The following is a 144,179-nucleotide window of genomic DNA, read 5'->3' on the forward strand; positions in this document are numbered from 1 at the left end:
AACATAGAGAAATCTTGGTGTAATTGAACTTTTCATAAATTTTCATACCCCCCAAAATGGCTAAATCTGCCAATATCTCCTAAACTACAATAGCCAGGAATACGCCGATAGGCTCATTCGACGTAACTTTTGAATTGCTACAGTCTGGTAGCAGAGTTGTAACTGTAGGCCATCGGGAACATAGAGAAATCTTGGTGTAATTGAACTTTTCATAAATTTTCATACCCCCCAAAATGGCTAAATCTGCCAATATCTCCTAAACTACAATAGCCAGGAATACGCCGATAGGCTCATTCGACGTAACTTTTGAATTGCTACAGTCTGGTAGCAGAGTTGTAACTGTAGGCCCTCGGGAACATAGAGAAATCTTGGTGTAATTAAACTTTTCATAAATTTTCATACCCCCCAAAATGGCTAAATCTGCCAATATCTCCTAAACTACAATAGCCAGGAATACGCCGATAGGCTCATTCGACGTAACTTTTGAATTGCTACAGTCTGGTAGCAGAGTTGTAACTGTAGGCCCTCGGGAACATAGAGAAATCTTGGTGTAATTGAACTTTTCATAAATTTTCATACCCCCCAAAATGGCTAAATCTGCCAATATCTCCTAAACTACAATAGCCAGGAATACGCCGATAGGCTCATTCGACGTAACTTTTGAATTGCTACAGTCTGGTAGCAGAGTTGTAACTGTAGGCCCTCGGGAACATAGAGAAATCTCGGTGTAATTGAACTTTTCATAAATTTTCATACCCCCCAAAATGGCCAAATCTGCCAATATCTCATAAACTACAATAGCCAGGAATACGCCGATAGGCTCATTCGACGTAACTTTTGAATTGCTACAGTCTGGTAGCAGAATTGTAACTGTAGGCCCTCGTACACATAGAGAAATCTTGGTGTAATTGAACTTTTCATAAATTTTCATACCCCCCAAAATGGCTAAATCTGCCAATATCTCCTAAACTACAATAGCCAGGAATACGCCGATAGGCTCATTCGACGTAACTTTTGAATTGCTACAGTCTGGTAGCAGAGTTGTAACTGTAGGCCCTCGGGAACATAGAGAAATCTTGGTGTAATTGAACTTTTCATAAATTTTCATACCCCCCCCCAAATGGCTAAATCTGCCAATATCTCCTAAACTACAATAGCCAGGAATACGCCGATAGGCTCATTCGACGTAACTTTTGAATTGCTACAGTCTGGTAGCAGAGTTGTAACTGTAGGCCCTCGGGAACATAGAGAAATCTTGGTGTAATTGAACTTTTCATAAATTTTCATACCCCCCAAAATGGCTAAATCTGCCAATATCTCCTAAACTACAATAGCCAGGAATACGCCGATAGGCTCATTCGACGTAACTTTTGAATTGCTACAGTCTGGTAGATGAGTTGTAACTGTAGGCCATCGGGAACATAGAGAAATCTTGGTGTAATTGAACTTTTCATAAATTTTCATACCCCCCAAAATGGCTAAATCTGCCAATATCTCCTAAACTACAATAGCCAGGAATACGCCGATAGGCTCATTCGACGTAACTTTTGAATTGCTACAGTCTGGTAGCAGAGTTGTAACTGTAGGCCCTCGGGAACATAGAGAAATCTTGGTGTAATTGAACTTTTCATAAATTTTCATACCCCCCAAAATGGCTAAATCTGCCAATATCTCCTAAACTACAATAGCCAGGAATACGCCGATAGGCTCATTCGACGTAACTTTTGAATTGCTACAGTCTGGTAGCAGAGTTGTAACTGTAGGCCCTCGGGAACATAGAGAAATCTTGGTGTAATTGAACTTTTCATAAATTTTCATACCCCCAAAAATGGCTAAATCTGCCAATATCTCCTAAACTACAATAGCCAGGAATACGCCGATAGGCTCATTCGACGTAACTTTTGAATTGCTACAGTCTGGTAGCAGAGTTGTAACTGTAGGCCTTCGGGAACATAGAGAAATCTCGGTGTAATTGAACTTTTCATAAATTTTCATACCCCCCAAAATGGCCAAATCTGCCAATATCTCCTAAACTACAATAGCCAGGAATACGCCGATAGGCTCATTCGACGTAACTTTTGAATTGCTACAGTCTGGTAGCAGAGTTGTAACTGTAGGCCCTCGGGAACATAGAGAAATCTTGGTGTATTTGAACTTTTCATAAATTTTCATACCCCCCAAAATGGCTAAATCTGCCAATATCTCCTAAACTACAATAGCCAGGAATACGCCGATAGGCTCATTCGACGTAACTTTTGAATTGCTACAGTCTGGTAGCAGAGTTGTAACTGTAGGCCCTCGGGAACATAGAGAAATCTTGGTGTAATTGAACTTTTCATAAATTTTCATACCCCCCCAAATGTCTAAATCTGCCTATATCTCCTAAACTACAATAGCCAGGAATACGCCGATAGGCTCATTCGACGAAACTTTTGAATTGCTACAGTCTGGTAGCAGAGTTGTAACTGTAGGCCCTCGGGAACATAGAGAAATCTTGGTGTAATTGAAATTTTCATAAATTTTCATACCCCCCAAAATAGCTAAATCTGCCAATATCTCCCAAACTACAATAGCCAGGTATACGCCGATAGGCTCAATCGACGTAACTTTTGAATTGCTACAGTCTGGTAGCAGAGTTGTAACTGTAGGCCCTCGGGAACATAGAGAAATCTTGGTGTAATTGAACTTTTCATAAATTTTCATACCCCCCAAAATGGCTAAATCTGCCAATATCTCCTAAACTACAATAGCCATGAATACGCCGATAGGCTCATTCGACGTAACTTTTGAATTGCTACAGTCTGGTAGCAGAGTTGTAACTGTAGGCCCTCGGGAACATATAGAAATCTTGGTGTAATTGAACTTTTCATAAATTTTCATACCCCCCAAAATGGCTAAATCTGCCAATATCTTCTAAACTACAATAGCCAGGAATACGCCGATAGGCTCATTCGACGTAACTTTTGAATTGCTACAGTCTGGTAGCAGAGTTTTAACTGTAGGCCCTCGGGAACATGGAGAAATCTTGGTGTAATTGAACTTTTCATAAATTTTCATACCCCCCAAAATGGCTAAATCTGCCAATATCTCCTAAACTACAATAGCCAGGAATACGCCGATAGGCTCATTCGACGTAACTTTTGAATTGCTACGGTCTGGTAGCAGAGTTGTGACTGTAGGCCCTCGGGAACATAGAGAAATCTTGGTGTAATTGAACTTTTCATAAATTTTCATACCCCCCAAAATAGCTAAATCTGCCTATATCTCCCAAACTACAATAGCCAGGAATACGCCGATAGGCTCATTCGACGTAACATTTGAATTGCTACAGTCTGGTAGCAGAGTTGTAACTGTAGGCCCTCGGGAACATAGAGAAATCTTGGTGTAATTGAACTTTTCATAAATTTTCATATCCCCCAAAATGGCTAAATCTGCCAATATCTCCTAAACTACAATAGCCAGGAATACGCCGATAGGCTCATTCGACGTAACTTTTGAATTGCTACAGTCTGGTAGCAGAGTTGTAACTGTAGGCCCTCGGGAACATAGAGAAATCTTGGTGTAATTGAACTTTTCATACATTTTCATACCCCCCAAAATGGATAAATCTGCCAATATCTCCTAAACTACAATAGCCAGGAATACGCCGATAATCTCATTCGACGTAACTTTTAAATTGCTACAGTCTGGTAGCAGAGTTGTAACTGTAGGCCCTCATGAACATAAAGAAATCTTGGTGTAATTGAACTTTTCATAAATTTTCATACCCCCCAAAATGGCTAAATCTGCCAATATCTCCTAAACTACAATAGCCAGGAATACGCCGATAGGCTCATTCGACGTAACTTTTGAATTGCTACAGTCTGGTAGCAGAGTTGTACCTGTAGGCCCTCGGGAACATAGAGAAATCTTGGTGTAATTGAACTTTTCATAAATTTTCATACCCCCCAAAATGGCTAAATCTGCCAATATCTCCTAAACTACAATAGCCAGGAATACGCCGATAGGCTCATTCGACGTAACTTTTGAATTGCTACAGTCTGGTAGCAGAGTTGTAACTGTAGGCCCTCGGGAACATAGAGAAATCTTGGTGTAATTGAACTTTTCATAAATTTTCATACCCCCCAAAATGGCTAAATCTGCCAATATCTCCTAAACTACAATAGCCAGGAATACGCCGATAGGCTCATTCGACGTAACTTTTGAATTGCTACAGTCTGGTAGCAGAGTTGTAACTTTAGGCCCTCGGGAACATAGAGAAATCTTGGTGTAATTGAACTTTTCATAAATTTTCATACCCCCCAAAATGGCTAAATCTGCCAATATCTCCTAAACTACAATAGCCAGGAATACGCCGATAGGCTCATTCGACGTAACTTTTGAATTGCTACAGTCTGGTAGCAGAGTTGTAACTTTAGGCCCTCGGGAACATAGAGAAATCTTGGTGTAATTGAACTTTTCATAAATTTTCATACCCCCCAAAATGGCTAAATCTGCCAATATCTCCTAAACTACAATAGCCAGGAATACGCCGATAGGCTCATTCGACGTAACTTTTGAATTGCTACAGTCTGGTAGCAGAGTTGTAACTGTAGGCCCTCGGGAACATAGAGAAATCTTGGTGTAATTGAACTTTTCATAAATTTTCATACCCCCCAAAATGGCTAAATCTGCCAATATCTCCTAAACTACAATAGACAGGAATACGCCGATAGGCTCATTCGACGTAACTTTTGAATTGCTACAGTCTGGTAGCAGAGTTGTAACTGTAGGCCCTCGGGAACATAGAGAAATCTTGGTGTAATTGAACTTTTCATACATTTTCATACCCCCCAAAATGGCTAAATCTGCCAATATGTCCTAAACTACAATAGCCAGGAATACGCCGATAGGCTCATTCGACGTAACTTTTGAATTGCTACAGTCTGGTAGCAGAGTTGTAACTGTAGGCCCTCGGGAACATAGAGAAATCTTGGTGTAATTGAACTTTTCATAAATTTTCATACCCCCCAAAATGGCTAAATCTGCCAATATCTCCTAAACTACAATAGCCAGGATTACGCCGATAGGCTCATTCGACGTAACTTTTGAATTGCTACAGTCTGGTAGCAGAGTTGTAACTGTAGGCCCTCGGGAACATAGAGAAATCTTGGTGTAATTGAACTTTTCATAAATTTTCATACCCCCCAAAATGGCTAAATCTGCCGATATCTCCTAAACTACAATAGCCAGGATTACGCCGATAGGCTCATTCGACGTAACTTTTGAATTGCTACAGTCTGGTAGCAGAATTGTAACTGTAGGCCCTCGTACACATAGAGAAATCTTGGTGTAATTGAACTTTTCATAAATTTTCATACCCCCCAAAATGGCTAAATCTGCCAATATCTCCTAAACTACAATAGCCAGGAATACGCCGATAGGCTCATTCGACGTAACTTTTGAATTGCTACAGTCTGGTAGCAGAGTTGTAACTGTAGGCCCTCGGGAACATAGAGAAATCTTGGTGTAATTGAACTTTTCATAAATTTTCATACCCCCCCCCAAAATGGCTAAATCTGCCAATATCTCCTAAACTACAATAGCCAGGAATACGCCGATAGGCTCATTCGACGTAACTTTTGAATTGCTACAGTCTGGTAGCAGAGTTGTAACTGTAGGCCCTCGGGAACATAGAGAAATCTTGGTGTAATTGAACTTTTCATAAATTTTCATACCCCCCAAAATGGCTAAATCTGCCAATATCTCCTAAACTACAATAGCCAGGAATACGCCGATAGGCTCATTCGACGTAACTTTTGAATTGCTACAGTCTGGTAGATGAGTTGTAACTGTAGGCCATCGGGAACATAGAGAAATCTTGGTGTAATTGAACTTTTCATAAATTTTCATACCCCCCAAAATGGCTAAATCTGCCAATATCTCCTAAACTACAATAGCCAGGAATACGCCGATAGGCTCATTCGACGTAACTTTTGAATTGCTACAGTCTGGTAGCAGAGTTGTAACTGTAGGCCCTCGGGAACATAGAGAAATCTTGGTGTAATTGAACTTTTCATAAATTTTCATACCCCCCAAAAGGCTAAATCTGCCAATATCTCCTAAACTACAATAGCCAGGAATACGCCGATAGGCTCATTCGACGTAACTTTTGAATTGCTACAGTCTGGTAGCAGAGTTGTAACTGTAGGCCCTCGGGAACATAGAGAAATCTTGGTGTAATTGAACTTTTCATAAATTTTCATACCCCCCAAAATGGCTAAATCTGCCAATATCTCCTAAACTACAATAGCCAGGAATACGCCGATAGGCTCATTCGACGTAACTTTTGAATTGCTACAGTCTGGTAGCAGAGTTGTAACTGTAGGCCCTCGGGAACATAGAGAAATCTCGGTGTAATTGAACTTTTCATAAATTTTCATACCCCCCAAAATGGCCAAATCTGCCAATATCTCCTAAACTACAATAGCCAGGAATACGCCGATAGGCTCATTCGACGTAACTTTTGAATTGCTACAGTCTGGTAGCAGAGTTGTAACTGTAGGCCCTCGGGAACATAGAGAAATCTTGGTGTATTTGAACTTTTCATAAATTTTCATACCCCCCAAAATGGCTAAATCTGCCAATATCTCCTAAACTACAATAGCCAGGAATACGCCGATAGGCTCATTCGACGTAACTTTTGAATTGCTACAGTCTGGTAGCAGAGTTGTAACTGTAGGCCCTCGGGAACATAGAGAAATCTTGGTGTAATTGAACTTTTCATAAATTTTCATACCCCCCCAAATGTCTAAATCTGCCTATATCTCCTAAACTACAATAGCCAGGAATACGCCGATAGGCTCATTCGACGAAACTTTTGAATTGCTACAGTCTGGTAGCAGAGTTGTAACTGTAGGCCCTCGGGAACATAGAGAAATCTTGGTGTAATTGAAATTTTCATAAATTTTCATACCCCCCAAAATAGCTAAATCTGCCAATATCTGCCAAACTACAATAGCCAGGTATACGCCGATAGGCTCAATCGACGTAACTTTTGAATTGCTACAGTCTGGTAGCAGAGTTGTAACTGTAGGCCCTCGGGAACATAGAGAAATCTTGGTGTAATTGAACTTTTCATAAATTTTCATACCCCCAAAAATGGCTAAATCTGCCAATATCTCCTAAACTACAATAGCCATGAATACGCCGATAGGCTCATTCGACGTAACTTTTGAATTGCTACAGTCTGGTAGCAGAGTTGTAACTGTAGGCCCTCGGGAACATAGAGAAATCTTGGTGTAATTGAACTTTTCATAAATTTTCATACCCCCCAAAATGGCTAAATCTGCCAATATCTTCTAAACTACAATAGCCAGGAATACGCCGATAGGCTCATTCGACGTAACTTTTGAGTTGCTACAGTCTGGTAGCAGAGTTTTAACTGTAGGCCCTCGGGAACATGGAGAAATCTTGGTGTAATTGAACTTTTCATAAATTTTCATACCCCCCAAAATGGCTAAATCTGCCAATATCTCCTAAACTACAATAGCCAGGAATACGCCGATAGGCTCATTCGACGTAACTTTTGAATTGCTACGGTCTGGTAGCAGAGTTGTGACTGTAGGCCCTCGGGAACATAGAGAAATCTTGGTGTAATTGAACTTTTCATAAATTTTCATACCCCCCAAAATAGCTAAATCTGCCTATATCTCCCAAACTACAATAGCCAGGAATACGCCGATAGGCTCATTCGACGTAACATTTGAATTGCTACAGTCTGGTAGCAGAGTTGTAACTGTAGGCCCTCGGGAACATAGAGAAATCTTGGTGTAATTGAACTTTTCATAAATTTTCATATCCCCCAAAATGGCTAAATCTGCCAATATCTCCTAAACTACAATAGCCAGGAATACGCCGATAGGCTCATTCGACGTAACTTTTGAATTGCTACAGTCTGGTAGCAGAGTTGTAACTGTAGGCCCTCGGGAACATAGAGAAATCTTGGTGTAATTGAACTTTTCATACATTTTCATACCCCCCAAAATGGCTAAATCTGCCAATATCTCCTAAACTACAATAGCCAGGAATACGCCGATAATCTCATTCGACGTAACTTTTAAATTGCTACAGTCTGGTAGCAGAGTTGTAACTGTAGGCCCTCATGAACATAAAGAAATCTTGGTGTAATTGAACTTTTCATAAATTTTCATACCCCCCAAAATGGCTAAATCTGCCAATATCTCCTAAACTACAATAGCCAGGAATACGCCGATAGGCTCATTCGACGTAACTTTTGAATTGCTACAGTCTGGTAGCAGAGTTGTACCTGTAGGCCCTCGGGAACATAGAGAAATCTTGGTGTAATTGAACTTTTCATAAATTTTCATACCCCCCAAAATGGCTAAATCTGCCAATATCTCCTAAACTACAATAGCCAGGAATACGCCGATAGGCTCATTCGACGTAACTTTTGAATTGCTACAGTCTGGTAGCAGAGTTGTAACTGTAGGCCCTCGGGAACATAGAGAAATCTTGGTGTAATTGAACTTTTCATAAATTTTCATACCCCCCAAAATGGCTAAATCTGCCAATATCTCCTAAACTACAATAGCCAGGAATACGCCGATAGGCTCATTCGACGTAACTTTTGAATTGCTACAGTCTGGTAGCAGAGTTGTAACTGTAGGCCCTCGGGAACATAGAGAAATCTTGGTGTAATTGAACTTTTCATAAATTTTCAAACCCCCCAAAATGGCTAAATCTGCCAATATCTCCTAAACTACAATAGCCAGGAATACGCCGATAGGCTCATTCGACGTAACTTTTGAATTGCTACAGTCTGGTAGCAGAGTTGTAACTGTAGGCCCTCGGAAACATAGAGAAATCTTGGTGTAATTGAACTTTTCATAAATTTTCATACCCCCCAAAATGGCTAAATCTGCCAATATCTCCTAAACTACAATAGACAGGAATACGCCGATAGGCTCATTCGACGTAACTTTTGAATTGCTACAGTCTGGTAGCAGAGTTGTAACTGTAGGCCCTCGGGAACATAGTGAAATCTTGGTGTAATTGAACTTTTCATACATTTTCATACCCCCCAAAATGGCTAAATCTGCCAATATCTCCTAAACTACAATAGCCAGGAATACGCCGATAGGCTCATTCGACGTAACTTTTGAATTGCTACAGTCTGGTAGTAGAGTTGTAACGGTAGGCCCTCGGAACATAGAGAAATCTTGGTGTAATTGAACTTTTCATAAATTTTCATACCCCCCAAAATGGCTAAATCTGCCAATATCTCCTAAACTACAATAGCCAGGAATACGCCGATAGGCTCATTCGACGTAACTTTTGAATTGCTACAGTCTGGTAGCAGAGTTGTAACTGTAGGCCATCGGGAACATAGAGAAATCTTGGTGTAATTGAACTTTTCATAAATTTTCATACCCCCCAAAATGGCTAAATCTGCCAATATCTCCTAAACTACAATAGCCAGGAATACGCCGATAGGCTCATTCGACGTAACTTTTGAATTGCTACAGTCTGGTAGCAGAGTTGTAACTGTAGGCCCTCGGGAACATAGAGAAATCTTGGTGTAATTGAACTTTTCATAAATTTTCATACCCCCCAAAATGGCTAAATCTGCCAATATCTCCTAAACTACAATAGCCAGGATTACGCCGATAGGCTCATTCGACGTAACTTTTGAATTGCTACAGTCTGGTAGCAGAGTTGTAACTGTAGGCCCTCGGGAACATAGAGAAATCTTGGTGTAATTGAACTTTTCATAAATTTTCATACCCCCCAAAATGGCTAAATCTGCCAATATCTCCTAAACTACAATAGCCAGGAATACGCCGATAGGCTCATTCGACGTAACTTTTGAATTGCTACAGTCTGGTAGCAGAGTTGTAACTGTAGGCCCTCGTAACATAGAGAAATCTTGGTGTAATTGAACTTTTCATAAATTTTCATACCATCCAAAATGGCTAAATCTGCCAATATCTCCTAAACTACAATAGCCAGGAATACGCCGATAGGCTCATTCGACGTAACTTTTGAATTGCTACAGTCTGGTAGCAGAGTTGTAACTGTAGGCCCTCGGGAACATAGAGAAATCTTGGTGTAATTGAACTTTTCATAAATTTTCATACCCCCCAAAATGGCTAAATCTGCCAATATCTCCTAAACTACAATAGCCAGGAATACGCCAATAGGCTCATTCGACGTAACTTTTGAATTGCTACAGTCTGGTAGCAGAGTTGTAACTGTAGGCCCTCGATAACATAGAGAAATCTTGGTGTAATTGAACTTTTCATAAATTTTCATACCCCCCAAAATGGCTAAATCTGCCTATATCTCCTAAACTACAATAGCCAGGAATACGCCGATAGGCTCATTCGACGTAACATTTGAATTGCTACAGTCTGGTAGCAGAGTTGTAGCCTAACTGTAAGCCCTCGGGAACATAGAGAAATCTTGGTGTAATTGAACTTTTCATAAATTTTCATACCCCCCAAAATGGCTAAATCTGCCAATATCTCCTAAACTACAATAGCCAGGAATACGCCGATAGGCTCATTCGAAGTAACTTTTGAATTGCTACAGTCTGGTAGCAGAGTTGTAACTGTAGGCCCTCGGAAACATAGAGAAATCTTGGTGTAATTGAACTTTTCATACATTTTCATACCCCCCAAAATGGCTAAATCTGCCAATATCTCCTAAACTACAATAGCCAGGAATACGCCGATAGGCTCATTCGACGTAACTTTTGAATTGCTACAGTCTGGTAGCAGAGTTGTAACTGTAGGCCCTCGGGAACATAGAGAAATCTTGGTGTAATTGAACTTTTCATAAATTTTCATACCCCCCAAATGGCTAAATCTGTCAATATCTCCTAAACTACAATAGCCAGGAATACGCCTATAGGCTCATTCGACGTTACTTTTGAATTGCTACAGTCTGGTAGCAGAGTTGTAACTGTAGGCCCTCGGGAACATAGAGAAATCTTGGTGTAATTGAACTTTTCATAAATTTCCATACCCCCCAAAATGGCTAAATCTGCCAATATCTCCTAAACTACAATAGCCAGGAATACGCCGATAGGCTCATTCGACGTACCTTTTGAATTGCTACAGTCTGGTAGCAGAGTTGTAACTGTAGGCCCTCGGGAACATCGAGAAATCTTGGTGTAATTGAACTTTTCATACATTTTCATACCCCCCAAAATGGCTAAATCTGCCAATATCTCCTAAACTACAATAGCCAGGAATACGCCGATAGGCTCATTCGACGTAACTTTTGAATTGCTACAGTCTGGTAGCAGAGTTGTAACTGTAGGCCCTCGGGAACATAGAGAAATCTTGGTGTAATTGAATTTTTCATAAATTTTCATACCCCCCAAAATGGCTAAATCTGCCAATATCTCCTAAACTACAATAGCCAGGAATACGCCGATAGGCTCATTCGACGTAACTTTTGAATTGCTACAGTCTGGTAGCAGAGTTGTAACTGTAGGCCCTCGGGAACATAGAGAAATCTTGGTGTAATTGAACTTTTCATAAATTTTCATACCCCCCAAAATGGCTAAATCTGCCAATATCTCCTAAACTACAATAGCCAGGAATACGCCGATAGGCTCATTCGACGTAACTTTTGAATTGCTACAGTCTGGTAGCAGAGTTGTAACTGTAGGCCCTCGGAAACATAGAGAAATCTTGGTGTAATTGAACTTTTCATACATTTTCATACCCCCCAAAATGGCTAAATCTGCCAATATCTCCTAAACTACAATAGCCAGGAATACGCCGATAGGCTCATTCGACGTAACTTTTGAATTGCTACAGTCTGGTAGCAAAGTTGTAACTGTAGGCCCTCGGGAACATAGAGAAATCTTTGTGTAATTGAACTTTTCATAAATTTTCATACCCCCCAAAATGGCTAAATCTGTCAATATCTCCTAAACTACAATAGCCAGGAATACGCCGATAGGCTCATTCGACGTTACTTTTGAATTGCTACAGTCTGGTAGCAGAGTTGTAACTGTAGGCCCTCGGGAACATAGAGAAATCTTGGTGTAATTGAACTTTTCCTAAATTTTCATACCCTCCAAAATGGCTAAATCTGCCAATATCTCCTAAACTACAATAGCCAGGAATACGCCGATAGGCTCATTCGACGTACCTTTTGAATTGCTACAGTCTGGTAGCAGAGTTGTAACTGTAGGCCCTCGGGAACATAGAGAAATCTTGGTGTAATTGAACTTTTCATAAATTTTCATACCCCCCAAAATGGCTAAATCTGCCAATATCTCCTAAACTACAATAGCCAGGAATACGCCGATAGGCTCATTCGACGTAACTTTTGAATTGCTACAGTCTGGTAGCAGAGTTGTAACTGTAGGCCCTCGGGAACATAGAGAAATCTTGGTGTAATTGAACTTTTCATACATTTTCATACCCCCCAAAATGGCTAAATCTGCCAATATCTCCTAAACTACAATAGCCAGGAATACGCCGATAGGCTCATTCGACGTAACTTTTGAATTGCTACAGTCTGGTAGCAGAGTTGTAACTGTAGGCCCTCGGGAACATAGAGAAATCTTGGTGTAATTGAACTTTTCATAAATTTTCATACCCCCCAAAATGGGTAAATCTGCCAATATCTCCTAAACTACAATAGCCAGGAATACGCCGATAGGCTCATTCGACGTAACTTTTGAATTGCTACAGTCTGGTAGCAGAGTTGTAACTGTAGGCCCTCGGGAACATAGAGAAATCTTGGTGTAATTGAACTTTTCATAAATTTTCATACCCCCCAAAATGGCTAAATCTGCCTATATCTCCTAAACTACAATAGCCAGGAATACGCCGATAGACTCATTCGACGTAACTTTTGAATTGCTACAGTCTGGTAGCAGAGTTGTAACTGTAGGCCCTCGGAAACATAGAGAAATCTTGGTGTAATTGAACTTTTCATAAATTTTCATACCCCCCAAAATGGCTAAATCTGCCAATATCTCCTAAACTACAATAGCCAGGAATACGCCGATAGGCTCATTCGACGTAACTTTTGAATTGCTACAGTCTGGTAGAAGAGTTGTAACTGTAGGCCCTCGGGAACATAGAGAAATCTTGGTGTAATTGAACTTTTCATAAATTTTCATACCCCCCAAAATGGCTAAATCTGCCAATATCTCCTAAACTACAATAGCCAGGAATACGCCGATAGGCTCATTCGACGTAACTTTTGAATTTCTACAGTCTGGTAGCAGAGTTGTAACTGTAGGCCCTCGGGAACATAGAGAAATCTTGGTGTAATTGAACTTTTCATAAATTTTCATACCCCCCAAAATGGCTAAATCTGCCAATATCTCCTAAACTACAATAGCCAGGAATACGCCGATAGGCTCATTCGACGTAACTTTTGAATTTCTACAGTCTGGTAGCAGAGTTGTAACTGTAGGCCCTCGGGAACATAGAGAAATCTTGGTGTAATTGAACTTTTCATAAATTTTCATACCCCCAAAAATGGCTAAATCTGCCAATATCTCCTAAACTACAATAGCCAGGAATACGCCGATAGGCTCATTCGACGTAACTTTTGAATTGCTACAGTCTGGTAGCAGAGTTGTAACTGTAGGCCCTCGGGAACATAGAGAAATCTTGGCGTAATTGAACTTTTCATAAATTTTCATACCCCCCAAAATGGCTAATTCTGCCTATATCTCCTAAACTACAATAGCCAGGAATACGCCGATAGGCTCATTCGACGTAACTTTTGAATTGCTACAGTCTGGTAGCAGAGTTGTAACTGTAGGCCCTCGGGAACATAGAGAAATCTTGGTGTAATTGAACTTTTCATAAATTTTCATACCCCCCAAAATGGCTAAATCTGCCAATATCTCCTAAACTACAATAGCCAGGAATACGCCGATAGGCTCATTCGACGTAACTTTTGAATTGCTACAGTCTGGTAGCAGTGTTGTAACTGTAGGCCCTCGGGAACATAGAGAAATATTGGTGTAATTGAACTTTTCATAAATTTTCTAACCCCCCAAAATGGCTAAATCTGCCAATATCTCCCAAACTACAATAGCCAGGAATACGCCGATAGGCTCATTCGACGTAACTTTTGAATTGCTACAGTCTGGTAGCAGAGTTGTAACTGTAGGCCCTCGGGAACATAGAGAAATCGTGGTGTAATTGAACTTTTCATAAATTTTCATACCCCCCAAAATGGCTAAATCTGCCAATATCTCCTAAACTACAATAGCCAGGAATACGCCGATAGGCTCATTCGACGTAACTTTTGAATTGCTACAGTCTGGTAGCAGAGTTGTAACTGTAGGCCCTCGGGAACATAGAGAAATCTTGGTGTAATTGAACTTTTCATAAATTTTCATACCCCCCAAAATGGCTAAATCTGCCAATATCTCCTAAACTACAATAGCCAGGAATACGCCGATAGGCTCATTCGACGTAACTTTTGAATTGCTACAGTCTGGTAGCAGAGTTGTAACTGTAGGCCCTCGGAAACATAGAGAAATCTTGGTGTAATTGAACTTTTCATACATTTTCATACCCCCCAAAATGGCTAAATCTGCCAATATCTCCTAAACTACAATAGCCAGGAATACGCCGATAGGCTCATTCGACGTAACTTTTGAATTGCTACAGTCTGGTAGCAGAGTTGTAACTGTAGGCCCTCGGGAACATAGAGAAATCTTGGTGTAATTGAACTTTTCATAAATTTTCATACCCCCCAAATGGCTAAATCTGTCAATATCTCCTAAACTACAATAGCCAGGAATACGCCTATAGGCTCATTCGACGTTACTTTTGAATTGCTACAGTCTGGTAGCAGAGTTGTAACTGTAGGCCCTCGGGAACATAGAGAAATCTTGGTGTAATTGAACTTTTCATAAATTTCCATACCCCCCAAAATGGCTAAATCTGCCAATATCTCCTAAACTACAATAGCCAGGAATACGCCGATAGGCTCATTCGACGTACCTTTTGAATTGCTACAGTCTGGTAGCAGAGTTGTAACTGTAGGCCCTCGGGAACATCGAGAAATCTTGGTGTAATTGAACTTTTCATACATTTTCATACCCCCCAAAATGGCTAAATCTGCCAATATCTCCTAAACTACAATAGCCAGGAATACGCCGATAGGCTCATTCGACGTAACTTTTGAATTGCTACAGTCTGGTAGCAGAGTTGTAACTGTAGGCCCTCGGGAACATAGAGAAATCTTGGTGTAATTGAATTTTTCATAAATTTTCATACCCCCCAAAATGGCTAAATCTGCCAATATCTCCTAAACTACAATAGCCAGGAATACGCCGATAGGCTCATTCGACGTAACTTTTGAATTGCTACAGTCTGGTAGCAGAGTTGTAACTGTAGGCCCTCGGGAACATAGAGAAATCTTGGTGTAATTGAACTTTTCATAAATTTTCATACCCCCCAAAATGGCTAAATCTGCCAATATCTCCTAAACTACAATAGCCAGGAATACGCCGATAGGCTCATTCGACGTAACTTTTGAATTGCTACAGTCTGGTAGCAGAGTTGTAACTGTAGGCCCTCGGAAACATAGAGAAATCTTGGTGTAATTGAACTTTTCATACATTTTCATACCCCCCAAAATGGCTAAATCTGCCAATATCTCCTAAACTACAATAGCCAGGAATACGCCGATAGGCTCATTCGACGTAACTTTTGAATTGCTACAGTCTGGTAGCAAAGTTGTAACTGTAGGCCCTCGGGAACATAGAGAAATCTTTGTGTAATTGAACTTTTCATAAATTTTCATACCCCCCAAAATGGCTAAATCTGTCAATATCTCCTAAACTACAATAGCCAGGAATACGCCGATAGGCTCATTCGACGTTACTTTTGAATTGCTACAGTCTGGTAGCAGAGTTGTAACTGTAGGCCCTCGGGAACATAGAGAAATCTTGGTGTAATTGAACTTTTCCTAAATTTTCATACCCTCCAAAATGGCTAAATCTGCCAATATCTCCTAAACTACAATAGCCAGGAATACGCCGATAGGCTCATTCGACGTACCTTTTGAATTGCTACAGTCTGGTAGCAGAGTTGTAACTGTAGGCCCTCGGGAACATAGAGAAATCTTGGTGTAATTGAACTTTTCATAAATTTTCATACCCCCCAAAATGGCTAAATCTGCCAATATCTCCTAAACTACAATAGCCAGGAATACGCCGATAGGCTCATTCGACGTAACTTTTGAATTGCTACAGTCTGGTAGCAGAGTTGTAACTGTAGGCCCTCGGGAACATAGAGAAATCTTGGTGTAATTGAACTTTTCATACATTTTCATACCCCCCAAAATGGCTAAATCTGCCAATATCTCCTAAACTACAATAGCCAGGAATACGCCGATAGGCTCATTCGACGTAACTTTTGAATTGCTACAGTCTGGTAGCAGAGTTGTAACTGTAGGCCCTCGGGAACATAGAGAAATCTTGGTGTAATTGAACTTTTCATAAATTTTCATACCCCCCAAAATGGGTAAATCTGCCAATATCTCCTAAACTACAATAGCCAGGAATACGCCGATAGGCTCATTCGACGTAACTTTTGAATTGCTACAGTCTGGTAGCAGAGTTGTAACTGTAGGCCCTCGGGAACATAGAGAAATCTTGGTGTAATTGAACTTTTCATAAATTTTCATACCCCCCAAAATGGCTAAATCTGCCTATATCTCCTAAACTACAATAGCCAGGAATACGCCGATAGACTCATTCGACGTAACTTTTGAATTGCTACAGTCTGGTAGCAGAGTTGTAACTGTAGGCCCTCGGAAACATAGAGAAATCTTGGTGTAATTGAACTTTTCATAAATTTTCATACCCCCCAAAATGGCTAAATCTGCCAATATCTCCTAAACTACAATAGCCAGGAATACGCCGATAGGCTCATTCGACGTAACTTTTGAATTGCTACAGTCTGGTAGAAGAGTTGTAACTGTAGGCCCTCGGGAACATAGAGAAATCTTGGTGTAATTGAACTTTTCATAAATTTTCATACCCCCCAAAATGGCTAAATCTGCCAATATCTCCTAAACTACAATAGCCAGGAATACGCCGATAGGCTCATTCGACGTAACTTTTGAATTTCTACAGTCTGGTAGCAGAGTTGTAACTGTAGGCCCTCGGGAACATAGAGAAATCTTGGTGTAATTGAACTTTTCATAAATTTTCATACCCCCCAAAATGGCTAAATCTGCCAATATCTCCTAAACTACAATAGCCAGGAATACGCCGATAGGCTCATTCGACGTAACTTTTGAATTTCTACAGTCTGGTATCAGAGTTGTAACTGTAGGCCCTCGGGAACATAGAGAAATCTTGGTGTAATTGAACTTTTCATAAATTTTCATACCCCCAAAAATGGCTAAATCTGCCAATATCTCCTAAACTACAATAGCCAGGAATACGCCGATAGGCTCATTCGACGTAACTTTTGAATTGCTACAGTCTGGTAGCAGAGTTGTAACTGTAGGCCCTCGGGAACATAGAGAAATCTTGGCGTAATTGAACTTTTCATAAATTTTCATACCCCCCAAAATGGCTAATTCTGCCTATATCTCCTAAACTACAATAGCCAGGAATACGCCGATAGGCTCATTCGACGTAACTTTTGAATTGCTACAGTCTGGTAGCAGAGTTGTAACTGTAGGCCCTCGGGAACATAGAGAAATCTTGGTGTAATTGAACTTTTCATAAATTTTCATACCCCCCAAAATGGCTAAATCTGCCAATATCTCCTAAACTACAATAGCCAGGAATACGCCGATAGGCTCATTCGACGTAACTTTTGAATTGCTACAGTCTGGTAGCAGTGTTGTAACTGTAGGCCCTCGGGAACATAGAGAAATATTGGTGTAATTGAACTTTTCATAAATTTTCTAACCCCCCAAAATGGCTAAATCTGCCAATATCTCCCAAACTACAATAGCCAGGAATACGCCGATAGGCTCATTCGACGTAACTTTTGAATTGCTACAGTCTGGTAGCAGAGTTGTAACTGTAGGCCCTCGGGAACATAGAGAAATCGTGGTGTAATTGAACTTTTCATAAATTTTCATACCCCCCAAAATGGCTAAATCTGCCAATATCTCCTAAACTACAATAGCCAGGAATACGCCGATAGGCTCATTCGACGTAACTTTTGAATTGCTACAGTCTGGTAGCAGAGTTGTAACTGTAGGCCCTCGGGAACATAGAGAAATCTTGGTGTAATTGAACTTTTCATAAATTTTCATACCCCCCAAAATGGCTAAATCTGCCAATATCTCCTAAACTACAATAGCCAGGAATACGCCGATAGGCTCATTCGACGTAACTTTTGAATTGCTACAGTCTGGTAGCAGAGTTGTAACTGTAGGCCCTCGGGAACATAGAGAAATCTTGGTGTAATTGAACTTTTCATAAATTTTCATACCCCCCAAAATGGCTAAATCTGCCAATATCTCCTAAACTACAATAGCCAGGAATACGCCGATAGGCTCATTCGACGTAACTTTTGAATTGCTACAGTCTGGTAGCAGAGTTGTAACTGGAGGCCGTCGGGAACATAGAGAAATCTTGGTGTAATTGAACTTTTCATAAATTTTCATACCCCCCAAAATGGCTAAATCTGCCAATATCTCCTAAACTACAATAGCCAGGAATACGCCGATAGGCTCATTCGACGTACCTTTTGAATTGCTACAGTCTGGTAGCAGAGTTGTAACTGTAGGATCTCGGGAACATAGAGAAATCTTGGTGTAATTGAACTTTTCATAAATTTTCATACCCCCAAAATGGCTAAATCTGCCAATATCTCCTAAACGACAATAGCCAGGAATACGCCGATAGGCTCATTCGACGTAACTTTTGAATTGCTACAGTCTGGTAGCAGAGTTGTAACTGTAGGCCCTCGGGAACATAGAGAAATCTCGGTGTAATTGAACTTTTCATACATTTTCATACCCCCCAAAATGGCTAAATCTGCCAATATCTCCTAAACTACAATAGCCAGGAATACGCCGATAGGCTCATTCGACGTAACTTTTGAATTGCTACAGTCTGGTAGCAGAGTTGTAACTGTAGGCCCTCGGGAACATAGAGAAATCTTGGTGTAATTGAACTTTTCATAAATTTTCATACCCCCCAAAATGGCTAAATCTGCCAATATCTCCTAAACTACAATAGCCAGGAATACGCCGATAGGCTCATTCGACGTAACTTTTGAATTGCTACAGTCTGGTAGCAGAGTTGTAACTGTAGGCCCTCGGAAACATAGAGAAATCTTGGTGTAATTGAACTTTTCATACATTTTCATACCCCCCAAAATGGCTAAATCTGCCAATATCTCCTAAACTACAATAGCCAGGAATACGCCGATAGGCTCATTCGACGTAACTTTTGAATTGCTACAGTCTGGTAGCAGAGTTGTAACTGTAGGCCCTCGGGAACATAGAGAAATCTTTGTGTAATTGAACTTTTCATAAATTTTCATACCCCCCAAAATGGCTAAATCTGTCAATATCTCCTAAACTACAATAGCCAGGAATACGCCGATAGGCTCATTCGACGTTACTTTTGAATTGCTACAGTCTGGTAGCAGAGTTGTAACTGTAGGCCCTCGGGAACATAGAGAAATCTTGGTGTAATTGAACTTTTCCTAAATTTTCATACCCTCCAAAATGGCTAAATCTGCCAATATCTCCTAAACTACAATAGCCAGGAATACGCCGATAGGCTCATTCGACGTACCTTTTGAATTGCTACAGTCTGGTAGCAGAGTTGTAACTGTAGGCCCTCGGGAACATAGAGAAATCTTGGTGTAATTGAACTTTTCATAAATTTTCATACCCCCCAAAATGGCTAAATCTGCCAATATCTCCTAAACTACAATAGCCAGGAATACGCCGATAGGCTCATTCGACGTAACTTTTGAATTGCTACAGTCTGGTAGCAGAGTTGTAACTGTAGGCCCTCGGGAACATAGAGAAATCTTGGTGTAATTGAACTTTTCATACATTTTCATACCCCCCAAAATGGCTAAATCTGCCAATATCTCCTAAACTACAATAGCCAGGAATACGCCGATAGGCTCATTCGACGTAACTTTTGAATTGCTACAGTCTGGTAGCAGAGTTGTAACTGTAGGCCCTCGGGAACATAGAGAAATCTTGGTGTAATTGAACTTTTCATAAATTTTCATACCCCCCAAAATGGGTAAATCTGCCAATATCTCCTAAACTACAATAGCCAGGAATACGCCGATAGGCTCATTCGACGTAACTTTTGAATTGCTACAGTCTGGTAGCAGAGTTGTAACTGTAGGCCCTCGGGAACATAGAGAAATCTTGGTGTAATTGAACTTTTCATAAATTTTCATACCCCCCAAAATGGCTAAATCTGCCTATATCTCCTAAACTACAATAGCCAGGAATACGCCGATAGACTCATTCGACGTAACTTTTGAATTGCTACAGTCTGGTAGCAGAGTTGTAACTGTAGGCCCTCGGAAACATAGAGAAATCTTGGTGTAATTGAACTTTTCATAAATTTTCATACCCCCCAAAATGGCTAAATCTGCCAATATCTCCTAAACTACAATAGCCAGGAATACGCCGATAGGCTCATTCGACGTAACTTTTGAATTGCTACAGTCTGGTAGAAGAGTTGTAACTGTAGGCCCTCGGGAACATAGAGAAATCTTGGTGTAATTGAACTTTTCATAAATTTTCATACCCCCCAAAATGGCTAAATCTGCCAATATCTCCTAAACTACAATAGCCAGGAATACGCCGATAGGCTCATTCGACGTAACTTTTGAATTTCTACAGTCTGGTAGCAGAGTTGTAACTGTAGGCCCTCGGGAACATAGAGAAATCTTGGTGTAATTGAACTTTTCATAAATTTTCATACCCCCCAAAATGGCTAAATCTGCCAATATCTCCTAAACTACAATAGCCAGGAATACGCCGATAGGCTCATTCGACGTAACTTTTGAATTTCTACAGTCTGGTAGCAGAGTTGTAACTGTAGGCCCTCGGGAACATAGAGAAATCTTGGTGTAATTGAACTTTTCATAAATTTTCATACCCCCAAAAATGGCTAAATCTGCCAATATCTCCTAAACTACAATAGCCAGGAATACGCCGATAGGCTCATTCGACGTAACTTTTGAATTGCTACAGTCTGGTAGCAGAGTTGTAACTGTAGGCCCTCGGGAACATAGAGAAATCTTGGCGTAATTGAACTTTTCATAAATTTTCATACCCCCCAAAATGGCTAATTCTGCCTATATCTCCTAAACTACAATAGCCAGGAATACGCCGATAGGCTCATTCGACGTAACTTTTGAATTGCTACAGTCTGGTAGCAGAGTTGTAACTGTAGGCCCTCGGGAACATAGAGAAATCTTGGTGTAATTGAACTTTTCATAAATTTTCATACCCCCCAAAATGGCTAAATCTGCCAATATCTCCTAAACTACAATAGCCAGGAATACGCCGATAGGCTCATTCGACGTAACTTTTGAATTGCTACAGTCTGGTAGCAGTGTTGTAACTGTAGGCCCTCGGGAACATAGAGAAATATTGGTGTAATTGAACTTTTCATAAATTTTCTAACCCCCCAAAATGGCTAAATCTGCCAATATCTCCTAAACTACAATAGCCAGGAATACGCCGATAGGCTCATTCGACGTAACTTTTGAATTGCTACAGTCTGGTAGCAGAGTTGTAACTGTAGGCCCTCGGGAACATAGAGAAATCTTGGTGTAATTGAACTTTTCATAAATTTTCATACCCCCCAAAATGGCTAAATCTGCCAATATCTCCTAAACTACAATAGCCAGGAATACGCCGATAGGCTCATTCGACGTAACTTTTGAATTGCTACAGTCTGGTAGCAGAGTTGTAACTGGAGGCCGTCGGGAACATAGAGAAATCTTGGTGTAATTGAACTTTTCATAAATTTTCATACCCCCCAAAATGGCTAAATCTGCCAATATCTCCTAAACTACAATAGCCAGGAATACGCCGATAGGCTCATTCGACGTACCTTTTGAATTGCTACAGTCTGGTAGCAGAGTTGTAACTGTAGGATCTCGGGAACATAGAGAAATCTTGGTGTAATTGAACTTTTCATAAATTTTCATACCCCCAAAATGGCTAAATCTGCCAATATCTCCTAAACGACAATAGCCAGGAATACGCCGATAGGCTCATTCGACGTAACTTTTGAATTGCTACAGTCTGGTAGCAGAGTTGTAACTGTAGGCCCTCGGGAACATAGAGAAATCTCGGTGTAATTGAACTTTTCATACATTTTCATACCCCCCAAAATGGCTAAATCTGCCAATATCTCCTAAACTACAATAGCCAGGAATACGCCGATAGGCTCATTCGACGTAACTTTTGAATTGCTACAGTCTGGTAGCAGTGTTGTAACTGTAGGCCCTCGGGAACATAGAGAAATCTTGGTGTAATTGAACTTTTCATAAATTTTCATACCCCCCAAAATGGCTAAATCTGCCAATATCTCCTAAACTACAATAGCCAGGAATACGCCGATAGGCTCATTCGACGTAACTTTTGAATTGCTACAGTCTGGTAGCTGAGTTGTAACTGTAGGCCCTCGGGAACATAGAGAAATCTTGGTGTAATTGAACTTTTCATAAATTTTCATACCCCCCAAAATGGCTAAATCTGCCAATATCTCCTAAACTACAATAGCCAGGAATACGCCGATAGGCTCATTCGACGTAACTTTTGAATTGCTACAGTCTGGTAGCAGAGTTGTAACTGTAGGCCCTCGGGAACATAGAGGAATCTTGGTGTAATTGAACTTTTCATAAATTTTCATACCCCCCAAAATGGCTAAATCTGCCAATATCTCCTAAACTACAATAGCCAGGAATACGCCGATAGGCTCATTCGACGTAACTTTTGAATTGCTACAGTCTGGTAGCAGAGTTGTAACTGTAGGCCCTCGGGAACATAGAGAAATCTTGGTGTAATTGAACTTTTCATAAATTTTCATACCCCCCAAAATGGCTAAATCTGCCAATATCTCCTAAACTACAATAGCCAGGAATACGCCGATAGGCTCATTCGACGTAACTTTTGAATTGCTACAGTCTGGTAGCAGAGTTGTAACTGTAGGCCCTCGGAAACATAGAGAAATCTTGGTGTAATTGAACTTTTCATACATTTTCATACCCCCCAAAATGGCTAAATCTGCCAATATCTCCTAAACTACAATAGCCAGGAATACGCCGATAGGCTCATTCGACGTAACTTTTAAATTGCTACAGTCTGGTAGCAGTGTTGTAACTGTAGGCCCTCGGGAACATAGAGAAATCTTGGTGTAATTGAACTTTTCATAAATTTTCATACCCCCCAAAATGGCTAAATCTGCCAATATCTCCTAAACTACAATAGCCAGGAATACGCCGATAGGCTCATTCGACGTAACTTTTGAATTGCTACAGTCTGGTAGCTGAGTTGTAACTGTAGGCCCTCGGGAACATAGAGAAATCTTGGTGTAATTGAACTTTTCATAAATTTTCATACCCCCAAAAATGGCTAAATCTGCCAATATCTCCTAAACTACAATAGCCAGGAATACGCCGATAGGGTCATTCGACGTAACTTTTGAATTGCTACAGTCTGGTAGCAGAGTTGTAACTGTAGGCCCTCGGGAACATAGAGAAATCTTTGTGTAATTGAACTTTTCATAAATTTTCATACCCCCCAAAATGGCTAAATCTGTCAATATCTCCTAAACTACAATAGCCAGGAATACGCCGATAGGCTCATTCGACGTTACTTTTGAATTGCTACAGTCTGGTAGCAGAGTTGTAACTGTAGGCCCTCGGGAACATAGAGAAATCTTGGTGTAATTGAACTTTTCCTAAATTTTCATACCCTCCAAAATGGCTAAATCTGCCAATATCTCCTAAACTACAATAGCCAGGAATACGCCGATAGGCTCATTCGACGTACCTTTTGAATTGCTACAGTCTGGTAGCAGAGTTGTAACTGTAGGCCCTCGGGAACATAGAGAAATCTTGGTGTAATTGAACTTTTCATAAATTTTCATACCCCCCAAAATGGCTAAATCTGCCAATATCTCCTAAACTACAATAGCCAGGAATACGCCGATAGGCTCATTCGACGTAACTTTTGAATTGCTACAGTCTGGTAGCAGAGTTGTAACTGTAGGCCCTCGGGAACATAGAGAAATCTTGGTGTAATTGAACTTTTCATACATTTTCATACCCCCCAAAATGGCTAAATCTGCCAATATCTCCTAAACTACAATAGCCAGGAATACGCCGATAGGCTCATCCGACGTAACTTTTGAATTGCTACAGTCTGGTAGCAGAGTTGTAACTGTAGGCCCTCGGGAACATAGAGAAATCTTGGTGTAATTGAACTTTTCATAAATTTTCATACCCCCCAAAATGGGTAAATCTGCCAATATCTCCTAAACTACAATAGCCAGGAATACGCCGATAGGCTCATTCGACGTAACTTTTGAATTGCTACAGTCTGGTAGCAGAGTTGTAACTGTAGGCCCTCGGGAACATAGAGAAATCTTGGTGTAATTGAACTTTTCATAAATTTTCATACCCCCCAAAATGGCTAAATCTGCCTATATCTCCTAAACTACAATAGCCAGGAATACGCCGATAGACTCATTCGACGTAACTTTTGAATTGCTACAGTCTGGTAGCAGAGTTGTAACTGTAGGCCCTCGGAAACATAGAGAAATCTTGGTGTAATTGAACTTTTCATAAATTTTCATACCCCCCAAAATGGCTAAATCTGCCAATATCTCCTAAACTACAATAGCCAGGAATACGCCGATAGGCTCATTCGACGTAACTTTTGAATTGCTACAGTCTGGTAGAAGAGTTGTAACTGTAGGCCCTCGGGAACATAGAGAAATCTTGGTGTAATTGAACTTTTCATAAATTTTCATACCCCCCAAAATGGCTAAATCTGCCAATATCTCCTAAACTACAATAGCCAGGAATACGCCGATAGGCTCATTCGACGTAACTTTTGAATTTCTACAGTCTGGTAGCAGAGTTGTAACTGTAGGCCCTCGGGAACATAGAGAAATCTTGGTGTAATTGAACTTTTCATAAATTTCCATACCCCCCAAAATGGCTAAATCTGCCAATATCTCCTAAACTACAATAGCCAGGAATACGCCGATAGGCTCATTCGACGTAACTTTTGAATTTCTACAGTCTGGTAGCAGAGTTGTAACTGTAGGCCCTCGGGAACATAGAGAAATCTTGGTGTAATTGAACTTTTCATAAATTTTCATACCCCCAAAAATGGCTAAATCTGCCAATATCTCCTAAACTACAATAGCCAGGAATACGCCGATAGGCTCATTCGACGTAACTTTTGAATTGCTACAGTCTGGTAGCAGAGTTGTAACTGTAGGCCCTCGGGAACATAGAGAAATCTTGGCGTAATTGAACTTTTCATAAATTTTCATACCCCCCAAAATGGCTAATTCTGCCTATATCTCCTAAACTACAATAGCCAGGAATACGCCGATAGGCTCATTCGACGTAACTTTTGAATTGCTACAGTCTGGTAGCAGAGTTGTAACTGTAGGCCCTCGGGAACATAGAGAAATCTTGGTGTAATTGAACTTTTCATAAATTTTCATACCCCCCAAAATGGCTAAATCTGCCAATATCTCCTAAACTACAATAGCCAGGAATACGCCGATAGGCTCATTCGACGTAACTTTTGAATTGCTACAGTCTGGTAGCAGTGTTGTAACTGTAGGCCCTCGGGAACATAGAGAAATATTGGTGTAATTGAACTTTTCATAAATTTTCTAACCCCCCAAAATGGCTAAATCTGCCAATATCTCCTAAACTACAATAGCCAGGAATACGCCGATAGGCTCATTCGACGTAACTTTTGAATTGCTACAGTCTGGTAGCAGAGTTGTAACTGTAGGCCCTCGGGAACATAGAGAAATCTTGGTGTAATTGAACTTTTCATAAATTTTCATACCCCCCAAAATGGCTAAATCTGCCAATATCTCCTAAACTACAATAGCCAGGAATACGCCGATAGGCTCATTCGACGTAACTTTTGAATTGCTACAGTCTGGTAGCAGAGTTGTAACTGGAGGCCGTCGGGAACATAGAGAAATCTTGGTGTAATTGAACTTTTCATAAATTTTCATACCCCCCAAAATGGCTAAATCTGCCAATATCTCCTAAACTACAATAGCCAGGAATACGCCGATAGGCTCATTCGACGTACCTTTTGAATTGCTACAGTCTGGTAGCAGAGTTGTAACTGTAGGATCTCGGGAACATAGAGAAATCTTGGTGTAATTGAACTTTTCATAAATTTTCATACCCCCAAAATGGCTAAATCTGCCAATATCTCCTAAACGACAATAGCCAGGAATACGCCGATAGGCTCATTCGACGTAACTTTTGAATTGCTACAGTCTGGTAGCAGAGTTGTAACTGTAGGCCCTCGGGAACATAGAGAAATCTCGGTGTAATTGAACTTTTCATACATTTTCATACCCCCCAAAATGGCTAAATATGCCAATATCTCCTAAACTACAATAGCCAGGAATACGCCGATAGGCTCATTCGACGTAACTTTTGAATTGCTACAGTCTGGTAGCAGTGTTGTAACTGTAGGCCCTCGGGAACATAGAGAAATCTTGGTGTAATTGAACTTTTCATAAATTTTCATACCCCCCAAAATGGCTAAATCTGCCAATATCTCCTAAACTACAATAGCCAGGAATACGCCGATAGGCTCATTCGACGTAACTTTTGAATTGCTACAGTCTGGTAGCTGAGTTGTAACTGTAGGCCCTCGGGAACATAGAGAAATCTTGGTGTAATTGAACTTTTCATAAATTTTCATACCCCCCAAAATGGCTAAATCTGCCAATATCTCCTAAACTACAATAGCCAGGAATACGCCGATAGGCTCATTCGACGTAACTTTTGAATTGCTACAGTCTGGTAGCAGAGTTGTAACTGTAGGCCCTCGGGAACATAGAGGAATCTTGGTGTAATTGAACTTTTCATAAATTTTCATACCCCCCAAAATGGCTAAATCTGCCAATATCTCCTAAACTACAATAGCCAGGAATACGCCGATAGGCTCATTCGACGTAACTTTTGAATTGCTACAGTCTGGTAGCAGAGTTGTAACTGTAGGCCCTCGGGAACATAGAGAAATCTTGGTGTAATTGAACTTTTCATAAATTTTCATACCCCCCAAAATGGCTAAATCTGCCAATATCTCCTAAACTACAATAGCCAGGAATACGCCGATAGGCTCATTCGACGTAACTTTTGAATTGCTACAGTCTGGTAGCAGAGTTGTAACTGTAGGCCCTCGGAAACATAGAGAAATCTTGGTGTAATTGAACTTTTCATACATTTTCATACCCCCCAAAATGGCTAAATCTGCCAATATCTCCTAAACTACAATAGCCAGGAATACGCCGATAGGCTCATTCGACGTAACTTTTAAATTGCTACAGTCTGGTAGCAGTGTTGTAACTGTAGGCCCTCGGGAACATAGAGAAATCTTGGTGTAATTGAACTTTTCATAAATTTTCATACCCCCCAAAATGGCTAAATCTGCCAATATCTCCTAAACTACAATAGCCAGGAATACGCCGATAGGCTCATTCGACGTAACTTTTGAATTGCTACAGTCTGGTAGCTGAGTTGTAACTGTAGGCCCTCGGGAACATAGAGAAATCTTGGTGTAATTGAACTTTTCATAAATTTTCATACCCCCCAAAATGGCTAAATCTGCCAATATCTCCTAAACTACAATAGCCAGGAATACGCCGATAGGGTCATTCGACGTAACTTTTGAATTGCTACAGTCTGGTAGCAGAGTTGTAACTGTAGGCCCTCGGGAACATAGAGGAATCTTGGTGTAATTGAACTTTTCATAAATTTTCATACCCCCCAAAATGGCTAAATCTGCCAATATCTCCTAAACTACAATAGCCAGGAATACGCCGATAGGCTCATTCGACGTAACTTTTGAATTGCTACAGTCTGGTAGCAGAGTTGTAACTGTAGACCCTCGGGAACATAGAGAAATCTTGGTGTAATTGAACTTTCCATAAATTTTCATACCCCCCAAAATGGCTAAATCTGCCAATATCTCCTAAACTACAATAGCCAGGAATACGCCGATAGGCTCATTCGACGTAACTTTTGAATTGCTACAGTCTGGTAGCAGAGTTGTAACTGTAGGCCCTCGGAAACATAGAGAAATCTTGGTGTAATTGAACTTTTCATACTTTCATACCCCCCAAAATGGCTAAATCTGCCAATATCTCCTAAACTACAATAGCCAGGAATACGCCGATAGGCTCATTCGACGTAACTTTTGAATTGCTACAGTCTGGTAGCAGAGTTGTAGCTGAGGGCCTTCGGGAACATAGAAAAATCTTGGTCAAATTGAACTTTTCATAAATTTTCATACTCCCCAAAATGTCTAAATCTGTCAATATCTCCTAAACTAAAATAGCGAGGAATACGCCGAAAGGCTCATTCGATGTAACTTTCGGAGTGCTACAATCTGGTAGCGGAGTTGTAGCTGTGGGCGTTCGGGAACATAGAAAAATCTTGGTCAAATTGAACTTTTCATAAATTTTCATACTCCCCAAAATGTCTAAATCTGTCAATATCTCCTAAACTAAAATAGCGAGGAATACGCCGATAGGCTCATTCGATGTAACTTTCGGAGTGCTACAATCTGGTAGGGGAGTTGTAGCGGTGGGCCTTCGGGAACATAGAAAAATCTTGGTCGAATTGAACTTTTCATAAATTTTTATACTCCCCAAAATGTTTAAATCTGCCAATATCTCCTAAACTACAATAGCGAGGAATACGCCGATAGGCTCATTCGATGTAACTTTCGGAGTGCTACAATCTGGTAGCGGAGTTGTAGCTGTGGGCCTTCGGGAACATAGAAAAATCTTGGTCGAATTGAACTTTTCATTAATTTTCATACCCCACAAAATGTCTAAATCTGCCAATATCTCCTAAACTACAATAGCGAGGAATACGCCGATAGGCTCATTCGATGTAACTTTCGGAGTGCTACAATCCGGTAGCGGAGTTGTAGCTGTGGGCCTTCGGCCACATAGAAAAATCTTGGTCGAATTAAACTTTTTATAAATTATCATACCCCCCAAAATGTCTAAATCTGCCAATATCTACTAAAGTACAATAGCGCGGAATACGCCGATAGGCTCATTCGATGTAACTTTCGGAGTGCTACAATCTGGTAGCGGAGTTGTAGCTGTGGGCCTTCGGGAACATAGAAAAATCTTGGTCGAATTGAACTTTTCATAAATTTTCATACCCCCCAAAATGTCTAAATCTGCCAATATCTCCTAAACTACAATAGCGAGGAATACGACGATAGGCTCATTCGATGTAACTTTCGGAGTGCTACAATCTGGTAGCGGAGTTGTAGCTGTGGGCCTTCGGCAACATAGAGAAATCTTGGTCGAATTAAACTTTTCATAAATTTTCATACCCCCCAAAATGTCTAAATCTGCCAATATCTCCTAAAGTACAATAGCGAGGAATATGCCGATAGGCTCATTCGATGTAACTTTCAGAGTGCTACAATCTGGTAGCGGAGTTGTAGCTGTGGGCCTTCGGCAACATAGAGAAATCTTGGTCGAATTGAACTTTTCATAAATTTTCATGCCCCCCAAAATGTATAAATCTGCCAATATCTCCTAAACTACAATAGCGAGGAATACGCCGATAGGCTCATTCGATGTAACTTTCGGAGTGCTAAAATCTGGTATCGGAGTTGTAGCTGTGGGCCTTCGGCAACATTGAAAAATCTTGGTCGAATTAAACTTTTCATAAATTTTCATGCCCTATCAAAATGTCTAAATCTGCCAATATCTCCTAAACTACAATCGCGAGGAATACGCCGATAAGCTCGTTCGATGTAACTTTCGGAGTGCTACAATCTGGTAGCGGAGTTGTAGCTGTGGGCCTTCGGAAACATAGAAAAATCTTGGTCGAATTGAACTTTTCATAAATTATCATACCCCCGAAAATGTCTGAATCTGCCGATATCTCCTAAACTACAATAGCGAGGAATACGCTGATAGGCTCATTCGATGTAACTTTAGACGTGCTACAATCTGGTAGCGGAGTTGTAGTTGTGGGCCTTCGGGAACATAGAAAAATCTTGGTCGAATTGAACTTTTCATATATTTTCATACCCCCCAAAATGTCTAAATCTGTCAATATCTCCTAAACTACAATAGCGAGGAATACGCCGATAGGCTCATTCGGCTCATTCGATGTAACTTTCGGAGTGCTACAATCTGGTAGCGGAGTTGTAGCTGTGGGCCTTCGGCAACATAGAGAAATCTTGGTCGAATTGAACTTTTCATAAATTATCATACCCCCTAAAATGTCTGAATCTGCCAATATCTCCTAAACTACAATAACGAGGAATACGCCGATAGGCTCATTCGATGTAACTTTCGGAGTGCTACAATCTGGTAGCGGAGTTGTAGCTGTGGGCCTTCGGGAACATAGAAAAATCTTGGTCGAATTGAACCTTTCATAAATTTTCATACCCCCCAAAATGTCTAAATCTGCCAATATCTCCTTAACTACAATAGCGAGGAATACGCCGATAGGCTCATTCGATGTAGCTTTAGGAGTGCTACAATCTGGTAGCGGAGTTGTAGCTGTGGGCCTTCGGGAACATAAAAAAATCTTGGTCGAATTGAACTTTTCATAAATTTTCATACCCCCAAAATGTCTAAATCTGCCAATATCTCCTAAACTACAATAGCGATGAATACGCCGATAGGCTCATTCGATGTAACTTTCGGAGTGCTACAATCTGGTAGCGGAGTTGTAGCTGTGGGCCTTCGGGAACATAGAAAAATCTTGGTCGAATTGAACTTTTCATAAATTTTCATACCCCCAATATGTCTAAATCTGCCAATATATCCTAAACTACAATAGCTAGGAATACGCCGATAGGCTCATTCGATGTAACTTTCGGAGTGCTACAATCTGGTAGCGGAGTTGTAGCTGTGGGCCTTCGGGAACATAGAAAAATCTTGGTCGAATTGAACTTTTCATAAATTTTCATACCCCCCAAAATGTCTAAATCTGCCAATATCTCCTAAACTACAATAGCGAGGAATACGCCGATAGGCTCATTCGATGTAACTTTCGGAGTGCTACAATCTGGTAGCGGAGTTGTAGCTGTGGGCCTTCGGGAACATAGAAAAATCTTGGTCGAATTGAACTTTTTAGCAGATTTAGCCATTTTGGGGGGTACGAAAATTTATGAAAAGTTCAATTATACCAAGATTACCAGATTGTAGCAGTCGGAAAGTTACGTCGAATGAGCCCAACGGCGTATTCAGGGCTATTGTAGTTTAGGAGATATTGGCAAATTTAGCCATTTTGGGGGGTATGAAAATTTATGAAATGTTCAATTATACCAAGATTTCTCTATGTTCCCGAGGGCCTATAGCTACAACTCCGCTACCAGATTGTAGCAGTCCGGAAGTTACGTCGAATGAGCCCAACGGCGTATTCAGGGCTATTGTAGTTTAGGGGATATTGGCAGATTTAGCCATTTTGGGGGGTATGAAAATTTATGAAAAGTTCAATTATACCAGGATTTCTCGATGTTCCCGAGGGCCTATAGCTACAACTCCGCTACCAGATTGTAGCAGTCCGAAAGTTACGTCGAATGAGCCCAACGGCGTATTCAGGGCTATTGTAGTTTTAGAGATATTGGCAGATTTAGCCATTTTGGGGGGTATGAAAATTTATGAAAAGTTCAATTATACCAAGATTTCTCTATGTTCCCGAGGGCCTATAGCTACAACTCCGCTACCAGATTGTAGCAGTCCGAAAGTTACGTCGAATGAGCCCAACGGCGTATTCAGAGCTATGGTTGTTTAGGAGATATTGGCAGATTTAGCCATTTTGGGGGGTATGAAAATTTATGAAAAGTTCAAATATACCAAGATTTTTCGATGTTCCCGAGGTCCTATAGCTACAACTCCGCTACCAGATTGTAGCAGTCCGAAAGTTACGTCGAATGAGCCCAACGGCGTATTCAGGGCCATTGTAGTTTAGGAGATATTGGCAGATTCAGCCATTTTTGGAGGTATGAAAATTTATGAAAAGTTCAATTTTACTAAGATTTCTCTATGTTCCCGAGGGCCTATAGCTACAACCCCGCTACCAGATTGTAGCAGTCCGAAAGTTACGTCGAATGAGCCCAACAGCGTATTCAGGGCTATTGTAGTTTAGGAGATATTGGCAGATTTAGCCATTTTGGGGGGTATGAAAATTTATGAAAAGTTCAAATATACCAAGATTTTTCGATGTTCCCGAGGGCTTATAGCTACAACTCCGCTACCAGATTGTAGCAGTCCGAAAGTTACGTCGAATGAGCCCAACGGCGTATTCAGAGCTATTGTAGTTTAGGAGATATTGGCAAATTTAGCCATTTTAGGGGGTATGAAAATTTATGAAAAGTTCAATTATACCAAGATTTCTCTATGCTTCCGAGGGCCTATAGCTATAACTCCGCTACCAGATTGTAGCAGTCCGAAAGTTACGTCGAATGAGCCCAACGGCGTATTCAGAGCTATTGTAGTTTAGGAGATATTGGCAGATTTAGCCATTTTGAGGGGTATGAAAATTTATGAAAAGTTCAAATATACCAAGATTTTTCGATGTTCCCGAGGGCCTATAGCTACAACTCCGCTACCAGATTGTAGCAGTCCGAAAGTTACGTCGAATGAGCCCAACGGCGTATTCAGGGACATTGTAGTTTAGGAGATATTGGCAGATTTAGCCATTTTGGGAGGTAAGAAAATTTATGAAAAGTTCAATTTTACTAAGATTTCTCTATGTTCCCGAGGGCCTATAGCTACAACTCCGCTACCAGATTGTAGCAGTCCGAAAGTTACGTCGAATGAGCCCAACGGCGTATTCAGGGCTATTGTAGTTTAGGAGATATTGGCAGATTTAGCCATTTTGGGGGGTATGAAAATTTATGAAAAATTCAAATATACCAAGATTTTTCGATGTTCCCGAGGGCCTATAGCTACAACTCCGCTACCAGATTGTAGCAGTCCGAAAGTTACGTCGAATGAGCCCAACGGCGTATTAAGAGCTATTGTAGTTTAGGAGATATTGGCAGATTTAGCCATTTTAAGGGGTATGAAAATTTATGAAAAGTTCAATTATACCAAGATTTCTCTATGCTCCCGAGGGCCTATAGCTATAACTCCGCTACCAGATTGTAGCAGTCCGAAAGTTACGTCGAATGAGCCAAACGGCGTATTCAGGGCCATTGTAGTTTAGGAGATATTGGCAGATTTAGCCATTTTGGGGGGTATGAAAATTTATGAAAAGTTTAATTATACCAAGATTTCTCTATGTTCCCGAGGGCCTATAGCTACAAATCTGCTACCAAATTGTAGCAGTCCGAAAGTTACGTCGAATGAGCCTAACGGCGTATTCCGGGCTATTGTAGTTTAGGAGATACTGGCACATTTAGCCAATTTGGGGGGTACGAAAATTTATGAAAAGTTCAATTATACCAAGATTTCTCTATGTTCCCGAGGACCTATAGCTACAACTCCGCTACCAGATTGTAGCAGTCCGAAAGTTACGTCGAATGAGCCCAACGGCGTATTCAGGGCTATTGTAGTTTAGGAGATATTGACAGATTTAGCCATTTTGAGGGGTATGAAAATTTATGAAAAGTTCAATTATACCAAGATTTCTCTATGTTCCCGAGGGCCTATAGCTACAATTCTGCTACCAGATTGTAGAAGTCCGAAAGTTACGTCGAATGAGCCCAACGACGGATTCAGGGCTACTGTAGTTTAGGAGATATTGGCAGATTTAGCCATTTTGGGGGGTATGAAAATTTATGAAAAGTTCAATTATACAAAGATTTCTCTATGTTCCCGAGGACCTATAGCTACAACTCCGCTACCAGATTGTAGCAGTCCGAAAGTTACGTCGAATGAGCCCAACGGCGTATTCCGGGCTATTGTAGTTTAGGAGATATTGGCAGATTTAGCCATTTTGGGGGGTATGAAAATTTATGAAAAGTTCAATTATACCAAGATTTCTCTATGTTCCCGAGGGTCTATAGCTACAACTCCGCTACCAGATTGTAGCAGTCCGAAAGTTACGTCGAATGAGCCCAACGGCGTATTCCGGGCTATTGTAGTTTAGGAGATATTGGCAGATTTAGCCAATTTGGGGGGTAAGAAAATTTATGAAAAGTTGAATTATACCAAGATTTCTTTATGTTCCCGAGGGCCTATAGCTACAACTCCGTTACCAGATTGTAGCAGTCCGAAAGTTACGTCGAATGAGCCCAACGGCGTATTCAGGGCTATTGTAGTTTAGGAGATATTTGCAGATTTAGCCATTTTGAGGGGTATGAAAATATATGAAAAGTATAATTATACCAAGATTTCTCTATGTTCCCGAGGGCCTATAGCTACAATTCTGCTACCAGATTGTAGAAGTCCGGAAGTTACGTCGAATGAGCCCAACGGCGTATTCCGGGCTATTGTAGTTTAGGAGATATTGGCAGATTTGGCCATTTTGGGGGGTATGAAAATTTATGAAAAGTTCAATTATACCAAGATTTCTCTATGTTCCCGAGGACCTATAGCTACAACTCCGCTACCAGATTGTAGCAGTCCGAAAGTTACGTCGAATGAGCCCAACGGCGTATTCAGGACTATTGTAGTTTAGGAGATATTGGCAGATTTAGCCATTTTGGGGGGTATGAAAATATATGAAAAGTTCAATTATACCAAGATTTCTCTATGTTCCCGAGGACCTATAGCTACAACTCCGCTACCAGATTGTAGCAGTCCGAAAGTTACGTCGAATGAGCCCAACGGCGTATTCAGGGCTATTGTAGTTTAGGAGATATTGGCAGATTTAGCCATTTTGAGGGGTATGAAAATTTATGAAAAGTTCAATTATACCAAGATTTCTCTATGTTCCCGAGGGCCTATAGCTACAACTCCGCTACCAGATTGTAGCAGTCCGAAAGTTACGTCGAATGAGCCCCACGGCGGATTCAGGTCTATTGTGGTTTAGGAGATATTGGCAGATTCAGCCATTTTGGTGGGTATGAAAATTTATGAAAAGTTCAATTATACCAAGATTTCTCTATGTTCCCGAGGACCTATAGCTACAACTCCGCTACCAGATTGTAGCAGTCCGAAAGTTACGTCGAATGAGTCCAACGGCGTATTCAGGGCTATTGTAGTTTAGGAGATATTGGCAGATTTAGCCATTTTGAGGGGTATGAAAATTTATGAAAAGTTCAATTATACCAAGATTTCTCTTTGTTCCCGAGGGCCTATAGCTACAATTCTGCTACCAGATTGTAGAAGTCCGAAAGTTACGTCGAATGAGCCCAACGACGGATTCAGGGCTATTGTAGTTTAGGAGATATTGGCAGATTTAGCCATTTTGGGGGGTATGAAAATTTATGAAAAGTTCAATTACACCAAGATTTCTTTATATTCACGAGGACCTATAGCTACAACTCCGCTACCAGATTGTAGCAGTCCGAAAGTTACGTCGAATGAGCCCAACGGCGTATTCAGGGCTATTGTATTTTAGGAGATATTGGCAGATTTAGCAATTTTGGAGGGTATGAAAATTTATGAAAGGTTCAATTATACCAAGATTTCTCTATGTTCCCGAGGGCCTATAGCTACAACTCCGCTACCAGATTGTAGCAGTCCGAAAGTTACGTCGAATGAGCCCAAAGGCGTATTCAGACCTATTGTAGTTTAGGAGATATTGGCAGATTTAGCCATTTTAGGGGGTATGAAAATTTATGAAAAGTTCAATTATACCAAGATTTCTCTATGCTCCCGAGGGCCTATAGCTACAACTCCGCTACCAGATTGTAGCAGTCCGAAAGTTACGTCGAATAAGCCCAACGGCGTATTCAGGTCTATTGTAGTTTAGGAGATATTGGCAGATTTAGCAATTTTGGGGGGTATGAAAATTTATGAAAAGTTCAATTATACCAAGATTTCTCTATGTTCCCGAGGGCCTATAGCTACAACTCCGCTACCAGATTGTAGCAGTCCGAAAGTTACGTCGAATGAGCCCCACGGCGGATTCAGGTCTATTGTGGTTTAGGAGATATTGGCAGATTCAGCCATTTTGGTGGGTATGAAAATTTATAAAAAGTTCAATTATACCAAGATTTCTCTATGTTCCCGAGGACCTATAGCTACAACTCCGCTACCAGATTGTAGCAGTCCGAAAGTTACGTCGAATGAGCCCAACGGCATATTCAGGGGTATTGTAGTTTAGGAGATATTGGCAGATTTAGCCATTTTGGGGGGTATGAAAATTTATGAAAAGTTCAATTATACCAAGATTTCTCTATGTTCCCGAGGGCCTATAGCTACAACTCCGCTACCAGATTGCAGCAGTCCGAAAGTTACGTCGAATGAGGCCAACGGCGTATTCAGGGCTATCGTAGTTTAGGAGATATTGGCAGATTTAGCCATTTTGGGGGGTATGAAAATTTATGAAAAGTTCAATTATACCAAGATTTCTCTATGTTCCCGAGGGCCTATAGCTACAAATCCGCTACCAGATTGTAGCAGTCCGAAAGTTACGTCGAATGAGCCCAACGGCGTATTCCGGGCTATTGTAGTTTAGGAGATATTGGCACATTCAGCCAATTTGGGGGGTACGAAAATTTATGAAAAGTTCAATTATACCACGATTTCTCTATGTTCCCGAGGACCTATAGCTACAACTCCGCTACCAGATTGTAGCAGTCCGAAAGTTACGTCGAATGAGCCCAACGGCGTATTCAGGGCTATTGTAGTTTAGGAGATATTGGCAGATTTAGCCATTTTGAGGGGTATGAAAATTTAGGAAAAGTTCAATTATACCAAGATTTCTCTATGTTCCCGAGGGCCTATAGCTACAATTCTGCTACCAGATTGTAGAAGTCCGAAAGTTACGTCGAATGAGCCCAACGACGGATTCAGGGCTATTGTAGTTTAGGAGATATTGGCAGATTTAGCCATATTGGGGGGTATGAAAATTTATGAAAAGTTCAATTATACCAAGATTTCTCTATGTTCCCGAGGACCTATAGCTACAACTCCGCTACCAGATTGTAGCAGTCCGAAAGTTACGTCGAATGAGCCCAACGGCGTATTCCGGGCTATTGTAGTTTAGGAGATATTGGCAGATTTAGCCAATTTGGGGGGTACAAAAATTTATGAAAAGTTGAATTATACCAAGATTTCTCTATGTTCCCGAGGGCCTATAGCTACAACTCCGTTACCAGATTGTAGCAGTTCGAAAGTTACGTCGAATGAGCCCAACGGCGTATTCAGGGCTATTGTAGTTTAGGAGATATTTGCAGATTTAGCCATTTTGAGGGGTATGAAAATATATGAAAAGTTCAATTATACCAAGATTTCTCTATGTTCCCGAGGGCCTATAGCTACAATTCTGCTACCAGATTGTAGAAGTCCGAAAGTTACGTCGAATGAGCCCAACGGCGTATTCCGGGCTATTGTAGTTTAGGAGATATTGGCAGATTTAGCCATTTTGGGGGGTATGAAAATTTATGAAAAGTTCAATTATACCAAGATTTCTCTATGTTCCCGAGGACCTATAGCTACAACTCCGCTACCAGATTGTAGCAGTCCGAAAGTTACGTCGAATGAGCCCAACGGCGTATTCAGGGCTATTGTAGTTTAGGAGATATTGGCAGATTTAGCCATTTTGGGGGGTATGAAAATTTATGAAAAGTTCAATTATACCAAGATTTCTCTATGTTCCCGAGGGCCTATAGCTACAACTCCGCTACCAGATTGTAGCAGTCCGAAAGTTACGTCGAATGAGGCCAACGGCGTATTCCGGGCTATTGTAGTTTAGGAGATATTGCCAGATTTAGCCATTTTGAGGGGTATGAAAATTTATGAAAAGTTCAATTATACCAAGATTTCTCTATGTTCCCGAGGGCCTATAGCTACAATTCTGCTACCAGATTGTAGAAGTCCGAAAGTTACGTCGAATGAGCCCAACGACGGATTCAGGGCTATTGTAGTTTAGGAGATATTGGCAGATTTAGCCATTTTCGGGGGTATGAAAATTTATGAAAAGTTCAATTATACCAAGATTTCTCTATGTTCCCGAGGACCTATAGCTACAACTCCGCTACCAGATTGTAGCAGTCCGAAAGTTACGTCGAATGAGCCCCACGGCGTATTCAGGGCTATTGTAGTTTAGGAGATATTGGCAGATTTAGCCATTTTGGGGGGTATGAAAATTTATGAAAAGTTCAATTATACCAAGATTTCTCTATGATCCCGAGGGTCTATAGCTACAACTCCGCTACCAGATTGTAGCAGTCCGAAAGTTACGTCGAATGAGCCCAACGGCGTATTCCGGGCTATTGTAGTTTAGGAGATATTGGCAGATTTAGCCAATTTGGGGGGTACAAAAATTTATGAAAAGTTGAATTATACCAAGATTTCTCTATGTTCCCGAGGGCCTATAGCTACAACTCCGTTACCAGATTGTAGCAGTCCGAAAGTTACGTCGAATGAGCCCAACGGCGTATTCAGGGCTATTGTAGTTTAGGGGATATTTGCAGATTTAGCCATTTTGAGGGGTATGAAAATATATGAAAAGTTCAATTATACCAAGATTTCTCTATGTTCCCGAGGGCCTATAGCTACAATTCTGCTACCAGATTGTAGAAGTCCGAAAGTTACGTCGAATGAGCCCAACGGCGTATTCCGGGCTATTGTAGTTTAGGAGATATTGGCAGATTTAGCCATTTTGGGGGGTATGAAAATTTATGAAAAGTTCAATTATACCAAGATTTCTCTATGTTCCCGAGGACCTATAGCTACAACTCCGCTACCAGATTGTAGCAGTCCGAAAGTTACGTCGAATGAGCCCAACGGCGTATTCAGGGCTATTGTAGTTTAGGAGATATTGGAAGATTTAGCCATTTTGGGGGGTATGAAAATTTATGAAAAGTTCAATTACACCAAGATTTTTCTATGTTCCCGAGGACCTATAGCTACAACTCCGCTACCAGATTGTAGCAGTCCGAAAGTTACGTCGAATGAGCCCAACGGCGTATTAGGGGCTATTGTATTTTAGGAGATATTGGCAGATTTAGCAATTTTGGAGGGTATGAAAATTTATGAAAAGTTCAATTATACCAAGATTTCTCTATGTTCCCGAGGGCCTATAGCTACAACTCCGCTACCAGATTGTAGCAGTCCGAAAGTTACGTCGAATGAGCCCAACGGCGTATTCAGGGCTATTGTAGTTTAGGAGATATTGGCAGATTTAGCCATTTTGGGGGGTATGAAAATTTATGAAAAGTTCAATTATACCAAGATTTCTCTATGTTCCAGAGGGCCTATAGCTACAACTCCGCTACCAGATTGTAGCAGTCCGAAAGTTTCGTCGAATGGGCCAAACGGCGTATTCAGGGCTATCGTAGTTTAGGAGATATTGGCAGATTTAGCCATATTGGGGGGTATGAAAATTTATGAAAAGTTTAATTATACCCAGATTTCTCTATGTTCCCGAGGGCCTATAGCTACAACTCCGCTACCAGATAGTAGCAGTCCGAAAGTTACGTCGAATGAGCCCAACGGCGTATTCAGGGCTATTGTAGTTTAGGAGATATTGGCAGATTTAGCCATTTTGGGGGGTATGAAAATTTATGAAAAGTTCAAATATACCAAGATTTTCCGATGTTCCCGAGGGCCTATAGCTACAACTCCGCTACCAGATTGTAGCAGTCTGAAAGTTACTTTCGAATGAGCCCAAAGGCGTATTCAGAGCTATTGTAGTTTAGGAGATATTGGCAGATTTAGCCATTTTAAGGGGTATGAAAATTTATGAAAAGTTCAATCATACCAAGATTTCTCTATGCTCCCGAGGGCCTATAGCTACAACTCCGCTACCAGATTGTAGCAGTCTGAAAGTTACGTCGAATGAGCCCAACGGCGTATTCAGGGCTATTGTAGTTAAGGAGATATTGGCAGATTTAGCCATTTTGGGGGGTATGAAAATTTATGAAAAGTTCAAATATACCAAGATTTTTCGATGTTCCCGAGGGCCTATAGCTACAACTCCGCTACCAGATTGTAGCAGTCCGAAAGTTACGTCGAATGAGCCCAACGGCGTATTCAGGGCTATTGTAGTTTAGGAGATATTGGCAGATTTAGCCATTTTGGGGGGTATGAAAATTTATGAAAAGTTCAATTATACCAAGATTTCTCTATGTTCCCGAGAACCTATAGCTACAACTCCGCTACCAGATTGTAGCAGTCCGAAAGTTACGTCGAATGAGCCCAACGGCGTATTCAGGGCTATTGTAGTTTAGGAGATATTGGCAGATTTAGCCATTTTGGGGGGTATGAAAATTTATGAAAAGTTCAATTATACCAAGATTTCTCTATGTTCCCGAGGGCCTACAGTTACAACTCTGCTACCAGACTGTAGCAATTCAAAAGTTACGTCGAATGAGCCCAACGGCGTATTCAGAGCTATTGTAGTTTAGGAGATATTGGCAGATTTAGCCATTTTGGGGGGTATGAAAATTTATGAAAAGTTCAAATATACCAAGATTTTTCGATGTTCCCGAGGGCCTATAGCTACAACTCCGCTACCAGATTGTAGCAGTCCGAAAGTTACGTCGAATGAGCCCAACGCCGTATTCAGGGACATTGTAGTTTAGGAGATATTGGCAGATTTAACCATTTTGGGAGGTAAGAAAATTTATGAAAAGTTCAATTTTACTAAGATTTCTCTATGTTCCCGAGGGCCTATAGCTACAACTCCGCTACCAGATTGTAGCAGTCCGAAAGTTACGTCGAATGAGCCCAACGGCGTATTCAGGGCTATTGTAGTTTAGGAGATATTGGCATATTTAGCCATTTTGGGGGGTATGAAAATTTATGAAAAATTCAAATATACCAAGATTTTTCGATGTTCCCGAGGGCCTATAGCTACAACTCCGCTACCAGATTGTAGCAGTCCGAAAGTTACGTCGAATGAGCCCAACGGCGTATTCAGAGCTATTGTAGTTTAGGAGATATTGGCAGATTTAGCCATTTTAAGGGGTATGAAAATTTATGAAAAGTTCAATTATACCAAGATTTCTCTATGCTCCCGAGGGCCTATAGCTATAACTCCGCTACCAGATTGTAGCAGTCCGAAAGTTACGTCGAATGAGCCAAACGGCGTATTCAGGGCCATTGTAGTTTAGGAGATATTGGCAGATTTAGCCATTTTGGGGGGTATGAAAATTTATGAAAAGTTTAATTATACCAAGATTTCTCTATGTTCCCGAGGGCCTATAGCTACAAATCTGCTACCAAATTGTAGCAGTCCGAAAGTTACGTCGAATGAGCCTAACGGCGTATTCCGGGCTATTGTAGTTTAGGAGATACTGGCACATTTAGCCAATTTGGGGGGTACGAAAATTTATGAAAAGTTCAATTATACCAAGATTTCTCTATGTTCCCGAGAACCTATAGCTACAACTCCGCTACCAGATTGTAGCAGTCCGAAAGTTACGTCGAATGAGCCCAACGGCGTATTCAGGGCTATTGCAGTTTAGGAGATATTGGCAGATTTAGCCATTTTGAGGGGTATGAAAATTTATGAAAAGTTCAATTATACCAAGATTTCTCTATGTTCCCGAGGGCCTATAGCTACAATTCTGCTACCAGATTGTAGAAGTCCGAAAGTTACGTCGAATGAGCCCAACGACGGATTCAGGGCTATTGTAGTTTAGGAGATATTGGCAGATTTAGCCATTTTGGGGGGTATGAAAATTTATGAAAAGTTCAATTATACCAAGATTTCTCTATGTTCCCGAGGACCTATAGCTACAACTCCGCTACCAGATTGTAGCAGTCCGAAAGTTACGTCGAATGAGCCCAACGGCGTATTCTGGGCTATTGTAGTTTAGGAGATATTGGCAGATTTAGCCATTTTGAGGGGTATGAAAATTTATGAAAAGTTCAATTATACCAAGATTTCTCTATGTTCCCGAGGGTCTATAGCTACAACTCCGCTACCAGATTGTAGCAGTCCGAAAGTTACGTCGAATGAGCCCAACGGCGTATTCCGGGCTATTGTAGTTTAGGAGATATTGGCAGATTTAGCCATTTTGGGGGGTATGAAAATTTATGAAAAGTTCAATTATACCAAGATTTCTCTATGTTCCCGAGGGCCTATAGCTACAACTCCGCTACCAGATTGTAGCAGTCCAAAAGTTACGTCGAATGAGCCCAACGGCGTATTCAGGGCTATTGTAGTTTAGGAGATATTGGCAGATTTTGCCATTTTGGGGGGTATGAAAATTTATGAAAAGTTCAATTATACCAAGATTTCTCTATGTTCCAGAGGGCCTATAGCTACAACTCCGCTACCAGATTGTAGCAGTCCGAAAGTTTCGTCGAATGGGCCAAACGGCGTATTCAGGGCTATCGTAGTTTAGGAGATATTGGCAGATTTAGCCATATTGGGGGGTATGAAAATTTATGAAAAGTTTAATTATACCCAGATTTCTCTATGTTCCCGAGGGCCTATAGCTACAATTCTGCTACCAGATTGTAGAAGTCCGAAAGTTACGTCGAATGAGCCCAACGGCGTATTCCGGGCTATTGTAGTATAGGAGATATTGGCAGATTTAGCCATTTTGGGGGGTATGAAAATTTATGAAAAGTTCAATTATACCAAGATTTCTCTATGTTCCCGAGGACCTATAGCTACAACTCCGCTACCAGATTGTAGCAGTCCGAAAGTTACGTCGAATGAGCCCAACGGCGTATTCAGGGCTATTGTAGTTTAGGAGATATTGGAAGATTTAGCCATTTTGGGGGGTATGAAAATTTATGAAAAGTTCAATTACACCAAGATTTTTCTATGTTCCCGAGGAACTATAGCTACAACTCCGCTACCAGATTGTAGCAGTCCGAAAGTTACGTCGAATGAGCCCAACGGCGTATTAGGGGCTATTGTATTTTAGGAGATATTGGCAGATTTAGCAATTTTGGAGGGTATGAAAATTTATGAAAAGTTCAATTATACCAAGATTTCTCTATGTTCCCGAGGGCCTATAGCTACAACTCCGCTACCAGATTGTAGCAGTCCGAAAGTTACGTCGAATGATCCCAACGGCGTATTCAGGGCTATTGTAGTTTAGGAGATATTGGCAGATTTAGCCATTTTGGGGGGTATGAAAATTTATGAAAAGTTCAATTATACCAAGATTTCTCTATGTTCCAGAGGGCCTATAGCTACAACTCCGCTACCAGATTGTAGCAGTCCGAAAGTTTCGTCGAATGGGCCAAACGGCGTATTCAGGGCTATCGTAGTTTAGGAGATATTGGCAGATTTAGCCATATTGGGGGGTATGAAAATTTATGAAAAGTTTAATTATACCCAGATTTCTCTATGTTCCCGAGGGCCTATAGCTACAAGTCCGCTACCAGATAGTAGCAGTCCGAAAGTTACGTCGAATGAGCCCAACGGCGTATTCAGGGCTATTGTAGTTTAGGAGATATTGGCAGATTTAGCCATTTTGGGGGGTATGAAAATTTATGAAAAGTTCAAATATACCAAGATTTTCCGATGTTCCCGAGGGCCTATAGCTACAACTCCGCTACCAGATTGTAGCAGTCTGAAAGTTACTTTCGAATGAGCCCAAAGGCGTATTCAGAGCTATTGTAGTTTAGGAGATATTGGCAGATTTAGCCATTTTAAGGGGTATGAAAATTTATGAAAAGTTCAATCATACCAAGATTTCTCTATGCTCCCGAGGGCCTATAGCTACAACTCCGCTACCAGATTGTAGCAGTCTGAAAGTTACGTCGAATGAGCCCAACGGCGTATTCAGGGCTATTGTAGTTAAGGAGATATTGGCAGATTTAGCCATTTTGGGGGGTATGAAAATTTATGAAAAGTTCAAATATACCAAGATTTTTCGATGTTCCCGAGGGCCTATAGCTACAACTCCGCTACCAGATTGTAGCAGTCCGAAAGTTACGTCGAATGAGCCCAACGGCGTATTCAGGGCTATTGTAGTTTAGGAGATATTGGCAGATTTAGCCATTTTGGGGGGTATGAAAATTTATGAAAAGTTCAATTATACCAAGATTTCTCTATGTTCCCGAGAACCTATAGCTACAACTCCGCTACCAGATTGTAGCAGTCCGAAAGTTACGTCGAATGAGCCCAACGGCGTATTCAGGGCTATTGTAGTTTAGGAGATATTGGCAGATTTAGCCATTTTGGGGGGTATGAAAATTTATGAAAAGTTCAATTATACCAAGATTTCTCTATGTTCCCGAGGGCCTACAGTTACAACTCTGCTACCAGACTGTAGCAATTCAAAAGTTACGTCGAATGAGCCCAACGGCGTATTCAGAGCTATTGTAGTTTAGGAGATATTGGCAGATTTAGCCATTTTGGGGGGTATGAAAATTTATGAAAAGTTCAAATATACCAAGATTTTTCGATGTTCCCGAGGGCCTATAGCTACAACTCCGCTACCAGATTGTAGCAGTCCGAAAGTTACGTCGAATGAGCCCAACGCCGTATTCAGGGACATTGTAGTTTAGGAGATATTGGCAGATTTAACCATTTTGGGAGGTAAGAAAATTTATGAAAAGTTCAATTTTACTAAGATTTCTCTATGTTCCCGAGGGCCTATAGCTACAACTCCGCTACCAGATTGTAGCAGTCCGAAAGTTACGTCGAATGAGCCCAACGGCGTATTCAGGGCTATTGTAGTTTAGGAGATATTGGCATATTTAGCCATTTTGGGGGGTATGAAAATTTATGAAAAATTCAAATATACCAAGATTTTTCGATGTTCCCGAGGGCCTATAGCTACAACTCCGCTACCAGATTGTAGCAGTCCGAAAGTTACGTCGAATGAGCCCAACGGCGTATTCAGAGCTATTGTAGTTTAGGAGATATTGGCAGATTTAGCCATTTTAAGGGGTATGAAAATTTATGAAAAGTTCAATTATACCAAGATTTCTCTATGCTCCCGAGGGCCTATAGCTATAACTCCGCTACCAGATTGTAGCAGTCCGAAAGTTACGTCGAATGAGCCAAACGGCGTATTCAGGGCCATTGTAGTTTAGGAGATATTGGCAGATTTAGCCATTTTGGGGGGTATGAAAATTTATGAAAAGTTTAATTATACCAAGATTTCTCTATGTTCCCGAGGGCCTATAGCTACAAATCTGCTACCAAATTGTAGCAGTCCGAAAGTTACGTCGAATGAGCCTAACGGCGTATTCCGGGCTATTGTAGTTTAGGAGATACTGGCACATTTAGCCAATTTGGGGGGTACGAAAATTTATGAAAAGTTCAATTATACCAAGATTTCTCTATGTTCCCGAGAACCTATAGCTACAACTCCGCTACCAGATTGTAGCAGTCCGAAAGTTACGTCGAATGAGCCCAACGGCGTATTCAGGGCTATTGCAGTTTAGGAGATATTGGCAGATTTAGCCATTTTGAGGGGTATGAAAATTTATGAAAAGTTCAATTATACCAAGATTTCTCTATGTTCCCGAGGGCCTATAGCTACAATTCTGCTACCAGATTGTAGCAGTCCGAAAGTTACGTCGAATGAGCCCAACGGCGTATTCAGGGCTATTGTAGTTTAGGAGATATTGGCATATTTAGCCATTTTGGGGGGTATGAAAATTTATGAAAAATTCAAATATACCAAGATTTTTCGATGTTCCCGAGGGCCTATAGCTACAACTCCGCTACCAGATTGTAGCAGTCCGAAAGTTACGTCGAATGAGCCCAACGGCGTATTCAGAGCTATTGTAGTTTAGGAGATATTGGCAGATTTAGCCATTTTAAGGGGTATGAAAATTTATGAAAAGTTCAATTATACCAAGATTTCTCTATGCTCCCGAGGGCCTATAGCTATAACTCCGCTACCAGATTGTAGCAGTCCGAAAGTTACGTCGAATGAGCCAAACGGCGTATTCAGGGCCATTGTAGTTTAGGAGATATTGGCAGATTTAGCCATTTTGGGGGGTATGAAAATTTATGAAAAGTTTAATTATACCAAGATTTCTCTATGTTCCCGAGGGCCTATAGCTACAAATCTGCTACCAAATTGTAGCAGTCCGAAAGTTACGTCGAATGAGCCTAACGGCGTATTCCGGGCTATTGTAGTTTAGGAGATACTGGCACATTTAGCCAATTTGGGGGGTACGAAAATTTATGAAAAGTTCAATTATACCAAGATTTCTCTATGTTCCCGAGAACCTATAGCTACAACTCCGCTACCAGATTGTAGCAGTCCGAAAGTTACGTCGAATGAGCCCAACGGCGTATTCAGGGCTATTGCAGTTTAGGAGATATTGGCAGATTTAGCCATTTTGAGGGGTATGAAAATTTATGAAAAGTTCAATTATACCAAGATTTCTCTATGTTCCCGAGGGCCTATAGCTACAATTCTGCTACCAGATTGTAGAAGTCCGAAAGTTACGTCGAATGAGCCCAACGACGGATTCAGGGCTATTGTAGTTTAGGAGATATTGGCAGATTTAGCCATTTTGGGGGGTATGAAAATTTATGAAAAGTTCAATTATACCAAGATTTCTCTATGTTCCCGAGGACCTATAGCTACAACTCCGCTACCAGATTGTAGCAGTCCGAAAGTTACGTCGAATGAGCCCAACGGCGTATTCTGGGCTATTGTAGTTTAGGAGATATTGGCAGATTTAGCCATTTTGAGGGGTATGAAAATTTATGAAAAGTTCAATTATACCAAGATTTCTCTATGTTCCCGAGGGTCTATAGCTACAACTCCGCTACCAGATTGTAGCAGTCCGAAAGTTACGTCGAATGAGCCCAACGGCGTATTCCGGGCTATTGTAGTTTAGGAGATATTGGCAGATTTAGCCATTTTGGGGGGTATGAAAATTTATGAAAAGTTCAATTATACCAAGATTTCTCTATGTTCCCGAGGGCCTATAGCTACAACTCCGCTACCAGATTGTAGCAGTCCAAAAGTTACGTCGAATGAGCCCAACGGCGTATTCAGGGCTATTGTAGTTTAGGAGATATTGGCAGATTTAGCCATTTTGGGGGGTATGAAAATTTATGAAAAGTTCAATTATACCAAGATTTCTCTATGTTCCAGAGGGCCTATAGCTACAACTCCGCTACCAGATTGTAGCAGTCCGAAAGTTTCGTCGAATGGGCCAAACGGCGTATTCAGGGCTATCGTAGTTTAGGAGATATTGGCAGATTTAGCCATATTGGGGGGTATGAAAATTTATGAAAAGTTTAATTATACCCAGATTTCTCTATGTTCCCGAGGGCCTATAGCTACAACTCCGCTACCAGATAGTAGCAGTCCGAAAGTTACGTCGAATGAGCCCAACGGCGTATTCAGGGCTATTGTAGTTTAGGAGATATTGGCAGATTTAGCCATTTTGGGGGGTATGAAAATTTATGAAAAGTTCAAATATACCAAGATTTTCCGATGTTCCCGAGGGCCTATAGCTACAACTCCGCTACCAGATTGTAGCAGTCTGAAAGTTACTTTCGAATGAGCCCAAAGGCGTATTCAGAGCTATTGTAGTTTAGGAGATATTGGCAGATTTAGCCATTTTAGGGGGTATGAAAATTTATGAAAAGTTCAATCATACCAAGATTTCTCTATGCTCCCGAGGGCCTATAGTTACAACTCCGCTACCAGATTGTAGCAGTCCGAAAGTTACGTCGAATGAGCCCAACGGCGTATTCAGGGCTATTGTAGTTAAGGAGATATTGGCAGATTTAGCCATTTTGGGGGGTATGAAAATTTATGAAAAGTTCAAATATACCAAGATTTTTCGATGTTCCCGAGGGCCTATAGCTACAACTCCGCTACCAGATTGTAGCAGTCCGAAAGTTACGTCGAATGAGCCCAACGGCGTATTCAGGGCTATTGTAGTTTAGGAGATATTGGCAGATTTAGCAATTTTGGGGGGTATGAAAATTTATGAAAAGTTCAATTATACCAAGATTTCTCTATGTTCCCGAGAACCTATAGCTACAACTCCGCTACCAGATTGTAGCAGTCCGAAAGTTACGTCGAATGAGCCCAACGGCGTATTCAGGGCTATTGTAGTTTAGGAGATATTGGCAGATTTAGCCATTTTGGGGGGTATGAAAATTTATGAAAAGTTCAATTATACCAAGATTTCTCTATGTTCCCGAGGGCCTACAGTTACAACTCTGCTACCAGACTGTAGCAATTCAAAAGTTACGTCGAATGAGCCCAACGGCGTATTCAGAGCTATTGTAGTTTAGGAGATATTGGCAGATTTAGCCATTTTGGGGGGTATGAAAATTTATGAAAAGTTCAAATATACCAAGATTTTTCGATGTTCCCGAGGGCCTATAGCTACAACTCCGCTACCAGATTGTAGCAGTCCGAAAGTTACGTCGAATGAGCCCAACGGCGTATTCAGGGACATTGTAGTTTAGGAGATATTGGCAGATTTAGCCATTTTGGGAGGTAAGAAAATTTATGAAAAGTTCAATTTTACTAAGATTTCTCTATGTTCCCGAGGGCCTATAGCTACAACTCCGCTACCAGATTGTAGCAGTCCGAAAGTTACGTCGAATGAGCCCAACGGCGTATTCAGGGCTATTGTAGTTTAGGAGATATTGGCAGATTTAGCCATTTTGGGGGGTATGAAAATTTATGAAAAATTCAAATATACCAAGATTTTTCGATGTTCCCGAGGGCCTATAGCTACAACTCCGCTACCAGATTGTAGCAGTCCGAAAGTTACGTCGAATGAGCCCAACGGCGTATTCAGAGCTATTGTAGTTTAGGAGATATTGGCAGATTTAGCCATTTTAAGGGGTATGAAAATTTATGAAAAGTTCAATTATACCAAGATTTCTCTATGCTCCCGAGGGCCTATAGCTATAACTCCGCTACCAGATTGTAGCAGTCCGAAAGTTACGTCGAATGAGCCAAACGGCGTATTCAGGGCCATTGTAGTTTAGGAGATATTGGCAGATTTAGCCATTTTGGGGGGTATGAAAATTTATGAAAAGTTCAAATATACCAAGATTTTTCGATGTTCCCGAGGGCCTATAGCTACAACTCCGCTACCAGATTGTAGCAGTCCGAAAGTTACGTCGAATGAGCCCAACGGCGTATTCAGGGCTATTGTAGTTTAGGAGATATTGGCAGATTTAGCCATTTTGGGGGGTATGAAAATTTATGAAAAGTTCAATTATACCAAGATTTCTCTATGTTCCCGAGAACCTATAGCTACAACTCCGCTACCAGATTGTAGCAGTCCGAAAGTTACGTCGAATGAGCCCAACGGCGTATTCAGGGCTATTGTAGTTTAGGAGATATTGGCAGATTTAGCCATTTTGGGGGGTATGAAAATTTATGAAAAGTTCAATTATACCAAGATTTCTCTATGTTCCAGAGGGCCTATAGCTACAACTCCGCTACCAGATTGTAGCAGTCCGAAAGTTACGTCGAATGAGCCCAACGGCGTATTCAGAGCTATTGTAGTTTAGGAGATATTGGCAGATTTAGCCATTTTAAGGGGTATGAAAATTTATGAAAAGTTCAATTATACCAAGATTTCTCTATGCTCCCGAGGGCCTATAGCTATAACTCCGCTACCAGATTGTAGCAGTCCGAAAGTTACGTCGAATGAGCCAAACGGCGTATTCAGGGCCATTGTAGTTTAGGAGATATTGGCAGATTTAGCCATTTTGGGGGGTATGAAAATTTATGAAAAGTTTAATTATACCAAGATTTCTCTATGTTCCCGAGGGCCTATAGCTACAAATCTGCTACCAAATTGTAGCAGTCCGAAAGTTACGTCGAATGAGCCTAACGGCGTATTCCGGGCTATTGTAGTTTAGGAGATACTGGCACATTTAGCCAATTTGGGGGGTACGAAAATTTATGAAAAGTTCAATTATACCAAGATTTCTCTATGTTCCCGAGGGCCTATAGCTACAATTCTGCTACCAGATTGTAGAAGTCCGAAAGTTACGTCGAATGAGCCCAACGACGGATTCAGGGCTATTGTAGTTTAGGAGATATTGGCAGATTTAGCCATTTTGGGGGGTATGAAAATTTATGAAAAGTTCAATTATACCAAGATTTCTCTATGTTCCCGAGGACCTATAGCTACAACTCCGCTACCAGATTGTAGCAGTCCGAAAGTTACGTCGAATGAGCCCAACGGCGTATTCTGGGCTATTGTAGTTTAGGAGATATTGGCAGATTTAGCCATTTTGAGGGGTATGAAAATTTATGAAAAGTTCAATTATACCAAGATTTCTCTATGTTTCCGAGGGTCTATAGCTACAACTCCGCTACCAGATTGTAGCAGTCCGAAAGTTACGTCGAATGAGCCCAACGGCGTATTCCGGGCTATTGTAGTTTAGGAGATATTGGCAGATTTAGCCATTTTGGGGGGTATGAAAATTTATGAAAAGTTCAATTATACCAAGATTTCTCTATGTTCCCGAGGGCCTATAGCTACAACTCCGCTACCAGATTGTAGCAGTCCAAAAGTTACGTCGAATGAGCCCAACGGCGTATTCAGGGCTATTGTAGTTTAGGAGATATTGGCAGATTTAGCCATTTTGGGGGGTATGAAAATTTATGAAAAGTTCAATTATACCAAGATTTCTCTATGTTCCAGAGGGCCTATAGCTACAACTCCGCTACCAGATTGTAGCAGTCCGAAAGTTTCGTCGAATGGGCCAAACGGCGTATTCAGGGCTATCGTAGTTTAGGAGATATTGGCAGATTTAGCCATATTGGGGGGTATGAAAATTTATGAAAAGTTTAATTATACCCAGATTTCTCTATGTTCCCGAGGGCCTATAGCTACAACTCCGCTACCAGATAGTAGCAGTCCGAAAGTTACGTCGAATGAGCCCAACGGCGTATTCAGGGCTATTGTAGTTTAGGAGATATTGGCAGATTTAGCCATTTTGGGGGGTATGAAAATTTATGAAAAGTTCAAATATACCAAGATTTTCCGATGTTCCCGAGGGCCTATAGCTACAACTCCGCTACCAGATTGTAGCAGTCTGAAAGTTACTTTCGAATGAGCCCAAAGGCGTATTCAGAGCTATTGTAGTTTAGGAGATATTGGCAGATTTTGCCATTTTAGGGGGTATGAAAATTTATGAAAAGTTCAATCATACCAAGATTTCTCTATGCTCCCGAGGGCCTATAGCTACAACTCCGCTACCAGATTGTAGCAGTCCGAAAGTTACGTCGAATGAGCCCAACGGCGTATTCAGGGCTATTGTAGTTAAGGAGATATTGGCAGATTTAGCCATTTTGGGGGGTATGAAAATTTATGAAAAGTTCAAATATACCAAGATTTTTCGATGTTCCCGAGGGCCTATAGCTACAACTCCGCTACCAGATTGTAGCAGTCCGAAAGTTACGTCGAATGAGCCCAACGGCGTATTCAGGGCTATTGTAGTTTAGGAGATATTGGCAGATTTAGCCATTTTGGGGGGTATGAAAATTTATGAAAAGTTCAATTATACCAAGATTTCTCTATGTTCCCGAGAACCTATAGCTACAACTCCGCTACCAGATTGTAGCAGTCCGAAAGTTACGTCGAATGAGCCCAACGGCGTATTCAGGGCTATTGTAGTTTAGGAGATATTGGCAGATTTAGCCATTTTGGGGGGTATGAAAATTTATGAAAAGTTCAATTATACCAAGATTTCTCTATGTTCCCGAGGGCCTACAGTTACAACTCTGCTACCAGACTGTAGCAATTCAAAAGTTACGTCGAATGAGCCCAACGGCGTATTCAGAGCTATTGTAGTTTAGGAGATATTGGCAGATTTAGCCATTTTGGGGGGTATGAAAATTTATGAAAAGTTCAAATATACCAAGATTTTTCGATGTTCCCGAGGGCCTATAGCTACAACTCCGCTACCAGATTGTAGCAGTCCGAAAGTTACGTCGAATGAGCCCAACGGCGTATTCAGGGACATTGTAGTTTAGGAGATATTGGCAGATTTAGCCATTTTGGGAGGTAAGAAAATTTATGAAAAGTTCAATTTTACTAAGATTTCTCTATGTTCCCGAGGGCCTATAGCTACAACTCCGCTACCAGATTGTAGCAGTCCGAAAGTTACGTCGAATGAGCCCAACGGCGTATTCAGGGCTATTGTAGTTTAGGAGATATTGGCAGATTTAGCCATTTTGGGGGGTATGAAAATTTATGAAAAATTCAAATATACCAAGATTTTTCGATGTTCCCGAGGGCCTATAGCTACAACTCCGCTACCAGATTGTAGCAGTCCGAAAGTTACGTCGAATGAGCCCAACGGCGTATTCAGAGCTATTGTAGTTTAGGAGATATTGGCAGATTTAGCCATTTTAAGGGGTATGAAAATTTATGAAAAGTTCAATTATACCAAGATTTCTCTATGCTCCCGAGGGCCTATAGCTATAACTCCGCTACCAGATTGTAGCAGTCCGAAAGTTACGTCGAATGAGCCAAACGGCGTATTCAGGGCCATTGTAGTTTAGGAGATATTGGCAGATTTAGCCATTTTGGGGGGTATGAAAATTTATGAAAAGTTCAAATATACCAAGATTTTTCGATGTTCCCGAGGGCCTATAGCTACAACTCCGCTACCAGATTGTAGCAGTCCGAAAGTTACGTCGAATGAGCCCAACGGCGTATTCAGGGCTATTGTAGTTTAGGAGATATTGGCAGATTTAGCCATTTTGGGGGGTATGAAAATTTATGAAAAGTTCAATTATACCAAGATTTCTCTATGTTCCCGAGAACCTATAGCTACAACTCCGCTACCAGATTGTAGCAGTCCGAAAGTTACGTCGAATGAGCCCAACGGCGTATTCAGGGCTATTGTAGTTTAGGAGATATTGGCAGATTTAGCCATTTTGGGGGGTATGAAAATTTATGAAAAGTTCAATTATACCAAGATTTCTCTATGTTCCAGAGGGCCTATAGCTACAACTCCGCTACCAGATTGTAGCAGTCCGAAAGTTTCGTCGAATGGGCCAAACGGCGTATTCAGGGCTATCGTAGTTTAGGAGATATTGGCAGATTTAGCCATATTGGGGGGTATGAAAATTTGTGAAAAGTTTAATTATACCCAGATTTCTCTATGTTCCCGAGGGCCTATAGCTACAACTCCGCTACCAGATAGTAGCAGTCCGAAAGTTACGTCGAATGAGCCCAACGGCGTATTCAGGGCTATTGTAGTTTAGGAGATATTGGCAGATTTAGCCATTTTAGGGGGTATGAAAATTTATGAAAAGTTCAATCATACCAAGATTTCTCTATGCTCCCGAGGGCCTATAGCTACAACTCCGCTACCAGATTGTAGCAGTCCGAAAGTTACGTCGAATGAGCCCAACGGCGTATTCAGGGCTATTGTAGTTAAGGAGATATTGGCAGATTTAGCCATTTTGGGGGGTATGAAAATTTATGAAAAGTTCAAATATACCAAGATTTTTCGATGTTCCCGAGGGCCTATAGCTACAACTCCGCTACCAGATTGTAGCAGTCCGAAAGTTACGTCGAATGAGCCCAACGGCGTATTCAGGGCTATTGTAGTTTAGGAGATATTGGCAGATTTAGCCATTTTGGGGGGTATGAAAATTTATGAAAAGTTCAATTATACCAAGATTTCTCTATGTTCCCGAGAACCTATAGCTACAACTCCGCTACCAGATTGTAGCAGTCCGAAAGTTACGTCGAATGAGCCCAACGGCGTATTCAGGGCTATTGTAGTTTAGGAGATATTGGCAGATTTAGCCATTTTGGGGGGTATGAAAATTTATGAAAAGTTCAATTATACCATGATTTCTCTATGTTCCCGAGGGCCTACAGTTACAACTCTGCTACCAGACTGTAGCAATTCAAAAGTTACGTCGAATGAGCCCAACGGCGTATTCAGAGCTATTGTAGTTTAGGAGATATTGGCAGATTTAGCCATTTTGGGGGGTATGAAAATTTATGAAAAGTTCAAATATACCAAGATTTTTCGATGTTCCCGAGGGCCTATAGCTACAACTCCGCTACCAGATTGTATCAGTCCGAAAGTTACGTCGAATGAGCCCAACGGCGTATTCAGGGACATTGTAGTTTAGGAGATATTGGCAGATTTAGCCATTTTGGGAGGTAAGAAAATTTATGAAAAGTTCAATTTTACTAAGATTTCTCTATGTTCCCGAGGGCCTATAGCTACAACTCCGCTACCAGATTGTAGCAGTCCGAAAGTTACGTCGAATGAGCCCAACGGCGTATTCAGGGCTATTGTAGTTTAGGAGATATTGGCAGATTTAGCCATTTTGGGGGGTATGAAAATTTATGAAAAATTCAAATATACCAAGATTTTTCGATGTTCCCGAGGGCCTATAGCTACAATTCCGCTACCAGATTGTAGCAGTCCGAAAGTTACGTCGAATGAGCCCAACGGCGTATTCAGAGCTATTGTAGTTTAGGAGATACTGGCACATTTAGCCAATTTGGGGGGTATGAAAATTTATGAAAAGTTCAATTATACCAAGATTTCTCTATGTTCCCGAGGACCTATAGCTACAACTCCGCTACCAGATTGTAGCAGTCCGAAAGTTACGTCGAATGAGCCCAACGGCGTATTCCGGGCTATTGTAGTTTAGGAGATATTGGCAGATTTAGCCATTTTGGGGGGTATGAAAATTTATGAAAAGTTGAATTATACCAAGATTTCTTTATGTTCCCGAGGGCCTATAGCTACAACTCCGTTACCAGATTGTAGCAGTCCGAAAGTTACGTCGAATGAGCCCAACGGCGTATTCAGGGCTATTGTAGTTTAGGAGATATTTGCAGATTTAGCCATTTTGAGGGGTATGAAAATATATGAAAAGTATAATTATACCAAGATTTCTCTATGTTCCCGAGGGCCTATAGCTACAATTCTGCTACCAGATTGTAGAAGTCCGAAAGTGACGTCGAATGAGCCCAACGGCGTATTCCGGGCTATTGTAGTTTAGGAGATATTGGCCGATTTAGCCATTTTGGGGGGTATGAAAATTTATGAAAAGTTCAATTATACCAAGATTTCTCTATGTTCCCGAGGACCTATAGCTACAACTCCGCTACCAGATTGTAGCAGTCCGAAAGTTACGTCGAATGAGCCCAACGGCGTATTCAGGACTATTGTAGTTTAGGAGATATTGGCAGATTTAGCCATTTTGGGGGGTATGAAAATATATGAAAAGTTCAATTATACCAAGATTTCTCTATGTTCCCGAGGACCTATAGCTACAACTCCGCTACCAGATTGTAGCAGTCCGAAAGTTACGTCGAATGAGCCCAACGGCGTATTCAGGGCTATTGTAGTTTAGGAGATATTGGCAGATTTAGCCATTTTGAGGGGTATGAAAATTTATGAAAAGTTCAATTATACCAAGATTTCTCCATGTTCCCGAGGACCTATAGCTACAACTCCGCTAACAGATTGTAGCAGTCCGAAAGTTACGTCGAATGAGCCCAACGGCGTATTCCGGGCTATTGTAGTTTAGGAGATATTGGCAGATTTAGCCATTTTAGGGGGTATGAAAATTTATGAAAAGTTCAATTATACCAAGATTTCTCTATGTTCCCGAGGGTCTATAGCTACAACTCCGCTACCAGATTGTAGCAGTCCGAAAGTTACGTCGAATGAGCCCAACGGCGTATTCCGGGCTATTGTAGTTTAGGAGATATTGGCAGATTTAGCCAATTTGGGGGGTAAGAAAATTTATGAAAAGTTGAATTATACCAAGATTTCTTTATGTTCCCGAGGGCCTATAGCTACAACTCCGTTACCAGATTGTAGCAGTCCGAAAGTTACGTCGAATGAGCCCAACGGCGTATTCAGGGCTATTGTAGTTTAGGAGATATTTGCAGATTTAGCCATTTTGAGGGGTATGAAAATATATGAAAAGTATAATTATACCAAGATTTCTCTATTTTCCCGAGGGCCTATAGCTACAATTCTGCTACCAGATTGTAGAAGTCCGAAAGTTACGTCGAATGAGCCCAACGGCGTATTCCGGGCTATTGTAGTTTAGGAGATATTGGCAGATTTAGCCATTTTGGGGGGTATGAAAATTTATGAAAAGTTTAATTATACCAAGATTTCTCTATGTTCCCGAGGACCTATAGCTACAACTCCGCTACCAGATTGTAGCAGTCCGAAAGTTACGTCGAATGAGCCCAACGGCGTATTCAGGACTATTGTAGTTTAGGAGATATTGGCAGATTTAGCCATTTTGGGGGGTATGAAAATATATGAAAAGTTCAATTATACCAAGATTTCTCTATGTTCCCGAGGACCTATAGCTACAACTCCGCTACCAGATTGTAGCAGTCCGAAAGTTACGTCGAATGAGCCCAACGGCGTATTCAGGGCTATTGTAGTTTAGGAGATATTGGCAGATTTAGCCATTTTGAGGGTTATGAAAATTTATGAAAAGTTCAATTATACCAAGATTTCTCTTTGTTCCCGAGGGCCTATAGCTACAATTCTGCTACCAGATTGTAGAAGTCCGAAAGTTACGTCGAATGAGCCCAACGACGGATTCAGGGCTATTGTAGTTTAGGAGATATTGGCAGATTTAGCCATTTTGGGGGGTATGAAAATTTATGAAAAGTTCAATTACACCAAGATTTCTCTATGTTCCCGAGGACCTATAGCTACAACTCCGCTACCAGATTGTAGCAGTCCGAAAGTTACGTCGAATGAGCCCAACGGCGTATTCAGAGCTATTGTAGTTTAGGAGATATTGGCAGATTTAGCCATTTTGGGGGGTATGAAAATTTATGAAAAGTTCAAATATACCAAGATTTTTCGATGTTCCCGAGGGCCTATAGCTACAACTCCGCTACCAGATTGTATCAGTCCGAAAGTTACGTCGAATGAGCCCAACGGCGTATTCAGGGACATTGTAGTTTAGGAGATATTGGCAGATTTAGCCATTTTGGGAGGTAAGAAAATTTATGAAAAGTTCAATTTTACTAAGATTTCTCTATGTTCCCGAGGGCCTATAGCTACAAATCCGCTACCAGATTGTAGCAGTCCGAAAGTTACGTCGAATGAGCCCAACGGCGTATTCAGGGCTATTGTAGTTTAGGAGATATTGGCAGATTTAGCCATTTTGGGGGGTATGAAAATTTATGAAAAATTCAAATATACCAAGATTTTTCGATATTCCCGAGGGCCTATAGCTACAACTCCGCTACCAGATTGTATCAGTCCGAAAGTTACGTCGAATGAGCCCAACGGCGTATTCAGGGACATTGTAGTTTAGGAGATATTGGCAGATTTAGCCATTTTGGGAGGTAAGAAAATTTATGAAAAGTTCAATTTTACTAAGATTTCTCTATGTTCCCGAGGGCCTATAGCTACAACTCCGCTACCAGATTGTAGCAGTCCGAAAGTTACGTCGAATGAGCCCAACGGCGTATTCAGGGCTATTGTAGTTTAGGAGATATTGGCAGATTTAGCCATTTTGGGGGGTATGAAAATTTATGAAAAATTCAAATATACCAAGATTTTTCGATGTTCCCGAGGGCCTATAGCTACAATTCCGCTACCAGATTGTAGCAGTCCGAAAGTTACGTCGAATGAGCCCAACGGCGTATTCAGAGCTATTGTAGTTTAGGAGATACTGGCACATTTAGCCAATTTGGGGGGTATGAAAATTTATGAAAAGTTCAATTATACCAAGATTTCTCTATGTTCCCGAGGACCTATAGCTACAACTCCGCTACCAGATTGTAGCAGTCCGAAAGTTACGTCGAATGAGCCCAACGGCGTATTCCGGGCTATTGTAGTTTAGGAGATATTGGCAGATTTAGCCATTTTGGGGGGTATGAAAATTTATGAAAAGTTGAATTATACCAAGATTTCTTTATGTTCCCGAGGGCCTATAGCTACAACTCCGTTACCAGATTGTAGCAGTCCGAAAGTTACGTCGAATGAGCCCAACGGCGTATTCAGGGCTATTGTAGTTTAGGAGATATTTGCAGATTTAGCCATTTTGAGGGGTATGAAAAGATATGAAAAGTATAATTATACCAAGATTTCTCTATGTTCCCGAGGGCCTATAGCTACAATTCTGCTACCAGATTGTAGAAGTCCGAAAGTGACGTCGAATGAGCCCAACGGCGTATTCCGGGCTATTGTAGTTTAGGAGATATTGGCCGATTTAGCCATTTTGGGGGGTATGAAAATTTATGAAAAGTTCAATTATACCAAGATTTCTCTATGTTCCCGAGGACCTATAGCTACAACTCCGCTACCAGATTGTAGCAGTCCGAAAGTTACGTCGAATGAGCCCAACGGCGTATTCAGGACTATTGTAGTTTAGGAGATATTGGCAGATTTAGCCATTTTGGGGGGTATGAAAATATATGAAAAGTTCAATTATACCAAGATTTCTCTATGTTCCCGAGGACCTATAGCTACAACTCCGCTACCAGATTGTAGCAGTCCGAAAGTTACGTCGAATGAGCCCAACGGCGTATTCAGGGCTATTGTAGTTTAGGAGATATTGGCAGATTTAGCCATTTTGAGGGGTATGAAAATTTATGAAAAGTTCAATTATACCAAGATTTCTCCATGTTCCCGAGGACCTATAGCTACAACTCCGCTAACAGATTGTAGCAGTCCGAAAGTTACGTCGAATGAGCCCAACGGCGTATTCCGGGCTATTGTAGTTTAGGAGATATTGGCAGATTTAGCCATTTTAGGGGGTATGAAAATTTATGAAAAGTTCAATTATACCCAGATTTCTCTATGTTCCCGAGGGTCTATAGCTACAACTCCGCTACCAGATTGTAGCAGTCCGAAAGTTACGTCGAATGAGCCCAACGGCGTATTCCGGGCTATTGTAGTTTAGGAGATATTGGCAGATTTAGCCAATTTGGGGGGTAAGAAAATTTATGAAAAGTTGAATTATACCAAGATTTATTTATGTTCCCGAGGGCCTATAGCTACAACTCCGTTACCAGATTGTAGCAGTCCGAAAGTTACGTCGAATGAGCCCAACGGCGTATTCCGGGCTATTGTAGTTTAGGAGATATTGGCAGATTTAGCCATTTTGGGGGGTATGAAAATTTATGAAAAGTTTAATTATACCAAGATTTCTCTATTTTCCCGAGGGCCTATAGCTACAACTCCGCTACCAGATTGTATCAGTCCGAAAGTTACGTCGAATGAGCCCAACGGCGTATTCAGGGACATTGTAGTTTAGGAGATATTGGCAGATTTAGCCATTTTGGGAGGTAAGAAAATTTATGAAAAGTTCAATTTTACTAAGATTTCTCTATGTTCCCGAGGGCCTATAGCTACAACTCCGCTACCAGATTGTAGCAGTCCGAAAGTTACGTCGAATGAGCCCAACGGCGTATTCAGGGCTATTGTAGTTTAGGAGATATTGGCAGATTTAGCCATTTTGGGGGGTATGAAAATTTATGAAAAATTCAAATATACCAAGATTTTTCGATGTTCCCGAGGGCCTATAGCTACAATTCCGCTACCAGATTGTAGCAGTCCGAAAGTTACGTCGAATGAGCCCAACGGCGTATTCAGAGCTATTGTAGTTTAGGAGATACTGGCACATTTAGCCAATTTGGGGGGTATGAAAATTTATGAAAAGTTCAATTATACCAAGATTTCTCTATGTTCCCGAGGACCTATAGCTACAACTCCGCTACCAGATTGTAGCAGTCCGAAAGTTACGTCGAATGAGCCCAACGGCGTATTCCGGGCTATTGTAGTTTAGGAGATATTGGCAGATTTAGCCATTTTAGGGGGTATGAAAATTTATGAAAAGTTCAATTATACCAAGATTTCTCTATGTTCCCGAGGGTCTATAGCTACAACTCCGTTACCAGATTGTAGCAGTCCGAAAGTTACGTCGAATGAGCCCAACGGCGTATTCCGGGCTATTGTAGTTTAGGAGATATTGGCAGATTTAGCCATTTTAGGGGGTATGAAAATTTATGAAAAGTTCAATTATACCAAGATTTATTTATGTTCCCGAGGGCCTATAGCTACAACTCCGTTACCAGATTGTAGCAGTCCGAAAGTTACGTCGAATGAGCCCAACGGCGTATTCAGGGCTATTGTAGTTTAGGAGATATTTGCAGATTTAGCCATTTTGAGGGGTATGAAAATATATGAAAAGTATAATTATACCAAGATTTCTCTATTTTCCCGAGGGCCTATAGCTACAATTCTGCTACCAGATTGTAGAAGTCCGAAAGTTACGTCGAATGAGCCCAACGGCGTATTCCGGGCTATTGTAGTTTAGGAGATATTGGCAGATTTAGCCATTTTGGGGGGTATGAAAATTTATGAAAAGTTTAATTATACCAAGATTTCTCTATTTTCCCGAGGGCCTATAGCTACAACTCCGCTACCAGATTGTATCAGTCCGAAAGTTACGTCGAATGAGCCCAACGGCGTATTCAGGGACATTGTAGTTTAGGAGATATTGGCAGATTTAGCCATTTTGGGAGGTAAGAAAATTTATGAAAAGTTCAATTTTACTAAGATTTCTCTATGTTCCCGAGGGCCTATAGCTACAACTCCGCTACCAGATTGTAGCAGTCCGAAAGTTACGTCGAATGAGCCCAACGGCGTATTCAGGGCTATTGTAGTTTAGGAGATATTGGCAGATTTAGCCATTTTGGGGGGTATGAAAATTTATGAAAAATTCAAATATACCAAGATTTTTCGATGTTCCCGAGGGCCTATAGCTACAATTCCGCTACCAGATTGTAGCAGTCCGAAAGTTACGTCGAATGAGCCCAACGGCGTATTCAGAGCTATTGTAGTTTAGGAGATACTGGCACATTTAGCCAATTTGGGGGGTATGAAAATTTATGAAAAGTTCAATTATACCAAGATTTCTCTATGTTCCCGAGGACCTATAGCTACAACTCCGCTACCAGATTGTAGCAGTCCGAAAGTTACGTCGAATGAGCCCAACGGCGTATTCCGGGCTATTGTAGTTTAGGAGATATTGGCAGATTTAGCCATTTTGGGGGGTATGAAAATTTATGAAAAGTTGAATTATACCAAGATTTCTTTATGTTCCCGAGGGCCTATAGCTACAACTCCGTTACCAGATTGTAGCAGTCCGAAAGTTACGTCGAATGAGCCCAACGGCGTATTCAGGGCTATTGTAGTTTAGGAGATATTTGCAGATTTAGCCATTTTGAGGGGTATGAAAATATATGAAAAGTATAATTATACCAAGATTTCTCTATGTTCCCGAGGGCCTATAGCTACAATTCTGCTACCAGATTGTAGAAGTCCGAAAGTGACGTCGAATGAGCCCAACGGCGTATTCCGGGCTATTGTAGTTTAGGAGATATTGGCCGATTTAGCCATTTTGGGGGGTATGAAAATTTATGAAAAGTTCAATTATACCAAGATTTCTCTATGTTCCCGAGGACCTATAGCTACAACTCCGCTACCAGATTGTAGCAGTCCGAAAGTTACGTCGAATGAGCCCAACGGCGTATTCAGGACTATTGTAGTTTAGGAGATATTGGCAGATTTAGCCATTTTGGGGGGTATGAAAATATATGAAAAGTTCAATTATACCAAGATTTCTCTATGTTCCCGAGGACCTATAGCTACAACTCCGCTACCAGATTGTAGCAGTCCGAAAGTTACGTCGAATGAGCCCAACGGCGTATACAGGGCTATTGTAGTTTAGGAGATATTGGCAGATTTAGCCATTTTGAGGGGTATGAAAATTTATGAAAAGTTCAATTATACCAAGATTTCTCCATGTTCCCGAGGACCTATAGCTACAACTCCGCTAACAGATTGTAGCAGTCCGAAAGTTACGTCGAATGAGCCCAACGGCGTATTCCGGGCTATTGTAGTTTAGGAGATATTGGCAGATTTAGCCATTTTAGGGGGTATGAAAATTTATGAAAAGTTCAATTATACCAAGATTTCTCTATGTTCCCGAGGGTCTATAGCTACAACTCCGCTACCAGATTGTAGCAGTCCGAAAGTTACGTCGAATGAGCCCAACGGCGTATTCCGGGCTATTGTAGTTTAGGAGATATTGGCAGATTTAGCCAATTTGGGGGGTAAGAAAATTTATGAAAAGTTGAATTATACCAAGATTTCTTTATGTTCCCGAGGGCCTATAGCTACAACTCCGTTACCAGATTGTAGCAGTCCGAAAGTTACGTCGAATGAGCCCAACGGCGTATTCAGGGCTATTGTAGTTTAGGAGATATTTGCAGATTTAGCCATTTTGAGGGGTATGAAAATATATGAAAAGTATAATTATACCAAGATTTCTCTATTTTCCCGAGGGCCTATAGCTACAATTCTGCTACCAGATTGTAGAAGTCCGAAAGTTACGTCGAATGAGCCCAACGGCGTATTCCGGGCTATTGTAGTTTAGGAGATATTGGCAGATTTAGCCATTTTGGGGGGTATGAAAATTTATGAAAAGTTTAATTATACCAAGATTTCTCTATGTTCCCGAGGACCTATAGCTACAACTCCGCTACCAGATTGTAGCAGTCCGAAAGTTACGTCGAATGAGCCCAACGGCGTATTCAGGACTATTGTAGTTTAGGAGATATTGGCAGATTTAGCCATTTTGGGGGGTATGAAAATATATGAAAAGTTCAATTATACCAAGATTTCTCTATGTTCCCGAGGACCTATAGCTACAACTCCGCTACCAGATTGTAGCAGTCCGAAAGTTACGTCGAATGAGCCCAACGGCGTATTCAGGGCTATTGTAGTTTAGGAGATATTGGCAGATTTAGCCATTTTGAGGGTTATGAAAATTTATGAAAAGTTCAATTATACCAAGATTTCTCTATGTTCCCGAGGGCCTATAGCTACAACTCCGCTACCAGATTGTAGCAGTCCGAAAGTTACGTCGAATGAGTCCCACGGCGGATTCAGGTCTATTGTGGTTTAGGAGATATTGGCAGATTCAGCCATTTTGGTGGGTATGAAAATTTATGAAAAGTTCAATTATACCAAGATTTCTCTATGTTCCCGAGGACCTATAGCTACAACTCCGCTACCAGATTGTAGCAGTCCGAAAGTTACGTCGAATGAGCCCAACGGCGTATTCAGGGCTATTATAGTTTAGGAGATATTGGCAGATTTAGCCATTTTGAGGGGTATGAAAATTTATGAAAAGTTCAATTATACCAAGATTTCTCTTTGTTCCCGAGGGCCTATAGCTACAATTCTGCTACCAGATTGTAGAAGTCCGAAAGTTACGTCGAATGAGCCCAACGACGGATTCAGGGCTATTGTAGTTTAGGAGATATTGGCAGATTTAGCCATTTTGGGGGGTATGAAAATTTATGAAAAGTTCAATTACACCAAGATTTCTCTATGTTCCCGAGGACCTATAGCTACAACTCCGCTACCAGATTGTAGCAGTCCGAAAGTTACGTCGAATGAGCCCAACGGCGTATTCAGGGCTATTGTAGTTTAGGAGATATTGGCAGATTTAGCCATTTTGGGGGGTATGAAAATTTATGAAAAGTTCAAATATACCAAGATTTTTCGATGTTCCCGAGGGCCTATAGCTACAACTCCGCTACCAGATTGTATCAGTCCGAAAGTTACGTCGAATGAGCCCAACGGCGTATTCAGGGACATTGTAGTTTAGGAGATATTGGCAGATTTAGCCATTTTGGGAGGTAAGAAAATTTATGAAAAGTTCAATTTTACTAAGATTTCTCTATGTTCCCGAGGGCCTATAGCTACAACTCCGCTACCAGATTGTAGCAGTCCGAAAGTTACGTCGAATGAGCCCAACGGCGTATTCAGGGCTATTGTAGTTTAGGAGATATTGGCAGATTTAGCCATTTTGGGGGGTATGAAAATTTATGAAAAATTCAAATATACCAAGATTTTTCGATGTTCCCGAGGGCCTATAGCTACAATTCCGCTACCAGATTGTAGCAGTCCGAAAGTTACGTCGAATGAGCCCAACGGCGTATTCAGAGCTATTGTAGTTTAGGAGATACTGACACATTTAGCCAATTTGGGGGGTATGAAAATTTATGAAAAGTTCAATTATACCAAGATTTCTCTATGTTCCCGAGGACCTATAGCTACAACTCCGCTACCAGATTGTAGCAGTCCGAAAGTTACGTCGAATGAGCCCAACGGCGTATTCCGGGCTATTGTAGTTTAGGAGATATTGGCAGATTTAGCCATTTTGGGGGGTATGAAAATTTATGAAAAGTTGAATTATACCAAGATTTCTTTATGTTCCCGAGGGCCTATAGCTACAACTCCGTTACCAGATTGTAGCAGTCCGAAAGTTACGTCGAATGAGCCCAACGGCGTATTCAGGGCTATTGTAGTTTAGGAGATATTTGCAGATTTAGCCATTTTGAGGGGTATGAAAATTTATGAAAAGTTCAATTATACCAAGATTTCTCTTTGTTCCCGAGGGCCTATAGCTACAATTCTGCTACCAGATTGTAGAAGTCCGAAAGTTACGTCGAATGAGCCCAACGACGGATTCAGGGCTATTGTAGTTTAGGAGATATTGGCAGATTTAGCCATTTTTGGGGGTATGAAAATTTATGAAAAGTTCAATTACACCAAGATTTCTCTATGTTCCCGAGGGCCTATAGCTACAATTCCGCTACCAGATTGTAGCAGTCCGAAAGTTACGTCGAATGAGCCCAACGGCGTATTCAGAGCTATTGTAGTTTAGGAGATACTGACACATTTAGCCAATTTGGGGGGTATGAAAATTTATGAAAAGTTCAATTATACCAAGATTTCTCTATGTTCCCGAGGACCTATAGCTACAACTCCGCTACCAGATTGTAGCAGTCCGAAAGTTACGTCGAATGAGCCCAACGGCGTATTCCGGGCTATTGTAGTTTAGGAGATATTGGCAGATTTAGCCATTTTGGGGGGTATGAAAATTTATGAAAAGTTGAATTATACCAAGATTTCTTTATGTTCCCGAGGGCCTATAGCTACAACTCCGTTACCAGATTGTAGCAGTCCGAAAGTTACGTCGAATGAGCCCAACGGCGTATTCAGGGCTATTGTAGTTTAGGAGATATTTGCAGATTTAGCCATTTTGAGGGGTATGAAAATATATGAAAAGTATAATTATACCAAGATTTCTCTATGTTCCCGAGGGCCTATAGCTACAATTCTGCTACCAGATTGTAGAAGTCCGAAAGTGACGTCGAATGAGCCCAACGGCGTATTCCGGGCTATTGTAGTTTAGGAGATATTGGCCGATTTAGCCATTTTGGGGGGTATGAAAATTTATGAAAAGTTCAATTATACCAAGATTTCTCTATGTTCCCGAGGACCTATAGCTACAACTCCGCTACCAGATTGTAGCAGTCCGAAAGTTACGTCGAATGAGCCCAACGGCGTATTCAGGGCTATTATAGTTTAGGAGATATTGGCAGATTTAGCCATTTTGAGGGGTATGAAAATTTATGAAAAGTTCAATTATACCAAGATTTCTCTTTGTTCCCGAGGGCCTATAGCTACAATTCTGCTACCAGATTGTAGAAGTCCGAAAGTTACGTCGAATGAGCCCAACGACGGATTCAGGGCTATTGTAGTTTAGGAGATATTGGCAGATTTAGCCATTTTTGGGGGTATGAAAATTTATGAAAAGTTCAATTACACCAAGATTTCTCTATGTTCCCGAGGACCTATAGCTACAACTCCGCTATCAGATTGTAGCAGTCCGAAAGTTACGTCGAATGAGCCCAACGGCGTATTCAGAGCTATTGTAGTTTAGGAGATATTGGCAGATTTAGCCATTTTGGGGGGTATGAAAATTTATGAAAAGTTCAAATATACCAAGATTTTTCGATGTTCCCGAGGGCCTATAGCTACAACTCCGCTACCAGATTGTATCAGTCCGAAAGTTACGTCGAATGAGCCCAACGGCGTATTCAGGGACATTGTAGTTTAGGAGATATTGGCAGATTTAGCCATTTTGGGAGGTGAGAAAATTTATGAAAAGTTCAATTTTACTAAGATTTCTCTATGTTCCCGAGGGCCTATAGCTACAACTCCGCTACCAGATTGTAGCAGTCCGAAAGTTACGTCGAATGAGCCCAACGGCGTATTCAGGGCTATTGTAGTTTAGGAGATATTGGCAGATTTAGCCATTTTGGGGGGTATGAAAATTTATGAAAAATTCAAATATACCAAGATTTTTCGATGTTCCCGAGGGCCTATAGCTACAATTCCGCTACCAGATTGTAGCAGTCCGAAAGTTACGTCGAATGAGCCCAACGGCGTATTCAGAGCTATTGTAGTTTAGGAGATACTGGCACATTTAGCCAATTTGGGGGGTATGAAAATTTATGAAAAGTTCAATTATACCAAGATTTCTCTATGTTCCCGAGGACCTATAGCTACAACTCCGCTACCAGATTGTAGCAGTCCGAAAGTTACGTCGAATGAGCCCAACGGCGTATTCCGGGCTATTGTAGTTTAGGAGATATTGGCAGATTTAGCCATTTTGGGGGGTATGAAAATTTATGAAAAGTTGAATTATACCAAGATTTCTTTATGTTCCCGAGGGCCTATAGCTACAACTCCGTTACCAGATTGTAGCAGTCCGAAAGTTACGTCGCATGAGCCCAACGGCGTATTCAGGGCTATTGTAGTTTAGGAGATATTTGCAGATTTAGCCATTTTGAGGGGTATGAAAATATATGAAAAGTATAATTATACCAAGATTTCTCTATGTTCCCGAGGGCCTATAGCTACAATTCTGCTACCAGATTGTAGAAGTCCGAAAGTGACGTCGAATGAGCCCAACGGCGTATTCCGGGCTATTGTAGTTTAGGAGATATTGGCCGATTTAGCCATTTTGGGGGGTATGAAAATTTATGAAAAGTTCAATTATACCAAGATTTCTCTATGTTCCCGAGGACCTATAGCTACAACTCCGCTACCAGATTGTAGCAGTCCGAAAGTTACGTCGAATGAGCCCAACGGCGTATTCAGGACTATTGTAGTTTAGGAGATATTGGCAGATTTAGCCATTTTGGGGGGTATGAAAATATATGAAAAGTTCAATTATACCAAGATTTCTCTATGTTCCCGAGGACCTATAGCTACAACTCCGCTACCAGATTGTAGCAGTCCGAAAGTTACGTCGAATGAGCCCAACGGCGTATTCAGGGCTATTGTAGTTTAGGAGATATTGGCAGATTTAGCCATTTTGAGGGGTATGAAAATTTATGAAAAGTTCAATTATACCAAGATTTCTCTATGTTCCCGAGGACCTATAGCTACAACTCCGCTAACAGATTGTAGCAGTCCGAAAGTTACGTCGAATGAGCCCAACGGCGTATTCCGGGCTATTGTAGTTTAGGAGATATTGGCAGATTTAGCCATTTTAGGGGGTATGAAAATTTATGAAAAGTTCAATTATACCAAGATTTCTCTATGTTCCCGAGGGTCTATAGCTACAACTCCGCTACCAGATTGTAGCAGTCCGAAAGTTACGTCGAATGAGCCCAACGGCGTATTCCGGGCTATTGTAGTTTAGGAGATATTGGCAGATTTAGCCAATTTGGGGGGTAAGAAAATTTATGAAAAGTTGAATTATACCAAGATTTCTTTATGTTCCCGAGGGCCTATAGCTACAACTCCGTTACCAGATTGTAGCAGTCCGAAAGTTACGTCGAATGAGCCCAACGGCGTATTCAGGGCTATTGTAGTTTAGGAGATATTTGCAGATTTAGCCATTTTGAGGGGTATGAAAATATATGAAAAGTATAATTATACCAAGATTTCTCTATGTTCCCGAGGGCCTATAGCTACAATTCTGCTACCAGATTGTAGAAGTCCGAAAGTTACGTCGAATGAGCCCAACGGCGTATTCCGGGCTATTGTAGTTTAGGAGATATTGGCAGATTTAGCCATTTTGGGGGGTATGAAAATTTATGAAAAGTTCAATTATACCAAGATTTCTCTATGTTCCCGAGGACCTATAGCTACAACTCCGCTACCAGATTGTAGCAGTCCGAAAGTTACGTCGAATGAGCCCAACGGCGTATTCAGGACTATTGTAGTTTAGGAGATATTGGCAGATTTAGCCATTTTGGGGGGTATGAAAATATATGAAAAGTTCAATTATACCAAGATTTCTCTATGTTCCCGAGGACCTATAGCTACAACTCCGCTACCAGATTGTAGCAGTCCGAAAGTTACGTCGAATGAGCCCAACGGCGTATTCAGGGCTATTGTAGTTTAGGAGATATTGGCAGATTTAGCCATTTTGAGGGTTATGAAAATTTATGAAAAGTTCAATTATACCAAGATTTCTCTATGTTCCCGAGGGCCTATAGCTACAACTCCGCTACCAGATTGTAGCAGTCCGAAAGTTACGTCGAATGAGCCCCACGGCGGATTCAGGTCTATTGTGGTTTAGGAGATATTGGCAGATTCAGCCATTTTGGTGGGTATGAAAATTTATGAAAAGTTCAATTATACCAAGATTTCTCTATGTTCCCGAGGACCTATAGCTACAACTCCGCTACCAGATTGTAGCAGTCCGAAAGTTACGTCGAATGAGCCCAACGGCGTATTCAGGGCTATTATAGTTTAGGAGATATTGGCAGATTTAGCCATTTTGAGGGGTATGAAAATTTATGAAAAGTTCAATTATACCAAGATTTCTCTTTGTTCCCGAGGGCCTATAGCTACAATTCTGCTACCAGATTGTAGAAGTCCGAAAGTTACGTCGAATGAGCCCAACGACGGATTCAGGGCTATTGTAGTTTAGGAGATATTGGCAGATTTAGCCATTTTGGGGGGTATGAAAATTTATGAAAAGTTCAATTACACCAAGATTTCTCTATGTTCCCGAGGACCTATAGCTACAACTCCTCTACCAGATTGTAGCAGTCCGAAAGTTACGTCGAATGAGCCCAACGGCGTATTCAGGGCTATTGTATTTTAGGAGATATTGGCAGATTTAGCAATTTTGGAGGGTATGAAAATTTATGAAAGGTTCAATTATACCAAGATTTCTCTATGTTCCCGAGGGCCTATAGCTACAACTCCGCTACCAGATTGTAGCAGTCCGAAAGTTACGTCGAATGAGCCCAAAGGCGTATTCAGAGCTATTGTAGTTTAGGAGATATTGGCAGATTTAGCCATTTTAGGGGGTATGAAAATTTATGAAAAGTTCAATTATACCAAGATTTCTCTATGCTCCCGAGGGCCTATAGCTACAACTCCGCTACCAGATTGTAGCAGTCCGAAAGTTACGTCGAATAAGCCCAACGGCGTATTCAGGTCTATTGTAGTTTAGGAGATATTGGCAGATTTAGCAATTTTGGGGGGTATGAAAATTTATGAAAAGTTCAATTATACCAAGATTTCTCTATGTTCCCGAGGGCCTATAGCTACAACTCCGCTACCAGATTGTAGCAGTCCGAAAGTTACGTCGAATGAGCCCCACGGCGGATTCAGGTCTATTGTGGTTTAGGAGATATTGACAGATTCAGCCATTTTGGTGGGTATGAAAATTTATAAAAAGTTCAATTATACCAAGATTTCTCTATGTTCCCGAGGACCTATAGCTACAACTCCGCTACCAGATTGTAGCAGTCCGAAAGTTACGTCGAATGAGCCCAACGGCGTATTCAGGGGTATTGTAGTTTAGGAGATATTGGCAGATTTAGCCATTTTGGGGGGTATGAAAATTTATGAAAAGTTCAATTATACCAAGATTTCTCTATGTTCCCGAGGGCCTATAGCTACAACTCCGCTACCAGATTGCAGCAGTCCGAAAGTTACGTCGAATGAGGCCAACGGCGTATTCAGGGCTATCGTAGTTTAGGAGATATTGGCAGATTTAGCCATTTTGGGGGGTATGAAAATTTATGAAAAGTTCAATTATACCAAGATTTCTCTATGTTCCCGAGGGCCTATAGCTACAAATCCGCTACCAGATTGTAGCAGTCCGAAAGTTACGTCGAATGAGCCCAACGGCGTATTCCGGGCTATTGTAGTTTAGGAGATATTGGCACATTTAGCCAATTTGGGGGGTACGAAAATTTATGAAAAGTTCAATTATACCAAGATTTCTCTATGTTCCCGAGGACCTATAGCTACAACTCCGCTACCAGATTGTAGCAGTCCGAAAGTTACGTCGAATGAGCCCAACGGCGTATTCAGGGCTATTGTAGTTTAGGAGATATTGGCAGATTTAGCCATTTTGAGGGGTATGAAAATTTATGAAAAGTTCAATTATACCAAGATTTCTCTATGTTCCCGAGGGCCTATAGCTACAATTCTGCTACCAGATTGTAGAAGTCCGAAAGTTACGTCGAATGAGCCCAACGACGGATTCAGGGCTATTGTAGTTTAGGAGATATTGGCAGATTTAGCCATTTTGGGGGGTATGAAAATTTATGAAAAGTTCAATTATACCAAGATTTCTCTATGTTCCCGAGGACCTATAGCTACAACTCCGCTACCAGATTGTAGCAGTCCGAAAGTTACGTCGAATGAGCCCAACGGCGTATTCAGGGCTATTGTAGTTTAGGAGATATTGGCAGATTTAGCCATTTTGGGGGGTATGAAAATTTATGAAAAGTTCAATTATACCAAGATTTCTCTATGTTCCCGAGGGTCTATAGCTACAACTCCGCTACCAGATTGTAGCAGTCCGAAAGTTACGTCGAATGAGCCCAACGGCGTATTCCGGGCTATTGTAGTTTAGGAGATATTGGCAGATTTAGCCAATTTGGGGGGTACAAAAATTTATGAAAAGTTGAATTATACCAAGATTTCTCTATGTTCCCGAGGGCCTATAGCTACAACTCCGTTACCAGATTGTAGCAGTCCGAAAGTTACGTCGAATGAGCCCAACGGCGTATTCAGGGCTATTGTAGTTTAGGAGATATTTGCAGATTTAGCCATTTTGAGGGGTATGAAAATATATGAAAAGTTCAATTATACCAAGATTTCTCTATGTTCCCGAGGGCCTATAGCTACAATTCTGCTACCAGATTGTAGAAGTCCGAAAGTTACGTCGAATGAGCCCAACGGCGTATTCCGGGCTATTGTAGTTTAGGAGATATTGGCAGATTTAGCCATTTTGGGGGGTATGAAAATTTATGAAAAGTTCAATTATACCAAGATTTCTCTATGTTCCCGAGGACCTATAGCTACAACTCCGCTACCAGATTGTAGCAGTCCGAAAGTTACGTCGAATGAGCCCAACGGCGTATTCAGGGCTATTGTAGTTTAGGAGATATTGGCAGATTTAGCCATTTTGGGGGGTATGAAAATTTATGAAAAGTTCAATTATACCAAGATTTCTCTATGTCCCCGAGGGCCTATAGCTACAACTCCGCTACCAGATTGTAGCAGTCCGAAAGTTACGTCGAATGAGCCCAACGGCGTATTCCGGGCTATTGTAGTTTAGGAGATATTGGCAGATTTAGCCAATTTGGGGGGTACGAAAATTTATGAAAAGTTGAATTATACCAAGATTTCTCTATGTTCCCGAGGGCCTATAGCTACAACTCCGTTACCAGATTGTAGCAGTCCGAAAGTTACGTCGAATGAGCCCAACGGCGTATTCAGGGCTATTGTAGTTTAGGAGATATTCGCAGATTTAGCCATTTTGAGGGGTATGAAAATATATGAAAAGTTAAATTATACCAAGATTTCTCTATGTTCCCGAGGGCCTATAGCTACAATTCTGCTACCAGATTGTAGCAGTCCGAAAGTTACGTCGAATGAGCCCAACGGCGTATTCAGGGCTATTGTAGTTTAGGAGATATTGGCAGATTTAGCCATTTTGAGGGGTATGAAAATTTATGAAAAGTTCAATTATACCAAGATTTCTCTATGTTCCCGAGGGCCTATAGCTACAATTCTGCTACCAGATTGTAGAAGTCCGAAAGTTACGTCGAAAGAGCCCAACGACGGATTCAGGGCTATTGTAGTTTAGGAGATATTGGCAGATTTAGCCATTTTGGGGGGTATGAAAATTTATGAAAAGTTCAATTATACCAAGATTTCTCTATGTTCCCGAGGGCCTATAGCTACAAATCCGCTACCAGATTGTAGCAGTCCGAAAGTTACGTCGAATGAGTTCAACGGCGTATTCCGGGCTATTGTAGTTTAGGAGATATTGGCACATTTAGCCAATTTGGGGGGTACGAAAATTTATGAAAAGTTCAATTATACCAAGATTTCTCTATGTTCCCGAGTACCTATAGCTACAACTCCGCTACCAGATTGTAGCAGTCCGAAAGTTACGTCGAATGAGCCCAACGACGTATTCAGGGCTATTGTAGTTTAGGAGATATTGGCAGATTTAGCCAATTTGGGGGGTACGAAAATTTATGAAAAGTTGAATTATACCAAGATTTCTCTATGTTCCCGAGGGCCTATAGCTACAACTCCGTTACCAGATTGTAGCAGTCCGAAAGTTACGTCGAATGAGCCCAACGGCGTATTCCGGGCTATTGTAGTTTAGGAGATATTGGCAGATTTAGCCAATTTGGGGGGTACAAAAATTTATGAAAAGTTGAATTATACCAAGATTTCTCTATGTTCCCGAGGGCCTATAGCTACAACTCCGTTACCAGATTGTAGCAGTCCGAAAGTTACGTCGAATGAGCCCAACGGCGTATTCAGGGCTATTGTAGTTTAGGGGATATTTGCAGATTTAGCCATTTTGAGGGGTATGAAAATATATGAAAAGTTCAATTATACCAAGATTTCTCTATGTTCCCGAAGGCCTATAGCTACAATTCTGCTACCAGATTGTAGAAGTCCGAAAGTTACGTCGAATGAGCCCAACGGCGTATTCCGGGCTATTGTAGTTTAGGAGATATTGGCAGATTTAGCCATTTTGGGGGGTATGAAAATTTATGAAAAGTTCAATTATACCAAGATTTCTCTATGTTCCCGAGGGCCTATAGCTACAATTCTGCTACCAGATTGTAGAAGTCCGAAAGTTACGTCGAAAGAGCCCAACGACGGATTCAGGGCTATTGTAGTTTAGGAGATATTGGCAGATTTAGCCATTTTGGGGGGTATGAAAATTTATGAAAAGTTCAATTATACCAAGATTTCTCTATGTTCCCGAGGGCCTATAGCTACAAATCCGCTACCAGATTGTAGCAGTCCGAAAGTTACGTCGAATGAGTTCAACGGCGTATTCCGGGCTATTGTAGTTTAGGAGATATTGGCACATTTAGCCAATTTGGGGGGTACGAAAATTTATGAAAAGTTCAATTATACCAAGATTTCTCTATGTTCCCGAGTACCTATAGCTACAACTCCGCTACCAGATTGTAGCAGTCCGAAAGTTACGTCGAATGAGCCCAACGACGTATTCAGGGCTATTGTAGTTTAGGAGATATTGGCAGATTTAGCCATTTTGAGGGGTATGAAAATTTATGAAAAGTTCAATTATACCAAGATTTCTCTATGTTCCCGAGGGCCTATAGCTACAATTCTGCTACCAGATTGTAGAAGTCCGAAAGTTACGTCGAATGAGCCCAACGACGGATTCAGGGCTATTGTAGTTTAGGAGATATTGGCAGATTTAGCCATTTTGGGGGGTATGAAAATTTATGAAAAGTTCAATTATACCAAGATTTCTCTATGTTCCCGAGGACCTATAGCTACAACTCCGCTACCAGATTGTAGCAGTCCGAAAGTTACGTCGAATGAGCCCAACGGCGTATTCAGGGCTATTGTAGTTTAGGAGATATTGGCAGATTTAGCCATTATGGGGGGTATGAAAATTTATGAAAAGTTCAATTATACCAAGATTTCTCTATGTTCCCGAGGGTCTATAGCTACAACTCCGCTACCAGATTGTAGCAGTCCGAAAGTTACGTCGAATGAGCCCAACGGCGTATTCCGGGCTATTGTAGTTTAGGAGATATTGGCAGATTTAGCCAATTTGGGGGGTACGAAAATTTATGAAAAGTTGAATTATACCAAGATTTCTCTATGTTCCCGAGGGCCTATAGCTACAACTCCGTTACCAGATTGTAGCAGTCCGAAAGTTACGTCGAATGAGCCCAACGGCGTATTCCGGGCTATTGTAGTTTAGGAGATATTGGCAGATTTAGCCAATTTGGGGGGTACAAAAATTTATGAAAAGTTGAATTATACCAAGATTTCTCTATGTTCCCGAGGGCCTATAGCTACAACTCCGTTACCAGATTGTAGCAGTCCGAAAGTTACGTCGAATGAGCCCAACGGCGTATTCAGGGCTATTGTAGTTTAGGGGATATTTGCAGATTTAGCCATTTTGAGGGGTATGAAAATATATGAAAAGTTCAATTATACCAAGATTTCTCTATGTTCCCGAAGGCCTATAGCTACAATTCTGCTACCAGATTGTAGAAGTCCGAAAGTTACGTCGAATGAGCCCAACGGCGTATTCCGGGCTATTGTAGTTTAGGAGATATTGGCAGATTTAGCCATTTTGGGGGGTATGAAAATTTATGAAAAGTTCAATTATACCAAGATTTCTCTATGTTCCCGAGGACCTATAGCTACAACTCCGCTACCAGATTGTAGCAGTCCGAAAGTTACGTCGAATGAGCCCAACGGCGTATTCAGGGCTATTGTAGTTTAGGAGATATTGGAAGATTTAGCCATTTTGGGGGGTATGAAAATTTATGAAAAGTTCAATTACACCAAGATTTCTCTATGTTCCCGAGGACCTATAGCTACAACTCCGCTACCAGATTGTAGCAGTCCGAAAGTTACGTCGAATGAGCCCAACGGCGTATTAGGGGCTATTGTATTTTAGGAGATATTGGCAGATTTAGCAATTTTGGAGGGTATGAAAATTTATGAAAAGTTCAATTATACCAAGATTTCTCTATGTTCCCGAGGGCCTATAGCTACAACTCCGCTACCAGATTGTAGCAGTCCGAAAGTTACGTCAAATGAGCCCAACGGCGTATTCAGGGCTATTGTAGTTTAGGAGATATTGGCAGATTTAGCCATTTTGGGGGGTATGAAAATTTATGAAAAGTTCAATTATACCAAGATTTCTCTATGTTCCAGAGGGCCTATAGCTACAACTCCGCTACCAGATTGTAGCAGTCCGAAAGTTTCGTCGAATGGGCCAAACGGCGTATTCAGGGCTATCGTAGTTTAGGAGATATTGGCAGATTTAGCCATATTGGGGGGTATGAAAATTTATGAAAAGTTTAATTATACCCAGATTTCTCTATGTTCCCGAGGGCCTATAGCTACAACTCCGCTACCAGATAGTAGCAGTCCGAAAGTTACGTCGAATGAGCCCAACGGCGTATTCAGGGCTATTGTAGTTTAGGAGATATTGGCAGATTTAGCCATTTTGGGGGGTATGAAAATTTATGAAAAGTTCAAATATACCAAGATTTTCCGATGTTCCCGAGGGCCTATAGCTACAACTCCGCTACCAGATTGTAGCAGTCTGAAAGTTACTTTCGAATGAGCCCAAAGGCGTATTCAGAGCTATTGTAGTTTAGGAGATATTGGCAGATTTAGCCATTTTAGGGGGTATGAAAATTTATGAAAAGTTCAATCATACCAAGATTTCTCTATGCTCCCGAGGGCCTATAGCTACAACTCCGCTACCAGATTGTAGCAGTCCGAAAGTTACGTCGAATGAGCCCAACGGCGTATTCAGGGCTATTGTAGTTAAGGAGATATTGGCAGATTTAGCCATTTTGGGGGGTATGAAAATTTATGAAAAGTTCAAATATACCAAGATTTTTCGATGTTCCCGAGGGCCTATAGCTACAACTCCGCTACCAGATTGTAGCAGTCCGAAAGTTACGTCGAATGAGCCCAACGGCGTATTCAGGGCTATTGTAGTTTAGGAGATATTGGCAGATTTAGCCATTTTGGGGGGTATGAAAATTTATGAAAAGTTCATATATACCAAGATTTTTCGATGTTCCCGAGGACCTATAGCTACAACTCCGCTACCAGATTGTAGCAGTCCGAAAGTTACGTCGAATGAGCCCAACGGCCTATTCAGATCTATTGTAGTTTAGGAGATATTGGCAGATTTAGCCATTTTAGGGGGTATGAAAATTTATGAAAAGTTCAATTATACCAAGATTTCTCTATGCTCCCAAGGGCCTATAGCTACAACTCCGCTACCAGATTGTAGCAGTCCGAAAGTTACGTCGAATTAGCCCAACGGCGTATTCAGGGCTATTGTAGTTTAGGAGATATTGGCAGATTTAGCCATTTTAGGGGGTATGAAAATTTATGAAAAGTTCAATTATACCAAGATTTCTCTATATTCCCGAGGGCCTATAGCTACAATTCTGCTAACAGATTGTAGAAGTCCGAAAGTTACGTCGAATGAGCCCAACGGCGGATTCAGGGCTATTGTAGTTTAGGAGATATTGGCAGATTTAGCCATTTTGGGGGGTATGAAAATTTATGAAAAGTTCAATGATACCAAGATTTCTCTATGTTCCCGAGGACCTATAGCTACAATCCGTTACCAGATTGTAGCAGTCCAAAAGTTACGTCGAATGAGCCCAACGGCGTATTCAGGGCTATTGTAGTTTAGGAGATATTGGCAGATTTAGCCATTTTGGGGGGTATGAAAATTTATGAAAAGTTCAATTATACCAAGATTTCTCAATGTTCCCGAGGGCCTATAGCTACAACTCCGCTACCAGATTGTAGCAGTCTGAAAGTTACGTCGAATGAGCCCAACGGCGTATTCCGGGCTATTGTAGTTTAGGAGATATTGGCAGATTTAGCCAATTTGGGGGGTACGAAAATTTATGAAAAGTTGAATTATACCAAGATTTCTCTATGTTCCCGAGGGCCTATAGCTACAATTCTGCTATCAGATTGTAGAAGTCCGAAAGTTACGTCGAATGAGCCCAACGGCGGATTCAGGGCTATTGTAGTTTAGGAGATATTGGCAGATTTAGCCATTTTGGGGGGTATGAAAATTTATGAAAAGTTCAATTATACCAAGATTTCTCTATGTTCCCGAGGACCTATAGCTACAACTCCGCTACCAGATTGTAGCAGTCCGAAAGTTACGTCGAATGAGCCCAACGGCGTATTCAGGGCTATTGTAGTTTAGGAGATATTGGAAGATTTAGCCATTTTGGGGGGTATGAAAATTTATGAAAAGTTCAATTACACCAAGATTTCTCTATGTTCCCGAGGACCTATAGCTACAACTCCGCTACCAGATTGTAGCAGTCCGAAAGTTACGTCGAATGAGCCCAACGGCGTATTAGGGGCTATTGTATTTTAGGAGATATTGGCAGATTTAGCAATTTTGGAGGGTATGAAAATTTATGAAAAGTTCAATTATACCAAGATTTCTCTATGTTCCCGAGGGCCTATAGCTACAACTCCGCTACCAGATTGTAGCAGTCCGAAAGTTACGTCAAATGAGCCCAACGGCGTATTCAGGGCTATTGTAGTTTAGGAGATATTGGCAGATTTAGCCATTTTGGGGGGTATGAAAATTTATGAAAAGTTCAATTATACCAAGATTTCTCTATGTTCCAGAGGGCCTATAGCTACAACTCCGCTACCAGATTGTAGCAGTCCGAAAGTTTCGTCGAATGGGCCAAACGGCGTATTCAGGGCTATCGTAGTTTAGGAGATATTGGCAGATTTAGCCATATTGGGGGGTATGAAAATTTATGAAAAGTTTAATTATACCCAGATTTCTCTATGTTCCCGAGGGCCTATAGCTACAACTCCGCTACCAGATAGTAGCAGTCCGAAAGTTACGTCGAATGAGCCCAACGGCGTATTCAGGGCTATTGTAGTTTAGGAGATATTGGCAGATTTAGCCATTTTGGGGGGTATGAAAATTTATGAAAAGTTCAAATATACCAAGATTTTCCGATGTTCCCGAGGGCCTATAGCTACAACTCCGCTACCAGATTGTAGCAGTCTGAAAGTTACTTTCGAATGAGCCCAAAGGCGTATTCAGAGCTATTGTAGTTTAGGAGATATTGGCAGATTTAGCCATTTTAGGGGGTATGAAAATTTATGAAAAGTTCAATCATACCAAGATTTCTCTATGCTCCCGAGGGCCTATAGCTACAACTCCGCTACCAGATTGTAGCAGTCCGAAAGTTACGTCGAATGAGCCCAACGGCGGATTCAGGGCTATTGTAGTTTAGGAGATATTGGCAGATTTAGCCATTTTGGGGGGTATGAAAATTTATGAAAAGTTCAATTGTACCAAGATTTCTCTATGTTCCCGAGGACCTATAGCTACACCTCCGCTACCAGATTGTAGCAGTCCGAAAGTTACGTCGAATGAGCCCAACGGCGTATTCAGGGCTATTGTATTTTAGGAGTTATTGGCAGATTTAGCAATTTTGGAGGGTACAAAAATTTATGAAAAGTTCAATTATACCAAGATTTCTCTATGTTCCCGAGGGCCTATAGCTACAACTCCGCTACCAGATTGTAGCAGTCCGAAAGTTACGTCGAATGAGCCCAACGGCGTATTCAGGGCTATTGTAGTTTAGGAGATATTGGCAGATTTAGCCATTTTGGGGGGTATGAAAATTTATGAAAAGTTCAAATATACCAAGATTTTTCGATGTTCCCGAGGTCCTATAGCTACAACTCCGCTACCAGATTGTAGCAGTCCGAAAGTTACGTCGAATGAGCCAAACGGCGTATTCAGAGCTATTGTAGTTTAGGAGATATTGGCAGATTTAGCCATTTTAAGGGGTATGAAAATTTATGAAAAGTTCAATTATACCAAGATTTCTCTATGCTCCCGAGGGCCTATAGCTATAACTCCGCTACCAGATTGTAGCAGTCCGAAAGTTACGTCGAATGAGCCCAACGGCGTATTCAGGGCCATTGTAGTTTAGGAGATATTGGCAGATTCAGCCATTTTGGGGGGTATGAAAATTTATGAAAAGTTTAATTATACCAAGATTTCTCTATGCTCCCGAGGGCCTATAGCTATAACTCCGCTACCAGATTGTAGCAGTCCGAAAGTTACGTCGAATGAGCCCAACGGCGTATTCAGGGCTATTGTAGTTTAGGAGATATTGGCAGATTTAGCCATTTTGGGGGGTATGAAAATTTATGAAAAGTTCAATTATACCAAGATTTCTCTATGTTCCCGAGGGTCTATACCTACAACTCCGCTACCAGATTGTAGCAGTCCGAAAGTTACGTCGAATGAGCCCAACGGCGTATTCCGGGCTATTGTAGTTTAGGAGATATTGGCAGATTTAGCCAATTTGGGGGGTACAAAAATTTATGAAAAGTTGAATTATACCAAGATTTCTCGATGTTCCCGAGGGCCTATAGCTACAACTCCGTTACCAGATTGTAGCAGTCCGAAAGTTACGTCGAATGAGCCCAACGGCGTATTCAGGGCTATTGTAGTTTAGGGGATATTTGCAGATTTAGCCATTTTGAGGGGTATGAAAATATATGAAAAGTTCAATTATACCAAGATTTCTCTATGTTCCCGAGGGCCTATAGCTACAACTCCGCTACCAGATTGTAGCAGTCCGAAAGTTACGTCGAATGAGCCCCACGGCGTATTCAGGGCAATTGTAGTTTAGGAGATATTGGCAGATTTAGCCATTTTGGGGGGTATGAAAATTTATGAAAAGTTCAATTATACCAAGATTTCTCTATGTTCCCGAGGGTCTATAGCTACAACTCCGCTACCAGATTGTAGCAGTCCGAAAGTTACGTCGAATGAGCCCAACGGCGTATTCCGGGCTATTGTAGTTTAGGAGATATTGGCAGATTTAGCCAATTTGCGGGGTACAAAAATTTATGAAAAGTTGAATTATACCAAGATTTCTCTATGTTCCCGAGGGCCTATAGCTACAACTCCGTTACCAGATTGTAGCAGTCCGAAAGTTACGTCGAATGAGCCCAACGGCGTATTCAGGGCTATTGTAGTTTAGGGGATATTTGCAGATTTAGCCATTTTGAGGGGTATGAAAATATATGAAAAGTTCAATTATACCAAGATTTCTCTATGTTCCCGAGGGCCTATAGCTACAACTCCGCTACCAGATTGTAGCAGTCCGAAAGTTACGTCGAATGAGCCCAACGGCGTATTCAGGGCTATTGTAGTTTAGGAGATATTGGAAGATTTAGCCATTTTGGGGGGTATGAAAATTTATGAAAAGTTCAATTACACCAAGATTTATCTATGTTCCCGAGGACCTATAGCTACAACTCCGCTACCAGATTGTAGCAGTCCGAAAGTTACGTCGAATGAGCCCAACGGCGTATTCAGGGCTATTGTAGTTAAGGAGATATTGGCAGATTTAGCCATTTTGGGGGGTATGAAAATTTATGAAAAGTTCAAATATACCAAGATTTTTCGATGTTCCCGAGGGCCTATAGCTACAACTCCGCTACCAGATTGTAGTAGTCCGAAAGTTACGTCGAATGAGCCCAACGGCGTATTCAGGGCTATTGTAGTTTAGGAGATATTGGCAGATTTAGCCATTTTGGGGGGTATGAAAATTTATGAAAAGTTCATATATACCAAGATTTTTCGATGTTCCCGAGGACCTATAGCTACAACTCCGCTACCAGATTGTAGCAGTCCGAAAGTTACGTCGAATGAGCCCAACGGCCTATTCAGAGCTATTGTAGTTTAGGAGATATTGGCAGATTTAGCCATTTTAGGGGGTATGAAAATTTATGAAAAGTTCAATTATACCAAGATTTCTCTATGCTCCCAAGGGCCTATAGCTACAACTCCGCTACCAGATTGTAGCAGTCCGAAAGTTACGTCGAATTAGCCCAACGGCGTATTCAGGGCTATTGTAGTTTAGGAGATATTGGCAGATTTAGCCATTTTAGGGGGTATGAAAATTTATGAAAAGTTCAATTATACCAAGATTTCTCTATATTCCCGAGGGCCTATAGCTACAATTCTGCTAACAGATTGTAGAAGTCCGAAAGTTACGTCGAATGAGCCCAACGGCGGATTCAGGGCTATTGTAGTTTAGGAGATATTGGCAGATTTAGCCATTTTGGGGGGTATGAAAATTTATGAAAAGTTCAATGATACCAAGATTTCTCTATGTTCCCGAGGACCTATAGCTACAATCCGTTACCAGATTGTAGCAGTCCAAAAGTTACGTCGAATGAGCCCAACGGCGTATTCAGGGCTATTGTAGTTTAGGAGATATTGGCAGATTTAGCCATTTTGGGGGGTATGAAAATTTATGAAAAGTTCAATTATACCAAGATTTCTCAATGTTCCCGAGGGCCTATAGCTACAACTCCGCTACCAGATTGTAGCAGTCTGAAAGTTACGTCGAATGAGCCCAACGGCGTATTCCGGGCTATTGTAGTTTAGGAGATATTGGCAGATTTAGCCAATTTGGGGGGTACGAAAATTTATGAAAAGTTGAATTATACCAAGATTTCTCTATGTTCCCGAGGGCCTATAGCTACAATTCTGCTATCAGATTGTAGAAGTCCGAAAGTTACGTCGAATGAGCCCAACGGCGGATTCAGGGCTATTGTAGTTTAGGAGATATTGGCAGATTTAGCCATTTTGGGGGGTATGAAAATTTATGAAAAGTTCAATTGTACCAAGATTTCTCTATGTTCCCGAGGACCTATAGCTACACCTCCGCTACCAGATTGTAGCAGTCCGAAAGTTACGTCGAATGAGCCCAACGGCGTATTCAGGGCTATTGTATTTTAGGAGTTATTGGCAGATTTAGCAATTTTGGAGGGTACAAAAATTTATGAAAAGTTCAATTATACCAAGATTTCTCTATGTTCCCGAGGGCCTATAGCTACAACTCCGCTACCAGATTGTAGCAGTCCGAAAGTTACGTCGAATGAGCCCAACGGCGTATTCAGGGCTATTGTAGTTTAGGAGATATTGGCAGATTTAGCCATTTTGGGGGGTATGAAAATTTATGAAAAGTTCAAATATACCAAGATTTTTCGATGTTCCCGAGGTCCTATAGCTACAACTCCGCTACCAGATTGTAGCAGTCAGAAAGTTACGTCGAATGAGCCAAACGGCGTATTCAGAGCTATTGTAGTTTAGGAGATATTGGCAGATTTAGCCATTTTAAGGGGTATGAAAATTTATGAAAAGTTCAATTATACCAAGATTTCTCTATGCTCCCGAGGGCCTATAGCTATAACTCCGCTACCAGATTGTAGCAGTCCGAAAGTTACGTCGAATGAGCCCAACGGCGTATTCAGGGCCATTGTAGTTTAGGAGATATTGGCAGATTCAGCCATTTTGGGGGGTATGAAAATTTATGAAAAGTTTAATTATACCAAGATTTCTCTATGTTCCCGAGGGCCTATAGCTACAACTCCGCTATCAGATTGTAGCAGTCCGAAAGTTACGTCGAATGAGCCCAACGGCGTATTCCGGGCTATTGTAGTTTAGGAGATATTGGCAGATTTAGCCAATTTGGGGAGTACGAAAATTTATGAAAAGTTCAATTATACCAAGATTTCTCTATGCTCCCGAGGGCCTATAGCTATAACTCCGCTACCAGATTGTAGCAGTCCGAAAGTTACGTCGAATGAGCCCAACGGCGTATTCAGGGCTATTGTAGTTTAGGAGATATTGGCAGATTTAGCCATTTTGGGGGGTATGAAAATTTATGAAAAGTTCAATTATACCAAGATTTCTCTATGTTCCCGAGGGTCTATAGCTACAACTCCGCTACCAGATTGTAGCAGTCCGAAAGTTACGTCGAATGAGCCCAACGGCGTATTCCGGGCTATTGTAGTTTAGGAGATATTGGCAGATTTAGCCAATTTGGGGGGTACAAAAATTTATGAAAAGTTGAATTATACCAAGATTTCTCGATGTTCCCGAGGGCCTATAGCTACAACTCCGTTACCAGATTGTAGCAGTCCGAAAGTTACGTCGAATGAGCCCAACGGCGTATTCAGGGCTATTGTAGTTTAGGGGATATTTGCAGATTTAGCCATTTTGAGGGGTATGAAAATATATGAAAAGTTCAATTATACCAAGATTTCTCTATGTTCCCGAGGGCCTATAGCTACAACTCCGCTACCAGATTGTAGCAGTCCGAAAGTTACGTCGAATGAGCCCCACGGCGTATTCAGGGCTATTGTAGTTTAGGAGATATTGGCAGATTTAGCCATTTTGGGGGGTATGAAAATTTATGAAAAGTTCAATTATACCAAGATTTCTCTATGTTCCCGAGGGTCTATAGCTACAACTCCGCTACCAGATTGTAGCAGTCCGAAAGTTACGTCGAATGAGCCCAACGGCGTATTCCGGGCTATTGTAGTTTAGGAGATATTGGCAGATTTAGCCAATTTGCGGGGTACAAAAATTTATGAAAAGTTGAATTATACCAAGATTTCTCTATGTTCCCGAGGGCCTATAGCTACAACTCCGTTACCAGATTGTAGCAGTCCGAAAGTTACGTCGAATGAGCCCAACGGCGTATTCAGGGCTATTGTAGTTTAGGGGATATTTGCAGATTTAGCCATTTTGAGGGGTATGAAAATATATGAAAAGTTCAATTATACCAAGATTTCTCTATGTTCCCGAGGGCCTATAGCTACAATTCTGCTACCAGATTGTAGAAGTCCGAAAGTTACGTCGAATGAGCCCAACGGCGTATTCCGGGCTATTGTAGTTTAGGAGATATTGGCAGATTTAGCCATTTTGGGGGGTATGAAAATTTATGAAAAGTTCAATTATACCAAGATTTCTCTATGTTCCCGAGGACCTATAGCTACAACTCCGCTACCAGATTGTAGCAGTCCGAAAGTTACGTCGAATGAGCCCAACGGCGTATTCAGGGCTATTGTAGTTTAGGAGATATTGGAAGATTTAGCCATTTTGGGGGGTATGAAAATTTATGAAAAGTTCAATTACACCAAGATTTATCTATGTTCCCGAGGACCTATAGCTACAACTCCGCTACCAGATTGTAGCAGTCCGAAAGTTACGTCGAATGAGCCCAACGGCGTATTAGGGGCTATTGCATTTTAGGAGATATTGGCAGATATAGCAATTTTGGAGGGTATGAAAATTTATGAAAAGTTCAATTATACCAAGATTTCTCTATGTTCCCGAGGGCCTATAGCTACAACTCCGCTACCAGATTGTAGCAGTCCGAAAGTTACGTCGAATGAGCCCAACGGCGTATTCAGGGCTATTGTAGTTTAGGAGATATTGGCAGATTTAGCCATTTTGGGGGGTATGAAAATTTATGAAAAGTTCAATTATACCAAGATTTCTCTATGTTCCAGAGGGCCTATAGCTACAACTCCGCTACCAGATTGTAGCAGTCCGAAAGTTTCGTTGAATGGGCCAAACGGCGTATTCAGGGCTATCGTAGTTTAGGAGATATTGGCAGATTTAGCCATATTGGGGGGTATGAAAATTTATGAAAAGTTTAATTATACCCAGATTTCTCTATGTTCCAGAGGGCCTATAGCTACAACTCCGCTACCAGATTGTAGCAGTCCGAAAGTTTCGTCGAATGGGCCAAACGGCGTATTCAGGGCTATCGTAGTTTAGGGGATATTTGCAGATTTAGCCATTTTAAGGGGTATGAAAATTTATGAAAAGTTCAATTATACCAAGATTTCTCTATGCTCCCAAGGGCCTATAGCTACAACTCCGCTACCAGATTGTAGCAGTCCGAAAGTTACGTCAAATTAGCCCAACGGCGTATTCAGGGCTATTGTAGTTTAGGAGATATTGGCAGATTTAGCCATTTTAGGGGGTATGAAAATTTATGAAAAGTTCAATTATACCAAGATTTCTCTATATTCCCGAGGGCCTATAGCTACAATTCTGCTAACAGATTGTAGAAGTCCGAAAGTTACGTCGAATGAGCTCAACGGCGGATTCAGGGCTATTGTAGTTTAGGAGATATTGGCAGATTTAGCCATTTTGGGGGGTATGAAAATTTATGAAAAGTTCAATGATACCAAGATTTCTCTATGTTCCCGAGGACCTATAGCTACAACTCCGTTACCAGATTGTAGCAGTCCAAAAGTTACGTCGAATGAGCCCAACGGCGTATTCAGGGCTATTGTAGTTTAGGAGATATTGGCAGATTTAGCCATTTTGGGGGGTATGAAAATTTATGAAAAGTTCAATTATACCAAGATTTCTCTATGTTCCCGAGGGCCTATAGCTACAACTCCGCTACCAGATTGTAGCAGTCTGAAAGTTACGTCGAATGAGCCCAACGGCGTATTCCGGGCTATTGTAGTTTAGGAGATATTGGCAGATTTAGCCAATTTGGGGGGTACGAAAATTTATGAAAAGTTGAATTATACCAAGATTTCTCTATGTTCCCGAGGGCCTATAGCTACAATTCTGCTATCAGATTGTAGAAGTCCGAAAGTTACGTCGAATGAGCCCAACGGCGGATTCAGGGCTATTGTAGTTTAGGAGATATTGGCAGATTTAGCCATTTTGGGGGGTATGAAAATTTATGAAAAGTTCAATTGTACCAAGATTTCTCTATGTTCCCGAGGACCTATAGCTACACCTCCGCTACCAGATTGTAGCAGTCCGAAAGTTACGTCGAATGAGCCCAACGGCGTATTCAGGGCTATTGTATTTTAGGAGTTATTGGCAGATTTAGCAATTTTGGAGGGTACAAAAATTTATGAAAAGTTCAATTATACCAAGATTTCTCTATGTTCCCGAGGGCCTATAGCTACAACTCCGCTACCAGATTGTAGCAGTCCGAAAGTTACGTCGAATGAGCCCAACGGCGTATTCAGGGCTATTGTAGTTTAGGAGATATTGGCAGATTTAGCCATTTTGGGGGGTATGAAAATTTATGAAAAGTTCAAATATACCAAGATTTTTCGATGTTCCCGAGGGCCTATAGCTACAACTCCGCTACCAGATTGTAGCAGTCCGAAAGTTACGTCGAATGAGCCAAACGGCGTATTCAGAGCTATTGTAGTTTAGGAGATATTGGCAGATTTAGCCATTTTAAGGGGTATGAAAATTTATGAAAAGTTCAATTATACCAAGATTTCTCTATGCTCCCGAGGGCCTATAGCTATAACTCCGCTACCAGATTGTAGCAGTCCGAAAGTTACGTCGAATGAGCCCAACGGCGTATTCAGGGCTATTGTAGTTTAGAAGATATTGGCAGATTTAGCCATTTTGAGGGGTATGAAAATTTATGAAAAGTTCAATTATACCAAGATTTCTCTAAGTTCCCGAGGTCCTATAGCTACAACTCCGCTACCAGATTGTAGCAGTCCGAAAGTTACGTCGAATGAGCCCAACGGCGTATTCGGGGCTATTGTAGTTTAGAAGATATTGGCAGATTTAGCCATTTTGAGGGGTATGAAAATTTATGAAAAGTTCAATTATACCAAGATTTCACTATGTTCCCGAGGGCCTATAGCTACAATTCTGCTACCAGATTGTAGAAGTCCGAAAGTTACGTCGAATGAGCCCAACGGCGGATTCAGGGCTATTGTAGTTTAGGAGATATTGGCAGATTTAGCCATTTTGGGGGGTATGAAAATTTATGAAAAGTTCAATTATACCAAGATTTCTCTATGTTCCCGAGGACCTATAGCTACAACTCCGCTACCAGATTGTAGCAGTCCGAAAGTTACGTCGAATGAGCCCAACGGCGTATTCAGGGCTATTGTAGTTTAGGAGATATTGGCAGATTTAGCCAATTTGGGGGGTACGAAAATTTATGAAAAGTTGAATTATACCAAGATTTCTCTATGTTCCCGAGGGCCTATAGCTACAATTCTGCTATCAGATTGTAGAAGTCCGAAAGTTACATCGAATGAGCCCAACGGCGGATTCAGGGCTATTGTAGTTTAGGAGATATTGGCAGATTTAGCCATTTTGGGGGGTATGAAAATTTATGAAAAGTTCAATTGTACCAAGATTTCTCTATGTTCCCGAGGACCTATAGCTACACCTCCGCTACCAGATTGTAGCAGTCCGAAAGTTACGTCGAATGAGCCCAACGGCGTATTCAGGGCTATTGTATTTTAGGAGTTATTGGCAGATTTAGCAATTTTGGAGGGTACAAAAATTTATGAAAAGTTCAATTATACCAAGATTTCTCTATGTTCCCGAGGGCCTATAGCTACAACTCCGCTACCAGATTGTAGCAGTCCGAAAGTTACGTCGAATGAGCCCAACGGCGTATTCAGGGCTATTGTAGTTTAGGAGATATTGGCAGATTTAGCCATTTTGGGGGGTATGAAAATTTATGAAAAGTTCAAATATACCAAAATTTTTCGATGTTCCCGAGGGCCTATAGCTACAACTCCGCTACCAGATTGTAGCAGTCCGAAAGTTACGTCGAATGAGCCAAACGGCGTATTCAGAGCTATTGTAGTTTAGGAGATATTGGCAGATTTAGCCATTTTAAGGGGTATGAAAATTTATGAAAAGTTCAATTATACCAAGATTTCTCTATGCTCCCGAGGTCCTATAGCTATAACTCCGCTACCAGATTGTAGCAGTCCGAAAGTTACGTCGAATGAGCCCAACGGCGTATTCAGGGCCATTGTAGTTTAGGAGATATTGGCAGATTTAGCCATTTTGGGGGGTATGAAAATTTATGAAAAGTTTAATTATACCAAGATTTCTCTATGTTCCCGAGGGCCTATAGCTACAAGTCCGCTATCAGATTGTAGCAGTCCGAAAGTTACGTCGAATGAGCCCAACGGCGTATTCCGGGCTATTGTAGTTTAGGAGATATTGGCAGATTTAGCCAATTTGGGGGGTACGAAAATTTATGAAAAGTTCAATTATACCAAGATTTCTCTAAGTTCCCGAGGACCTATAGCTACAACTCCGCTACCAGATTGTAGCAGTCCGAAAGTTACGTCGAATGAGCCCAACGGCGTATTCAGGGCTATTGTAGTTTAGAAGATATTGGCAGATTTAGCCATTTTGAGGGGTATGAAAATTTATGAAAAGTTCAATTATACCAAGATTTCACTATGTTCCCGAGGGCCTATAGCTACAATTCTGCTACCAGATTGTAGAAGTCCGAAAGTTACGTCGAATGAGCCCAACGGCGGATTCAGGGCTATTGTAGTTTAGGAGATATTGGCAGATTTAGCCATTTTGGGGGGTATGAAAATTTATGAAAAGTTCAATTATATCAAGATTTCTCTATGTTCCCGAGGACCTATAGCTACAACTCCGCTACCAGATTGTAGCAGTCCGAAAGTTACGTCGAATGAGCCCAACGGCGTATTCAGGGCTATTGTAGTTTAGGAGATATTTGCAGATTTAGCCATTTTGAGGGGTATGAAAATATATGAAAAGTTCAATTATACCAAGATTTCTCTATGTTCCCGAGGGCCTATAGCTACAACTCCGCTACCAGATTGTAGCAGTCCGAAAGTTACGTCGAATGAGCCCCACGGCGTATTCAGGGCTATTGTAGTTTAGGAGATATTGGCAGATTTAGCCATTTTGGGGGGTATGAAAATTTATGAAAAGTTCAATTATACCGAGATTTCTCTATGTTCCCGAGGGTCTATAGCTACAACTCCGCTACCAGATTGTAGCAGTCCGAAAGTTACGTCGAATGAGCCCAACGGCGTATTCCTGGCTATTGTAGTTTAGGAGATATTGGCAGATTTAGCCAATTTGGGGGGTACAAAAATTTATGAAAAGTTGAATTATACCAAGATTTCTCTATGTTCCCGAGGGCCCATAGCTACAACTCCGTTACCAGATTGTAGCAGTCCAAAAGTTACGTCGAATGAGCCCAACGGCGTATTCAGGGCTATTGTAGTTTAGGGGATATTTGCAGATTTAGCCATTTTGAGGGGTATGAAAATATATGAAAAGTTCAATTATACCAAGATTTCTCTATGTTCCCGAGGGCCTATAGCTACAATTCTGCTACCAGATTGTGGAAGTCCGAAAGTTACGTCGAATGAGCCCAACGGCGTATTCCGGGCTATTGTAGTTTAGGAGATATTGGCAGATTTAGCCATTTTGGGGGGTATGAAAATTTATGAAAAGTTCAATTATACCAAGATTTCTCTATGTTCCCGAGGACCTATAGCTACAACTCCGCTACCAGATTGTAGCAGTCCGAAAGTTACGTCGAATGAGCCCAACGGCGTGTTCCTGGCTATTGTAGTTTAGGAGATATTGGCAGATTTAGCCAATTTGGGGGGTACAAAAATTTATGAAAAGTTGAATTATACCAAGATTTCTCTATGTTCCCGAGGGCCCATAGCTATAACTCCGCTACCAGATTGTAGCAGTCCGAAAGTTACGTCGAATGAGCCCAACGGCGTATTCAGGGCCATTGTAGTTTAGGAGATATTGGCAGATTTAGCCATTTTGGGGGGTATGAAAATTTATGAAAAGTTTAATTATACCAAGATTTCTCTATGTTCCCGAGGGCCTATAGCTACAACTCCGCTATCAGATTGTAGCAGTCCGAAAGTTACGTCGAATGAGCCCAACGGCGTATTCCGGGCTATTGTAGTTTAGGAGATATTGGCAGATTCAGCCAATTTGGGGGGTACGAAAATTTATGAAAAGTTCAATTATACCAAGATTTCTCTAAGTTCCCGAGGACCTATAGCTACAACTCCGCTACCAGATTGTAGCAGTCCGAAAGTTACGTCGAATGAGCCCAACGGCGTATTCAGGGCTATTGTAGTTTAGAAGATATTGGCAGATTTAGCCATTTTGAGGGGTATGAAAATTTATGAAAAGTTCAATTATACCAAGATTTCACTATGTTCCCGAGGGCCTATAGCTACAATTCTGCTACCAGATTGTAGAAGTCCGAAAGTTACGTCGAATGAGCCCAACGGCGGATTCAGGGCTATTGTAGTTTAGGAGATATTGGCAGATTTAGCCATTTTGGGGGGTATGAAAATTTATGAAAAGTTCAATTATATCAAGATTTCTCTATGTTCCCGAGGACCTATAGCTACAACTCCGCTACCAGATTGTAGCAGTCCGAAAGTTACGTCGAATGAGCCCAACGGCGTATTCAGGGCTATTGTAGTTTAGGAGATATTTGCAGATTTAGCCATTTTGAGGGGTATGAAAATATATGAAAAGTTCAATTATACCAAGATTTCTCTATGTTCCCGAGGGCCTATAGCTACAACTCCGCTACCAGATTGTAGCAGTCCGAAAGTTACGTCGAATGAGCCCCACGGCGTATTCAGGGCTATTGTAGTTTAGGAGATATTGGCAGATTTAGCCATTTTGGGGGGTATGAAAATTTATGAAAAGTTCAATTATACCGAGATTTCTCTATGTTCCCGAGGGTCTATAGCTACAACTCCGCTACCAGATTGTAGCAGTCCGAAAGTTACGTCGAATGAGCCCAACGGCGTATTCCTGGCTATTGTAGTTTAGGAGATATTGGCAGATTTAGCCAATTTGGGGGGTACAAAAATTTATGAAAAGTTGAATTATACCAAGATTTCTCTATGTTCCCGAGGGCCCATAGCTACAACTCCGTTACCAGATTGTAGCAGTCCAAAAGTTACGTCGAATGAGCCCAACGGCGTATTCAGGGCTATTGTAGTTTAGGGGATATTTGCAGATTTAGCCATTTTGAGGGGTATGAAAATATATGAAAAGTTCAATTATACCAAGATTTCTCTATGTTCCCGAGGGCCTATAGCTACAATTCTGCTACCAGATTGTGGAAGTCCGAAAGTTACGTCGAATGAGCCCAACGGCGTATTCCGGGCTATTGTAGTTTAGGAGATATTGGCAGATTTAGCCATTTTGGGGGGTATGAAAATTTATGAAAAGTTCAATTATACCAAGATTTCTCTATGTTCCCGAGGACCTATAGCTACAACTCCGCTACCAGATTGTAGCAGTCCGAAAGTTACGTCGAATGAGCCCAACGGCGTATTCCTGGCTATTGTAGTTTAGGAGATATTGGCAGATTTAGCCAATTTGGGGGGTACAAAAATTTATGAAAAGTTGAATTATACCAAGATTTCTCTATGTTCCCGAGGGCCCATAGCTACAACTCCGTTACCAGATTGTAGCAGTCCAAAAGTTACGTCGAATGAGCCCAACGGCGTATTCAGGGCTATTGTAGTTTAGGGGATATTTGCAGATTTAGCCATTTTGAGGGGTATGAAAATATATGAAAAGTTCAATTATACCAAGATTTCTCTATGTTCCCGAGGGCCTATAGCTACAATTCTGCTACCAGATTGTGGAAGTCCGAAAGTTACGTCGAATGAGCCCAACGGCGTATTCCGGGCTATTGTAGTTTAGGAGATATTGGCAGATTTAGCCATTTTGGGGGGTATGAAAATTTATGAAAAGTTCAATTATACCAAGATTTCTCTATGTTCCCGAGGACCTATAGCTACAACTCCGCTACCAGATTGTAGCAGTCCGAAAGTTACGTCGAATGAGCCCAACGGCGTATTCAGGGCTATTGTAGTTTAGGAGATATTTGAGGATTTAGCCATTTTGGGGGTATGAAAATTTATGAAAAGTTCAATTACACCAAGATTTCTCTATGTTCCCGAGGACCTATAGCTACAACTCCGCTACCAGATTGTAGCAGTCCGAAAGTTACGTCGAATGAGCCCAACGGCGTATTAGGGGCTATTGTATTTTCGGAGATATTGGCAGATTTAGCAATTTTGGAGGGTATGGAAATTTATGAAAAGTTCAATTATACCAAGATTTCTCTATGTTTCCGAGGGCCTATAGCTACAACTCCGCTACCAGATTGTAGCAGTCCGAAAGTTACGTCGAATGAGCCCAACGGCGTATTCAGGGCTATTGTAGTTTAGGAGATATTGGCAGATTTAGCCATTTTGGGGGGTATGAAAATTTATGAAAAGTTCAATTATACCAAGATTTCTCTATGTTCCAGAGGGCCTATAGCTACAACTCCGCTACCAGATTGTAGCAGTCCGAAAGTTTCGTCGAATGGGCCAAACGGCGTATTCAGGGCTATCGTAGTTTAGGAGATATTGGCAGATTTAGCCATATTGGGGGGTATGAAAATTTATGAAAAGTTTAATTATACCCAGATTTCTCTATGTTCCAGAGGGCCTATAGCTACAACTCCGCTACCAGATTGTAGCAGTCCGAAAGTTTCGTCGAATGGGCCAAACGGCGTATTCAGGGCTATCGTAGTTTAGGGGATATTTGCAGATTTAGCCATTTTAAGGGGTATGAAAATTTATGAAAAGTTAAATTATACCAAGATTTCTCTATGCTCCCAAGGGCCTATAGCTACAACTCCGCTACCAGATTGTAGCAGTCCGAAAGTTACGTCGAATTAGCCCAACGGCGTATTCAGGGCTATTGTAGTTTAGGAGATATTGGCAGATTTAGCCATTTTAGGGGGTATGAAAATTTATGAAAAGTTCAATTATACCAAGATTTCTCTATATTCCCGAGGGCCTATAGCTACAATTCTGCTAACAGATTGTAGAAGTCCGAAAGTTACGTCGAATGAGCCCAACGGCGGATTCAGGGCTATTGTAGTTTAGGAGATATTGGCAGATTTAGCCATTTTGGGGGGTATGAAAATTTATGAAAAGTTCAATGATACCAAGATTTCTCTATGTTCCCGAGGACCTATAGCTACAACTCCGTTACCAGATTGTAGCAGTCCAAAAGTTACGTCGAATGAGCCCAACGGCGTATTCAGGGCTTATGTAGTTTAGGAGATATTGGCAGATTTAGCCATTTTGGGGGGTATGAAAATTTATGAAAAGTTCAATTATACCAAGATTTCTCTATGTTCCCGAGGGCCTATAGCTACAACTCCGCTACCAGATTGTAGCAGTCTGAAAGTTACGTCGAATGAGCCCAACGGCGTATTCTGGGCTATTGTAGTTTAGGAGATATTGGCAGATTTAGCCAATTTGGGGGGTACGAAAATTTATGAAAAGTTGAATTATACCAAGATTTCTCTATGTTCCCGAAGGCCTATAGCTACGATTCTGCTATCAGATTGTAGAAGTCCGAAAGTTACGTCGAATGAGCCCAACGGCGGATTCAGGGCTATTGTAGTTTAGGAGATATTGGCAGATTTAGCCATTTTGGGGGGTATGAAAATTTATGAAAAGTTCAATTGTACCAAGATTTCTCTATGTTCCCGAGGACCTATAGCTACACCTCCGCTACCAGATTGTAGCAGTCCGAAAGTTACGTCGAATGAGCCCAACGGCGTATTCAGGGCTATTGTATTTTAGGAGTTATTGGCAGATTTAGTAATTTTGGAGGGTACAAAAATTTATGAAAAGTTCAATTATACCAAGATTTCTCTATGTTCCCGAGGGCCTATAGCTACAACTCCGCTACCAGATTGTAGCAGTCCGAAAGTTACGTCGAATGAGCCCAACGGCGTATTCAGGGCTATTGTAGTTTAGGAGATATTGGCAGATTTAGCCATTTTGGGGGGTATGAAAATTTATGAAAAGTTCAAATATACCAAGATTTTTCGATGTTCCCGAGGGCCTATAGCTACAACTCCGCTACCAGATTGTAGCAGTCCGAAAGTTACGTCGAATGAGCCAAACGGCGTATTCAGAGCTATTGTAGTTTAGGAGATATTGGCAGATTTAGCCATTTTAAGGGGTATGAAAATTTATGAAAAGTTCAATTATACCAAGATTTCTCTATGCTCCCGAGGGCCTATAGCTATAACTCCGCTACCAGATTGTAGCAGTCCGAAAGTTACGTCGAATGAGCCCAACGGCGTATTCAGGGCCATTGTAGTTTAGGAGATATTGGCAGATTTAGCCATTTTGGGGGGTATGAAAATTTATGAAAAGTTTAATTATACCAAGATTTCTCTATGTTCCCGAGGGCCTATAGCTACAACTCCGCTATCAGATTGTAGCAGTCCGAAAGTTACGTCGAATGAGCCCAACGGCGTATTCCGGGCTATTGTAGTTTAGGAGATATTGGCAGATTTAGCCAATTTGGGGGGTACGAAAATTTATGAAAAGTTCAATTATACCAAGATTTCTCTAAGTTCCCGAGGACCTATAGCTACAACTCCGCTACCAGATTGTAGCAGTTCGAAAGTTACGTCGAATGAGCCCAACGGCGTATTCAGGGCTATTGTAGTTTAGAAGATATTGGCAGATTTAGCCATTTTGAGGGGTATGAAAATTTATGAAAAGTTCAATTATACCAAGATTTCTCTATGTTCCCGAGGGCCTATAGCTACAATTCTGCTACCAGATTGTAGAAGTCCGAAAGTTACGTCGAATGAGCCCAACGGCGGATTCAGGGCTATTGTAGTTTAGGAGTTATTGGCAGATTTAGCCATTTTGGGGGGTATGAAAATTTATGAAAAGTTCAATTATACCAAGATTTCTCTATGCTCCCAAGGGCCTATAGCTACAACTCCGCTACCAGATTGTAGCAGTCCGAAAGTTTCGTCGAATGGGCCAAACGGCGTATTCAGGGCTATCGTAGTTTAGGGGATATTTGCAGATTTAGCCATTTTAAGGGGTATGAAAATTTATGAAAAGTTCAATTATACCAAGATTTCTCTATGTTCCCGAGGACCTATAGCTACAACTCCGCTACCAGATTGTAGCAGTCCGAAAGTTACGTCGAATGAGCCCAACGGCGTATTCAGGGCTATTGTAGTTTAGGAGATATTGGCAGATTTAGCCATTTTAGGGGGTATGAAAATTTATGAAAAGTTCAATTATACCAAGATTTCTCTATATTCCCGAGGGCCTATAGCTACCATTCTGCTAACAGATTGTAGAAGTCCGAAAGTTACGTCGAATGAGCCCAACGGCGGATTCAGGGCTATTGTAGTTTAGGAGATATTGGCAGATTTAGCCATTTTGGGGGGTATGAAAATTTATGAAAAGTTCAATGATACCAAGATTTCTCTATGTTCCCGAGGACCTATAGCTACAACTCCGTTACCAGATTGTAGCAGTCCAAAAGTTACGTCGAATGAGCCCAACGGCGTATTCAGGGCTATTGTAGTTTAGGAGATATTGGCAGATTTAGCCATTTTGGGGGGTATGAAAATTTATGAAAAGTTCAATTATACCAAGATTTCTCTATGTTCCCGAGGGCCTATAGCTACAACTCCGCTACCAGATTGTAGCAGTCTGAAAGTTACGTCGAATGAGCCCAACGGCGTATTCCGGGCTATTGTAGTTTAGGAGATATTGGCAGATTTAGCCAATTTGGGGGGTACGAAAATTTATGAAAAGTTGAATTATACCAAGATTTCTCTATGTTCCCGAGGGCCTATAGCTACAATTCTGCTATCAGATTGTAGAAGTCCGAAAGTTACGTCGAATGAGCCCAACGGCGGATTCAGGGCTATTGTAGTTTAGGAGATATTGGCAGATTTAGCCATTTTGGGGGGTATGAAAATTTATGAAAAGTTCAATTGTACCAAGATTTCTCTATGTTCCCGAGGACCTATAGCTACACCTCCGCTACCAGATTGTAGCAGTCCGAAAGTTACGTCGAATGAGCCCAACGGCGTATTCAGGGCTATTGTATTTTAGGAGTTATTGGCAGATTTAGCAATTTTGGAGGGTACAAAAATTTATGAAAAGTTCAATTATACCAAGATTTCTCTATGTTCCCGAGGGCCTATAGCTACAACTCCGCTACCAGATTGTAGCAGTCCGAAAGTTACGTCGAATGAGCCCAACGGCGTATTCAGGGCTATTGTAGTTTAGGAGATATTGGCAGATTTAGCCATTTTGGGGGGTATGAAAATTTATGAAAAGTTCAAATATACCAAGATTTTTCGATGTTCCCGAGGGCCTATAGCTACAACTCCGCTACCAGATTGTAGCAGTCCGAAAGTTACGTCGAATGAGCCAAACGGCGTATTCAGAGCTTTTGTAGTTTAGGAGATATTGGCAGATTTAGCCATTTTAAGGGGTATGAAAATTTATGAAAAGTTCAATTATACCAAGATTTCTCTATGCTCCCGAGGGCCTATAGCTATAACTCCGCTACCAGATTGTAGCAGTCCGAAAGTTACGTCGAATGAGCCCAACGGCGTATTCAGGGCCATTGTAGTTTAGGAGATATTGGCAGATTTAGCCATTTTGGGGGGTATGAAAATTTATGAAAAGTTTAATTATACCAAGATTTCTCTATGTTCCCGAGGGCCTATAGCTACAACTCCGCTATCAGATTGTAGCAGTCCGAAAGTTACGTCGAATGAGCCCAACGGCGTATTCCGGGCTATTGTAGTTTAGGAGATATTGGCAGATTTAGCCAATTTGGGGGGTACGAAAATTTATGGAAAGTTCAATTATACCAAGATTTCTCTAAGTTCCCGAGGACCTATAGCTACAACTCCGCTACCAGATTGTAGCAGTCCGAAAGTTACGTCGAATGAGCCCAACGGCGTATTCAGGGCTATTGTCGTTTAGAAGATATTGGCAGATTTAGCCATTTTGAGGGGTATGAAAATTTATGAAAAGTTCAATTATACCAAGATTTCTCTATGTTCCCGAGGGCCTATAGCTACAATTCTGCTACCAGATTGTAGAAGTCCGAAAGTTACGTCGAATGAGCCCAACGGCGGATTCAGGGCTATTGTAGTTTAGGAGATATTGGCAGATTTAGCCATTTTGGGGGGTATGAAAATTTATTAAAAGTTCAATTATACCAAGATTTCTCTATGTTCCCGAGGACCTATAGCTACAACTCCGCTACCAGATTGTAGCAGTCCGAAAGTTACGTCGAATGAGCCCAACGGCGTATTCAGGGCTATTGTAGTTTAAGAGATATTGGCAGATTTAGCCATTTTGGGGGGTATGAAAATTTATGAAAAGTTCAATTATACCAAGATTTCTCTATGTTCCCGAGGGCCTATAGCTACAACTCCGCTACCAGATTGTAGCAGTCCGAAAGTTACGTCGAATGAGCCCAACGGCGTATTCCGGGCTATTGTAGTTTAGGAGATATTGGCAGATTTAGCCAATTTGTGGGGTACGAAAATTTATGAAAAGTTCAATTATACCAAGATTTCTCTATGTTCCCGAAGACCTATAGCTACAACTCCGCTACCAGATTGTAGCAGTCCGGACGTTACGTCGAATGAGCCCAACGGCGTATTCAGGGCTATTGTAGTTTAGGAGATATTGGCAGATTTAGCCATTTTAGGGGGTATGAAAATTTATGAAAAGTTCAATTATACCAAGATTTCTCTATGTTCCCGAGGGCCCATAGCTACAATTCTGCTACCAGATTGTAGAAGTCCGAAAGTTACGTCGAATGAGCCCAACGGCGGATTCAGGGCTATTGTAGTTTAGGAGATATTGGCAGATTTAGCCATTTTGGGGGGTATGAAAATTTATGAAAAGTTCAATTATACCAAGATTTCTCTATGTTTCCGAGGACCTATAGCTACAACTCCGTTACCAGATTGTAGCAGTCCGAAAGTTACGTCGAATGAGCCCAACGGCGTATTCCGGGCTATTGTAGTTTATGAGATATTGGCAGATTTAGCCAATTTGGGGGGTACGAAAATTTATGAAAAGTTCAATTATACCAAGATTTCTCTATGTTCCCGAGGACCTATAGCTACAACTCCGCTACCAGATTGTAGCAGTCCGAAACTTACGTCGAATGAGCCCAACGGCGTATTCAGGGCTATTGTAGTTTAGGAGATATTGGCAGATTTAGCCATTTTGGGGGGTATGAAAATTTATGAAAAGTTCAATTATACCAAGATTTCTCTATGTTCCCGAGGACCTATGGCTACAACTCCGCTATCAGCTTGTAGCAGTACGAAAGTTACGTCGAATGAGCCCAACGGCGTATTACGGGCTATTGTAGTTTAGGAGATATTGGCAGATTTAGCCAATTTGGGGGGTACGAAAATTTATGAAAAGTTCAATTATACCAAGATTTCTCTATGTTCCCGAGGACCTATAGCTACAACTCCGCTACCAGATTGTAGCAGTCCGAAAGTTACGTCGAATGAGCCCAACGGCGTATTCAGGGCTATTGTAGTTTAGGAGATATTGGCAGATTTAGCCATTTTAGGGGGTATGAAAATTTATGAAAAGTTCAATTATACCAAGATTTCTCTATGTTCCCGAGGGCCTATAGCTACAATTCTGCTACCAGATTGTAGAAGTCCGAAAGTTACGTCGAATGAGCCCAACGGCGGATTCAGGGCTATTGTAGTTTAGGAGATATTGGCAGATTTAGCCATTTTGGGAGGTATGAAAATTTATGAAAAGTTCAATTATACCAAGATTTCTCTATGTTCCCGAGGACCTATAGCTACAACTCCGTTACCAGATTGTAGCAGTCCAAAAGTTACGTCGAATGAGCCCAACGGCGTATTCAGGGCTATTGTAGTTTAGGAGATATTGGCAGATTTAGCCATTTTGGGGGGTATGAAAATTTATGAAAAGTTCAATTATACCAAGATTTCTCTATGTTCCCGAGGGCCTATAGCTACAACTCCGCTACCAGATTGTAGCAGTCCGAAAGTTACGTCGAATGAGCCCAAAAGCGTATTCCGGGCTATTGTAGTTTAGGAGATATTGGCAGATTTAGCCAATTTGGGGGGTACGAAAATTTATGAAAAGTTGAATTATACCAAGATTTCTCTATGTTCCCGAGGGCCTATAGCTACAATTCTGCTACCAGATTATAGAAGTCCGAAAGTTACGTCGAATGAGCCCAACGGCGGATTCAGGGCTATTGTAGTTTAGGAGATATTGGCAGATTCAGCTATTTTGGGGGGTATGAAAATTTATGAAAAGTTCAATTATACCAAGATTTCTCTATGTTCCCGAGGACCTATAGCTACACCTTCGCTACCAGATTATAGCAGTCCGAAAGTTACGTCGAATGAGCCCAACGGCGTATTCAGGGCTATTGTATTTTAGGAGATATTGGCAGATTTAGCAATTTTGGGGGATATGAAAATTTATGAAAAGTTCAATTATACCAAGATTTCTTTATGTTCCCGAGGGCCTATAGCTACAACTCCGCTACCAGATTGTAGCAGTCCGAAAGTTACGTCGAATGAGCCCAACGGCGTATTCAGGGCTATGGTAGTTTAGGAGATATTGGCAGATTTAGCCATTTTGGGGGGTATGGAAATTTATGAAAGGTTCAAATATACCAAGATTTCTTTATGTTCCCGAGGGCCTATAGCTACAACTCCGCTACCAGATTGTAGCAGTCCGAAAGTTACGTCGAATGAGCCCAACGGCGTATTCAGAGCTATTGTAGTTTAGGAGATATTGGCAGATTTAGCCATTTTAAGGGGTATGAAAATTTATGAAAAGTTCAATTATACCAAGATTTCTCTATGCTCCCGAGGGCCTATAGCTATAACTCCGCTACCAGATTGTAGCAGTCCGAAAGTTACGTCGAATGAGCCCAACGGCGTATTCAGGGCCATTGTAGTTTAGGAGATATTGGCAGATTTAGCCATTTTGGGGGGTATGAAAATTTATGAAAAGTTGAATTATACCAAGATTTCTCTATGTTCCCGAGGGCCTATAGCTACAATTCTGCTACCAGATTGTAGAAGTCCGAAAGTTACGACGAATGAGCCCAACGGCGGATTCAGGGCTATTGTAGTTTAGGAGATATTGGCAGATTTAGCCATTTTGGGGGGTATGAAAATTTATGAAAAGTTCAATTATACCAAGATTTCTCTATGTTCCCGAGGGCCTATAGCTACAATTCTGCTACCAGATTGCAGAAGTCCGAAAGTTACGACGAATGAGCCCAACGGCGGATTCAGGGCTATTGTATTTTAGGAGATATTGGCAGATTTAGCAATTTTGGGGGGTATGAAAATTTATGAAAAGTTCAATTATACCAAGATTTCTTTATGTTCCCGAGGGCCTATAGCTACAACTCCGCTACCAGATTGTAGCAGTCCGAAAGTTACGTCGAATGAGCCCAACGGCGTATTCCGGTCTATTGTAGTTTAGGAGATATTGGCAGATTTAGCCAATTTGGGGGGTACGAAAATTTATGAAAAGTTGAATTATACCAAGATTTCTCTATGTTCCCGAGGGCCTATAGCTACAATTCTGCTACCAGATTGTAGAAGTCCGAAAGTTACGACGAATGAGCCCAACGGCGGATTCAGGGCTATTGTAGTTTAGGAGATATTGGCAGATTTAGCCATTTTGGGTAGTATGAAAATTTATGAAAAGTTCAATTATACCAAGATTTCTCTATGTTCCCGAGGACCTATAGCTACACCTCCGCTACCAGATTGTAGCAGTCCGGAAGTTACGTCGAATGAGCCCAACGGCGTATTCAGGGCTATTGTATTTTAGGAGATATTGGCAGATTTAGCAATTTTGGGGGGTATGAAAATTTATGAAAAGTTCAATTATACCAAGATTTCTTAATGTTCCCGAGGGCCTATTGCTACAACTCCGCTACCAGATTGTAGCAGTCCGAAAGTTACGTCGAATGAGCCCAACGGCGTATTCAGGGCTATTGTAGTTTAGGAGATATTGGCAGATTTAGCCATTTTGGGGGGTATGAAAATTTATGAAAAGTTCAATTATACCAAGATTTCCCTATGCTCCCGAGGGCCTATAGCTATAACTCCGCTAACAGATTGTAGCAGTCCGAAAGTTACGTCGAATGAGCCCAACGGCGTATTCAGGGCCATTGTAGTTTAGGAGATATTGGCAGATTTAGCCATTTTGGGGGGTATGAAAATTTATGAAAAGTTGAATTATACCAAGATTTCTCTATGTTCCCGAGGGCCTATAGCTACAACTTCGCTACCAGATTGTAGCAGTCCGAAAGTTACGTCGAATGAGCCCAACGGCGTATTCCGGGCTATTGTAGTTTAGGAGATATTGGCAGATTTAGCCAATTTGGGGGGTACTAAAATTTATGAAAAGTTCAATTATACCAAGATTTCTCTATGTTCCCGAGGACCTATAGCTACAACTCCGCTACCAGATTGTAGCAGTCCGAAAGTTACGTCGAATGAGCCCAACGGCGTATTCAGGGCTATTGTAGTTTAGGAGATATTGGCAGATTTAGCCATTTTGGGAGGTATGAAAATTTATGAAAAGTTCAATTATACCAAGATTTCTCTATGTTCCCGAGGACCTATAGCTACAACTCCGCTATCAGATTGTAGCAGTACGAAAGTTACGTCGAATGAGCCCAACGGCGTATTCCGGGCTATTGTAGTTTAGGAGATATTGGCAGATTTAGCCAATTTGGGGGGTACGAAAATTTATGAAAAGTTCAATTATACCAAGATTTCTCTATGTTCCCGAGGACCTATAGCTACAACTCCGCTACCAGATTGTAGCAGTCCGAAAGTTACGTCGAATGAGCCCAACGGCGTATTCAGGGCTATTGTAGTTTAGGAGATATTGGCAGATTTAGCCATTTTGGGGGGTATGAAAATTTATGAAAAGTTCAATTATACCAAGATTTCTCTATGTTCCCGAGGGCCTATAGCTACAACTCCGCTACCAGATTGTAGCAGTCCGAAAGTTACGTCGAATGAGCCCAAAGGCGTATTCCGGGCTATTGTAGTTTAGGAGATATTGGCAGATTTAGCCAATTTGGGGGGTACGAAAATTTATGAAAAGTTGAATTATACCAAGATTTCTCTATGTTCCCGAGGGCCTATAGCTACAATTCTGCTACCAGATTGTAGAAGTCCGAAAGTTACGTCGAATGAGCCCAACGGCGGATTCAGCGCTATTGTAGTTTAGGAGATATTGGCAGATTCAGCTATTTTGGGGGGTATGAAAATTTATGAAAAGTTCAATTATACCAAGATTTCTCTAAGTTCCCGAGGACCTATAGCTACACCTTCGCTACCAGATTGTAGCAGTCCGAAAGTTACGTCGAATGAGCCCAACGGCGTATTCAGGGCTATTGTATTTTAGGAGATATTGGCAGATTTAGCAATTTTGGGGGATATGAAAATTTATGAAAAGTTCAATTATACCAAGATTTCTTTATGTTCCCGAGGGCCTATAGCTACAACTCCGCTACCAGATTGTAGCAGTCCGAAAGTTACGTCGAATGAGCCCAACGGCGTATTCAGGGCTATGGTAGTTTAGGAGATATTGGCAGATTTAGCCATTTTGGGGGGTATGGAAATTAATGAAAAGTTCAAATATACCAAGATTTTTCGATGTTCCCGAGGGCCTATAGCTACAACTCCGCTACCAGATTGTAGCAGTCCGAAAGTTACGTCGAATGAGCCCAACGGCGTATTCAGAGCTATTGTAGTTTAGGAGATATTGGCAGATTTAGCCATTTTAAGGGGTATGAAAATTTATGAAAAGTTCAATTATACCAAGATTTCTCTATGCTCCCGAGGGCCTATAGCTATAACTCCGCTACCAGATTGTAGCAGTCCGAAAGTTACGTCGAATGAGCCCAACGGCGTATTCAGGGCCATTGTAGTTTAGGAGATATTGACAGATTTAGCCATTTTGGGGGGTATGAAAATTTATGAAAAGTTCAATTATACCAAGATTTCTCTATGTTCCCGAGGGCCTATAGCTACAATTCTGCTACCAGATTGTAGAAGTCCGAAAGTTACGTCGAATGAGCCCAACGGCGGATTCAGGGCTATTGTAGTTTAGAAGATATTGGCAGATTTAGCCATTTTGAGGGGTATGAAAATTTATGAAAAGTTTAATTATACCAAGATTTCTCTATGTTCCCGAGGGCCTATAGCTACAATTCTGCTACCAGATTGTAGAAGTCCGAAAGTTACGTCGAATGAGCCCAACGGCGGATTCAGGGCTATTGTAGTTTAGAAGATATTGGCAGATTTAGCCATTTTGAGGGGTATGAAAATTTATGAAAAGTTTAATTATACCAAGATTTCTCTATGTTCCCGAGGGCCTATAGCTACAACTCCGCTACCAGATTGTAGCAGTCCGAAAGTTACGTCGAATGAGCCCAACGGCGTATTCCGGGCTATTGTAGTTTAGGAGATATTGGCAGATTTAGCCAATTTGGGGGGTACGAAAATTTATGAAAAGTTGAATTATACCAAGATTTCTCTATGTTCCCGAGGGCCTATAGCTACAATTCTGCTACCAGATTGTAGAAGTCCGAAAGTTACGACGAATGAGCCCAACGGCGGATTCAGGGCTATTGTAGTTTAGGAGATATTGGCAGATTTAGCCATTTTGGGTAGTATGAAAATTTATGAAAAGTTCAATTATACCAAGATTTCTCTATGTTCCCGAGGACCTATAGCTACACCTCCGCTACCAGATTGTAGCAGTCCGAAAGTTACGTCGAATGAGCCCAACGGCGTATTCAGGGCTATTGTATTTTAGGAGATATTGGCAGATTTAGCAATTTTGGGGGGTATGAAAATTTATGAAAAGTTCAATTATACCAAGATTTCTTTATGTTCCCGAGGGCCTATAGCTACAACTCCGCTACCAGATTGTAGCAGTCCGAAAGTTACGTCGAATGAGCCCAACGGCGTATTCAGGGCTATTGTAGTTTAGGAGATATTGGCAGATTTAGCCATTTTGGGGGGTATGAAAATTTATGAAAAGTTCAATTATACCAAGATTTCCCTATGCTCCCGAGGGCCTATAGCTATAACTCCGCTACCAGATTGTAGCAGTCCGAAAGTTACGTCGAATGAGCCCAACGGCGTATTCGGGCCATTGTAGTTTAGGAGATATTGGCAGATTTAGCCATTTTGGGGGTATGAAAATTTATGAAAAGTTCAATTATACCAAGATTTCTTTATGTTCCCGAGGGCCTATTGCTACAACTCCGCTACCAGATTGTAGCAGTCCGAAAGTTACGTCGAATGAGCCCAACGGCGTATTCAGGGCTATTGTAGTTTAGGAGATATTGGCAGATTTAGCCATTTTGGGAGGTATGAAAATTTATGAAAAGTTCAATTATACCAAGATTTCTCTATGTTCCCGAGGACCTATAGCTACAACTCCGCTATCAGATTGTAGCAGTACGAAAGTTACGTCGAATGAGCCCAACGGCGTATTCCGGGCTATTGTAGTTTAGGAGATATTGGCAGATTTAGCCAATTTGGGGGGTACGAAAATTTATGAAAAGTTCAATTATACCAAGATTTCTCTATGTTCCCGAGGACCTATAGCTACAACTCCGCTACCAGATTGTAGCAGTCCGAAAGTTACGTCGAATGAGCCCAACGGCGTATTCAGGGCTATTGTAGTTTAGGAGATATTGGCAGATTTAGCCATTTTAGGGGGTTGAAAATTTATGAAAAGTTCAATTATACCAAGATTTCTCTATGTTCCCGAGGGCCTATAGCTACAATTCTGCTACCAGATTGTAGAAGTCCGAAAGTTACGTCGAATGAGCCCAACGGCGGATTCAGGGCTATTGTAGTTTAGGAGATATTGGCAGATTTAGCCATTTTAGGGGGTATGAAAATTTATGAAAAGTTCAATTATACCAAGATTTCTCTATGTTCCCGAGGACCTATAGCTACAACTCCGTTACCAGATTGTAGCAGTCCAAAAGTTACGTCGAATGAGCCCAACGGCGTATTCAGGGCTATTGTAGTTTAGGAGATATTGGCAGATTTAGCCATTTTGGGGGGTATGAAAATTTATGAAAAGTTCAATTATACCAAGATTTCTCTATGTTCCCGTGGGCCTATAGCTACAACTCCGCTACCAGATTGTAGCAGTCCGACAGTTACGTCGAATGAGCCCAAAGGCGTATTCCGGGCTATTGTAGTTTAGGAGATATTGGCAGATTTAGCCATTTTAGGGGGTTGAAAATTTATGAAAAGTTCAATTATACCAAGATTTCTCTATGTTCCCGAGGGCCTATAGCTACAACTCCGCTACCAGATTGTAGCAGTCCGTCAGTTACGTCGAATGAGCCCAAAGGCGTATTCCGGGCTATTGTAGTTTAGGAGATATTGGCAGATTTAGCCATTTTGGGGGGTATGAAAACTTATGAAAAGTTCAATTATACCAAGATTTCTCTATGTTCCCGAGGGCCTATAGCTACAACTCCGCTACCAGATTGTAGCAGTCCGACAGTTACGTCGAATGAGCCCAAAGGCGTATTCCGGGCTATTGTAGTTTAGGAGATATTGGCAGATTTAGCCATTTTGGGGGGTATGAAAATTTATGAAAAGTTCAATTATACCAAGATTTCTCTATGTTCCCGAGGGCCTATAGCTACAATTCTGCTACCAGATTGTAGAAGTCCGAAAGTTACGTCGAATGAGCCCAACGGCGGATTCAGGGCTATTGTAGTTTAGGAGATATTGGCAGATTTAGCCATTTTGGGGGGTATGAAAATTTATGAAAAGTTCAATTATACCAAGATTTCTCTATGTTCCCGAGGACCTATAGCTACAACTCCGTTACCAGATTGTAGCAGTCCAAAAGTTACGTCGAATGAGCCCAACGGCGTATTCAGGGCTATTGTAGTTTAGGAGATATTGGCAGATTCAGCCATTTTGGGGGGTATGAAAATTTATGAAAAGTTCAATTATACCAAGATTTCTCTATGTTCCCGAGGGCCTATAGCTACAACTCCGCTACCAGATTGTAGCAGTCCGACAGTTACGTCGAATGAGCCCAAAGGCGTATTCCGGGCTATTGTAGTTTAGGAGATATTGGCAGATTTAGCCATTTTAGGGGGTTGAAAATTTATGAAAAGTTCAATTATACCAAGATTTCTCTATGTTCCCGAGGGCCTATAGCTACAACTCCGCTACCAGATTGTAGCAGTCCGACAGTTACGTCGAATGAGCCCAAAGGCGTATTCCGGGCTATTGTAGTTTAGGAGATATTGGCAGATTTAGCCATTTTGGGGGGTATGAAAATTTATGAAAAGTTCAATTATACCAAGATTTCTCTATGTTCCCGAGGGCCTATAGCTACAATTCTGCTACCAGATTGTAGAAGTCCGAAAGTTACGTCGAATGAGCCCAACGGCGGATTCAGGGCTATTGTAGTTTAGGAGATATTGGCAGATTTAGCCATTTTGGGGGGTATGAAAATTTATGAAAAGTTGAATTATACCAAGATTTCTCTATGTTCCCGAGGGCCTATAGCTACAATTCTGCTACCAGATTGTAGAAGTCCGAAAGTTACGTCGAATGAGCCCAACGGCGGATTCAGGGCTATTGTAGTTTAGGAGATATTGGCAGATTCAGCTATTTTGGGGGGTATGAAAATTTATGAAAAGTTCAATTATACCAAGATTTCTCTATGTTCCCGAGGACCTATAGCTACACCTTCGCTACCAGATTGTAGCAGTCCGAAAGTTACGTCGAATGAGCCCAACGGCGTATTCAGGGCTATTGTATTTTAGGAGATATTGGCAGATTTAGCCATTTTGGGGGGTATGAAAATTTATGAAAAGTTCAATTATACCAAGATTTCCCTATGCTCCCGAGGGCCTATAGCTATAACTCCGCTAACAGATTGTAGCAGTCCGAAAGTTACGTCGAATGAGCCCAACGGCGTATTCAGGGCCATTGTAGTTTAGGAGATATTGGCAGATTTAGCCATTTTGGGGGGTATGAAAATTTATGAAAAGTTTAATTATACCAAGATTTCTCTATGTTCCCGAGGGCCTATAGCTACAACTTCGCTACCAGATTGTAGCAGTCCGAAAGTTACGTCGAATGAGCCCAACGGCGTATTCCGGGCTATTGTAGTTTAGGAGATATTGGCAGATTTAGCCAATTTGGGGGGTACGAAAATTTATGAAAAGTTCAATTATACCAAGATTTCTCTATGTTCCCGAGGACCTATAGCTACAACTCCGCTACCAGATTGTAGCAGTCCGAAAGTTACGTCGAATGAGCCCAACGGCGTATTCAGGGCTATTGTAGTTTAGGAGATATTGGCAGATTTAGCCATTTTGGGAGGTATGAAAATTTATGAAAAGTTCAATTATACCAAGATTTCTCTATGTTCCCGAGGACCTATAACTACAACTCCACTATCAGATTGTAGCAGTACGAAAGTTACGTCGAATGAGCCCAACGGCGTATTCCGGGCTATTGTAGTTTAGGAGATATTGGCAGATTTAGCCAATTTGGGGGGTACGAAAATTTATGAAAAGTTCAATTATACCAAGATTTCTCTATGTTCCCGAGGACCTATAGCTACAACTCCGCTACCAGATTGTAGCAGTCCGAAAGTTACGTCGAATGAGCCCAACGGCGTATTCAGGGCTATTGTAGTTTAGGAGATATTGGCAGATTTAGCCATTTTAGGGGGTTGAAAATTTATGAAAAGTTCAATTATACCAAGATTTTTCTATGTTCCCGAGGGCCTATAGCTACAATTCTGCTACCAGATTGTAGAAGTCCGAAAGTTACGTCGAATGAGCCCAACGGCGGATTCAGGGCTATTGTAGTTTAGGAGATATTGGCAGATTTAGCCATTTTGGGGGGTATGAAAATTTATGAAAAGTTCAATTATACCAAGATTTCTCTATGTTCCCGAGGACCTATAGCTACAACTCCGTTACCAGATTGTAGCAGTCAAAAAGTTACGTCGAATGAGCCCAACGGCGTATTCAGGGCTATTGTAGTTTAGGAGATATTGGCAGATTTAGCCATTTTGGGGGGTATGAAAATTTATGAAAAGTTCAATTATACCAAGATTTCTCTATGTTCCCGAGGGCCTATAGCTACAACTCCGCTACCAGATTGTAGCAGTCCGAAAGTTACGTCGAATGAGCCCAACGGCGTATTCCGGGCTATTGTAGTTTAGGAGATATTGGCAGATTTAGCCAATTTGGGGGGTACGAAAATTTATGAAAAGTTGAATTATACCAAGATTTCTCTATGTTCCCGAGGGCCTATAGCTACAATTCTGCTACCAGATTGTAGAAGTCCGAAAGTTACGACGAATGAGCCCAACGGCGGATTCAGGGCTATTGTAGTTTAGGAGATATTGGCAGATTTAGCCATTTTGGGTAGTATGAAAATTTATGAAAAGTTCAATTATACCAAGATTTCTCTATGTTCCCGAGGACCTATAGCTACACCTCCGCTACCAGATTGTAGCAGTCCGAAAGTTACGTCGAATGAGCCCAACGGCGTATTCAGGGCTATTGTATTTTAGGAGATATTGGCAGATTTAGCAATTTTGGGGGGTATGAAAATTTATGAAAAGTTCAATTATACCAAGATTTCTTTATGTTCCCGAGGGCCTATTGCTACAACTCCGCTACCAGATTGTAGCAGTCCGAAAGTTACGTCGAATGAGCCCAACGGCGTATTCAGGGCTATTGTAGTTTAGGAGATATTGGCAGATTTAGCCATTTTGGGGGGTATGAAAATTTATGAAAAGTTCAATTATACCAAGATTTCCCTATGCTCCCGAGGGCCTATAGCTATAACTCCGCTACCAGATTGTAGCAGTCCGAAAGTTACGTCGAATGAGCCCAACGGCGTATTCGGGCCATTGTAGTTTAGGAGATATTGGCAGATTTAGCCATTTTGGGGGTATGAAAATTTATGAAAAGTTCAATTATACCAAGATTTCTTTATGTTCCCGAGGGCCTATTGCTACAACTCCGCTACCAGATTGTAGCAGTCCGAAAGTTACGTCGAATGAGCCCAACGGCGTATTCAGGGCTATTGTAGTTTAGGAGATATTGGCAGATTTAGCCATTTTGGGAGGTATGAAAATTTATGAAAAGTTCAATTATACCAAGATTTCTCTATGTTCCCGAGGACCTATAGCTACAACTCCGCTATCAGATTGTAGCAGTACGAAAGTTACGTCGAATGAGCCCAACGGCGTATTCCGGGCTATTGTAGTTTAGGAGATATTGGCAGATTTAGCCAATTTGGGGGGTACGAAAATTTATGAAAAGTTCAATTATACCAAGATTTCTCTATGTTCCCGAGGACCTATAGCTACAACTCCGCTACCAGATTGTAGCAGTCCGAAAGTTACGTCGAATGAGCCCAACGGCGTATTCAGGGCTATTGTAGTTTAGGAGATATTGGCAGATTTAGCCATTTTAGGGGGTTGAAAATTTATGAAAAGTTCAATTATACCAAGATTTCTCTATGTTCCCGAGGGCCTATAGCTACAATTCTGCTACCAGATTGTAGAAGTCCGAAAGTTACGTCGAATGAGCCCAACGGCGGATTCAGGGCTATTGTAGTTTAGGAGATATTGGCAGATTTAGCCATTTTGGGGGGTATGAAAATTTATGAAAAGTTCAATTATACCAAGATTTCTCTATGTTCCCGAGGACCTATAGCTACAACTCCGTTACCAGATTGTAGCAGTCCAAAAGTTACGTCGAATGAGCCCAACGGCGTATTCAGGGCTATTGTAGTTTAGGAGATATTGGCAGATTTAGCCATTTTGGGGGGTATGAAAATTTATGAAAAGTTCAATTATACCAAGATTTCTCTATGTTCCCGTGGGCCTATAGCTACAACTCCGCTACCAGATTGTAGCAGTCCGACAGTTACGTCGAATGAGCCCAAAGGCGTATTCCGGGCTATTGTAGTTTAGGAGATATTGGCAGATTTAGCCATTTTAGGGGGTTGAAAATTTATGAAAAGTTCAATTATACCAAGATTTCTCTATGTTCCCGAGGGCCTATAGCTACAACTCCGCTACCAGATTGTAGCAGTCCGTCAGTTACGTCGAATGAGCCCAAAGGCGTATTCCGGGCTATTGTAGTTTAGGAGATATTGGCAGATTTAGCCATTTTGGGGGGTATGAAAACTTATGAAAAGTTCAATTATACCAAGATTTCTCTATGTTCCCGAGGGCCTATAGCTACAACTCCGCTACCAGATTGTAGCAGTCCGACAGTTACGTCGAATGAGCCCAAAGGCGTATTCCGGGCTATTGTAGTTTAGGAGATATTGGCAGATTTAGCCATTTTGGGGGGTATGAAAATTTATGAAAAGTTCAATTATACCAAGATTTCTCTATGTTCCCGAGGGCCTATAGCTACAATTCTGCTACCAGATTGTAGAAGTCCGAAAGTTACGTCGAATGAGCCCAACGGCGGATTCAGGGCTATTGTAGTTTAGGAGATATTGGCAGATTTAGCCATTTTTGGGGGTATGAAAATTTATGAAAAGTTCAATTATACCAAGATTTCTCTATGTTCCCGAGGACCTATAGCTACAACTCCGTTACCAGATTGTAGCAGTCCAAAAGTTACGTCGAATGAGCCCAACGGCGTATTCAGGGCTATTGTAGTTTAGGAGATATTGGCAGATTCAGCCATTTTGGGGGGTATGAAAATTTATGAAAAGTTCAATTATACCAAGATTTCTCTATGTTCCCGAGGGCCTATAGCTACAACTCCGCTACCAGATTGTAGCAGTCCGACAGTTACGTCGAATGAGCCCAAAGGCGTATTCCGGGCTATTGTAGTTTAGGAGATATTGGCAGATTTAGCCATTTTAGGGGGTTGAAAATTTATGAAAAGTTCAATTATACCAAGATTTCTCTATGTTCCCGAGGGCCTATAGCTACAACTCCGCTACCAGATTGTAGCAGTCCGACAGTTACGTCGAATGAGCCCAAAGGCGTATTCCGGGCTATTGTAGTTTAGGAGATATTGGCAGATTTAGCCATTTTGGGGGGTATGAAAATTTATGAAAAGTTCAATTATACCAAGATTTCTCTATGTTCCCGAGGGCCTATAGCTACAATTCTGCTACCAGATTGTAGAAGTCCGAAAGTTACGTCGAATGAGCCCAACGGCGGATTCAGGGCTATTGTAGTTTAGGAGATATTGGCAGATTTAGCCATTTTGGGGGGTATGAAAATTTATGAAAAGTTGAATTATACCAAGATTTCTCTATGTTCCCGAGGGCCTATAGCTACAATTCTGCTACCAGATTGTAGAAGTCCGAAAGTTACGTCGAATGAGCCCAACGGCGGATTCAGGGCTATTGTAGTTTAGGAGATATTGGCAGATTCAGCTATTTTGGGGGGTATGAAAATTTATGAAAAGTTCAATTATACCAAGATTTCTCTATGTTCCCGAGGACCTATAGCTACACCTTCGCTACCAGATTGTAGCAGTCCGAAAGTTACGTCGAATGAGCCCAACGGCGTATTCAGGGCTATTGTATTTTAGGAGATATTGGCAGATTTAGCCATTTTGGGGGGTATGAAAATTTATGAAAAGTTCAATTATACCAAGATTTCCCTATGCTCCCGAGGGCCTATAGCTATAACTCCGCTAACAGATTGTAGCAGTCCGAAAGTTACGTCGAATGAGCCCAACGGCGTATTCAGGGCCATTGTAGTTTAGGAGATATTAGCAGATTTAGCCATTTTGGGGGGTATGAAAATTTATGAAAAGTTTAATTATACCAAGATTTCTCTATGTTCCCGAGGGCCTATAGCTACAACTTCGCTACCAGATTGTAGCAGTCCGAAAGTTACGTCGAATGAGCCCAACGGCGTATTCCGGGCTATTGTAGTTTAGGAGATATTGGCAGATTTAGCCAATTTGGGGGGTACGAAAATTTATGAAAAGTTCAATTATACCAAGATTTCTCTATGTTCCCGAGGACCTATAGCTACAACTCCGCTACCAGATTGTAGCAGTCCGAAAGTTACGTCGAATGAGCCCAACGGCGTATTCAGGGCTATTGTAGTTTAGGAGATATTGGCAGATTTAGCCATTTTGGGAGGTATGAAAATTTATGAAAAGTTCAATTATACCAAGATTTCTCTATGTTCCCGAGGACCTATAACTACAACTCCACTATCAGATTGTAGCAGTACGAAAGTTACGTCGAATGAGCCCAACGGCGTATTCCGGGCTATTGTAGTTTAGGAGATATTGGCAGATTTAGCCAATTTGGGGGGTACGAAAATTTATGAAAAGTTCAATTATACCAAGATTTCTCTATGTTCCCGAGGACCTATAGCTACAACTCCGCTACCAGATTGTAGCAGTCCGAAAGTTACGTCGAATGAGCCCAACGGCGTATTCAGGGCTATTGTAGTTTAGGAGATATTGGCAGATTTAGCCATTTTAGGGGGTTGAAAATTTATGAAAAGTTCAATTATACCAAGATTTTTCTATGTTCCCGAGGGCCTATAGCTACAATTCTGCTACCAGATTGTAGAAGTCCGAAAGTTACGTCGAATGAGCCCAACGGCGGATTCAGGGCTATTGTAGTTTAGGAGATATTGGCAGATTTAGCCATTTTGGGGGGTATGAAAATTTATGAAAAGTTCAATTATACCAAGATTTCTCTATGTTCCCGAGGACCTATAGCTACAACTCCGTTACCAGATTGTAGCAGTCCAAAAGTTACGTCGAATGAGCCCAACGGCGTATTCAGGGCTATTGTAGTTTAGGAGATATTGGCAGATTTAGCCATTTTGGGGGGTATGAAAATTTATGAAAAGTTCAATTATACCAAGATTTCTCTATGTTCCCGAGGGCCTATAGCTACAACTCCGCTACCAGATTGTAGCAGTCCGAAAGTTACGTCGAATGAGCCCAAAGGCGTATTCCGGGCTATTGTAGTTTAGGAGATATTGGCAGATTTAGCCAATTTGGGGGGTACGAAAATTTATGAAAAGTTGAATTATACCAAGATTTCTCTATGTTCCCGAGGGCCTATAGCTACAATTCTGCTACCAGATTGTAGAAGTCCGAAAGTTACGTCGAATGAGCCCAACGGCGGATTCAGGGCTATTGTAGTTTAGGAGATATTGGCAGATTCAGCTATTTTGGGGGGTATGAAAATTTATGAGAAGTTCAATTATACCAAGATTTCTCTATGTTCCCGAGGACCTATAGCTACAACTCCGCTACCAGATTGTAGCAGTCCGAAAGTTACGTCGAATGAGCCCAACGGCGTATTCAGGGCTATTGTAGTTTAGGAGATATTGGCAGATTTAGCCATTTTAGGGGGTTGAAAATTTATGAAAAGTTCAATTATACCAAGATTTCTCTATGTTCCCGAGGGCCTATAGCTACAATTCTGCTACCAGATTGTAGAAGTCCGAAAGTTACGTCGAATGAGCCCAACGGCGGATTCAGGGCTATTGTAGTTTAGGAGATATTGGCAGATTTAGCCATTTTGGGGGGTATGAAAATTTATGAAAAGTTCAATTATACCAAGATTTCTCTATGTTCCCGAGGACCTATAGCTACAACTCCGTTACCAGATTGTAGCAGTCCAAAAGTTACGTCGAATGAGCCCAACGGCGTATTCAGGGCTATTGTAGTTTAGGAGATATTGGCAGATTTAGCCATTTTGGGGGGTATGAAAATTTATGAAAAGTTCAATTATACCAAGATTTCTCTATGTTCCCGTGGGCCTATAGCTACAACTCCGCTACCAGATTGTAGCAGTCCGACAGTTACGTCGAATGAGCCCAAAGGCGTATTCCGGGCTATTGTAGTTTAGGAGATATTGGCAGATTTAGCCATTTTAGGGGGTTGAAAATTTATGAAAAGTTCAATTATACCAAGATTTCTCTATGTTCCCGAGGGCCTATAGCTACAACTCCGCTACCAGATTGTAGCAGTCCGTCAGTTACGTCGAATGAGCCCAAAGGCGTATTCCGGGCTATTGTAGTTTAGGAGATATTGGCAGATTTAGCCATTTTGGGGGGTATGAAAACTTATGAAAAGTTCAATTATACCAAGATTTCTCTATGTTCCCGAGGGCCTATAGCTACAACTCCGCTACCAGATTGTAGCAGTCCGACAGTTACGTCGAATGAGCCCAAAGGCGTATTCCGGGCTATTGTAGTTTAGGAGATATTGGCAGATTTAGCCATTTTGGGGGGTATGAAAATTTATGAAAAGTTCAATTATACCAAGATTTCTCTATGTTCCCGAGGGCCTATAGCTACAATTCTGCTACCAGATTGTAGAAGTCCGAAAGTTACGTCGAATGAGCCCAACGGCGGATTCAGGGCTATTGTAGTTTAGGAGATATTGGCAGATTTAGCCATTTTGGGGGGTATGAAAATTTATGAAAAGTTCAATTATACCAAGATTTCTCTATGTTCCCGAGGACCTATAGCTACAACTCCGTTACCAGATTGTAGCAGTCCAAAAGTTACGTCGAATGAGCCCAACGGCGTATTCAGGGCTATTGTAGTTTAGGAGATATTGGCAGATTCAGCCATTTTGGGGGGTATGAAAATTTATGAAAAGTTCAATTATACCAAGATTTCTCTATGTTCCCGAGGGCCTATAGCTACAACTCCGCTACCAGATTGTAGCAGTCCGACAGTTACGTCGAATGAGCCCAAAGGCGTATTCCGGGCTATTGTAGTTTAGGAGATATTGGCAGATTTAGCCATTTTAGGGGGTTGAAAATTTATGAAAAGTTCAATTATACCAAGATTTCTCTATGTTCCCGAGGGCCTATAGCTACAACTCCGCTACCAGATTGTAGCAGTCCGACAGTTACGTCGAATGAGCCCAAAGGCGTATTCCGGGCTATTGTAGTTTAGGAGATATTGGCAGATTTAGCCATTTTCGGGGGTATGAAAATTTATGAAAAGTTCAATTATACCAAGATTTCTCTATGTTCCCGAGGGCCTATAGCTACAATTCTGCTACCAGATTGTAGAAGTCCGAAAGTTACGTCGAATGAGCCCAACGGCGGATTCAGGGCTATTGTAGTTTAGGAGATATTGGCAGATTTAGCCATTTTGGGGGGTATGAAAATTTATGAAAAGTTGAATTATACCAAGATTTCTCTATGTTCCCGAGGGCCTATAGCTACAATTCTGCTACCAGATTGTAGAAGTCCGAAAGTTACGTCGAATGAGCCCAACGGCGGATTCAGGGCTATTGTAGTTTAGGAGATATTGGCAGATTCAGCTATTTTGGGGGGTATGAAAATTTATGAAAAGTTCAATTATACCAAGATTTCTCTATGTTCCCGAGGACCTATAGCTACACCTTCGCTACCAGATTGTAGCAGTCCGAAAGTTACGTCGAATGAGCCCAACGGCGTATTCAGGGCTATTGTATTTTAGGAGATATTGGCAGATTTAGCCATTTTGGGGGGTATGAAAATTTATGAAAAGTTCAATTATACCAAGATTTCCCTATGCTCCCGAGGGCCTATAGCTATAACTCCGCTAACAGATTGTAGCAGTCCGAAAGTTACGTCGAATGAGCCCAACGGCGTATTCAGGGCCATTGTAGTTTAGGAGATATTGGCAGATTTAGCCATTTTGGGGGGTATGAAAATTTATGAAAAGTTTAATTATACCAAGATTTCTCTATGTTCCCGAGGGCCTATAGCTACAACTTCGCTACCAGATTGTAGCAGTCCGAAAGTTACGTCGAATGAGCCCAACGGCGTATTCCGGGCTATTGTAGTTTAGGAGATATTGGCAGATTTAGCCAATTTGGGGGGTACGAAAATTTATGAAAAGTTCAATTATACCAAGATTTCTCTATGTTCCCGAGGACCTATAGCTACAACTCCGCTACCAGATTGTAGCAGTCCGAAAGTTACGTCGAATGAGCCCAACGGCGTATTCAGGGCTATTGTAGTTTAGGAGATATTGGCAGATTTAGCCATTTTGGGAGGTATGAAAATTTATGAAAAGTTCAATTATACCAAGATTTCTCTATGTTCCCGAGGACCTATAACTACAACTCCACTATCAGATTGTAGCAGTACGAAAGTTACGTCGAATGAGCCCAACGGCGTATTCCGGGCTATTGTAGTTTAGGAGATATTGGCAGATTTAGCCAATTTGGGGGGTACGAAAATTTATGAAAAGTTCAATTATACCAAGATTTCTCTATGTTCCCGAGGACCTATAGCTACAACTCCGCTACCAGATTGTAGCAGTCCGAAAGTTACGTCGAATGAGCCCAACGGCGTATTCAGGGCTATTGTAGTTTAGGAGATATTGGCAGATTTAGCCATTTTAGGGGGTTGAAAATTTATGAAAAGTTCAATTATACCAAGATTTTTCTATGTTCCCGAGGGCCTATAGCTACAATTCTGCTACCAGATTGTAGAAGTCCGAAAGTTACGTCGAATGAGCCCAACGGCGGATTCAGGGCTATTGTAGTTTAGGAGATATTGGCAGATTTAGCCATTTTGGGGGGTATGAAAATTTATGAAAAGTTCAATTATACCAAGATTTCTCTATGTTCCCGAGGACCTATAGCTACAACTCCGTTACCAGATTGTAGCAGTCCAAAAGTTACGTCGAATGAGCCCAACGGCGTATTCAGGGCTATTGTAGTTTAGGAGATATTGGCAGATTTAGCCATTTTGGGGGGTATGAAAATTTATGAAAAGTTCAATTATACCAAGATTTCTCTATGTTCCCGAGGGCCTATAGCTACAACTCCGCTACCAGATTGTAGCAGTCCGAAAGTTACGTCGAATGAGCCCAAAGGCGTATTCCGGGCTATTGTAGTTTAGGAGATATTGGCAGATTTAGCCAATTTGGGGGGTACGAAAATTTATGAAAAGTTGAATTATACCAAGATTTCTCTATGTTCCCGAGGGCCTATAGCTACAATTCTGCTACCAGATTGTAGAAGTCCGAAAGTTACGTCGAATGAGCCCAACGGCGGATTCAGGGCTATTGTAGTTTAGGAGATATTGGCAGATTCAGCTATTTTGGGGGGTATGAAAATTTATGAGAAGTTCAATTATACCAAGATTTCTCTATGTTCCCGAGGACCTATAGCTACAACTCCGCTACCAGATTGTAGCAGTCCGAAAGTTACGTCGAATGAGCCCAACGGCGTATTCAGGGCTATTGTAGTTTAGGAGATATTGGCAGATTTAGCCATTTTAGGGGGTTGAAAATTTATGAAAAGTTCAATTATACCAAGATTTCTCTATGTTCCCGAGGGCCTATAGCTACAATTCTGCTACCAGATTGTAGAAGTCCGAAAGTTACGTCGAATGAGCCCAACGGCGGATTCAGGGCTATTGTAGTTTAGGAGATATTGGCAGATTTAGCCATTTTGGGGGGTATGAAAATTTATGAAAAGTTCAATTATACCAAGATTTCTCTATGTTCCCGAGGACCTATAGCTACAACTCCGTTACCAGATTGTAGCAGTCCAAAAGTTACGTCGAATGAGCCCAACGGCGTATTCAGGGCTATTGTAGTTTAGGAGATATTGGCAGATTTAGCCATTTTGGGGGGTATGAAAATTTATGAAAAGTTCAATTATACCAAGATTTCTCTATGTTCCCGTGGGCCTATAGCTACAACTCCGCTACCAGATTGTAGCAGTCCGACAGTTACGTCGAATGAGCCCAAAGGCGTATTCCGGGCTATTGTAGTTTAGGAGATATTGGCAGATTTAGCCATTTTAGGGGGTTGAAAATTTATGAAAAGTTCAATTATACCAAGATTTCTCTATGTTCCCGAGGGCCTATAGCTACAACTCCGCTACCAGATTGTAGCAGTCCGTCAGTTACGTCGAATGAGCCCAAAGGCGTATTCCGGGCTATTGTAGTTTAGGAGATATTGGCAGATTTAGCCATTTTGGGGGGTATGAAAACTTATGAAAAGTTCAATTATACCAAGATTTCTCTATGTTCCCGAGGGCCTATAGCTACAACTGCGCTACCAGATTGTAGCAGTCCGACAGTTACGTCGAATGAGCCCAAAGGCGTATTCCGGGCTATTGTAGTTTAGGAGATATTGGCAGATTTAGCCATTTTGGGGGGTATGAAAATTTATGAAAAGTTCAATTATACCAAGATTTCTCTATGTTCCCGAGGGCCTATAGCTACAATTCTGCTACCAGATTGTAGAAGTCCGAAAGTTACGTCGAATGAGCCCAACGGCGGATTCAGGGCTATTGTAGTTTAGGAGATATTGGCAGATTTAGCCATTTTGGGGGGTATGAAAATTTATGAAAAGTTCAATTATACCAAGATTTCTCTATGTTCCCGAGGACCTATAGCTACAACTCCGTTACCAGATTGTAGCAGTCCAAAAGTTACGTTGAATGAGCCCAACGGCGTATTCAGGGCTATTGTAGTTTAGGAGATATTGGCAGATTTAGCCATTTTGGGGGGTATGAAAATTTATGAAAAGTTCAATTATACCAAGATTTCTCTATGTTCCCGTGGGCCTATAGCTACAACTCCGCTACCAGATTGTAGCAGTCCGACAGTTACGTCGAATGAGCCCAAAGGCGTATTCCGGGCTATTGTAGTTTAGGAGATATTGGCAGATTTAGCCATTTTAGGGGGTTGAAAATTTATGAAAAGTTCAATTATACCAAGATTTCTCTATGTTCCCGAGGGCCTATAGCTACAACTCCGCTACCAGATTGTAGCAGTCCGTCAGTTACGTCGAATGAGCCCAAAGGCGTATTCCGGGCTATTGTAGTTTAGGAGATATTGGCAGATTTAGCCATTTTGGGGGGTATGAAAACTTATGAAAAGTTCAATTATACCAAGATTTCTCTATGTTCCCGAGGGCCTATAGCTACAACTGCGCTACCAGATTGTAGCAGTCCGACAGTTACGTCGAATGAGCCCAAAGGCGTATTCCGGGCTATTGTAGTTTAGGAGATATTGGCAGATTTAGCCATTTTGGGGGGTATGAAAATTTATGAAAAGTTCAATTATACCAAGATTTCTCTATGTTCCCGAGGGCCTATAGCTACAATTCTGCTACCAGATTGTAGAAGTCCGAAAGTTACGTCGAATGAGCCCAACGGCGGATTCAGGGCTATTGTAGTTTAGGAGATATTGGCAGATTTAGCCATTTTGGGGGGTATGAAAATTTATGAAAAGTTCAATTATACCAAGATTTCTCTATGTTCCCGAGGACCTATAGCTACAACTCCGTTACCAGATTGTAGCAGTCCAAAAGTTACGTCGAATGAGCCCAACGGCGTATTCAGGGCTATTGTAGTTTAGGAGATATTGGCAGATTCAGCCATTTTGGGGGGTATGAAAATTTATGAAAAGTTCAATTATACCAAGATTTCTCTATGTTCCCGAGGGCCTATAGCTACAACTCCGCTACCAGATTGTAGCAGTCCGACAGTTACGTCGAATGAGCCCAAAGGCGTATTCCGGGCTATTGTAGTTTAGGAGATATTGGCAGATTTAGCCATTTTAGGGGGTTGAAAATTTATGAAAAGTTCAATTATACCAAGATTTCTCTATGTTCCCGAGGGCCTATAACTACAACTCCGCTACCAGATTGTAGCAGTCCGACAGTTACGTCGAATGAGCCCAAAGGCGTATTCCGGGCTATTGTAGTTTAGGAGATATTGGCAGATTTAGCCATTTTCGGGGGTATGAAAATTTATGAAAAGTTCAATTATACCAAGATTTCTCTATGTTCCCGAGGGCCTATAGCTACAATTCTGCTACCAGATTGTAGAAGTCCGAAAGTTACGTCGAATGAGCCCAACGGCGGATTCAGGGCTATTGTAGTTTAGGAGATATTGGCAGATTTAGCCATTTTGGGGGGTATGAAAATTTATGAAAAGTTGAATTATACCAAGATTTCTCTATGTTCCCGAGGGCCTATAGCTACAATTCTGCTACCAGATTGTAGAAGTCCGAAAGTTACGTCGAATGAGCCCAACGGCGGATTCAGGGCTATTGTAGTTTAGGAGATATTGGCAGATTCAGCTATTTTGGGGGGTATGAAAATTTATGAAAAGTTCAATTATACCAAGATTTCTCTATGTTCCCGAGGACCTATAGCTACACCTTCGCTACCAGATTGTAGCAGTCCGAAAGTTACGTCGAATGAGCCCAACGGCGTATTCAGGGCTATTGTATTTTAGGAGATATTGGCAGATTTAGCCATTTTGGGGGGTATGAAAATTTATGAAAAGTTCAATTATACCAAGATTTCCCTATGCTCCCGAGGGCCTATAGCTATAACTCCGCTAACAGATTGTAGCAGTCCGAAAGTTACGTCGAATGAGCCCAACGGCGTATTCAGGGCCATTGTAGTTTAGGAGATATTGGCAGATTTAGCCATTTTGGGGGGTATGAAAATTTATGAAAAGTTTAATTATACCAAGATTTCTCTATGTTCCCGAGGGCCTATAGCTACAACTTCGCTACCAGATTGTAGCAGTCCGAAAGTTACGTCGAATGAGCCCAACGGCGTATTCCGGGCTATTGTAGTTTAGGAGATATTGGCAGATTTAGCCAATTTGGGGGGTACGAAAATTTATGAAAAGTTCAATTATACCAAGATTTCTCTATGTTCCCAAGGACCTATAGCTACAACTCCGCTACCAGATTGTAGCAGTCCGAAAGTTACGTCGAATGAGCCCAACGGCGTATTCAGGGCTATTGTAGTTTAGGAGATATTGGCAGATTTAGCCATTTTGGGAGGTATGAAAATTTATGAAAAGTTCAATTATACCAAGATTTCTCTATGTTCCCGAGGACCTATAACTACAACTCCACTATCAGATTGTAGCAGTACGAAAGTTACGTCGAATGAGCCCAACGGCGTATTCCGGGCTATTGTAGTTTAGGAGATATTGGCAGATTTAGCCAATTTGGGGGGTACGAAAATTTATGAAAAGTTCAATTATACCAAGATTTCTCTATGTTCCCGAGGACCTATAGCTACAACTCCGCTACCAGATTGTAGCAGTCCGAAAGTTACGTCGAATGAGCCCAACGGCGTATTCAGGGCTATTGTAGTTTAGGAGATATTGGCAGATTTAGCCATTTTAGGGGGTTGAAAATTTATGAAAAGTTCAATTATACCAAGATTTTTCTATGTTCCCGAGGGCCTATAGCTACAATTCTGCTACCAGATTGTAGAAGTCCGAAAGTTACGTCGAATGAGCCCAACGGCGGATTCAGGGCTATTGTAGTTTAGGAGATATTGGCAGATTTAGCCATTTTGGGGGGTATGAAAATTTATGAAAAGTTCAATTATACCAAGATTTCTCTATGTTCCCGTGGACCTATAGCTACAACTCCGTTACCAGATTGTAGCAGTCCAAAAGTTACGTCGAATGAGCCCAACGGTGTATTCAGGGCTATTGTAGTTTAGGAGATATTGGCAGATTTAGCCATTTTGGGGGGTATGAAAATTTATGAAAAGTTCAATTATACCAAGATTTCTCTATGTTCCCGAGGGCCTATAGCTACAACTCCGCTACCAGATTGTAGCAGTCCGAAAGTTACGTCGAATGAGCCCAAAGGCGTATTCCGGGCTATTGTAGTTTAGGAGATATTGGCAGATTTAGCCAATTTGGGGGGTACGAAAATTTATGAAAAGTTGAATTATACCAAGATTTCTCTATGTTCCCGAGGGCCCATAGCTACAATTCTGCTACCAGATTGTAGAAGTCCGAAAGTTACGTCGAATGAGCCCAACGGCGGATTCAGGGCTATTGTAGTTTAGGAGATATTGGCAGATTCAGCTATTTTGGGGGGTATGAAAATTTATGAGAAGTTCAATTATACCAAGATTTCTCTATGTTCCCGAGGACCTATAGCTACACCTTCGCTACCAGATTGTAGCAGTCCGAAAGTTACGTCGAATGAGCCCAACGGCGTATTCAGGGCTATTGTATTTTAGAAGATATTGGCAGATTTAGCAATTTTGGGGGTTATGAAAATTTATGAAAAGTTCAATTATACCAAGATTTCTTTATGTTCCCGAGGGCCTATAGCTACAACTCCGCTACCAGATTGTAGCAGTCCGAAAGTTACGTCGAATGAGCCCAACGGCGTATTCAGGGCTATTGTAGTTTAGGAGATATTGGCAGATTTAGCCATTTTGGGGGGTATTGAAATTTATGAAAAGTTCAAATATACCAAGATTTTTCGATGTTCCCGAGGGCATATAGCTACAACTCCGCTACCAGATTGTAGCAGTCCGAAAGTTACGTCGAATGAGCCCAACGGCGTATTCAGAGCTATTGTAGTTTAGGAGATATTGGCAGATTTAGCCATTTTAAGGGGTATGAAAATTTATGAAAAGTTCAATTATACCAAGATTTCTCTATGCTCCCGAGGGCCTATAGCTATACCTCCGCTACCAGATTGTAGCAGTCCGAAAGTTACGTCGAATGAGCCCAACGGCGTATTCAGGGCCATTGTAGTTTAGGAGATATTGGCAGATTTAGCCATTTTGGGGGGTATGAAAATTTATGAAAAGTTTAATTATACCAAGATTTCTCTATGTTCCCGAGGGCCTATAGCTACAACTCCGCTACCAGATTGTAGCAGTCCGAAAGTTACGTCGAATGAGCCCAACGGCGTATTCCGGGCTATTGTAGTTTAGGAGATATTGGCAGATTTAGCCAATTTGGGGGGTACGAAAATTTATGAAAAGTTCAATTATACCAAGATTTCTCTATGATTCCGAGGACCTATAGCTACAACTCCGCTACCAGATTGTAGCAGTCCGAAAGTTACGTCGAATGAGCCCAACGGCGTATTCAGGGCTATTGTAGTTTAGGAGATATTGGCAGATTTAGCCATTTTGAGGGGTATGAAAATTTATGAAAAGTTCAATTATACCAAGATTTCTCTATGTTCCCGAGGGCCTATAGCTACAATTCTGCTACCAGATTGTAGAAGTCCGAAAGTTACGTCGAATGAGCCCAACGGCGGATTCAGGGCTATTGTAGTTTAGGAGATATTGGCAGATTTAGCCATTTTGGGGGGTATGAAAATTTATGAAAAGTTCAATTATACCAAGATTTCTCTATGTTCCCGAGGACCTATAGCTACAACTCCGCTACCAGATTGTAGCAGGCCGAAAGTTACGTCGAATGAGCCCAACGGCGTATCCAGGGCTATTGTAGTTTAGGAGATATTGGCAGATTTAGCCATTTTGGGGGGTATGAAAATTTATGAAAAGTTCAATTATACCAAGATTTCTCTATGTTCCCGAGGGCCTATAGCTACAACTCCGCTACCAGATTGTAGCAGTCCGAAAGTTACGTCGAATGAGCCCAACGGCGTATTCCGGGCTATTGTAGTTTAGGAGATATTGGCAGATTTAGCCAATTTGGGGGGTACGAAAATTTATGAAAAGTTGAATTATACCAAGATTTCTCTATGTTCCCGCGGGCCTATAGCTACAACTCCGTTACCAGATTGCAGCAGTCCGAAAGTTACGTCGAATGAGCCCAGCGGCGTATTCAGGGCTATTGTAGTTTAGGAGATATTTGCAGATTTAGCCATTTTAAGGGGTATGAAAATATATGAAAAGTTCAATTATACCAAGAAATCTCTATGTTCCCGAGGGCCTATAGCTACAATTCTGCTACCAGATTGTAGAAGTCCGAAAGTTACGTCGAATGAGCCCAACGGCGTATTCCGGGCTATTGTAATTTAGGAGATATTGGCAGATTTAGCCATTATGGGGGGTATGAAAATTTATGAAAAGTTCAATTATACCAAGATTTCTCTATGTTCCCGAGGACCTATAGCTACAACTCCGCTACCAGATTGTAGCAGTCCGAAAGTTACGTCGAATGAGCCCAACGGCGTATTCAGGGCTATTGTAGTTTAGGAGATATTGGCACATTTAGCCAATTTGGGGGGTACGAAAATTTATGAAAAGTTCAATTATACCAAGATTTCTCTATGTTCCCGAGGACCTATAGCTACAACTCCGCTACCAGATTGTAGCAGTCCGAAAGTTACGTCGAATGAGCCCAACGGCGTATTCAGGGCTATTGTAGTTTAGGAGATATTGGCAAATTTAGCCTTTTTGAGGGGTATGAAAATTTATGAAAAGTTCAATTATACCAAGATTTCTCTATGTTCCCGAGGGTCTATAGCTACAACTCCGCTACCAGATTGTAGCAGTCCGAAAGTTACGTCGAATGAGCCCAACGGCGTATTCCGGGCTATTGTAGTTTAGGAGATATTGGCAGATTTAGCCAATTTGGGGGGTACGAAAATTTATGAAAAGTTGAATTATACCAAGATTTCTCTATGTTCCCGAAGGCCTATAGCTACAACTCCGCTACCAGATTGTAGCAGTCCGAAAGTTACGTCGAATGAGCCCAAAGGTGTATTCCGGGCTATTGTAGTTTAGGAGATATTGGCAGATTTAGCCAATTTGGGGGGTACGAAAATTTATGAAAAGTTGAATTATACCAAGATTTCTCTATGTTCCCGAGGGCCTATAGTTACAATTCTGCTACCAGATTGTAGAAGTCCGAAAGTTACGTCGAATGAGCCCAACGGCGGATTCAGGGCTATTGTAGTTTAGGAGATATTGGCTGATTCAGCTATTTTGGGGGGTATGAAAATTTATGAAAAGTTCAATTATACCAAGATTTCTCTATGTTCCCGAGGACATATAGCTACACCTTCGCCACCAGATTGTAGCAGTCCGAAAGTTACGTCGAATGAGCCCAACGGCGTATTCAGGGCTATTGTATTTTAGGAGATATTGGCAGATTTAGCAATTTTGGGGGGTATGAAAATTTATGAAAAGTTCAATTATACCAAGATTTCTTTATGTTCCCGAGGGCCTATAGCTACAACTCCGCTACCAGATTGTAGCAGTCCGAAAGTTACGTCGAATGAGCCCAACGGCGTATTCAGGGCTATTGTAGTTTAGGAGATATTGGCAGATTTAGCCATTTTGGGGGGTATGGAAATTTATGAAAAGTTCAAATATACCAAGATTTTTCGATGTTCCCGAGGGCCTATAGCTACAACTCCGCTACCAGATTGTAGCAGTCCGAAAGTTACGTCGAATGAGCCCAACGGCGTATTCAGAGCTATTGTAGTTTAGCAGATATTGGCAGATTTAGCCATTTTAAGGGGTATGAAAATTTATGAAAAGTTCAATTATACCAAGATTTCTCTATGCTCCCGAGGGCCTATAGCTATAACTCCGCTACCAGATTGTAGCAGTCCGAAAGTTACGTCGAATGAGCCCAACGGCGTATTCAGGGCCATTGTAGTTTAGGAGATATTGGCAGATTTAGCCATTTTGGGGGTATGAAAATTTATGAAAAGTTTAATTATACCAAGATTTCTCTATGTTCCCGACGGCCTATAGCTACAACTCCGCTACCAGATTGTAGCAGTCCGAAAGTTACGTCGAATGAGCCCAACGGCGTATTCCGGGCTATTGTAGTTTAGGAGATATTGGCAGATTTAGCCAATTTGGGGGGTACGAAAATTTATGAAAAGTTCAATTATACCAAGATTTCTCTATGATTCCGAGGACCTATAGCTACAACTCCGCTACCAGATTGTAGCAGTCCGAAAGTTACGTCGAATGAGCCCAACGGCGTATTCAGGGCTATTGTAGTTTAGGAGATATTGGCAGATTTAGCCATTTTGAGGGGTATGAAAATTTATGAAAAGTTCAATTATACCAAGATTTCTCTATGTTCCCGAGGGCCTATAGCTACAATTCTGCTACCAGATTGTAGAAGTCCGAAAGTTACGTCGAATGAGCCCAACGGCGGATTCAGGGCTATTGTAGTTTAGGAGATATTGGCAGATTTAGCCATTTTGGGGGGTATGAAAATTTATGAAAAGTTCAATTATACCAAGATTTCTCTATGTTCCCGAGGGCCTATAGCTACAATTCTGCTACCAGATGTGGAAGTCCGAAAGTTACGTCGAATGAGCCCAACGGCGGATTCAGGGCTATTGTAGTTTAGGAGATATTGGCAGATTTAGCCATTTTGGGGGGTATGAAAATTTATGAAAAGTTCAATTATACCAAGATTTCTCTATGTTCCCGAGGACCTATAGCTACAACTCCGTTACCAGATTGTAGCAGTCCAAAAGTTACGTCGAATGAGCCCAACAGCGTATTCAGGGCTATTGTAGTTTAAGAGATATTGGCAGATTTAGCCATTTTGGGGGGTATGAAAATTTATGAAAAGTTCAATTATACCAAGATTTCTCTATGTTCCCGAGGGCCTATAGCTACAACTCCGCTACCAGATTGTAGCAGTCCGAAAGTTACGTCGAATGAGCCCAAAGGCGTATTCCGGGCTATTGTAGTTTAGGAGATATTGGCAGATTTAGCCAATTTGGGGGGTACGAAAATTTATGAAAAGTTGAATTATACCAAGATTTCTCTATGTTCCCGAGGGCCTATAGCTACAATTCTGCTACCAGATTGTAGAAGTCCGAAAGTTACGTCGAATGAGCCCAACGGCGGATTCAGGGCTATTGTAGTTTAGGAGATATTGGCAGATTCAGCTATTTTGGGGGGTATGAAAATTTATGAAAAGTTCAATTATACCAAGATTTCTCTATGTTCCCGAGGACCTATAGCTACACCTTCGCTACCAGATTGTAGCAGTCCGAAAGTTACGTCGAATGAGCCCAACGGCGTATTCAGGGCTATTGTATTTTAGGAGATATTGGCAGATTTAGCAATTTTGGGGGGTATGAAAATTTATGAAAAGTTCAATTATACCAAGATTTCTCTATGTTCCCGAGGACCTATAGCTACACCTTCGCTACCAGATTGTAGCAGTCCGACAGTTACGTCGAATGAGCCCAACGGCGTATTCAGGGCTATTGTATTTTAGGAGATATTGGCAGATTTAGCCATTTTAGGGGGTTGAAAATTTATGAAAAGTTCAATTATACCAAGATTTCTCTATGTTCCCGAGGGCCTATAGCTACAACTCCGCTACCAGATTGTAGCAGTCCGACAGTTACGTCGAATGAGCCCAAAGGCGTATTCCGGGCTATTGTAGTTTAGGAGATATTGGCAGATTTAGCCATTTTGGGGGGTATGAAAATTTATGAAAAGTTCAATTATACCAAGATTTCTCTATGTTCCCGAGGGCCTATAGCTACAATTCTGCTACCAGATTGTAGAAGTCCGAAAGTTACGTCGAATGAGCCCAACGGCGGATTCAGGGCTATTGTAGTTTAGGAGATATTGGCAGATTTAGCCATTTTGGGGGGTATGAAAATTTATGAAAAGTTGAATTATACCAAGATTTCTCTATGTTCCCGAGGGCCTATAGCTACAATTCTGCTACCAGATTGTAGAAGTCCGAAAGTTACGTCGAATGAGCCCAACGGCGGATTCAGGGCTATTGTAGTTTAGGAGATATTGGCAGATTGAGCTATTTTGGGGGGTATGAAAATTTATGAAAAGTTCAATTATACCAAGATTTCTCTATGTTCCCGAGGACCTATAGCTACACCTTCGCTACCAGATTGTAGCAGTCCGAAAGTTACGTCGAATGAGCCCAACGGCGTATTCAGGGCTATTGTATTTTAGGAGATATTGGCAGATTTAGCCATTTTGGGGGGTATGAAAATTTATGAAAAGTTCAATTATACCAAGATTTCCCTATGCTCCCGAGGGCCTATAGCTATAACTCCGCTAACAGATTGTAGCAGTCCGAAAGTTACGTCGAATGAGCCCAACGGCGTATTCAGGGCCATTGTAGTTTAGGAGATATTGGCAGATTTAGCCATTTTGGGGGGTATGAAAATTTATGAAAAGTTTAATTATACCAAGATTTCTCTATGTTCCCGAGGGCCTATAGCTACAACTTCGCTACCAGATTGTAGCAGTCCGAAAGTTACGTCGAATGAGCCCAACGGCGTATTCCGGGCTATTGTAGTTTAGGAGATATTGGCAGATTTAGCCATTTTGGGAGGTATGAAAATTTATGAAAAGTTCAATTATACCAAGATTTCTCTATGTTCCCGAGGACCTATAACTACAACTCCACTATCAGATTGTAGCAGTACGAAAGTTACGTCGAATGAGCCCAACGGCGTATTCCGGGCTATTGTAGTTTAGGAGATATTGGCAGATTTAGCCAATTTGGGGGGTACGAAAATTTATGAAAAGTTCAATTATACCAAGATTTCTCTATGTTCCCGAGGACCTATAGCTACAACTCCGCTACCAGATTGTAGCAGTCCGAAAGTTACGTCGAATGAGCCCAACGGCGTATTCAGGGCTATTGTAGTTTAGGAGATATTGGCAGATTTAGCCATTTTAGGGGGTTGAAAATTTATGAAAAGTTCAATTATACCAAGATTTTTCTATGTTCCCGAGGGCCTATAGCTACAATTCTGCTACCAGATTGTAGAAGTCCGAAAGTTACGTCGAATGAGCCCAACGGCGGATTCAGGGCTATTGTAGTTTAGGAGATATTGGCAGATTTAGCCATTTTGGGGGGTATGAAAATTTATGAAAAGTTCAATTATACCAAGATTTCTCTATGTTCCCGAGGACCTATAGCTACAACTCCGTTACCAGATTGTAGCAGTCCAAAAGTTACGTCGAATGAGCCCAACGGCGTATTCAGGGCTATTGTAGTTTAGGAGATATTGGCAGATTTAGCCATTTTGGGGGGTATGAAAATTTATGAAAAGTTCAATTATACCAAGATTTCTCTATGTTCCCGAGGGCCTATAGCTACAACTCCGCTACCAGATTGTAGCAGTCCGAAAGTTACGTCGAATGAGCCCAAAGGCGTATTCCGGGCTATTGTAGTTTAGGAGATATTGGCAGATTTAGCCAATTTGGGGGGTACGAAAATTTATGAAAAGTTGAATTATACCAAGATTTCTCTATGTTCCCGAGGGCCTATAGCTACAATTCTGCTACCAGATTGTAGAAGTCCGAAAGTTACGTCGAATGAGCCCAACGGCGGATTCAGGGCTATTGTAGTTTAGGAGATATTGGCAGATTCAGCTATTTTGGGGGTATGAAAATTTATGAGAAGTTCAATTATACCAAGATTTCTCTATGTTCCCGAGGACCTATAGCTACAACTCCGCTACCAGATTGTAGCAGTCCGAAAGTTACGTCGAATGAGCCCAACGGCGTATTCAGGGCTATTGTAGTTTAGGAGATATTGGCAGATTTAGCCATTTTAGGGGGTTGAAAATTTATGAAAAGTTCAATTATACCAAGATTTCTCTATGTTCCCGAGGGCCTATAGCTACAATTCTGCTACCAGATTGTAGAAGTCCGAAAGTTACGTCGAATGAGCCCAACGGCGGATTCAGGGCTATTGTAGTTTAGGAGATATTGGCAGATTTAGCCATTTTGGGGGGTATGAAAATTTATGAAAAGTTCAATTATACCAAGATTTCTCTATGTTCCCGAGGACCTATAGCTACAACTCCGTTACCAGATTGTAGCAGTCCAAAAGTTACGTCGAATGAGCCCAACGGCGTATTCAGGGCTATTGTAGTTTAGGAGATATTGGCAGATTTAGCCATTTTGGGGGGTATGAAAATTTATGAAAAGTTCAATTATACCAAGATTTCTCTATGTTCCCGTGGGCCTATAGCTACAACTCCGCTACCAGATTGTAGCAGTCCGACAGTTACGTCGAATGAGCCCAAAGGCGTATTCCGGGCTATTGTAGTTTAGGAGATATTGGCAGATTTAGCCATTTTAGGGGGTTGAAAATTTATGAAAAGTTCAATTATACCAAGATTTCTCTATGTTCCCGAGGGCCTATAGCTACAACTCCGCTACCAGATTGTAGCAGTCCGTCAGTTACGTCGAATGAGCCCAAAGGCGTATTCCGGGCTATTGTAGTTTAGGAGATATTGGCAGATTTAGCCATTTTGGGGGGTATGAAAACTTATGAAAAGTTCAATTATACCAAGATTTCTCTATGTTCCCGAGGGCCTATAGCTACAACTCCGCTACCAGATTGTAGCAGTCCGACAGTTACGTCGAATGAGCCCAAAGGCGTATTCCGGGCTATTGTAGTTTAGGAGATATTGGCAGATTTAGCCATTTTGGGGGGTATGAAAATTTATGAAAAGTTCAATTATACCAAGATTTCTCTATGTTCCCGAGGGCCTATAGCTACAATTCTGCTACCAGATTGTAGAAGTCCGAAAGTTACGTCGAATGAGCCCAACGGCGGATTCAGGGCTATTGTAGTTTAGGAGATATTGGCAGATTTAGCCATTTTGGGGGGTATGAAAATTTATGAAAAGTTCAATTATACCAAGATTTCTCTATGTTCCCGAGGACCTATAGCTACAACTCCGTTACCAGATTGTTGCAGTCCAAAAGTTACGTCGAATGAGCCCAACGGCGTATTCAGGGCTATTGTAGTTTAGGAGATATTGGCAGATTCAGCCATTTTTGGGGGTATGAAAATTTATGAAAAGTTCAATTATACCAAGATTTCTCTATGTTCCCGAGGGCCTATAGCTACAACTCCGCTACCAGATTGTAGCAGTCCGACAGTTACGTCGAATGAGCCCAAAGGCGTATTCCGGGCTATTGTAGTTTAGGAGATATTGGCAGATTTAGCCATTTTAGGGGGTTGAAAATTTATGAAAAGTTCAATTATACCAAGATTTCTCTATGTTCCCGAGGGCCTATAGCTACAACTCCGCTACCAGATTGTAGCAGTCCGACAGTTACGTCGAATGAGCCCAAAGGCGTATTCCGGGCTATTGTAGTTTAGGAGATATTGGCAGATTTAGCCATTTTGGGGGGTATGAAAATTTATGAAAAGTTCAATTATACCAAGATTTCTCTATGTTCCCGAGGGCCTATAGCTACAATTCTGCTACCAGATTGTAGAAGTCCGAAAGTTACGTCGAATGAGCCCAACGGCGGATTCAGGGCTATTGTAGTTTAGGAGATATTGGCAGATTTAGCCATTTTGGGGGGTATGAAAATTTATGAAAAGTTGAATTATACCAAGATTTCTCTATGTTCCCGAGGGCCTATAGCTACAATTCTGCTACCAGATTGTAGAAGTCCGAAAGTTACGTCGAATGAGCCCAACGGCGGATTCAGGGCTATTGTAGTTTAGGAGATATTGGCAGATTCAGCTATTTTGGGGGGTATGAAAATTTATGAAAAGTTCAATTATACCAAGATTTCTCTATGTTCCCGAGGACCTATAGCTACACCTTCGCTACCAGATTGTAGCAGTCCGAAAGTTACGTCGAATGAGCCCAACGGCGTATTCAGGGCTATTGTATTTTAGGAGATATTGGCAGATTTAGCCATTTTGGGGGGTATGAAAATTTATGAAAAGTTCAATTATACCAAGATTTCCCTATGCTCCCGAGGGCCTATAGCTATAACTCCGCTAACAGATTGTAGCAGTCCGAAAGTTACGTCGAATGAGCCCAACGGCGTATTCAGGGCCATTGTAGTTTAGGAGATATTGGCAGATTTAGCCATTTTGGGGGGTATGAAAATTTATGAAAAGTTTAATTATACCAAGATTTCTCTATGTTCCCGAGGTCCTATAGCTACAACTTCGCTACCAGATTGTAGCAGTCCGAAAGTTACGTCGAATGAGCCCAACGGCGTATTCCGGGCTATTGTAGTTTAGGAGATATTGGCAGATTTAGCCAATTTGGGGGGTACGAAAATTTATGAAAAGTTCAATTATACCAAGATTTCTCTATGTTCCCGAGGACCTATAGCTACAACTCCGCTACCAGATTGTAGCAGTCCGAAAGTTACGTCGAATGAGCCCAACGGCGTATTCAGGGCTATTGTAGTTTAGGAGATATTGGCAGATTTAGCCATTTTGGGAGGTATGAAAATTTATGAAAAGTTCAATTATACCAAGATTTCTCTATGTTCCCGAGGACCTATAACTACAACTCCACTATCAGATTGTAGCAGTACGAAAGTTACGTCGAATGAGCCCAACGGCGTATTCCGGGCTATTGTAGTTTAGGAGATATTGGCAGATTTAGCCAATTTGGGGGGTACGAAAATTTATGAAAAGTTCAATTATACCAAGATTTCTCTATGTTCCCGAGGACCTATAGCTACAACTCCGCTACCAGATTGTAGCAGTCCGAAAGTTACGTCGAATGAGCCCAACGGCGTATTCAGGGCTATTGTAGTTTAGGAGATATTGGCAGATTTAGCCATTTTAGGGGGTTGAAAATTTATGAAAAGTTCAATTATACCAAGATTTTTCTATGTTCCCGAGGGCCTATAGCTACAATTCTGCTACCAGATTGTAGAAGTCCGAAAGTTACGTCGAATGAGCCCAACGGCGGATTCAGGGCTATTGTAGTTTAGGAGATATTGGCAGATTTAGCCATTTTGGGGGGTATGAAAATTTATGAAAAGTTCAATTATACCAAGATTTCTCTATGTTCCCGAGGACCTATAGCTACAACTCCGTTACCAGATTGTAGCAGTCCAAAAGTTACGTCGAATGAGCCCAACGGCGTATTCAGGGCTATTGTAGTTTAGGAGATATTGGCAGATTTAGCCATTTTGGGGGGTATGAAAATTTATGAAAAGTTCAATTATACCAAGATTTCTCTATGTTCCCGAGGGCCTATAGCTACAACTCCGCTACCAGATTGTAGCAGTCCGAAAGTTACGTCGAATGAGCCCAAAGGCGTATTCCGGGCTATTGTAGTTTAGGAGATATTGGCAGATTTAGCCAATTTGGGGGGTACGAAAATTTATGAAAAGTTGAATTATACCAAGATTTCTCTATGTTCCCGAGGGCCTATAGCTACAATTCTGCTACCAGATTGTAGAAGTCCGAAAGTTACGTCGAATGAGCCCAACGGCGGATTCAGGGCTATTGTAGTTTAGGAGATATTGGCAGATTCAGCTATTTTGGGGGGTATGAAAATTTATGAGAAGTTGAATTATACCAAGATTTCTCTATGTTCCCGAGGACCTATAGCTACACCTTCGCTACCAGATTGTAGCAGTCCGAAAGTTACGTCGAATGAGCCCAACGGCGTATTCAGGGCTATTGTATTTTAGAAGATATTGGCAGATTTAGCAATTTTGGGGGGTATGAAAATTTATGAAAAGTTCAATTATACCAAGATTTCTTTATGTTCCCGAGGGCCTATAGCTACAACTCCGCTACCAGATTGTAGCAGTCCGAAAGTTACGTCGAATGAGCCCAACGGCGTATTCAGGGCTATTGTAGTTTAGGAGATATTGGCAGATTTAGCCATTTTGGGGGGTATTGAAATTTATGAAAAGTTCAAATATACCAAGATTTTTCGATGTTCCCGAGGGCATATAGCTACAACTCCGCTACCAGATTGTAGCAGTCCGAAAGTTACGTCGAATGAGCCCAACGGCGTATTCAGAGCTATTGTAGTTTAGGAGATATTGGCAGATTTAGCCATTTTAAGGGGTATGAAAATTTATGAAAAGTTCAATTATACCAAGATTTCTCTATGCTCCCGAGGGCCTATAGCTATACCTCCGCTACCAGATTGTAGCAGTCCGAAAGTTACGTCGAATGAGCCCAACGGCGTATTCAGGGCCATTGTAGTTTAGGAGATATTGGCAGATTTAGCCATTTTGGGGGGTATGAAAATTTATGAAAAGTTTAATTATACCAAGATTTCTCTATGTTCCCGAGGGCCTATAGCTACAACTCCGCTACCAGATTGTAGCAGTCCGAAAGTTACGTCGAATGAGCCCAACGGCGTATTCCGGGCTATTGTAGTTTAGGAGATATTGGCAGATTTAGCCAATTTGGGGGGTACGAAAATTTATGAAAAGTTCAATTATACCAAGATTTCTCTATGATTCCGAGGACCTATAGCTACAACTCCGCTACCAGATTGTAGCAGTCCGAAAGTTACGTCGAATGAGCCCAACGGCGTATTCAGGGCTATTGTAGTTTAGGAGATATTGGCAGATTTAGCCATTTTGAGGGGTATGAAAATTTATGAAAAGTTCAATTACACCATGATTTCTCTATGTTCCCGAAGGCCTACAGTTACAACTCCGCTACCAGACTGTAGCAAATCAAAAGTTACGTCGAATGAGCCTATCGGCGTATTCCTGGCTATTGTAGTTTAGGAGATATTGGCAGATTTAGCCATTTTGGGGGGTATGAAAATTTATGAAAAGTTCAATTACACCATGATTTCTCTATATTCCCGAAGGCCTACAGTTACAACTCCGCTACCAGACTGTAGCAAGTCAAAAGTTATGTCGAATGAGCCTATCGGCGTATTCCTGGCTATTGTAGTTTAGGAGATATTGGCAGATTTAGCCATTTTGGGGGGTATGAAAATTTATGAAAAGTTCAATTACACCATGATTTCTCTATGTTCCCGAGGGCCTACAGTTACAACTCCGCTACCAGACTGTAGCAAATCAAAAGTGACGTCGAATGAGCCTATCGGCGTATTCCTGGCTATTGTAGTTTAGGAGATATTGGCAGATTTAGCCATTTTGGGGGGTATGAAAATTTATGAAAAGTTTAATTACACCATGATTTCTCTATGTTCCCGAGGGCCTACAGTTACAAATCCGCTACCAGACTGTAGCAAATCAAAAGTTACGTCGAATGAGCCTATCGGCGTATTCCTGGCTATTGTAGTTTAGGAGATATTGGCAGATTTAGCCATTTTGGGGGGTATGAAAATTTATGAAAAGTTCAATTACACCATGATTTCTCTATGTTCCCGAGGGCCTACAGTTACAACTCCGCTACCAGACTGTAGCAAATCAAAAGTTACGTCGAATGAGCCTATCGGCGTATTCCTGGCTATTGTAGTTTAGGAGATATTGGCAGATTTAGCCATTTTGGGGGGTATGAAAATTTATGAAAAGTTCAATTACACCATGATTTCTCTATGTTCCCGAGGGCCTACAGTTACAACTCCGTTACCAGACTGTAGCAAATCAAAAGTTACGTCGAATGAGCCTATCGGCGTATTCCTGGCTATTGTAGTTTAGGAGATATTGGCAGATTTAGCCATTTTGGGGGGTATGAAAATTTATGAAAAGTTCAATTACACCATGATTTCTCTATGTTCCCGAGGGCCTACAGTTACAACTCCGCTACCAGACTGTAGCAAATCAAAAGTTACGTCGAATGAGCCTATCGGCGTATTCCTGGCTATTGTAGTTTAGGAGATATTGGCAGATTTAGCCATTTTGGGGGGTATGAAAATTTATGAAAAGTTCAATTACACCATGATTTCTCTATGTTCCCGAGGGCCTACAGTTACAACTCCGCTACCAGACTGTAGCAAATCAAAAGTTACGTCGAATGAGCCTATCGGCGTATTCCTGGCTATTGTAGTTTAGGAGATATTGGCAGATTTAGCCATTTTGGGGGGTATGAAAATTTATGAAAAGTTCAATTACACCATGATTTCTCTATGTTCCCGAGGGCCTACAGTTACAACCCCGCTACCAGACTGTAGCAAATCAAAAGTTACGTCGAATGAGCCTATCGGCGTATTCCTGGCTATTGTAGTTTAGGAGATATTGGCAGATTTAGCCATTTTGGGGGGTATGAAAATTTATGAAAAGTTCAATTACACCATGATTTCTCTATGTTCCCGAGGGCCTACAGTTACAACTCCGCTACCAGACTGTAGCAAATCAAAAGTTACGTCGAATGAGCCTATCGGCGTATTCCTGGCTATTGTAGTTTAGGAGATATTAGCAGATTTAGCCATTTTGGGGGGTATGAAAATTTATGAAAAGTTCAATTACACCATGATTTCTCTATGTTCCCGAGGGCCTATAGTTACAAATCCGCTATCAGACTGTAGCAAATCAAAAGTTACGTCGAATGAGCCTATCGGCGTATTCCTGGCTATTGTAGTTTAGGAGATATTGGCAGATTTAGCCATTTTGGGGGGTATGAAAATTTATGAAAAGTTCAATTACACCATGATTTCTCTATGTTCCCGAGGGCCTACAGTTACAACTCCGCTACCAGACTGTAGCAAATCAAAAGTTACGTCGAATGAGCCTATCGGCGTATTCCTGGCTATTGTAGTTTAGGAGATATTGGCAGATTTAGCCATTTTGGGGGGTATGAAAATTTATGAAAAGTTCAATTACACCATGATTTCTCTATGTTCCCGAGGGCCTACAGTTACAACTCCGCTACCAGACTGTAGCAAATCAAAAGTTACGTCGAATGAGCCTATCGGCGTATTCCTGGCTATTGTAGTTTAGGAGATATTGGCAGATTTAGCCATTTTGGGGGGTATGAAAATTTATGAAAAGTTCAATTACACCATGATTTCTCTATGTTCCCGAGGGCCTACAGTTACAACTCCGCTACCAGACTGTAGCAAATCAAAAGTTACGTCGAATGAGCCTATCGGCGTATTCCTGGCTATTGTAGTTTAGGAGATATTGGCAGATTTAGCCATTTTGGGGGGTATGAAAATTTATGAAAAGTTCAATTACACCATGATTTCTCTATGTTCCCGAGGGCCTACAGTTACAACTCCGCTACCAGACTGTAGCAAATCAAAAGTTACGTCGAATGAGCCTATCGGCGTATTCCTGGCTATTGTAGTTTAGGAGATATTGGCAGATTTAGCCATTTTGGGGGGTATGAAAATTTATGAAAAGTTCAATTACACCATGATTTCTCTATATTCCCGAAGGCCTACAGTTACAACTCCGCTACCAGACTGTAGCAAGTCAAAAGTTATGTCGAATGAGCCTATCGGCGTATTCCTGGCTATTGTAGTTTAGGAGATATTGGCAGATTTAGCCATTTTGGGGGGTATGAAAATTTATGAAAAGTTCAATTACACCATGATTTCTCTATGTTCCCGAGGGCCTACAGTTACAACTCCGCTACCAGACTGTAGCAAATCAAAAGTTACGTCGAATGAGCCTATCGGCGTATTCCTGGCTATTGTAGTTTAGGAGATATTGGCAGATTTAGCCATTTTGGGGGGTATGAAAATTTATGAAAAGTTCAATTACACCATGATTTCTCTATGTTCCCGAGGGCCTACAGTTACAACTCCGCTACCAGACTGTAGCAAATCAAAAGTTACGTCGAATGAGCCTATCGGCGTATTCCTGGCTATTGTAGTTTAGGAGATATTGGCAGATTTAGCCATTTTGGGGGGTATGAAAATTTATGAAAAGTTCAATTACACCATGATTTCTCTATGTTCCCGAAGGCCTACAGTTACAACTCCGCTACCAGACTGTAGCAAATCAAAAGTTACGTCGAATGAGCCTATCGGCGTATTCCTGGCTATTGTAGTTTAGGAGATATTGGCAGATTTAGCCATTTTGGGGGGTATGAAAATTTATGAAAAGTTCAATTACACCATGATTTCTCTATATTCCCGAAGGCCTACAGTTACAACTCCGCTACCAGACTGTAGCAAGTCAAAAGTTATGTCGAATGAGCCTATCGGCGTATTCCTGGCTATTGTAGTTTAGGAGATATTGGCAGATTTAGCCATTTTGGGGGGTATGAAAATTTATGAAAAGTTCAATTACACCATGATTTCTCTATGTTCCCGAGGGCCTACAGTTACAACTCCGCTACCAGACTGTAGCAAATCAAAAGTGACGTCGAATGAGCCTATCGGCGTATTCCTGGCTATTGTAGTTTAGGAGATATTGGCAGATTTAGCCATTTTGGGGGGTATGAAAATTTATGAAAAGTTTAATTACACCATGATTTCTCTATGTTCCCGAGGGCCTACAGTTACAAATCCGCTACCAGACTGTAGCAAATCAAAAGTTACGTCGAATGAGCCTATCGGCGTATTCCTGGCTATTGTAGTTTAGGAGATATTGGCAGATTTAGCCATTTTGGGGGGTATGAAAATTTATGAAAAGTTCAATTACACCATGATTTCTCTATGTTCCCGAGGGCCTACAGTTACAACTCCGCTACCAGACTGTAGCAAATCAAAAGTTACGTCGAATGAGCCTATCGGCGTATTCCTGGCTATTGTAGTTTAGGAGATATTGGCAGATTTAGCCATTTTGGGGGGTATGAAAATTTATGAAAAGTTCAATTACACCATGATTTCTCTATGTTCCCGAGGGCCTACAGTTACAACTCCGTTACCAGACTGTAGCAAATCAAAAGTTACGTCGAATGAGCCTATCGGCGTATTCCTGGCTATTGTAGTTTAGGAGATATTGGCAGATTTAGCCATTTTGGGGGGTATGAAAATTTATGAAAAGTTCAATTACACCATGATTTCTCTATGTTCCCGAGGGCCTACAGTTACAACTCCGCTACCAGACTGTAGCAAATCAAAAGTTACGTCGAATGAGCCTATCGGCGTATTCCTGGCTATTGTAGTTTAGGAGATATTGGCAGATTTAGCCATTTTGGGGGGTATGAAAATTTATGAAAAGTTCAATTACACCATGATTTCTCTATGTTCCCGAGGGCCTACAGTTACAACTCCGCTACCAGACTGTAGCAAATCAAAAGTTACGTCGAATGAGCCTATCGGCGTATTCCTGGCTATTGTAGTTTAGGAGATATTGGCAGATTTAGCCATTTTGGGGGGTATGAAAATTTATGAAAAGTTCAATTACACCATGATTTCTCTATGTTCCCGAGGGCCTACAGTTACAACCCCGCTACCAGACTGTAGCAAATCAAAAGTTACGTCGAATGAGCCTATCGGCGTATTCCTGGCTATTGTAGTTTAGGAGATATTGGCAGATTTAGCCATTTTGGGGGGTATGAAAATTTATGAAAAGTTCAATTACACCATGATTTCTCTATGTTCCCGAGGGCCTACAGTTACAACTCCGCTACCAGACTGTAGCAAATCAAAAGTTACGTCGAATGAGCCTATCGGCGTATTCCTGGCTATTGTAGTTTAGGAGATATTAGCAGATTTAGCCATTTTGGGGGGTATGAAAATTTATGAAAAGTTCAATTACACCATGATTTCTCTATGTTCCCGAGGGCCTACAGTTACAACTCCGCTACCAGACTGTAGCAAATCAAAAGTTACGTCGAATGAGCCTATCGGCGTATTCCTGGCTATTGTAGTTTTGGAGATATTGGCAGATTTAGCCATTTTGGGGGGTATGAAAATTTATGAAAAGTTCAATTACACCATGATTTCTCTATGTTCCCGAGTTCTATGTTCCCGAGGGCCTACAGTTACAACTCCGCTACCAGACTGTAGCAAATCCAAAAGTTACGTCGAATGAGCCTATCGGCGTATTCCTGGCTATTGTAGTTTAGGAGATATTGGCAGATTTAGCCATTTTGGGGGGTATGAAAATTATGAAAAGTTCAATTACACCATGATTTCTCTATGTTCCCGAAGGCCTACAGTTACAACTCCGCTACCAGACTGTAGCAAATCAAAAGTACGTCGAATGAGCCTATCGGCGTATTCCTGGCTATTGTAGTTTAGGAGATATTGGCAGATTTAGCCATTTTGGGGGGTATGAAAATTTATGAAAAGTTCAATTACACCATAATTTCTCTATGTTCCCGAGGGCCTACAGTTACAACTCCGCTACCAGACTGTAGCAAATCAAAAGTTACGTCGAATGAGCCTATCGGCGTATTCCTGGCTATTGTAGTTTAGGAGATATTGGCAGATTTAGCCATTTTGGGGGGTATGAAAATTTATGAAAAGTTCAATTACACCATGATTTCTCTATGTTCCCGAGGGCCTACAGTTACAACTCCGCTACCAGACTGTAGCAAATCAAAAGTTACGTCGAATGAGCCTATCGGCGTATTCCTGGCTATTGTAGTTTAGGAGATATTGGCAGATTTAGCCATTTTGGGGGGTATGAAAATTTATGAAAAGTTCAATTACACCATGATTTCTCTATGTTCCCGAGGGCCTACAGTTACAACTCCGCTACCAGACTGTAGCAAATCAAAGTTACGTCGAATGAGCCTATCGGCGTATTCCTGGCTATTGTAGTTTAGGAGATATTGGCAGATTTAGCCATTTTGGGGGGTATGAAAATTTATGAAAAGTTCAATTACACCATGATTTCTCTATGTTCCCGAGGGCCTACAGTTACAACTCCGTTACCAGACTGTAGCAAATCAAAAGTTACGTCGAATGAGCCTATCGGCGTATTCCTGGCTATTGTAGTTTAGGAGATATTGGCAGATTTAGCCATTTTGGGGGGTATGAAAATTATGAAAGTTCAATTACACCATGATTTCTCTATGTTCCCGAGGGCCTACAGTTACAACTCCGCTACCAGACTGTAGCAAATCAAAAGTTACGTCGAATGAGCCTATCGGCGTATTCCTGGCTATTGTAGTTTAGGAGATATTGGCAGATTTAGCCATTTTGGGGGGTATGAAAATTTATGAAAAGTTCAATTACACCATGATTTCTCTATGTTCCCGAGGGCCTACAGTTACAACTCCGCTACCAGACTGTAGCAAATCAAAAGTACGTCGAATGAGCCTATCGGCGTATTCCTGGCTATTGTAGTTTAGGAGATATTGGCAGATTTAGCCATTTTGGAGGGTATGAAAATTTATGAAAAGTTCAATTACACCATGATTTCTCTATGTTCCCGAGGGCCTACAGTTACAATTTCGCTACCAGACTGTAGCAAATCAAAAGTTACGTCGAATGAGCCTATCGGCGTATTCCTGGCTATTGTAGTTTAGGAGATATTGGCAGATTTAGCCATTTTGGGGGGTATGAAAATTTATGAAAAGTTCAATTACACCATGATTTCTCTATATTCCCGAGGGCCTACAGTTACAACTCCGCTACCAGACTGTAGCAAGTCAAAAGTTACGTCGAATGAGCCTATCGGCGTATTCCTGGCTATTGTAGTTTAGGAGATATTGGCAGATTTAGCCATTTTGGGGGGTATGAATATTTATGAAAAGTTCATTACACCATGATTTCTCTATGTTCCCGAGGGCCTACAGTTACAACTCCGCTACCAGACTGTAGCAAATCAAAAGTTACGTCGAATGAGCCTATCGGCGTATTCCTGGCTATTGTAGTTTAGGAGATATTGGCAGATTTAGCCATTTTGGGGGGTATGAAAATTTATGAAAAGTTCAATTACACCATGATTTCTCTATGTTCCCGAGGGCCTACAGTTACAACTCCGCTACCAGACTGTAGCAAATCAAAAGTTACGTCGAATGAGCCTATCGGCGTATTCCTGGCTATTGTAGTTTAGGAGATATTGGCAGATTTAGCCATTTTGGGGGGTATGAAAATTTATGAAAAGTTCAATTACACCATGATTTCTCTATGTTCCCGAAGGCCTACAGTTACAACTCCGCTACCAGACTGTAGCAAATCAAAAGTTACGTCGAATGAGCCTATCGGCGTATTCCTGGCTATTGTAGTTTAGGAGATATTGGCAGATTTAGCCATTTTGGGGGGTATGAAAATTTATGAAAAGTTCAATTACACCATGATTTCTCTATGTTCCCGAGGGCCTACAGTTACAACTCCGCTACCAGACTGTAGCAAATCAAAAGTTACGTCGAATGAGCCTATCGGCGTATTCCTGGCTATTGTAGTTTAGAAGATATTGGCAGATTTAGCCATTTTGGGGGGTATGAAAATTTATGAAAAGTTCAATTACACCATGATTTCTCTATGTTCCCGAGGGCCTACAGTTACAACTCCGCTACCAGACTGTAGCAATCAAAAGTGACGTCGAATGAGCCTATCGGCGTATTCCTGGCTATTGTAGTTTAGGAGATATTGGCAGATTTAGCCATTTTGGGGGGTATGAAAATTTATGAAAAGTTCAATTACACCATGATTTCTCTATGTTCCGAAGGCCTACAGTTACAACTCCGCTACCAGACTGTAGCAAATCAAAAGTTACGTCGAATGAGCCTATCGGCGTATTCCTGGCTATTGTAGTTTAGGAGATATTGGCAGATTTAGCCATTTTGGGGGGTATGAAAATTTATGAAAAGTTCAATTACACCATGATTTCTCTATATTCCCGAGGGCCTACAGTTACAACTCCGCTACCAGACTGTAGCAAGTCAAAAGTTACGTCGAATGAGCCTATCGGCGTATTCCTGGCTATTGTAGTTTAGGAGATATTGGCAGATTTAGCCATTTTGGGGGTATGAATATTTATGAAAAGTTCAATTACACCATGATTTCTCTATGTTCCCGAGGGCCTACAGTTACAACTCCGCTACCAGACTGTAGCAAATCAAAAGTTACGTCGAATGAGCCTATCGGCGTATTCCTGGCTATTGTAGTTTAGGAGATATTGGCAGATTTAGCCATTTTGGGGGGTATGAAAATTTATGAAAAGTTCAATTACACCATGATTTCTCTATGTTCCCGAGGGCCTACAGTTACAACTCCGCTACCAGACTGTAGCAAATCAAAAGTTACGTCGAATGAGCCTATCGGCGTATTCCTGGCTATTGTAGTTTAGGAGATATTGGCAGATTTAGCCATTTTGGGGGGTATGAAAATTTATGAAAAGTTCAATTACACCATGATTTCTCTATGTTCCCGAAGGCCTACAGTTACAACTCCGCTACCAGACTGTAGCAAATCAAAAGTTACGTCGAATGAGCCTATCGGCGTATTCCTGGCTATTGTAGTTTAGGAGATATTGGCAGATTTAGCCATTTTGGGGGGTATGAAAATTTATGAAAAGTTCAATTACACCATGATTTCTCTATGTTCCGAGGGCCTACAGTTACAACTCCGCTACCAGACTGTAGCAAATCAAAAGTTACGTCGAATGAGCCTATCGGCGTATTCCTGGCTATTGTAGTTTAGAAGATATTGGCAGATTTAGCCATTTTGGGGGTATGAAAATTTATGAAAAGTTCAATTACACCATGATTTCTCTATGTTCCCGAGGGCCTACAGTTACAACTCCGCTACCAGACTGTAGCAAATCAAAAGTGACGTCGAATGAGCTATCGCGTATTCCTGGCTATTGTAGTTTAGGAGATATTGGCAGATTTAGCCATTTTGGGGGGTATGAAAATTTATGAAAAGTTCAATTACACCATGATTTCTCTATGTTCCCGAGGGCCTATAGTTACAAATCCGCTATCAGACTGTAGCAAATCAAAAGTTACGTCGAATGAGCCTATCGGCGTATTCCTGGCTATTGTAGTTTAGGAGATATTGGCAGATTTAGCCATTTTGGGGGGTATGAAAATTTATGAAAAGTTCAATTACACCATGATTTCTCTATGTTCCCGAGGGCCTACAGTTACAACTCCGCTACCAGACTGTAGCAAATCAAAAGTTACGTCGAATGAGCCTATCGGCGTATTCCTGGCTATTGTAGTTTAGGAGATATTGGCAGATTTAGCCATTTTGGGGGGTATGAAAATTTATGAAAAGTTCAATTACACCATGATTTCTCTATGTTCCCGAAGGCCTACAGTTACAACTCCGCTACAGACTGTAGCAAATCAAAAGTTACGTCGAATGAGCCTATCGGCGTATTCCTGGCTATTGTAGTTTAGGAGATATTGGCAGATTTAGCCATTTTGGGGGGTATGAAAATTTATGAAAAGTTCAATTACACCATGATTCTCTATATTCCCGAAGGCCTACAGTTACAACTCCGCTACCAGACTGTAGCAAGTCAAAAGTTATGTCGAATGAGCCTATCGGCGTATTCCTGGCTATTGTAGTTTAGGAGATATTGGCAGATTTAGCCATTTTGGGGGGTATGAAAATTTATGAAAAGTTCAATTACACCATGATTTCTCTATGTTCCCGAGGGCCTACAGTTACAACTCCGCTACCAGACTGTAGCAAATCAAAAGTGACGTCGAATGAGCCTATCGGCGTATTCCTGGCTATTGTAGTTTAGGAGATATTGGCAGATTTAGCCATTTTGGGGGGTATGAAAATTTATGAAAGTTTAATTACACCATGATTTCTCTATGTTCCCGAGGGCCTACAGTTACAAATCCGCTACCAGACTGTAGCAAATCAAAGTTACGTCGAATGAGCCTATCGGCGTATTCCTGGCTATTGTAGTTTAGGAGATATTGGCAGATTTAGCCATTTTGGGGGGTATGAAAATTTATGAAAAGTTCAATTACACCATGATTTCTCTATGTTCCCGAGGGCCTACAGTTACAACTCCGCTACCAGGACTGTAGCAAATCAAAAGTTACGTCGAATGAGCCTATCGGCGTATTCCTGGCTATTGTAGTTTAGGAGATATTGGCAGATTTAGCCATTTTGGGGGGTATGAAAATTTATGAAAAGTTCAATTACACCATGATTTCTCTATGTTCCCGAGGGCCTACAGTTACAACTCCGTTACCAGACTGTAGCAAATCAAAAGTTA

At 41.3% G+C, this 144,179-nt stretch overlaps 2 long non-coding RNA genes across 2 annotated transcripts; both read left to right on the top strand.

Moving 5' to 3' along the window:
- The first annotated feature begins 31,431 nt into the window (after window positions 1-31,431).
- Window positions 31,432-98,331, top strand: LOC145459907 (uncharacterized). Its single transcript, XR_013921591.1, has 3 exons — window positions 31,432-31,552; window positions 36,333-42,881; window positions 96,870-98,331. It is a non-coding gene; the product is annotated as an uncharacterized LOC145459907 (long non-coding RNA).
- LOC145459908 (uncharacterized) lies at window positions 86,855-89,696 on the top strand. The gene is made up of 2 exons (XR_013921592.1): window positions 86,855-87,134; window positions 88,375-89,696. It is a non-coding gene; the product is annotated as an uncharacterized LOC145459908 (long non-coding RNA).
- Window positions 98,332-144,179: the final 45,848 nt, after the last annotated feature.

The sequence above is a fragment of the Botryllus schlosseri genome, unplaced genomic scaffold (genome assembly GCF_051294905.1).
Source record: "Botryllus schlosseri isolate E-star unplaced genomic scaffold, Bs_hap1 Bs27a, whole genome shotgun sequence".
Classification (NCBI taxonomy): Eukaryota; Metazoa; Chordata; class Ascidiacea; order Stolidobranchia; family Styelidae; genus Botryllus; species Botryllus schlosseri.